Source organism: Pongo pygmaeus, chromosome 1, assembly GCF_028885625.2.
Source record: "Pongo pygmaeus isolate AG05252 chromosome 1, NHGRI_mPonPyg2-v2.0_pri, whole genome shotgun sequence".
NCBI classification, from domain to species: domain Eukaryota; kingdom Metazoa; phylum Chordata; class Mammalia; order Primates; family Hominidae; genus Pongo; species Pongo pygmaeus.
This window is the reverse complement of record NC_072373.2, coordinates 423,886-568,064: the sequence shown is the minus strand read 5'-3', so window position 1 is coordinate 568,064 and position 144,179 is coordinate 423,886. Positions and strand designations below refer to the sequence as shown.

The 144,179-nt window shown below is 38.1% G+C and overlaps 7 protein-coding genes across 12 annotated transcripts; all 7 read left to right on the top strand.

Moving 5' to 3' along the window:
- Positions 1-5,827: 5,827 nt before the first annotated feature.
- Positions 5,828-21,327, top strand: LOC129033106 (olfactory receptor 2T6). Its single transcript, XM_054481131.1, has 3 exons — positions 5,828-6,131; positions 14,053-14,205; positions 17,123-21,327. The coding sequence occupies exon 3, from the start codon at positions 17,127-17,129 to the stop codon at positions 18,051-18,053; it is 927 nt and encodes a 308-aa protein (XP_054337106.1). The 5' UTR covers positions 5,828-6,131; positions 14,053-14,205; positions 17,123-17,126; the 3' UTR covers positions 18,054-21,327.
- An 11,227-nt stretch (positions 21,328-32,554) lies between these two features.
- Positions 32,555-38,359, top strand: LOC129033098 (olfactory receptor 2T1). The gene is made up of 2 exons (XM_054481119.1): positions 32,555-32,752; positions 36,454-38,359. The coding sequence occupies exon 2, from the start codon at positions 36,487-36,489 to the stop codon at positions 37,441-37,443; it is 957 nt and encodes a 318-aa protein (XP_054337094.1). The 5' UTR covers positions 32,555-32,752; positions 36,454-36,486; the 3' UTR covers positions 37,444-38,359.
- Positions 38,360-57,512: 19,153 nt separating this feature from the next.
- LOC129033048 (olfactory receptor 2G6) lies at positions 57,513-114,110 on the top strand. Of its 3 annotated transcripts, XM_054481014.1 has the most exons (4): positions 63,322-64,410; positions 66,684-66,789; positions 69,645-69,710; positions 110,759-114,110. In XM_054481014.1, the coding sequence occupies exon 4, from the start codon at positions 110,809-110,811 to the stop codon at positions 111,757-111,759; it is 951 nt and encodes a 316-aa protein (XP_054336989.1). In that variant the 5' UTR covers positions 63,322-64,410; positions 66,684-66,789; positions 69,645-69,710; positions 110,759-110,808; the 3' UTR covers positions 111,760-114,110. The 3 variants fall into 3 exon arrangements, with proteins under 3 accessions (XP_054337000.1, XP_054336978.1, XP_054336989.1); XM_054481003.1 differs by lacking the exons at positions 63,322-64,410; positions 69,645-69,710 and adding an exon at positions 63,279-63,318; XM_054481025.2 differs by lacking the exons at positions 63,322-64,410; positions 66,684-66,789; positions 69,645-69,710 and adding an exon at positions 57,513-57,601.
- Positions 57,513-133,888, top strand: LOC129033027 (olfactory receptor 14I1-like). Of its 4 annotated transcripts, XM_054480937.1 has the most exons (3): positions 63,274-63,318; positions 66,684-66,789; positions 132,506-133,659. In XM_054480937.1, the coding sequence occupies exon 3, from the start codon at positions 132,526-132,528 to the stop codon at positions 133,522-133,524; it is 999 nt and encodes a 332-aa protein (XP_054336912.1). In that variant the 5' UTR covers positions 63,274-63,318; positions 66,684-66,789; positions 132,506-132,525; the 3' UTR covers positions 133,525-133,659. The 4 variants fall into 4 exon arrangements, with proteins under 4 accessions (XP_054336934.1, XP_054336923.1, XP_054336912.1 ...); XM_054480959.1 differs by lacking the exons at positions 63,274-63,318; positions 66,684-66,789 and adding an exon at positions 57,513-57,601; XM_054480948.1 differs by lacking the exons at positions 63,274-63,318; positions 66,684-66,789 and adding an exon at positions 57,596-57,646.
- Positions 70,246-71,194, top strand: LOC129033079 (olfactory receptor 2T27-like). The gene is given in 2 exon segments (XM_054481094.1): positions 70,246-71,157; positions 71,159-71,194. Coding segments are annotated over 2 exon segments (948 nt in total).
- LOC129013758 (olfactory receptor 2T2) lies at positions 81,687-82,661 on the top strand. Its single transcript, XM_054450422.1, has one exon. It carries the CDS (start codon positions 81,687-81,689, stop codon positions 82,659-82,661), a length of 975 nt encoding a protein of 324 aa, XP_054306397.1.
- Positions 94,352-95,287, top strand: LOC129033084 (olfactory receptor 2T4-like). Its single transcript, XM_054481103.1, has one exon. The coding sequence runs from the start codon at positions 94,352-94,354 to the stop codon at positions 95,285-95,287; it is 936 nt and encodes a 311-aa protein (XP_054337078.1).
- Positions 133,889-144,179: the final 10,291 nt, after the last annotated feature.

Genomic DNA, 144,179 nt, shown 5'->3' with positions numbered 1-144,179 from the left:
TGTATAAGTACCACATTTTCTTTATCCATTTATCTGTTGATGGATACTTAGGTTGCTTCAAAATCTCAGCTATTGTGAAAAGTGCCACAACAAACATAGGAGTGCAGATATCTCTTTGATACTCTTTCCTTTATTTTGGGTATATCCAGGGGTATCGATGGATCATATGTTGGCTCTGTTTTCAGTTTCTTGAGGAAGCTCCAAACCATTCTTCATAGTGGTTGTACTAATTTACATTCTCACCAAGAGTGTACAATGGTTTTCTTTTCTCCACATCCTTGCCAGCATTTGTTGTTGACTTTTGGATATAAGCCATTTTAACTGGGGTGAGATAATATCTCACTATAGTTTTGATTTGCATTTCTTCTATAATCAATGATGTTGAGCACCCTTTTCTATGCGTGTTTGCAATTCGTATGTCTTCTTTGGAGAAACGTGCATTCAGATCTTTTGCCCATTTTATAATTATATTACTAGATTTCTTTTCTAGACAGTTGTTCAAGCTCCTTATATACTCTGGTTATTAATCCCTTGTCAGATGGGTAGTTTGCAAATATTTTCTCCCATTCTGTGGATTGTCTATTCATTTCATTGATTGATAGTTTCCTTTGCTGTGCAGAAGCTTTTTAACTTGATGGGATCCCATTTGTCTATTTTTGCTCTGTTGTCTGTGCTTGTGTGTTATTACTTAAGAAATCTTTGCCCAGACCAATGTCCTGGAGACTTTTCCCAATGTTTTCTTTTAGTAGTTTCATAATTTGAGGTCTTAGATTTAAGTCTTTAATCCATTTTGATTTGATTTTTGTATATGGCGAGAGATAGGGGTGTGCTTTCATTCTTCTGCATGTGAATATCCAGTTTTTGCAGCACATTTATAGAAGAGACTGTCTTTTCCCCAGTGTATATACTTGGCATCTTTGATTGCAAATGAGTTCACTGTAGGTGTGTGGATTTGTTTTTTGTGTCTTTATGCTGTTCCATTGGTCTATGTGTCTGTTTTTGTGCCAGTATCCTGCTATTTTGGTTATATAGCTCTGTAGTATAATTTGAAGTCAATTAATGTGATTCCTTTAGTTTTGGTTTTTGCTAAAGATAGTTTTGTCTATTCAGGGTCTTTTATGGTTTGCTATAAATTTTAGGATTGTTTTTTCCATTTTTGTAAAAAGTGTCATTGGTATATTGATAGGGACTGCATTGAATCTGTATACTGCTTTAGATAGTATGGACATTTTAAGAATATTTATTTTTCCCATTCATGAACATGGAATATCTTTCCTTTTTTTGTTTCCTCTTCAATTTGTTTTATCAGTGTTTTATAGTTTTTATTATAGAGATCTTTCACTTCTGAGGTTAATACCTGGGTATTGAATATTATTCATGGCTATGATAAATGAGATTACATTTTTTCATATTGTTCACTGTTGGCAGATAGAAATGCTTTTGACTTTTAAACGTTAATTTTGTATCCTGCAACTTTACTGAATTTGTTCATCAGTTCCAAGAGGTTTTGGTGACATCTTTAGGTTTTTCCAAATATAAGGTGATATCATCTGCAAACAAGAATAATTTTACTTTTTCCATTCCATTTTGGATGCCCTTTATTTCATTCTCTTGTCTAATTGCTCTAGCTAAGGCTTCCAGTGCTATATTGAATAATAGTAGAGAAAGTGGGCATCTTTGTCATAATCTAGATCTTAGAGGAAAGGGTTTTAGTTTTTCCCCATTCAGTATACTAGCTGTGTGTCTGTCATATATAGCTTTTATTATGTTGAGTTATGCTTCTTCTATCTTCGGTTTTTTAATGGTTTTTATCATGAAGGGATGTTGCATTTTATCAAGTGCTTTTTTTAACATCAATTTAAATGATCATATGGCTTTTATCCTTCATCTGTTAATATGATTCATCATATTGATAAATTTGCCTATGTTGAACCATCCTTGCATCTCAGGGATAAATCCCACTTGGTCATGATGAGTGATCTTTCTAATGTATTGCATGCCAAGTGTATTCTCCAGCTCTAGAATTTCTGCTTGATTCTTTTTAATGATTTCAATCTCTTTGTTAAATTTATCTGATAGACTTCTGAATGCCCTCTCTGTGTTATCTTGGATTTCCCTGAGTTTCCTCAAAACAGCTACTTTGAATTCCCTGTCTGAAAGGTCACATATCTCTGTTTCTCCAGGATTGTTCTCTGTTGGCTATTTAGTTTATTTGGTAAGGTCATGTTTTTTAAAATGGTGTTGATGACAGTAGATGTTTAGTGTCTGGGCATTGAAGAGTTACATATTTATTGTAGTCTTCACTATCTGGGCTTTTTGTACACGTCCTACTTGGGAAGGCATTCAAGATATTCAAAAGTACATGTGTGTTGTGATCTAAGCTGTGTCTACTTTAGGGGGCACACCAAGCCCAGTAATGCTGTAGTTCTTGCAGACTCATTGAGGTACCGTCTTGATATTCTTGAACAAGATCTGGATGAATTCTACAGATTACAAGACAAAGATTCTTGTTCTCTTCCCTTACTTTCTCCCAAACAAACGAAATCTTTGTCTGTGTTCTGAGCCACTTGGAGATAAGGGTGGAGTTACACAAGCACCCCCATGGCAACCACCGCTAAAAGTGCCCTGGTTCAGGCCTGAAGCTAGCACAACACTGAATCTCAGCCACAGCCTGCTGTAACCACTTCCTGACTACCAGTCATGTTTGCTTAGGGCACTGCAGCTCTAAAATCAGCAGATGACAAAGCCAGCCAGGCCTGTATCTTTCTCTTCAGGGTAGCAAGGTCCTGTAGGCCCCTGGAAGGTCCAGAGGTGCCATCTGGGAGCCAGGGATAAAAGTGAAAAACCTTAGAAATCTACCCGATATTCTGTTGTATTGCAGCTGAGCTGGCACTCAAACCACAAGATACCATCTTTCCCACTCTCCCCTCCCCTTTCAAAAGCAGAGGAGCCTCACCCTATGGCCACGGCCAGCACATGCCCATGGGAAGTATTGCCAGTCTACTGCTGATGTTCCCTCAAGGCCCAAGGGATCTTCAGTCAGCTTGTGGGGAAGGCTCCTTGGCTTGGGACTCATCCTTCAGAACAGTGGGCTCCCCTCTGGCGCAGGGCAGGACCAGAAATGCTGCCCAAGAGCCAAGTCCGAGAATTGAGGACCCCAAGAGCCCACTTGGTGCTCTACCCTCCTAAGGCCTTGCTAATACCTAAAGTCTAAGACGAAGTCCCCTTTACTCTTTCCTCCACTTTTTTTTTTTTTTTTAAAGCAGAAGGAGTTTCACCCCCATAGCCACCGCATGTGGGAATGTGCTGAGTCTCATCTGTGAGCCAGTAATCTCAGAGGCTCACCTAAGGTCCTCAACTTGGTACCTGGGTATCACTGCTGGTTATTCAGGGCTCAAAGGCCCTTCAGTTAGCAGGTGATGAATGCTTCCAGGATTGGGTTCTTCGCTTCCTGATAACAGGTTCCCTTTTGGCCCAAGGAGTGTCTAGAAATGTCCACAATCTAGGGCCTGGAACTGGGGGGTGGGGCAATGATTAGATCAATGATGGAACTCTCAAAGCTTTGGCACAGTGGTACTGATTAGTTGTAGCGATTTCTGATGACTCTGATTGGTGCCCTCTCTTGCTGTGGCTGAGCTGATTCCAAGATACAAGAAAAAGTCCTCACTCTTTCTTATCTTCTCAAGTGGAGGGAAGGGGTTTTTTTGGAGCCACAAACTGTGCAGCCTGGAGCTAGGGGAGGGGTTCCAGCACCCCCTTACTTGTTCTGGCTGGTGTCTCAGTAGGTCGTGTTCCCCCATAGTCCACAGGCTCTGGGCCAGGTCAGCGCTTGGACTCATTTAGGAGTTATGGTCATTGTGGCCTGGTTTCTTTTTCTCAGGTTTAAGGCCCCAGAGCACTTTAGTCCATGGTGGAGAGGCTTGCAGGAACTCAAGTTCAGACAGCTGGGATTGGCAATTGCCCTCGGGCTAGTCTAAATGCTCCCTCCATGGATGGGCAGCAGCTGAGTTTGGTCCAGCTTTGTTTTATGCTCTAGCAGGACAGCTCTGAGTTCAATGCCTCACAATTGCTGCACTCTCCCTCGCCCAAAACACAGAATTGCTCTCTGCACCATGCTGATGCTGCTGGGGGGTGAGGCAAGGGTGCATTTGCAATTCACAATTGTTTTTCTATCTCTTCAGTGCTTCTTTCTGCAATATAAAGTTAAGGCCAGGTACAGTGAGTGCTCACCTGATTTTTGTTTGTATAAAGGTGCTTTTTGTGTGTAGGTAGTTATTAAATTGGTGTGCTTGCAGTGGGAACAATTGGGGGAGCCTTCTCTTCTGCCACCTTGTTCCTCCTCCTTCCAAATTTTGATTTCTTTAAAATAACATAACTGGACTTATTATGCCTGTAATGATTGTCTTTTGTACATATAAAGTATTTCCAGTTTATGGCTACCTAATATTGTCATTATCTATGTTTGCATTTATTTTTACTTTACAACTCATATTCTCTTTCTCTCTCTACACACACACAAATATACATTTATGTACATATAAATATTTGTTACGTGTGTGTGTGTGTGTGTGTGTGTGTGCTAAAACTAAGATGTAGGCATTTTCACATGAGTAGTATCCCATAAAAAAAACTGATAGAAGTCATCATGTATATGAATAAAGAAACCTGAGGTGGGTGGTGAAAGGCGCAGAGAGAGGCAATCTGAAATAGAAAAGAGTCAAGAATCCATTAAACCTTTAAGTCACATTGTTTCCTTTTCTTGGAACTAACATTTACACAAACTGTTTTACATGCTGTTTAATTTTCTTTAGGTTTTACGATTAAACACATTTAAAGCCCAGTTGATGTCTCTACAGTTAAAAATTGAATGTGTATGTTATGATGTGTCACAATATAAGTAGCAAAATATAACTAACAAAACTTAGCAGGCAAAAAAATAGAATGTTGGAAAACAGCACATATGCACATGTTAATTTCATCTTTTAAGCCAAGCATAGATTTATCATTTAAAGTTGATACATCAGGTGATACAACACAATTTACATTCATATATATTACTATGAGAAGACTAAACAAAAATGATTCATAACAGTACACCTTATGCATCAAGAGAATGCAACTAGGCTGGGCACAGTGGCTCACGCCTATAATGCCAGCAGTTTCAGGGGCCGAGGCAGGCAGGTAGCCTGAGCTCAGGAGAATGAAAACCACCAATCGAGTATAAAATGATTTTCATCAACTTCATCTCTTATCATGTGTTCAAAAGGGTTTTGTAGCAATAGTTTCCTTAAGTTGGATTTTTACACTAATCTGTTCAGCAAGAGCCTGCCTGATATATTTTCTTAACAGATTGTTTGGTACCTTTACTGAATTGGCAATTACAAAAGTTTTTCTTAGTTACATTTAGTAAATGAGTGATGTTTATTGGGAAGCTGCTTAATGCAAGAGAAAAATGAAAGGATTAGATCATGACTATTGTTAAAGTGAGAAATTAAATGACCACATGAAAAACTTCTCTTCTCTTCCTTGGGTATTTTTCCAATATTACTCATTTGCCCTCTAGGGAAACAAACAACAGAGTTTGGTGATGAAACATGCATTAAACAGCTGTTCTCAAGCTGTTAATTAAAAACAAAACAAACAAACTGCAGAGGAGGCAGCCCAAGCATTTGTTTTGGAACACATTCTCTGCTTGCCACTTACATGTTTTGAGTAAAGTTTTCAGTACCCACCAGAACCAGTTTAGTTGATATTCCTTCTGGGTTGTTAGGAGTTTTCTCCATGAGAAATCGCAGGACGTTTATGATGTCATATGCTAGATTACTTAAACTCTTCCTTCTTTGGTTCCTGGAGCTGTGTGTACGGTGCTGAAGTATGACATCCATGCCTTCAGTTAAGTGTTTATCTTCAAATGCCTCTAACTGGCACTGTCTTTGTTGAAGCTTGCGCCTTTTAACCTGGATCTCCTCTCATCTTTTCAAGGAAAGACACTAATATGAAGACAGAAAACAAGAAGATCAAGAAGGTTCCCTTTTATCTCTTGTTTCTAAGGTCTCACCTCTTGTGAAGTTGTTTGTAAACAATTTTGTCTTTACCTAATATTCCTCTCTCTGGATATATTATAAGTGTAAGTGATCCACTATCATCAACTTGTATCTCCATACTCAGGGTAGGAAAGCCATTTGGCTCTTTTAGATAATGTGTGTGAGTAGGAGAAAAACAAATAGGGAAATTCACTCATTTGAGATAATTCAGATATTTTGTGCATGTTCAGTTCCCACAAATGTGATATCTTCTAAGTTACAGGGAATTAGGTAAGATGATCAAAATAATTAAATCGAATGGGATTGGAAGGTAGGAATATTGGTAGAGGTATGAGTAATTGGCATGTTTACTTTAAGAAGATTGGATTGAAGAAAATGAATTAAGCATAATCCAGGAGTACAGAGGTAAATACTTTTAACTGAACTAACAAAGGAAAGACTAGACAAAAACCTAGTTGTCAGAACTAAGAACATAGGTTACTGTTGAACTATTCCTGAATACTGTCAAACTCTTCATTTAGCACACTTAAAGATACATTTTTCAGGGAAAAGTGGAACTTTTACAATTAAATGAAATCACCAGTTGGGCATAAATAACCATGGAAACACTTGAAGAAGGCTGTACATTTTCTGTTGTTTCATCTATAAAATACCCACTCATGTATGTATTTAATTTTTTTAATTTTTAATTTTTTTTCAACTTTTATTTTAGATTCAGGTGGTACATGTGCAGGTTTGTTACCTGGTAATATTTTGTGATGGTGAGGTATGGGGTGTAAACGAGCCCATCACCCAGGCACCTAGCATATATCCAATAGTTAGTTTTTGATCCTTGTCCCTCTATCTTCCTTCTAGCAGTCTCTATTTTCTATTGTTGACATCTTTATGTCCATGAGTATATAAATGTTGAGCTCTTATTCATAAATGCCACTCACTTATTTAAAACAAACATCACTTTCTTGAAAAAATGTTTAAAAATGGTCAACTACCCTGCTAGCATTTTGATAGATTCAGTCACTCCTTTGTGAACTTATTTTATTGATTGCTTTTTGTGACCCATTTTGGACACACTAAGAGACAGTATCTGAAAGACAGGAACATTCTTGCTATCATGTGATGGTTGGTTGGTCAGATGTTGTCAGTCAGGCTATGTTGAAAGCATGGGCATAACACCTCCTATGAGGTTAGAAGGGACCAAGTGGCCTACATATTCCCATTGCCTTCTGGACTGCGTCATTAGCTTGATTTCTTTTCCGAAGATCAGTTTTATTCACATTTAAGAGGTCTTCAAAGTTAGCCACTTGTCACAATGCAATATCACAGAAGATATCAAAGCAAATCTTCTGTCATTTGTGCTCTCAAATTAATAGTACAAGTTTGAAATGGGAAAAGATAAAGTGTTCTAGGAGTAATCAATTGATGTATAGACCACCTAATACATACAAGGCTGTGCTAATGGCTGTGGATAAAAGGACTATTCAGAGGATGACTCTACCCTCAAAGAGTTCATATTATATTTGAGGAGGCAGAAGCATGCAGCAAATAAAAACAACAAAGAGAGTTGTAGAAACAAGTTGAAGAGGTGTCATGAGGGCAAGGGCAGCATGGGGGTCGCCCTTGTCAGAGTGCATCACAGAAAGACTTAAGATGTCTTCATTAAACTCTGGTAACCATCCGAGTGTGGTCCATCTTATTTGGAAAGGCATGAAACACAAAGTTCATAGTATGTGATGAGTAAAATAAATCATCAGGTTCTAAGATGCTCTGGTAAAGTGTATTCCTGATTCTTCAATCTCCATTCAATTCAGCAAAATCTCCTGATTGCTCTACCTTGAGCTTCATTTCTGCCTTTGGGCGCATTTTTTTCCTATCCCAACCCAAAACTTTCCAGGCCGACTACACGTGATTATAATTTATCTATGCACATATATGTTTGTAAATAGGCAGTGCTGTGCTTCCTACTTAAAAATATATTATGTATATCTTTACACGAAAAGACAGCTAAGCTACACCATTATCAATGAGTATAATGTAAATTGAGCAATGTTTGATTTAGTCAACGCATTAATGTTGATCATTAAAATTGTTTCCAGTTTATTTTCACAATCAATGGCAATAATTTATTTAATGTCTTCACATATTATTCCCACTTCATACTATTTATTTCCTCAGAATAAACTGATGAAAATGGCTAAAACATGGATTTTTTAAGTTTGCTAAATGCCAGACACTTCCAGAAAAAAATGGTTTCAATTTGTACTTACACTAGCAGTGTGTGATAGTCCCCGCTCCTTCACAATAAAAATCCTAATTTATTGTCATTACTTTAGCATTTTTTCAGAATACAAACAACATACCTCTTCATTAAAGAGACTTAAACATCATAAAAAAGTTTTCATAAAGAAATGTATTTATTTCTTGTACTTAAGTTTTTGAGCCACTTGATCTGGAGTGTGCGTTTTAAAGTCTTACTCTTTACCTCTAAGTTGCAATTTTGTTTTCTTCATATGTATAAACTCTACCTTTCCCAGTTATCCGAATTCTCGTCTTACTTGTGTGAAACATTTGCGCATATGTAGGTTTTTTGTATTTTGGCGGGAGACAGCAGTGTTTATTTCCAGATACTCTTCTCTTCAGTTGTTGAGCCTTGTTTTTTCTATTCAGTTACTCATGCTTTAGATTTCACATTGGTCCTACAGAGGTCAAAGTCAATTTTTGGCATTGTTTTTCCCTGGACAATTAATATGTACTTGTCCTTTCAGATCAAATTTATAATCATTTTGACAAATTCCTCTAGAATAATTTTCTATTGCTTTTTAAATTAATACTGAATTATTTAGTTTTATAAATGTTTTCCAAAAGTTTGGCATATTACCAGTTATTTTACCATCTTTATTGTTATTATATAGAAATATTTTATTGTGTCTGGGTGTGGTAGCTCATGTCTGTAATCCCAACACTTTGGGAGACCAAGACAGGAAGATTTCTTCAGGCCAGAAGTTCAAGACCAGCCTGGAAAACATGGCAAGACCCTGTTTCTACAAAAAATGCAAAAACATGAGCTGGATATGGTGGTCTGTGCCTGTAGTCCCAGCTACGCAGGAGGCTGAGGTAGGAGAATTGCTTGAGCCCAGAAGGTTGAGGCCACAATGAGCTGTGATCATGCCACTGTGCTCCAGCCTGAGGAACAGAGCAAGATCCTGTCTCAAAAAGGAAAAGAAAAAGAAAAAGAAATATTTTTGTTGATATGTTGTTGATATTATGAGTAACTACTTGTTCATATATGCTGGGGCATTTGACATTGTTATTAAAACCAGAGGGGATTCCTGCAAGAAGTATAAGTGATCTGAGACCTGGGTCTACAGTAACCAGATGAAGAGAGAATTGTGCTCCAGGCAGAGAGAGCTCCTGAGTCAGGCTATTTTCTGGGAGAGACGTGCCAGGAATTGACAGAGTGCTGCGGAGTAGAGAGCTGAGTATCCAGGTCACTTAGGGACATGCAAACCACAATCAAAACTTGATCTTTAGCTCACAGACAACCAAGAATCTTTGAAGGGTGTTAGAATGGGAAAAGAGGGAGTTTATATGAACAGGTTTGAAGATGTGTTGTTATTAATGTACTTCTGAGTTTAATAATTAATATTCATTTGGGAAATATTTATGTGAACTTGGTTTATAATTATAAGAGTTTTCTGTCTTTTGAAGGCTATATATATTTATAAAATAAATGATTAATTAATTCCATTTTTTTTGTATACAAAGATTTTTAAATTTTCTGTCCTTAGAAGATTTTTATGGGATGTTTTTTGAACTAGGAATTTTGGGAAAGCAGAATTCCATTAAAACTTTTAAATTGTTCCAAATCTAGAGATCTTCTTTGGTATATTTTGGTATTTATTTTTATTATACTTTAAGTTCTAGGGTACATGTGCACAACGTACAGGTTTGTTACATATGTATACATGTGCCATGTTGGTGTGCTGCACCCATTAACTCGTCATTTACATGGGGTATATCTCCTAATGCTATCCCTTCCCCCTCCCCCCACCTATATGTGTGTGTGCATTATATCTACTTATAATTATATATGCATATTAAGAATTTTGACTGTGTGTGTGTATGCATTATATCTGCTTATAACTATATATGCATATTATGTGTATGCATGCACTCATACAAAACTATACTTTAAAATCGTCTTCTTCATTAAAATTTCAAACTATATTGATATAATGTTAAAATAACTTCCCATACTATAAATATTTTATCACTCTTCTCATATCTGTAGTTGGATCATTTTTCTTACTTTTGATGATGTTTTGTGTCATCCTTTCTGCCCTCAAATATCATTAGCATGGCCAGAAATAGGTCTATTTTGTTTCAGTTTTAAAGAATCAACTTTAAATGTTCAGTCTGCTTATTTTAAAATCCATTAATATCTATTTAAGTCTTTCATATGGTCTTTCTCTTATTTAAATGTATTTTGTGGATATTTTTCTAATGTATTGGGTTGAATCTTTATTAACATCACATTTTTTTTCTGTAAGAATTACATTATTAGAGGTTATAAAATTTTGTCTGGATACATCTTTAGCTATATCCTATAGGCTTCCATACATAATATATTTAATTTAATGAAAGTTTGAACTTCCTTTGGCCTAAGTAGTGTTTTAGGCATTTAAAGTATTTCAAATTCTCTGATTTAGATGTGAACCTATTATTATGATTTTAGAATTCTAATATATTTTAGTAAAAAAAAAAAGGAGATTGTCCTATGGAAGCTAACTGAATATATTAAGCACATAATACGTTTCCATTTAAAATCCAAATTACAGAATTGTTCTCTTTGTTCCATTTATAATATCACCTTATATTGTAGTTTATATATATTTATGTCATTCCTTTTTGCATTTTTAGTTTTCTTTTCTATTTTGTACGTTTTGTTTTGTTTTCTTTGAAGAGTAAATCTACACTTTAAAAGCAGATGTTTACTCTGAATGATGTCGTAGCCATGATTAACATAGTTGTTTTCTATCTCATTTCATCATATGCTTCGTGTTAATTCCCTGTGCTGTTATACCTTTTTTCTTTCATTATTTTAAACCATTTTAATACATACCCAAACACACATGTACACACATACAAATATTCTTTTAACTCATTTTAATACCAATAACTGATTTGGTTAATCTTTTTCAAAATTGTTCGTATTCTTATAGTTGCCTCTGTGTTGGAGTCATAGGCTCCAGAAAAAAAAAAATGTATTTTTTTCTGGCTCATTTACTTAGAAAAAATGTTAGATTCTTCATAATTGTATATGTTTTTATTTATTATCAGCCCTTTGCCCTGTATGTTCCAAGAAAGAGGGAATATTGTTAATGGTATCTTCTGCTCCTAGAAAAATGTCTAGTGAATACTGGATCACAATAAATACTTGAATGTATAAATACATAAATGAATGAAAGCTGCTTCCTGGTACTTCTTAATTTTACATTCTATTTAAATAGAATTTGTTTTGCATGTATAGTATTAGCATTCCATTTTCAGATCCTGTTTTCTGTATAGACAGAGATAGGTATATCTATCTGTGTCTATATATTAGATGTCATAGATACATATGTATCTATTTATACATATATATATCTTTGTTGATAAGAATCTTTTGAGTTCTATGCAATGAGGCAATCATATTTACATTATTTTTAAATATATATATATTTAACCTGAATTCAACATTTACTATTAGTAATATTACAGTTTCTTCCCTTTTCTTAATTTTGTTTCATCTACACAAATATTCAGCTGTATCTTACTGTTTATTCCCCCTAATTTATCTCAGAAATGTCTTCCTGTTTGAGCCACACATTACTCTCAACTAAAATGTATCTAATGATATCGATAATAAGTTTTACTGAACAGATAGCACATTCTAGACATTAGTCTAAGAAACTGACGTGTGTGAATGAGGTAAACTTTGAAACTTGTGCTCTTTCTATTATTACAGAGCAAATGGGGGAAACGGATACAAAAATAATTTCAGTGTCTGTGGTCACACAATTTGGTGGTGGAGAAAGGGTCAAACCCAAGAAAATTCTGGCTCCAGAGCTCTCTCTTTTTACTGCAACATTGTATATCTTCAGTTTAGACATTTTTTCACTTTTATTTGGAATTTATCAGGAGGACACCTGTGGTCAGTGTGAATTTTAGCCTGTGTAGGTGACTGTGTTTTCCTTTTCTTGTGTTTTGTTTGCATGCTACTATGTTTTCATTAGATGCTGCCAGATGCTTTTACTTCAAATAACTTTCCCAGACACACACAGTGTATTTATTAATGAAACAAAACATCCATATAGAGTCTTTTTGTTCCTTTCCCAAGTTTTCCTTTTCAATTTTTATTAATAATTCTCTCCTATTTGTGAATTCACTCTTTTTAAAACATTGACATGTTTTAAAACATATCAATTTATATTTTGCTTTTGTAGTTCCAATACTCCATGTCTATCTATCTTTCTTTCTTTTTTTAGATGGAGTCTTGCTTTGTTGCCCAGGCTGGAGTACAATGGTGGGATCCTAGCTCACTACAACCCCTGCCTCCCTGGTTCAAGTGATTCTCCCACCTCAGCCTCCTGAGTAGCTGGTATTACAGGCACCCGCCATCATGCCTGGCTAATTTTTGTAGAGACAGGGTTTCACCATGTTGGCCAGGCTGGTCTTGAACTCCTGACCTCAGGTGATCCACCCACTTCAGCCTCCCAAAGTGCTGGGATTACAGGTGTGAGTCATCACACCCGGCCCATGTCTATCTTTCTTATCATTTAATATCTGCCTTTCTGCATCCCCGGAGAGCTACTCAAGTTTTATCCTCCACAACCCTAACCCAATTTTATGTCTTCAGTGGTCTTCTTTGCAGCCTTTCTTGTAACTTCTCATCCTGGAACTGTTTTTAATTGCCATGGGTAAAGCACCACACTAGCCTGAGTGTGTTCATCCTCTCCTGAAGTGTTTCCTAGTGTTATTGTCATGGGTAAAGCACTGCATTAGCCTGAGTGTGTTTATCCTCTCCTGAAGTATTTCCTAGTGTTATCATCATGGGTAAAGCACCGCATTAGCCTGAGTGTGTTTATCCTCTCTTAAAGTGTTTCCTAGTGTTATCGTCATGGGTAAAGCACCACACTCGCCTGAGTGTGTTCATCCTCTCCTGAAGTGTTTCCTAGTGTTATCATCATGGGTAAAGCACCACACTCGCCTGAGTGTGTTCATCCTCTCCTGAAGTGTTTCCTAGTGTTATCATCATGGGTAAAGCACCGCACTCGCCTGAGGGTGTTCATTCTCTCCTGAAGTGTTTCCTAGTGTTATCATCATGGGTAAAGCACTGCACTAGCCTGAGTGTGTTCATCCTCTCCTGAAGTGTTTCCTAGTGTTATCGTCATGGGTAAAGCATCGCATTAGCCTGAGTGTGTTCATCCTCTCCTGATGTGTTTCCTAGTGTTATCATCATGGGTAAAGCACTGCACTAGCCTGAGTGTGTTCATCCTCTCCTGAAGTGTTTCCTAGTGTTATCACCATGGGTAAAGCACCACATTAGCCTGAGTGTGCTCATCCTCTCCTGAAGTGTATCCTAGTGTTATCGTCATCGATAAAGCACCACACTCGCATTAGCCTGAGTGTGTTCATCCTTTCCTGATGTGTTTCCTAGTGTTATCGCCATGAGTAAAGCACTGCACTGGCCTGAGTGTGTTCATCCTCTCCTGAACTGTTTCCTAGTGTTATCGTCATGGGTAAAGCACTGCACTAGCCTGAGTGTGTTCATCCTCTCTTGAAGTGTATCCTAGTGTTATCGTTATCGGTAAGGCACTGCATTAGCCTGAGTGTGTTCATCCTCTCCTGATGTGTTCCCTAATGTTGTCATCTTGAGTAAAGCACCGCACTAGCCTGAGTGTGTTCATCCTCTCCTGAAGTGTTCCCTAATGTTATCGTCTGTTTCTGCTCCCATTGACATTGCAGGAAGCTCCTTCTAATTCATCAGGTCATCACGAGGAGCTCATTAGATGAGATGCTACCCATTAGATGGAGGATCTGCATTTTGGGTGGATAGTGGGCAGAATAAATCTTCAGCCCTTTTTCCCCTCACCACCTAATCCGCTTAGCCTCTTCTAAACTGGTAAGCAAAACTGTGCAGTTATGTTTGAATTTTTGTTGAAAGAGAAGGAAAAACTTAGAAAGGAAAAGTTTTGATTTCTTGTTAGCTAGCATTTTTCCTTGTGTCTGTGTATTTCTCACTTTCCTAAATGAAGTCTCCTGTTCATTGTGCTGAGAACACTCCTTCAAGAACCTCCTTTGTTGGTCTACTTGCAAAACTCTACCCTTTTTCTCCACAATTTCTTGGCTGGAGGAGGGTTAGAATGGGGAAAGCAGAGAAGCAGACCCTGCTGCAGAGAAAATCTGGCACAGAGACACACAGCCAATCCTTTTTCTGAGTGGTTCACGTCCTGAGAGACTCCGTACATGTGCTGGCCGAAACTGAAGAGGCTTTTCTCTACTGAGGAGTCACTAGGGTTCATCTTTTCCTAGTACTCAAGATTTTTAATTTTCAGTGTAGATAAAAAGTTGAGTCGTTTCTGTGGTTTTGTGAGCATGTACTGAGAAGTTTGAAACAGGCCTGCCTGGAGAATGTGTAGACGCTTGCAAATTATTTTTTAGGCCCTTGTTTTTCATGTAATGCTATTACCTAACATCTTGATCCTCATTGTTTAATCTGAGAGTGAACTTAGGCAATGACAGTCTTCTTCCTGGAATGAGTTTTCCCAGACACTAGTCTTTTACAAGTCCATATCTTTTGCTAAAAGATTCCTCTAATGGCAATTATTTGCATGATCAGGAAGAATGTTCTGAGATTTTATCATTTTAAATAATTCAGAAGACAGTGCACAAGCCTACAACCCTGCCTAGTGTTCAACAGGTGACACATAATTTTAGAGTATTTCCCCTAGTGTTCAACAGGCGACACGTGCTTTTTAGAGTGTGTCCCCTAGTGTTCAACAGGCGACACGTGCTTTTTAGAGTGTGTCCCCTAGTGTTCAACAGGCGACACATGCTTTTTAGAGTGTGTCCCCTAGCATTCAACAGGTGACACATGTTTTTTAGAGTGTGTCCTCTAGTGTTCAACAGGTGACGTGTGTTTTTTAGAGTGTGTCTCCTATTGTTTGTGCCTGTGGTATACACACAGTAGCTAAGAAATGCAATATTGCCTTCGGCAAGAAATTGTGTGTCCTCAATATCAGCATTATCTCACATGCGCAACAGCTTATCATAGATTAGCATTTGAATTTACTCAGCTGTGGTCCTTTGCATATGTTACATGATGTTTGATCATCACAACATCCCTTAAGTTTCCTGTGATATCCTAATTATAGATCAGGAAATGGGCTCTAAGATTTTAAGTAACATGCATTAGGGCACATTGCGAATGATGAAGCCAGGATCCCAAACAAGCATTCTCAGTGCAAGTATTTCAGAATCAAGCAACCCCCTACTCCAAAACAGTGTTCTAGAAACTGGCTGGCACCTCTGTGCGCTTACTGCTGCATCATCTGCCTCTCTGTCTGGTGTAACACCTGAGTGCACACAGAAGTGTTCAAGAATTCAAAAATCAAGTTGGATTTTAAAGAGTGTTAAACCTGATGAGGAAACTTTTAAAAGATATTCTTATATTCATCGTGTATTCAAGATGTGAATGCACCACCCATAGCTTTCTAAGATTGTGTATGCTTTCCTGTCTCTGGCCTACAAGATCTTTTATGCATTTCATTCAGTCGCCATCTCCAAAGCTTACGACTAACCAACCAAATCAGGAAGCTTTTGAGTGAAATGAGGGGGATATTAGGACAGAAAGCACAACCTGGTCTATCCCAGTCTAAACCAGCTGAGATTCCCCTCTTGTGAAGCCTTCAAGACCCACAAAAATACAACACTAAGCAAAAACAAAAAATGGCTCTAATGTACCAAAGAGACAGAAAGAAAAAAACAAAAAGATCATAATGAACATGTTAAACTGTTATATGTTACAAACTGCAACTCAATTCTACTGATAACACTTAGTAAATAATTCTGTCCTCTTTACCCCGGTCTGCATACCTTGAAGAACTGATCACTAATATCTCACTGTCTTCATCACTTGCAATTGTCTTCCTGAACTGACTTTTGTTTCCTGACTATCCCAAACTCCTTTTTGCTTTAGGGATGTCACATTTGCTATTTATTTTGTAGGAACACCCTAGCCCTAAATCTTCACGTGAATTTTCTTTTATCTTTCATTGTGTTGAAGTTTTCCACAAAGCACTTATTTGCATTACCTGTAGCCATGGTTCCCACTTTTGATTTACTGTGCTTATTTCATAACTAGAATGTAAGTCACATGATTCATATTGTTTCTATTTACTACAGTATCCCCAGAGCTTAGAACACTGCACAGTACTCTCTCTATAAATAAAGATTTGGCTGCAAATGAATGAGAAATTGGCAAATGATGAAGGAACACATAAGAATGGCGAATGATCAGGTAGATAATGTAATCATATTTATTACAGTTCAACATAGTTTTCAGCTGTGTCTACAATTTATGGTTATTTCTGGATGAGACTAACAGGTTTTAAAATTATCACAGAAATTCCCAATTTGATCCAATGGCCTATTGAATTATTTTCTTGGGTTGTTTGAATTGATTGGATCAATTGTCTTTCAGTCGTATCCACATTTTAAATAAATGGAGCCAACTCCAAATGAAGGATCCTCTCTAGGGCCCAGATTTTCTTCAATCATAATGAAACTCCCTTAAGCCAAGTATCAATTGTCAAACATTCATTCATCTTCGTCCCATGGGGTCCTAATGTTGAAATTATTCATCAAAAAGAAATAGCCAAGAAAAAGGAAGCTACAAATCTACCACACCAAAAAAAGTTTTATATTAGCTACATAAAAGATTTTAATCTAATAATGTTTACACAGACATGTTTAAGTGATTTATCTTTTGTCATTTTCATTGACCCTGCTCTCTTCTTATGCCTCCAGGTCAAACTCAGTACCATGAGTGAAAACAATGAAACCTTGTCCAGAGGCTTTACCCTCATGGGGCTCTTCACTCACGATAAAGCCTCAGGATTCTTTTTCGGTGTCATTTCTGCCGTCTTCTTCATGGCCATGATAGCTAATGGGGTCATGATCTTCCTGATTAACATAGACCCTCACCTCCACACCCCCATGTACTTCCTCCTCAGCCACCTCTCCCTCATTGACACATTATACATCTCCACCATTGTGCCCAAGATGCTGGTAGATTATCTCATGGGTGAGAGGACCATCTCTTTCATTGCCTGCACTGCTCAGTGCTTTCTCTACATGGGCTTTATGGGGGCTGAATTCTTCCTGCTGGGTCTCATGGCCTATGACCGCTACGTGGCCATCTGCAACCCACTGCGCTATCCTGTCCTCATCTGCTGGCGGGTCTGCTGGATGATCCTGGCCAGCTCTTGGTTCGGCGGGGCTTTGGACAGTTTTCTCCTCACCCCCATTACCATGAGTCTCCCGTTCTGTGCCTCTCACCAAATCAATCACTTTTTCTGTGAGGCACCCACCATGCTGAGGCTGGCCTGTGGGGACAAAACCACCTATGAAACAGTGATGTACGTGTGCTGTGTTGCAATGCTGCTGATCCCCTTCTCGGTGGTGACTGCATCCTACACCAGGATTCTCATCACAGTGCATCAGATGACATTGGCTGAAGGGAGGAAGAAGGCCTTTGCCACCTGCTCTTCACACATGATTGTGGTGACATTGTTCTATGGGGCTGCCTTGTATACGTATATGCTTCCCCAATCTTACCACACCCCAATCAAAGATAAGGTCTTCTCTGCCTTTTATACCATCCTCACACCCTTATTAAACCCTCTCATCTACAGTCTGAGGAACAGGGATGTGATGGGTGCCTTGAAGAGAGTTGTGGCAAGATGTTAAGGGACATGTGGTGTGATGAGGAAAGAATTCTGATAGTCTAAAACCTCCACATCCCCATTCAGGCATATGTGGGGTTGTATCATGGATACCATGGATAATGCTGACAGGAACTGCCAATACCAGCTGTGCTAAATGGTGTATCAACAGTACTCCCATCAAAAATGTGAAGTTGCTGTAACAGTCACACACAAATAATGCCAGAGTTCTAGAAACACCACTCTCGTTTATTCTTCTTTTGTTTCTACTGATTCCAAGTCTTCTCTCATATCACTTCTCTGATTGCAGTTCATGTATGTAAATGCCCCCAAATGTTGAGTTAACATTACATATTCTGCCCATCTTCAATGACTCCATAAGAACTGGTGATTTTGACTATATTGTTTAAACAATCCATCAATTGGCTTATCAAAGGTTTAGGGATGCCAAGATTTGAAAGACATATGAAGGAGACTAAACTGTCATAAAACTGTAAAAGAAAAATCTATATAGACTTACACCAAGATTCAGAAAATCCAAATATCTCTTCTTTGAGTAACCACTGAAAACACTCCTCCTTTATCTACATTTGGAGCTAAAAAAAAAAAAAATGAATCATGCGTTTTGTAGAAATGCCAAGACTAAAGCTTTATGGAGGAGGGAGTCTGTAATATTATTTTTTAATATGGTAACTAACTGTTACATTGGAAGACACAGCAAAAGGTAGTTGATAAAGAAATGCCCTATTAACTAGCAGTTTCTGTAATCACTTTTCAGCTTCTTCTCCAATTCACTAGCATTTTTAGACTTTTGGGATCCCTGTGTAGGTGTTAGTGTTGTTGGAGTTATTTCTACCAACTTTTCTCTTTTAAAAAAGTAGAAAGCATCATATTTTCCTTCTCTATAGCACTGGCTTTTGCATTGGATAGCATTGCAAAGTGGGAAGGAAATACCCAGCTTTTCATCTGAAAATTAGAACTGGAAACCCTTGTAAATGACTTAGTGTCATGAGCGGTGCAAGGTTAGAAATAACCAGGACCACAAATGCTTGTGTCTTTCCACAGTGTCAGGATTTTACTGATGCTGTTTCAATCACAAAAGCCACCATGAGCTACATGGAGTTCCCAAGGAGGCAACTCCCCTTAGTACTTTTCATTCACTTGGTAGTCAGAGCCGCGGGCACACAGAGTCAAGCCACTCCACAAGTCAGTCAATATTGCAAACCATACATAATGGTATACTTAATCAGTATGTAAATGTTATAGGTTTAACATTTCACAACAAACAAACTAACATTTAACACAAGAAGGAAAAGGGATAGGAGAAAGGATCACAAACCAGTCCAGGGGGAGAGAAGAAGAGAAAAGTGGTCCTGGTCCAGGCCGGGTGGTCCGTCGGTCTTGCAAGAAAGAGCCTCTGAGGTGGCAGAGACTTCAGCAGCAGATGCCAAGTTTTCATCACCAGTGACTGCAAGATGGTGTCAGTTAACACGGCTATTTTGAGCTGCTGAAGGCCTGCTCTTTTACGGTTACAGAGTCCTCCCATGAGAATTGATCATGGAAGAGTGTGCTTGTTTGAGTCCTTATCTGGTTGGATACAGTCTTTTATTTTTTAATTTGTTTAGTAGACAACACATCTTATCCTTGTTGGAAAAGTGCTCTATGAAATATAAAATAAAGTCTTTTTCTAAGATGGAGTTGGCTACGTCAAGGGTGTTCTATACACTTAGTATGATTTCTTTTTAAGTGGCTAAGAACTGGAGAAAACATGTTTGGCCTAAATTGTGGACACAGTAGTAAAAACCAGGACCACATCCCAAACCCCCCAGGCCACCTCTACAAGTTGCTGTGCCGGGCTTTGTACTGTCATTGGTTTAACAAAATCCAAGCTGGGTTCAGTGATGTTCTGTAGCGACTAAAGATGGTGGGTGAATGAAACATAGCCACACCTCCTTTTGTACTGAAAAAGTTGCTGGGTATTTGACAAAATATTTAGCCAAATAGAACAGCTCAGCTTGGCATTGGGCTGCGGACTTAATCAAGAAAATAGACCTGGTCTTGCCTAACTGAGCAGGGTTTTCAGTTGAAATTCAGGAACAGCTTTTCCAAGGCTCTTCAGCTGGAGGCTCAACATCTCCTCAATCTTGTCAGACTGTCTTGGACAACACTATATGCCAGATAATATGAGGGAGCATTTCCAACCAAGAAGATGTTGAGGTACAATAAACACAACAAATCAGAAGAGAAGGAAGGGGCTGGCCCATAAGAACTGGTCATCAGTTTCAGCTCCACATAAACACCATGTGAATTTCTGTCAATCATACACTGCTTCTGAGGACCAACTTTCCTTTTTATAAAATTTGACTTAATACATACATTTTTTCTTGTAAGATTTTAAAATCAAGTAAAATGATGAATGCAATAAAACCTTATAAATGCTAGTCATTATTTCAGCTATTCTTTGAAATGATGATTGGCTTTTATATTCAGCTTTTACAATTTCTTTCATTTCTATCGATTCATTACGCACAAAAGCACACTCTCTTGTACAGCCACTTTGGAATACAGTTTGACAGTTTCTTACAATACTGAACATAATCTTATCATATGATCTGGCAATTGTGTTTCTTGGTATTAACTCTGCTGATTTGGAAACTTATGTTCATAGTAGATTTTTCATACATTCCAACACATAGACTTAATCAGAATGTCCTTCAGAAGTTAAATGGATAAAGCGTGGCACATGCATACAGTGGAATATTATTTAGTGTTAAAAATAAATGATTTATCAAGCCATTGGAAGACATGGAGGAAACTTAAACGCATGTTGTGAAGTAAAAGAAGCCAATCTGAAAAGGCTGCATACTGTGTGATTCCAGCTGCATGACATCCTGGAAAAAACAAAACTGTGGAGACAGGAAAAAGATAAGTGTTGCAAGGGGTCAGGGGGAGGGATGGATGGATAGACAGAGCACAGAGGACTTTCAGAGCAGTGAAACTATATGACACAGTAATTAATGTTACATAATATTAGGTTGCATGGTACTATGCATTTGTGGAAAAAAAACATACAACTCTGGAACAGGAAGACTCATCCTTATGTAAAATATGAACTATTAATAATAGTTCATAATAACATTGATTCATCTATTGTAACAAATGTATTACACTAATGCCAGATGTTAACAATAGGGAAAAGAGAGGGGATATATAAAAACTCTCTGAACTATCAGTTCAATTTTTTGGTAAACCTCATTGTTCTAAAATATAAAATTTCATTTTAAAACAGTTTTCTAACAATTATATAACTCTCTGATACTATATTTCTTGACTGGATTTCAGTCAATAAATCATTAGGAGTTCTCAACAAAGAATTGTGGTGTTTGTAGAAGTTAGGATGGGGGTTGGGGATGAAATAATAAAAGTTTGTTAATCTAATTGGTCTTGTTTTGGGAGTTTGGTTATATGTTGTTTTGAAGATGCAGGAGCACTGAGGCTAATATTTCCTGGAAAGTTAGAAGAACATGGGCCAAATATTAATTAGTTTTATGCTTGGGGCATATGGTAGGAGCCCCTCATTCCAAGTTAGCATTCCTTTCCAATTCTGCATATATAAGAAAACACTGGAAATGCATCATCTGTATATGCAAGAGGGGGGAAAATGTCTATATTACCTCACACCAGAAAACCAAAACCTATTAAAAGAGGGATGCTGCTGCAGGAGAAGGCCTTTTTAGAGTGAGTGAATTTTTTTTAAAGAATTTGATTATTCATGACCCATCATTGGGAATTTCATCTCGAGTTCAGATATTCAGCCTTTGTTGGAATGTGAAGCCACTTGTGGGCCACCATCCCTGCAGGAAAATCAGTTCAAAACTCAGCCCGACTCTGCGGGAAACCTCTTAGAAACTTGTGCTTCCCCTGGTTGAAACCAGCTAGCAAAAGGCATAATTTGTGCTCAAAGAAGAATTAGTAATGGCTAGAAGAGAGATTGATTTGTCTTTTAGCTCTCCCAGTAACTCAGTCTACCATTTGGATGACTCTGTTTTCTTAGCCTGAGTTTCCACTTAAGTGAATAGGGAATACTCTCCTAGATATGGTTGTTGATTCCCTCAGAACAAAATTAACACAACAACAATCAAGCCATGCACAACCCTTTTGGAAACTTGAGGAAGAACACGAGCAACATTTCTAAAGGTTTTTTCACTATTCTGAAATTCATAATGTCATAAATATATGTCATTTTATTACTAGACTTTAGAAATATGTAGGCATTGTGTAGTGCATAAGAGTGATTTTTGATATGAATTGATGTTCTCAAGAAGTCAATGGTTTTACATTAAAAAATGCAGGACTGTGCATGGGAAGGAGTGTAGGTGGAATGATTGGGGACCATAGAGCAACAGGAGTCTGGTGCCTTCTAGGATCTATCCAGAGATATTCAGCCTGACAAGCATCAGACATTCATAATGATGCTCAAATGAAATGTGGAGAATTATTAATGCAGGAGGAGAATTCAAGGGAATTTTGTCAAACTGATGAGTTTTTGGTACATGCTAGTTGCAAAGATCACTGCTGGGTTTCTGGATTGCTGTGCTGAGGATTTTTCTGAGGTCACATGTAGGCTCTGTGGGAAGAGTGATGTAAACTAATTAGCCAGGATGGACATAGGTGGGTTCCTCGGGATGAGGTCTAGGGCGTGGGGTGCCACATTGGCTGCAGTCAGCTCTTACCCATAAGTGCCATCTAATGGTTTATAGCATAGCAGTCGCACAGCAGGAAGAAATAAAAAGCATCTAAATAAGGAAAAGAAGGCAAACTATGTCTGTTTGCTGATAATATGATTCAATACCCCCAAAAAACCAAAAGACTTTGCCAAAAGATTCCTGGAACTGAGAAACAACTTCAAGTAAAGACTCAGGGTACAAAATTAATGTGCAAAATTCAGTAACATTTCTAAACACCAATAACATTCAAGCTGAGAGCCAAATCAAGAACTCAATTCCATTTACAACAGGCACAAAAATAAAAAAATCTAGGAATACAGTTAACCACAGAGATGAAAGATCTCTACTAGGAGAACCACAAAACACTGCTGAAAGAAAGTAAATAAGACTCAAACAAATGGATAAACATTCCATGCTCACTGGTTGGAAGAATTAATCTCATTAAAATGACCAAAAGAAATCTACAGATTTAATGTTATTCATAAAAAACTACAGACTTTATTATTCACAGAATTAGAGACAACTATTCTAAAATCAAGATGAAACCAAAAAAGAGACCAAAAAGCCAAAGTAACCCTAAGCAAAAAGAATAATGCTAAAGATATCACAATATCTGGTTTCAAACTATACTATAATGTTCCAGCAACCAAAGCAGATGGTACTGGTATACAAACAGACACATAGACCAAATGGAACCAAATAGAGAACAAAGAAATAAAGCCACAGACCTACACCCTGTTTATCTTTGACCAAGTTGACAAAAGCAAGCAATGGGGAAAGGACTCCCTACCTAATAAATGGTGCTGTAATAGCTGGATACCCATATGCAGAAGAATGAAAGTGGACCCCTGACTTTCACTGTATGCAAAAATTAAATCAAAATGAAATAAAGATTTAAATGTAATAACTCAAACTAAGAAGCCTAGAAGGAAGCCTACAAAACCCCATTCTGACCATTGGCCATGGGAAATAATGTATGACTAAATCCTCAAAAGCAATTGCAACCAAAACAAAAATTGACAAGAGGGACCTAATTGAAGAGCTTTTGCACAGCAAAAGAAACTATCAACGGGGTAAGCAAACAACCTATAGAAAGGGATAAAATAGATTTTCTAGTTTATTTGCATAGAGGTGTTTATAGTATTCTCTGATGGTAGTTTATACTTCTCTGAGATCAGTGGTGATATCCCCTTTATCATATTTTATTGTGTCTATTTGATTCTTCTCTCTTTTCTTCTTTATTAGTCTGCCTAGCATTCTATCTATTTTGTTAATCTTTTCAAAAAACCAGCTCCTGGATTCATTGAATTTTTGAAGGGTTTTTTGGTGTCTCTATCTCCTTCAGTTCTGCTCTGATCTTAGTTATTTCTTGTCTTCTGCTAGCTTTTGAATTTGTTTGCTCCTGCTTCTCTAGTTCTTTTAATTGTGATGTTAGGGTGTCAATTTTATATCTTTCCCGCTTTCTCCTGTGGGCATTTAGTGCTATAAATTTACCTCTAAACACTGCTTTAGCTGTGTTCCAGAGATTCTGGTACATTGTGTCTTTGTTCTCATTGGTTTCAAATAACTTACTTATTTCTGCCTTTATTTCATTAATTACCCAGTGGTCATTAAGAAGCAGGTTGTTCAGTTTCCATGTAGTTGTGTGGTTTTGCGTGAGTTTCATAATCCTGAGTTCTAATTTGATTGCACTATGGTCTGAGAGACTGTTTGTTATGATTCTCATTCTTTTGCATTTGCTGAGGAGTGTTTTACTTCCAATTATGTGGTTGATTTTAGAATAAGTGTTATGTGGTGCTCAGAAGAATGTATATTCTGTTGATTTGGGGTGGAGAGTTCTGTAAATGTCTATTAGGTACGCTTGGTCCAGAGCTAAGTTCAAGTCCTGAATATCCTTGTTAATTTTCTATCTCATTGATCTGTCTAATATTGACAGTAGGGTGTTAAAGTCTCTTACTATTATTGTGTGGGAGTTTAAGTCTCTTTGTAGGTCTCTAAGAACTTGCTTTATGAATCAGAGTGCTCCTGTATTGGGTGCATATATATTTAGGATAGTTAGCTCTGCTTATTGCATTGATCCCTTTACCATTATATAATGTCCTTCTTTGTCTTTTTTGATCTTTGTTGGTTTGAAGTCTGTTTAATCAGAGACTAGGATTGTAACCCCTGCATATTTTTTTTTTTTTTTTTTTTTTGCTTTCCATTTGCTTGGTAAGTCTTCCTCCATCCATTTATTTTGAGCCTATGTATGTCTTTGCACATGAGATGAGTCTCCTGAATACAGCACACTGATGGGTCTTGACTCTATCCAATTTGCCAGTCTGTGCCTTTTAATTGGGCATTTAGCCCATTTACATTTAAGGTTAGTATTGTTATGTGTGAATTTGATCCTGTCAGTATGATGCTAGCTGGTTATTTTGCCCATTAGTTAATGCAGTTTCTTCATAGTGTCATGGCCTTTACATTTTGGTTTGTTTGGGCAGTGGCTGGTACAGGTTTTTCCTTTTCATATTTAGTGCTTCCTTCAGGAGCTCTTGTAAGGCAGGCCTGGTGGTGACAAAATCTCAGCATTTGCTTGTCTGTAAAGGATTTTATTTCTCCTTCACATATGAAGCTCAGTTTGGCTGGATATGAAATTCTGGGTTGAAAATTTTTTATTTAAGAATGTTGAATATTGACCCACACTCTCTTCTGGCTTGTAGGATTTCTGCAGAGAGATCCACTCCTAGTCTGATGGGCTTCCTTTTGTGGGTAACCCGATCTTTCTCTCTGGCTGCCCTTAACATTTTTTTCTTCATTTCAACCTTGGAGAATCTGACAATTATGTGTCTTGGGGTTGCTCAACCATCTAATCTTTGACAAATCTGACAAAAACAAGCAATAGAGAAAGGATTCCCTATTTAATAAACGGTGTTAGGAAAACTGGCTAGCCATATGCAGAAAATTGAAACTGGATCCCTTCCTTACACCTTATACAAAAATTAACTCAAGATGAATTACAGATTTAAATGTAAGATCTAAAACCATAAAAATCTTAGAAGAAAACCTAGGCAATACCATTTAGGGCATAGGCATGGGCAAACACTTAATGACTAAAACACCAAAACCAATTGCAACAAAAGCAAAAATTGACAAATGGGATCTAATTAAATTAAAGAGCTTCTGCACAGCAAAAGAAACTATCCTGAGAGTGAACAGGCAACCTATGGAATGGGAGAAAATTTCTGCAATCTATCCATCTGATAAAGGGCTAATATCCAGAATCTACAAGGAACTTAAACAAATTTCCAAGAGAAAAACAAACAACCCCATCAGAAAGTGGGCAAAGGATATGAACAGACACTTTTCAAAAGAAGATATTTATATGGCCAACAAACATATAATAAAATGCTCATCATCACTGGTCATTAGAGAAATGCAAATCAAAACTGCTGTGAGATACCATCTCACACCAGTTAGAATGGTAATCATCAAAAACTCAGGAAACAACAGATGCTGGAGAGGAGATGGAGAAATACGAACACTTTTACACTGTTGGTGGGAATGTAAATTAGTTCAACCATCGTGGAAGACAGTGTGGCAATTCCTAAAGGATCTAGGACTAGAAATACCATTTGACCCAGCAATACCATTACTGGGTATATAAAGGATTATAAATCATTCTATTATAAGGACACATGCACACATATGTTTATTGCAGCACTATTCACAATAGCAAAGACTTGGAACCAACACAAATGCCTGTAAATGTTAGACTAGATAAAGAAAATGTGGCAGATATATGCCATGGAATACTATGCAGTCATTTAAAAAAATGAGTCAATGTCCTTTGCAGGGACATGGATGAAGTTGGAAACCATCATTCTCAGCAAACTAACACAGGAACAGAAAACCAAATGCCACATGTTATCACTCATAAGTGGAAGTTGAACAATGAGAACATATGAGCACAGGGAGGGGAACATCACACACACTGGGGCCTGTCGAAGTGTGGGGGGCAAGGGGAGGAAGAGCATTAGGAGAAATACTTAATGTAGATGACGGATTGGTGAGTGCAGCAAACCACCATGGCATATATATACTTATGTAACAAACCTCCACATTCTGCACATGTACCCCAGAACTTAAAGTATAATTTTAAAAATTCATTTTATCCAAAAAAGAAAGGGATAAAATATTCACAAACTATGTATCCCAAAATGGTCTAAGATCTGCAATCTATAAGGAACTTAAATAATTCAACAAGCAAAAACACCGCCATTAAAAAGTGGCCAATACCATGAAAAAACACTTCTCAAAATAACACATATAATTGGCCACAAACATGAAAAAATGTTCAGCGTCACTAATCAGAGAAATGCAAATCAAATCACAATGAGATACCATCTCATACCAGTCAAAATGGCCATTATTAAAAAGCCAAAAACAACAGATGCTGCTGAGGTTGTGGAGAAAAGGTAATGTTTATACACTGTTGGTGGGAATGTAAATTAGTTCAGCCAATGTAGAAAACAGTTTGTAGGTTTTTCAAAGAACTTAAAACAGAGCTACCATTTGACTCAGTAATCCCATTACTGGGTATATACCCAAACAAAAACAGATCATTATACAAACAAGACACAGTACTCCTATGTTCAACACCATACTATTCACAATAGCTAGACATGGAATCAACCTAGTTGCCCATCAGTGGTAGACTGGCTAAAGAAAATGTGGCAAAAACAAAAAAAGAAAAAAGAAAATGTGGCACATATACATCATGAAATACTATGAAGCCATTAAAAAAGTATGAAATCCTGTCCTTTGCAGCAATACGGATAGAGCCAGAGGCCATAATCCTACGTGAATTAACACAGGAACAGAAAGCCAAATACTAGATGTTCTTACTCATAGATGGGAGCTAAACATTGAACACCTGGCCACAAAGATGGCAACTATTACATCCTAGAGGTGGGAGGAAGGGAGGGGGGTAGGTGTTGAAAAACTATTGGGTTCCATGCTCACTACTTGAGTGATGGGATCATTTATAATCTAAACCTCAGCATCACACAATATACTCAGGCACATGTATGCCATGAATCTCAAATAAAGTGGAATGAATAAATAAATAAATACATAAATAATTTTTTAAAAAGAAGTTAAATAAATGAATAGTAAAAATATAAAAGTTGGCTGGGTTCAGTGGTACATGCCTGTAACTCCTGCGCTTTGGGAGGCCAAGGCGTATGGATCACCTGAGGTCAGGAGCTCGAGGCCAGCCTGTCCAACATGGTGAAACCCCATCACTACTAAAAATACAAAATTAGCCAGGTGTGGTGGCACATGCCTGTAGTCCTAGCTACTCAGGAGGCTGAGACAGGAGAATCACTTGAATCCCAGAGGTGGAGGCTGCAGTGAGCCAAGATCATGCCACTGCACTCCAGCCTGGGCAAGACAGAGCGAGATTCTTGTCTCAAAAAAAAAAAAAAGTTGAAGTTAAAAAAATTAATCAACCTGTCTAGGAAAAACAATAGAAAACATTAAATCTAGTCCTTTTACATCAGAATTTCCAGATCTGTGTGTGTTTGTGTTTGTTTATTTATAGATAGATGAAATGATTGATATATAGATATGAATTGATAATATAAAAAATAAATTGATAATATTTTTGAGGTGCAACTTAACAAAATCATAACTTCAAAAATATTCACACAAATGAATTAAATAATATTGACTGAGGAAAAATTAATGAAGAAACCTTCCAAAATCTATACTCAAATTAGATATAAGGATTTAATCAGCACATTATTTTTTAGTCCCCCAAATTAAAACTGTATGTATGTTATAAAAATGGAGCATTAATTAAATAATATTGAGCATATCCATAAAGTATAATACTTGTGGATATTGCATGCTACATTTGGGAGAATATTTCACATCGGGACACTTTTTATGTTGTATTTTGTGAACAATGCAAATTGTGAAATTACATGTAAACCCACAGACACTCATCACACACACATATATGTTGTTGTGTAAATGCCATATATATTTATAGTGTCTCTCTGTTGCTTCTCTACGTCTTGTTCAGTTACATAAAGCTCTTATAGTTTACTGGTACAAACACACACACATACCCACGAACATACATACAAACAAACACATACAGTATAAGTGCAATTTTGTAAGGATAATCATCTATATGATATGTTTTCGATAACCCTCTCTGGTATTATGTTTTTCCCGATGGGTATGCATTACCTTTATGCTCAAATAAAATAATAATTATTAAACTACCAATAAACATAACAGATGTTATGTTACTAAAATATAATAGAAATAAAGCTACTTTTTATCTTTTTAATGGCTTTCCACATTTGTTCGCACATTTCTCTGTGAGGAAGAGCTGCTGGCAGAAGTTTCTGATGAAACACTCAGGAAATCAATTTTACACTTTGAAGCACAGGAGTAGAAACACGTTCTCAAAGCCCATGTCGCTTAAATGTTCACCGTTTTCCACCCCATCAATACACTTCTCACCCCATCAATACACTTCTCATTAGCTGTAATAAGTCCGTCTCATTAAAGTCTCCTGAGATCCAAAAGGAAGAAACTTGCTCTTTCCCGGAGCACTTCATTCCATGTCCCTCAAAGAAAACTATTTAAACTCATGCCTCTTTTCAATCTGGGCACTCCCTCGTCGCTCCAGGGATCTCAAAAGCAGAACACCCAGAATAATTCGGCATTCTTTACTGGTCTGCTGCTTTCTTCCTGCATTTTTAGTTTTTCAGACCTGTTTAGTTGCTAAATATTTCCCTGTAAAGATAAGAAATAGACATTATTACATGTTTCTAGAAGGCTGGAGAATTTATGCAATTTGTCCTGGCAATGCAAATTGTTTCAAGGAATTCTAAGGTGGCATTTATTTGTTTGGCTTAATAATACTTCCTTCTGCAGAGTTATATTACAAAAATAGCTCCTAATAAACTTGTTGTATGTCTCTCTTTGTCCTAACTCCATCGTCAGTTGCTAAGGATACCTTCAGTCATGCCAAGTTCATAAATCCAAATTAGAAATCTATGCATACTGGATCTTTAGGGGTAACATGCTGATGGCACTTTGGCATCCAGATGGCCTAGATGTTGAAGGATTTCCTGTTGTGAGTACCAATGACTATGAATTGCTTTGTGTGTTTTCTTCTTGGTATAAGTTAGATGAGACTTTAAGTCTACTAAATCTAATCATTTTTCCTTCTAGCAAAATATCACCTTCAACCTTCTAAAAAGACTTAGTTCTTCATCGCTTGTTTAGTTACAGAAAGTTCTTGTAGTTTGCCAGTAAGTTTTTGATTTACTAAATTATGCATAGCCTTCTCTATCTACTACTCTGAATGGCTATCCTGACAGATTCCGCTCTCTGTAAGTGACAGATAATCATCTTTTGTTGGAATACGGTTTGGAATAAAATTAGATATTTGGATAATTTTTATGAAAATTATGTATATTCTATTCCTTGATGTCTACTTAGTGATGTGTGTCACATGCTGTTTTGAGTGGGTGGCATTCAGATTGCATGATGAGAGGAGATATGAAAAATGTGAGATCATATAGAACACATGAATACATTACTTTGTGAAGCTCTTTGAAAATTAAATAATTGGATTTAATAGTTAAGGTTTTGTCTAAATGATGCAACATCCCTTAGTAAAATTAGGCAATTAAAATGGATCATCTGGGAGCTTCTGCTGTACTTAGACTCACTTTGTTTGTTCCACTCTTCCTATTCCCTTAATGAAAATCCAGGTCTTTTGGAATTATGCAGGAATCTCACAGGTAAGAAGTCAAATGATGATGAGCACCTAGACTGACTCCTTCTCATAGTAGCACTTTAAATATTTGGTGCATATGCAAATGACTGGGTTTCCAGAACATTTCATTGTGGTCTGACTGAATTTACGTTCTTTATATGACATAAACAAGATTGATGTAAACTGGATCTAAGAAAGTTGAGGCAGAGTTGTCTGCAACTCCTGGGCTGGAAATCTCAGGCACAAGTATAATGAGGAATGACTGTCCCATTCCCTCCATGCCAAATGCAAGTGCATTGAGAAAAAGATTGCCTATTTGATTATCTGTGGGAATTACATGGAGTGAGTATTGTAAATCTCAGGTGTAAGGATGCTATTGAGTGTAACAGTGCAAAGAATATTTTCTTAAATGTTTGCTGCTTTTTTAAAAAAAATAATTTAAGCAAACCTTAGTCTTATGAATTAGATAGGATAAGGACAATACTGTTTGAAAGGCACAGAAGATCTAAAGGAAAAACCTGTACTTACTCCTAGTTTCTAAAGTACAGACTATGAACCAGGCTTCCTGAATCTCTGAACAGTGCATTGTCTTTGTCTCCTTCCCTTCATTTTACAGATAAGAACACCGATGATTGGAGAGTTGAAGATGCTTGCATTAAAGACACAGAGCTGACATAAGGCAGACTCCTACAGGCATTCTAATTTCCAACATAGACTCGTTGCCTGACTGTCAAACGTGCAAGCATTTTAAAAATCCTTTTTTCCACAATGATTTCAAAGAATGTGCAGACACCTGGATTTCTCAGATCCACTTTGCCAGTGATTCACAGGCATTTTTTTAGTGTCCACCACACCAAGGCATAAAATAAGCTCTCATCAGAAATAACAGGTCTCTCTAGTAGAGGGGTTTATTCTAGTGTGTAGTCTCTTTACGGGTCTTGTGGGAGGTGTGTGTGGGTTGAAGAATGTGGTTCTAAGTTACTCTAAAATTGTCAGAGTACATTAGCGCTTTATTATCTAATAATTGTATGATTGTTATTTCAATATGAGTTCATTCTTAATGATTCCAACTTTTTGAGATACTAAACAGAATTTAGGAACACAGAGAAAAATTAGGAACATATATTTTTGTATTTAGTCTCAAAAATTGCACAACACTGTATTGACCTGTCTTGAGAACTTCTCATGTGAAAAGATAACGTAAGTTTGAACGTGTATATAATGACTCAACATGTCTGGGAAAACAATAGAAAAGTAATGTTGCCAGTGTATTCTGCACAGGAAAAACCACACCTACAGTAATCTGTTGAAATTGAGGTATTATATTCTAAAATAGACATTGCAAAAGCTATCCCCGGTAAATACCTGGAAGTTGAGCCCTTTGGAAAAAAATTCATACGTGAATGCATAAAATAACTGGAGAAGTATAACTGGTATAGAGAAGGAGGAAAGAAAACCTTGTAGTCATATTCACATTATGAAATGTTGAATGTTGCAAAGAGAGAAAACTAGTTCCAAGCAGATTCAGAAGGCAAGGAAGAAAACTGCATGAAGCAGCTTTAATCTAAGCTAATGCAGAGCTTCCTAACAAGGCTGCTGCATTGAAGGAGCATGGAACTTGCTCTTTTCTTTGGCGGAAACTTCACCAGTGGTCATAGGGAAGCAAGCAAAGGCTGCAACTTACAACTTAGGAATTATCTTGTCACTTGATTTAAAGGATGGGCTTGGTGATCATCACAGTCCTGGGCAAGCATTGTGTCCTACCTTCAAATTGTAGTGATGTGGGAGGAAAATATTTGCGGCCATCCCTAGTCAACCAACAGGTACCCCTTATAAAATAGTAGAGAATATTTACAAATGTCAACATAACATAAATGCATTGATATATCTCTTGGTGTATGGTATTATGCAATAAAAAATAGTTTAAGTAAGCCTAAAAGACAATTTTATCCAATAAAATTATGTCTATTTTATCCATTAACTTTTTTAAAATAATTTTCTCAAAATTTGCAGGCCAAGCATACTTCTGCTCTTCAAAGGCATTTAGATTTTCTGCAAGCTTAATTGAAAGGCACATGTTTTTCTGAGAATTTCTACTAAGTAACAATCCTTTCAAGTCAAAGGATGTTTGGGGGAAAAGACAGACTTTAACTGCTGATGTAACTTCACTGGGAGCGCCTGGGTTTACAGACCTTTTCTGAAGATCAGGAGGTATTTGCAATTTAAATTCATAGATTTTAGTTGAATATGTAGATTGCTTAAATGAGAGATTGAGAATTCGCACCCATTTACCAACAGTTTTGAAATAATTTGCAGATATCTTACATTTTACTTTGTATTGTATAAAATATTTGTACCTGTAACTATAAATTTCTTATTTGATTCTTAAAGTAACCCTGAATGTTTATTATCTCAATTACTATAAGCAGATACTGAGGCTCAGTGTGTTTAGGAAGAGAATCCAAGTTCACAGAATTAATTAATGTCATGACCAGAGGAAGAACTCAATTCATTTAATTCTAAATTTTGTTTTACTGTATGTTGCCTTCATCATTTCAGAAACAAATGCCTATATAAAGTCACAGAATCATTCCAAACATTTTCTGATTATTTTTATGTGTACTAAACCATAGTAAAGCTGTACGATCTATGCCCAGGAGATATTCAACAAGTATAGTTACTTATTGTGCTCACTCTAGTGAGAGAGCAGATAATAAATTTAACAAAACATTTTACTTAAAATCATAATTTACTCTGAGGAGGGCTTGTTCTCTGATAAATTAGACCTTTTGTATGCAGATAGGAAAAGTAAGGCCAGTTGGCTGCAAAATGGAGTCGACTTTAGAAGTTCCCTTTGTATTGCTAGGTTTGCAGGGCTAGCTGGCCATAGAAAAAGCCAGAACCACAGAAGAGTTACATATATACATATATAAATATACGGGAGGAAATTATGAATGTATGTACATATATATATAATGGATAAAAGATCATCCTTTATATTCTTGAAGTTTGTTGTGGATTTTATTGTAACCTGAAATTGTATAAAACAGTCACTCAGTTTTTCTTAATTACCAGAACTATGGAAAAATTCCAATTTCCAAAAATAATCGGTGAGTTATAGCTCAATATGTATGTCCCTGTGCTATTACGTATACGTGTGTGTGTGTGTGTGCATAAAATGGGAGTACGCATGAACAGAGAGCAGAGGCCGCTATTACATATAGGTGTGTGTGTATAAAATAGGAGTAGGCGTGAACAGAGAGCAGAGGCTGCTATTACATATACATGTGTGTGTATAAAAAGGGAGTAAGTGTGAACAGACAGCAGAGGCTGCTATTACATATACGTGTGTGTGTATAAAATGGGAGTAAGTGTGAACAGAGAGCAGAGGCCGCTATTACATATACGTGTGTGTGTATAAATGGGAGTAAGCGTGAACAGGGAGCAGAGTGCGCTATTACATATACGTGTGTGTGTATAAATGGGAGTAAGCGTGAACAGGGAGCAGAGTGCGCTATTACATATACGTGTGTGTGTATAAATGGGAGTAAGCGTGAACAGGGAGCAGAGTGCGCTATTACATATACGTGTGTGTGTATAAATGGGAGTAGGCGTGAACAGGGAGCAGAGGGCGCTATTACATATACGTGTGTGTATAAAATGGGAGTAAGCGTGAACAGGCAGCAGAGGGCGCTATTACATATACGTGTGTGTATAAAATGGGAGTAAGCGTGAACAGACAGCAGAGGGCGCTATTACATATATATATGTGTGTGTATAAAATGGGAGTAGTCGTGAACAGACAGCAGAGGGCGCTATTACATATACGTGTGTGTGTATAAAATGGGAGTAAGCGTGAACAGACAGCAGAGGCCGCTATTACATATACGTGTGTGTATAAAATGGGAGTAAGCGTGAACAGGGAGCAGAGGGTGCTATTACATATATGTGTGTGTATAAAATGGGAGTAAGCGTGAACAGAGAGCAGAGGCTGCTATTACATATATGTGTGTGTGTGTGTGTGTGTGTATAAAATAGGAGTAAACGTGAACAGAGCAGTGGCCACTATTTTACTTTGCGAAGCAGCACATGATTTTCCCTCTGTTTCTGGTGTCTTATCGCATGATAAAAGTCAAACCCAAAATGCAGGAAGTGTGGAAGTAGCTGAAATACTGCTCATATTTAGGCTGCGACATAAACTGGAGAGGAGTTTCGCTTTAGAAATATATTTTTATAGGTTCCATTAATGAAACCTAAAAAAAAGTAAAATGAGGGAGTTTGTAAATAATGATGACATTGTACATAGTATCAGAAAAATGTATAAAACCTGACACCAAAGATTCTTAATTGGCAAAATATACATTATATACATAATATACATATGATGTATATATGTGTACATTTTTATATATGTGTGTATATCTGTACACAGTTTATATCCATAAAACAGCAATCCTGATTATAATAATTTATGAGATCTACTCTCAAGTATGACTAATTTTCAGTAGTCACATTATTACATTGTTAACAATTTAGCAGGTTCACATGCTTGGTACATTTTATTTGCTAATTACAGTAAATGTCTAGCTGCTATTCCCATATAAATCTTCCTATATACACAATGCCATGTGTATGAACATATAATGAATTGAGACTATCTAGTCCAAACACTCCTTGCACTAACAGACCCCGTGACCAACACGTTACCCTCAATGCTGTCATTGGTGAAGGGGCTTTTATAGCTCCTCACTTCTTAGTTTTATTGTGAAGATCAGGGAGTCAATAGTTACAAAGCACTTCTTAGCATGACGCTTTGCAAAATAAACTCCATGATGTCATCATCATTATTCTCAATAGGAACTTCTTTTTCTGGACAATTGACTCAAATGCTAATTTTTTAGAATATTTAGAGGAGCGTTAGACTACTTTGATCAATTTTACTCCCAAATATGTTGGTAAAATGTCTTTCTTGGAACACAGTTAGCCTTAAAACACGTGAAAAATCATCCTTTCATGAAGTTTATTGTGGATATCTGTTTCTTTATTGAAACCTGAAATTGTATAAAACACACTCAGTTTTTCCTAATTATCAAGAACTATGAAAAATTCTAATTTCCAAAAATAATCAGTGAATTATAGCTCAATGTTTACATCCCTGTGGTATTTCCTCTGAATATTAATTGCTAATACTGATTTCTAATGGTCATGCTAATCATAACCCTAATGCTAATTCCTCACCATCTTAAAATTGAAAATAAATAAAATTCTATAACACTGAATGCCTCTTGTATTGAGAATAATTTTTATGTCTAAATTTGCAAGAGTAGTTTCCATTGAGTTTCTGTTGTCCTTTTTATTTCATCCCTTATAATTTGTCTGGGACATGGATAAACTAACATCAAGTATACTCTCATGATGTAGACAGTGACTTGTGATCCAAATGGTAGATAACCCATACTTGTAGCTAAATGGAAGACACGAGCTACTCATAGCCAGCACCAAAGATGTTTTGAAAGTAGTGATGATGCCGACCATACAAAGAAGCATTAAATAATAATACAAATTTAAATGCAACTAAGGTAATACACACACACACACACACCAGACCATGGTATGTTTAACTGCTGTGTAGCATGGTATGCAACCTTAGTCATTGTTATGTATATCATTGTAATACAGTATCATCTGCTGACCTCATCTTCTCCAATGTATTTAAGCTATTATTGATTAATAATGACCAATTTTATTTAAAAACCTTCTGGAATAGATTAAATGCTAGGTATCAGTCTCAATGTGCCAAGAATACTATTTTTTAAATGTTTTCTTCCCACTTTTAAAAGTTTTACTGCCTAACAATTAATTCACATGTTGTTATTTTACTGCCCTGGGAATGCTATCATCTTATTTGGAAGATATTACCTTATATCGGCACAATTGTAGGATCAATGGAAGAGTACAACACATCCTCTACAGATTTCACTTTCATTGGGCTGTTCAACAGAAAGGAAACCTCAGATCTTCTTTTTGCCATCATCTCTATCATCTTCTTCACCGCACTGATGGCCAATGGGGTTATGATCTTCCTGATCCAAACAGATTTGCGCCTTCATACACCCATGTACTTCCTCCTCAGCCACCTTTCCTTAATTGACATGATGTACATTTCCACCATTGTGCCTAAGATGCTGGTTGATTACCTGCTGGATCAGAGGACCATTTCCTTTGTGGGATGCACAGCTCAACACTTCCTCTACCTTACCCTTGTGGGAGCTGAATTCTTCCTGCTGGGCCTCATGGCCTATGACCGCTATGTGGCCATTTGCAACCCTCTGAGATACCCTGTCCTCATGAGCCGCCGGGTCTGTTGGATGATTATAGCAGGTTCCTGGTTTGGGGGCTCTTTGGATGGCTTCCTCCTAACCCCCATCACCATGAGCTTTCCCTTCTGCAATTCCCGGGAGATTAACCACTTCTTCTGTGAGGCGCCGGCAGTCCTGAAGTTGGCATGTGCAGACACAGCCCTCTACGAGACAGTGATGTATGTGTGCTGTGTTTTGATGCTGCTGATTCCTTTCTCTGTAGTCCTTGCTTCCTATGCCCGAATCCTGACTACAGTTCAGCGCATGAGCTCAGTGGAGGGCAGGAAGAAGGCATTTGCCACTTGTTCATCCCACATGACTGTGGTGTCCTTGTTCTATGGGGCTGCCATGTACACCTACATGCTGCCACACTCTTACCACACACCAGCCCAGGACAAAGTCCTCTCTGTGTTTTACACCATTCTCACACCCATGCTGAACCCCCTCATCTACAGCCTTAGAAACAAGGATGTGACTGGAGCTCTGAAGAGGGCCTTGGGGAGGTTCAAGGGTCCTCAAAGGGTGTCAGGAGGTGTCTTTTGACAGTCGACTCCTTCCCATGCATATGGTAAATGGGAGACTCTGTGGTCACTGTGGCTGTGCTTTCATCAAAAGATGAAGCAAAAAGGGAGGGAGTGATATGATTACAATGTTGGTTTTTTGTCTAGGGTTTCTGGTTCATGACTCCATAGTTATGATGTTGTGGTTTTTTAGGCCTCAGAAAACCAAATCTCTCTCTGTGATCTTCGCCTTCCCTCTTTTCACCTGCTTCTTTTTCTCCCCAAAGAAAACCTTAGAAACTAAAAATATAATCCAATCTTTCCCCACTTTTGGTCACAAAGAAATTATCTGACTACCTTGTCTGACTGTATGTCATAAGACCTCTGTTTCAAAAGAGGTCCTCTCTCATACCCTGGGGGAGGGAATGCTATACAAAGAGGCCAAGAAGAATCTGATCAGACAGGCCTTCATGGGTGTCCCCACTCACTCTATCAACATTAGGTCATACTCTTTGTTCAATCATATTTCTATGCAATTGTCCATGCTTCAATCATGACTATTCAATAAAGTCTCCATATAAGGGCCAAAAGGAGAGGACAGAAAACTTCTGGACAACTAAACTCATGAAGCTGAACAGGAGGGTGATATGAACCCATCCATGTGCCTGGAGGGTGGCATGCCCCAACTCCACAGAGGCAGAAGCTCTTATGCTCTTCCAGACCTCACCCTCTGTGTCTTTTCATCTGACTGTTTCTATGTTTACTTTGTAATATCATTTATAATAAATAGTAAACATAGGTAAGTGTTTCCTTGAATTCTGTGAGCCTCTATAGTAAACTAACTGAACCCAAGGAAGGGCCGTGGGATCCCCAATTTACAATCACTTGGTCAAAAGCACAGGACAACTTGGGGCTTGTAATTGGCACTGGAAATGGAAGGCAGTATTATGGGACTGAGCCCTCACCCTGTGGGATCTGACACTATCTCCAGATGGATAGTGGCCGATGGTCATGGGAGTTTAGCTTGGGCTAGAGCATTTGACTGTAGATAGTGGCAGAATGGAATTGATTTGGAGGACACCCAAGTGGTGTCCACTGCAGAAATTATTGTTTGCTTGGTATGTATCAAAAATCCCCCACTCATTTGGTCCCATACATCTTATATGTTGATTGTTGTGTGGTACGGAAGCAGAGGAAAAACAGTTTCATGTGTTTTTTTCCTCAAAGAGCATTCAACTTGGTGGAAAAAAAAAACTAATGTAAAAAAATGTCCTCTTGATCTCTTTTCCTTCTCTTTTCTTTCTTATACCTTCCCTTTCTCCTGCCGTGTTCACATGTATTCTAAATAAATACAAGAGGGCTCCATAAACACAAAAATGTGTTTCCATCTGCAAGCTGGTAGAAAGAATCATTGAACATAGTCTTCTTAAACAGGTATTGTACTCACTACAATCAGGTGCTTATTACTTTCAGTAAAAGTACAGTATTTATCTTTTTTTATTTTGCAACACATTAGTGAAAACTATTTGTCAGATAACTTAAAATAAATGGATGAAAGCAAAGGACATTGCCCAGAAAAGACATCATAACACTGCATATCTGAGGGGTAAGGGGGTTTCTAAAACACTGGAGAAACATACAGGGGGATGGGTTAGGAAGGCAGTAAAATGCTTTTCAAATATCTCATGAGATCATCAAAGTTAAGCATGTATCAGCCATGTAATAGTATTAGGGCATAGTTAATATTCATGTTCCATATTGATCCAGGAATTGAGGAAAGAAAGCATATGCCAATACATGGTTAGTATCCCAATTATATAAAGAGTTCACTCATCATCAAAAGGGTGACTTTATCAAAATTATAATTCACCATGTGGGGTTATCATTATACAAACATCATCATGGTCATAATCATAATCATATTCATCAATCTCTATCTAAAACTTAAAAATTTATGTGCCTTGCCAGGTTCATCATCCTTTAACAACTTCATAACAAAAGAAGCAGAACTTGTTATGAGTCATAGTTTACATGTAAGAACAGTGAGTTTCAGGGAAGCAAGAAAATTCTGTAGGATAATAATTCTAATTAATAGACTAGATGGCAGAATTTCAAGAAATGTGGTTGATAGAACACTATATTCTTCAGATACAGCTTCCTCATTCACTCATTCATGCTTTATAGCTGTGACCAAGACAAACCAAGCAATTGCACTTGAGAAATTTGCATTCCAGTGGGGAAAAGACAATGAACAAAAATAAATACAACAAGCGAGCAAGCAAAAAAACACGTATATCCACCATGTTGTGTGTGGTAGCTGTGACTAAAGCTAAACATATCCATATCCTGCACCCCTGCAGGTCCATTCTTGAGTGAATTCTTAATAGATATATTATAGTTTGAATTTGGTTTATTTGCCCCCACCAAAACTTATGTTGAAATTCGATCCCCAATATGGTGTTGTTGGGAGGTCAGACCTAGTGGGAGATGTTTGGGTCATGGAGGCAGACCCTTCATGAATAGCTTGGTGATATTCTTGTGTTAGTGAGCGAGTCCTCACTCTGGCAAGTCTGAACTACCTCTTGGAGGAATTAATTCATTTCTGGGAGAGTGGGTTGTTATAAAGCCAGTACATCCTTCAGGTTTTGCTCTGCCTTTGACCTTCTCAACCATGTTTTGAGCTAGCATTTGTCCCTCACCAGAAGTCAAATAGATGCTGGCCCCATGTTTCTCATACTTCTCAGCCTTCAGAACGACAGTCAAAATCAGCTTCTGTTTTTAATAAATTACTCAGTCTCAGGTATTCTTCAATAGCAACATAAAATGGACTAAGACAGAAAATTGGTACCAGGGAGTGGGCTGTTGCTATAAAGATACATGAAAATATAGAAGTGGCTTGGAATTGGGTAATGGGCAGAATTTGGAAGAGTATGGAGGAGTGGGCTAAAAAAAACTGCATTACCATGAAGGGTGCATTAAGGACAATTATTGTGAGGGCTTAGGAAAAGAGAGGGCTCAGGAGAAAATAAAAAGACAAGAGAAAATTTGCAACTTTTTAGAAATTGTTTAAGTGGTTCTGGCCAAAATGCTGTTAGAAATATAGACAAGTAAAGGCCATTGTGATGAGTTCTCAGAAGGAAATGAGGAGTATTTATCTGGAAACTGGAGCAAAGGTCAACCTGGTTATACAGTTGCAAACAACTTGGGTCCATGATGTCTGTCCATGGCCTAGGACTTTATGGGAGACTGAATTTAAGAGTAATGAACTAGAATATCTGGTGGAAGAAATTTCTAAGCATCAAAGCTCTCATGCTGCTATGTAGCTACTTCTAACTGTATAAGGTTAACTGCCAGGAAAAGGGGAAGCAGAGTGTAAATTTTTGGAAAATTTGCGGCCCAGCTATATGGTAAAGAATTTGTGTTTTCAAGAGAGGAAACCAGAGGTACAGCCAAGAGACCCTTTGCTAAAGAGATTAGTGTGGATGAAAAGGAGCCAGGTGCTAATAGTCAAAACAAAGGGAACAAAATCCCAAAGGCATTTCAAAGCTCTTCCATGCTATCCTTCCCTTTGCAGTCCCAAGGCCTGAGAAGGCAGAGTTATTTTGAAAGACTATCCTGAGCTTGGTGCCCTGTGTTGCATCAGGACCCTGCTTCATCCATCTAGCAGTGGCTCAAGAAGCCCCATATGTGTCTCTGGCTACTCCAGAGAGCCCAAATGGTAAGTCATAGCTTCCACATGGTAAGTCTGCAGGTGCCAAAAATAAAAAAGCCATGGAGATATTACATGTGCTACCTAGATTTCACAGGACAGCTTGGAAATCCTGAAAGTCCAGTCAGAAAACTGCCACAGGGGTGGAGCCACTGCCAAGAGCCTCTACTAAGGCAATTCCCACTGGAAATGTGAGCCCAGAGCTGCCACAGAGAGTCCCTACTGGGGCAATGGTTAACAGAACCATGGAGGCAGGATGGGAGTGGGGCCCCAGCATGTTGCAGCCACCAGCAGCATGCAGTCTCAGCCTGGAGAGGTGGCAGGCATAGAACTCCAATGTGTGAGAGCAGATATTGACTATGCCCAGCAATTCCATAGGGGTGGAGGTGCCTGAGGCCTTGGGAGCCCACCCCTTACACCAGTGTGCCCAGGATCATGGAGTCCAATAAGATTTTTCTGGAACTTTAAGATTTAATGTGTGCCCTGCTGGGTTTCAGACTTACATGGGGTCTGTCATTTCTTTCTTTTGGTCAAATTCTCCTTTTTGGAATGAGAATGTTTACCAAATGTCTGTCCCACCATTGTAATGTGGAGGTAAATAACTTGCTTTGCTTTCACAGGCTCATAGTTGGAAGGAGCTTGCCTTCAGTCTCAAATGAGACTTTGTACTTTAAACTTTTGAGTTGGTGCTGGGACAAGTCAAGACTCTAGGGACTACTGGGATGGAATGATTGTATTTTTGTATATAACAAAGCCATTGGTTTTTTGAGTCAGAGGCAGAATGCTATGGTTTGGATATGGTTTGTCTCTACCAACATACATGTTGAAATTTGATTCCCGATGTGGTGGTGTTGAGAGGTGGGGCCTAGTGGAAGATATTTGGGTCATGGGGTCATATCCCTCATGAATGGCTTTGTGCCATTCTTGTGATAGTGAGTGGGTTCTCACTCTGGCAAGACTGGATTAGTTCTTACAAAAATAGATTAGTTCCTAGGAGAGTGGGTGGCTATAAAGCCAGATGTTCCTCTGGTTTTTGCCTCTCTCTTCACACATATCTGCTTTACCCTGTGACCTTTACCATATTTTGACCAAGCACATGGCCCTTACCAGAAACTGAGCAGATACTGGCACCATTTTTCTTGTATATCCTGCAGAAATGTGAGCTAAATAAATCTCTTTTATTTAAATTACTCAGCTTCAGATATGCTGTTACAATGACAAAAAATGGGTAACATGTATGCATAATGTTACCAAAAGACATATGGTAACATAAAATATGGAAGCAATCAAAAGCCCACTGATGGTGAAATGGATAAATTGTGACATGTTTATAAAATAAGAATAGATGTTCTAATACTACTTACAAACATACTGTTGAACTAATGAAGCAAGCTACAAAAGAGTACCTTCATATGAAGTACAGATCCAGCAAAACTATCCTATACTGTTGGAGGGCTGGTGGCTGGAAGGATGCATGAGCATGTTCTTGAATTTCTGTTTATTTTTGTCAATGCTGATTGTATACCCAATGTTCAGTTTAAGAAAATCAATCAAGTCTAAATTTTTTGTACATTGAATACCTTTTTGTGTGTACATTATGCTCTGATACAAATTTAAAATATAACTCATAATAATGTGGTAAATACAATAGTATAATGGGATAGTGGAGGTAGGTGGAGGGTTACCCTAGATATGGTGTTCAAGAAGGTTTCTGAGGCTGTATTTGAGAAAAAAAAAAGAGAGACAGGAATAGAAAGATCCAGGTGTAGAGCCTTCCAGGTAGGAAGAATAACACGTGCCAATGTTCTGAAATGGCAGTGATGTGTTCAGAAGGCTTGACAGTGATGCAGATCCCGAATGAGTAATGGGTGGAGAAGACAAGTCTGAAAATGTGGGCAGGGACCAGATCAGAAAGGGCCTTTCATGCTGTGGTACAGAAGTTGGAACTTGACTTAATTTGTAAAGAAAAACCATTGAGAGGTTTCAAACAAAGAAAAGACAGCTTATAAATAACATTCTGAGAATGCTACTCTAGCTGCTTTATAAAGAATGAACTAAAAACACCTGTTAGGAGGCTTTTCCTGCGTTCTAAAGACAGATACTTTCAGCACGGGTTAGAGTTTTAGGAGTAGAGGTGACAGGAAGTAGTATCACTGGGATGCACTTGAAGGTGTGAATAACAGGTGATGATTAATAAAGTATGAGGTCTGAAGGAAATAGAGTCCAGAAGAGTGCCCAGGTTTTAAGCTTGAGCAACAAAATTGATAATGGATCTATTTGTTGAAATGGAGTGAAGACATTTCAATACTTTTAATTTATTTTTTATGTTTTAGTGGAATATTGTGCTTTGATTGTATCAGGTTAAGCAAGAGATGATAACAGCATGATGAGTTTTGCCTTTCAGAAAGCAGTAACATTTATCGAGCCCGAGAAGTTGAGTCTGTAGTGAGCCATGATCGTGCCCTGCACTCCAGCCTGGATGACAGAGTGGGACCTCGTCTCAGAAAAGAAAAGAAAAAAAAGCAAAAAGCAGTAGAATTTAGAAAGCAGTTATTACTATATTTGACTCTCAATGATGGAAGATATCATAAGTCAACATCTAGGAAAGGCTAGCGATAGATACTTTTATTGATTTAAAGTACTTTTTAATGGCTGGTGATGGATACATCTTATGAACTTTTCTTTTGGGTTATGCATCTTGGCATTTCAAAAATAATCTTTGGGTAATGTTTTCAAAACTTTAACATTTTCAAAAAGCTCTGTTTGAAATACCATTTGACCCAGCAATCCCATTACTGGGTATATACCCAAAGGATTATAAATCATGCTGCTATAAAGACACATGCACACGTATGTTTATTGTGGCACTATTCACAATAGCAAAGACTTGGAACCAACCCAAATGTCCAACAATGATAGACTGGATTAAGAAAATGTGGCACATATACACTATGGAATACTATGCAGCCATAAAAAAGGATGAGTTCGTGTCCTTTGTAGGGACATGGATGAAGCTGGAAACCATCATTCTCAGCAAACTATCGCAAGGACAAAAAACCAAACACCGCATGTTCTCACTCATAGGTGGGAACTGAACAATGAGAACACATGGACACAGGAAGGGGAACATCACACACCGGGGCCTGTTTTGTGGTGGGGCCGGGGGAGGGATAGCATTAGGAGATATACCTAATGTTAAATGAAGAGTTACTGGGTGCAGCACACCAACATGGCACATGTGTACATATGTAACTAACCTGCACATCGTGCACATGTACCCTAAAACTTAAATAATAAAAAAAGAAAACACAGAAAAAAAAAACGAAAAGCTCTGTTTTATCTCAATCCAATGATTTTATGCACCAATATTCTTTCTTATGAGCACGGTCATCTGCAGAGGAATGTGGGGTGTGTGTATAAGACTAAGAGCTTTATTATGAGTATGTTAAGTTTGAAATGTCTATTGAATATCTAAATAAAAATGTCAAGCAGCTAGATATTTTAGTCTAGATATAATTTTAGGTGGTAGATGTGAAGATAGGTTTCAGAATTATTGATACACAGATTGTGTGTTAAGAGAATTAAAGAATAGGACAAGAGAATTTCAATGTTTAAATATCAGACCACAAAACAAGTGACAAGAAAGGGATAAAAAAGATGTGGAGCACCCAGAGGAGCGTGGTGTGGTACAAGCCTAGAAAAGAGTCTTTTTAATAGAAGGGAGGAGTCTACATGTGAGTTTTTGGGTAAAGTTTAAGTAACGTGAAACAGAAACTTGATTGCCTGAAAGTGCAAGATAACAGTCATTCCTGTCCTTCACAGAGGGGCTTCAATGGAGTGATTGGACAGAATATCTTGTGAAGTAGACTAAGGAGAAAGGAAGCTCAAAAATTGAAGAAAACCACAAAAGTTTGCTTTGAATAATGGAAAAAATATAAAGTTATACATAGATAGTGACATGGGGTTAAGGGAATGTTTTTATATATTTATATGTACATATACATATATGTGTATGTATATTTTTTATATTTATATATTATGTATATTATATATTTTTATATATGTATATATACGTGTGTGTGTGTGTGTGTGTATATATATATATGCTGTTGACAAAAGCCAAACTCTCTAAAATATTTGAAGAGGTTTATTCTGAGCCAGATAAGTGTGATCATGGCCTGTAACACAGCCTCAAGAAATCCCTAGAATAATCTTACCAAAATTGGTCAGGTGACAGCTTTGTTTTATACATTTTAAGAAGACAGAAATTACAGGCAATATACATTTTAAGGAGAAGACAGAAATTAGAGGAAAAGACAGAAATCAATGCATGTAAGATGTATGTTGGTTTGGCACAGAAAGGCGGGACTTCTTGAAGTGACAACTTATAGGTCCTAGGTAGATTCAAAGATTTTATTATCAGCAGTTCATTGAAAGAGTTAAGCCTTGTCTAAAGACTTAAGAAATCAGTAGAAAGAAATGCTTCAGTTAGGGTAAGATGGTTTTCAAAACCACAGTTCTTGTTATGTAGATGAAGCCTCTAAGTAGCAGGCTGCAGAGAGAATAGATTGTAAAATGTGTAAGACTCTTAGTTAAGTATCTTCTGGGTCCATAAAGGACCCAGAAAGGGAAGGAGATTCTCTACAGAATGCAAATTTCCCCCACAAGAAATGGCTTTGCAGGACCATTCCAAAATGTGTCAAAAAATATATTTTGGGGTAAAAGATCTTGATTTTCTTCAGGACCTCCTATCTGTCATATGATACTATGCCAGAGTCAGATTAGAATTTGGTACCTTGTTGCTGCAGAGAGTCTGTTTTGTCAGCCTCAGGACCTCTATTTTAATGCTACTGTTGCTCAGTTGTGCCTAAACTCCAAAGAGAGGAGGTAGAAAGAGTCATGTCTGAACTCTCTTCTAGTTGTTTGGTTTCTTTGCGATCTCCTTAGCCCAGAGAGTGTCAGTTGGGGCGGGGGCTTAGACTTTTATTTTTGGTTTACATTATTCTCCCTCAGGTCAAGATTTTCCATAGGCAACATTGATGGCCAAAGTTTTGTTTGTCCTCTATTGTTGCCAGAGTGTGTGGCTATGGCTATCTGTCCCAGGTGCATCGTGTTCTTTGGTGGGATCCGTATGGCCAAGGGGCTTAGAGCCAAAAGACTTACAGCCAATTTAAATGTTGTAGGGCCAGATGAGAATGGAGGTGGGCAGGCGTTTATCAGCCCTTAAGATCTTTAAGCAATATAAGAGCCCAAAACCAAAAGATAAGGTTACAAAATTGACTTATCAATACATTCTATGCATTGAGCAATACAATAATCTTGATTTTTGTTACAGACTTCTAGCAATTAGCTGTAAATAACAAAAGCGTTTTGTTGAACACAGAGGATTGTTTTGTGCTGCAGTGCTTTTTCGTGGTCTTTTTCATCATTTGTCCTCAGGTGGCTGATTTAAAAAGTTACATATGTCTGCATAAATCTCACAGCTAGGAGCACTATATCCAGGAGGCTTTGTGACGAGGTTTCTTGTTATGCTCTTGGTAATTTTCTTTTAATCCTGGGACAAGCATAAAATTCTTTATGGTTGGGATGGATGGAAAGCAGCCATGTGATAGCCCAGGAGGAAAAGGCCCCTACCTTGCCAGCTGTTTAGGCATCTGGATGCCTGTCCTTGATTTGGAGGTTCTGAAATAATTCTGTCTCTGAAATTAATCCCTTACAAGCTCACATGCCCACCTCTTCCACAATAGCCCCTGGGTCTAGAGGGAAGGTGCCTATATAGCCTTAGCAGCAAGGTGTTAGCAACGAAAACAGATCAGGCCCAGTGAGATTCTAAGTAGGTTTTACATTTTGCAGATATTAGGTAGAGAGAAAAGGTAATCTATCTGTGTTGTTTTACCAATTTTGTAAGCTACATATAGCTCAAAAGGAAAAGGCTTTTTTTTTTTTACTCTGGAAAACAAAATGTAAGGAATCAGCAACATTTTAAAGAAAAAGAGCTTAATTCCTGCCTTGCTCTGACAGAAGAAGGAAACTCACAGGTAGCTAAGCATTTATTATCTAATATTAAGGCATAGAACAAATTAATTTAGATAGAGAAAAAATTATTAAATGAGTATTCATGCCTTTGTATACAAGCCTGGTTTAGTGTCATACAAAAGCAGTTTTTTTCACTCTCATCTTCTCCCAGATCTGAAGATGAGGCTTTGGTTAACTTACATTTGATGTCAGATACTGATAGCGACAGGAAGCAGAAAAATTCTGGGCCGAAGAGTGTGGGTGAGGGCCCCACCCTCAAACCTGGAACCGTGGCCCAGAGTGAGAACATACATTCGTGTTTCCCACTCTAATGTTGCCTTTTCTAAAACTACCAATGGCCTGTCCCCACCATCATCCTGTGCCCATAAAATCCTAAGCTCAGCTGGCAAAGAAGAGAAGCAGCAGGACATCAGTGACTATGGATGGATGTCGGAGCAAATTGGCTTCATTTCAGAGAGACGGCTTGATGGTATAGCTTCAGAGCTTTAGGGGAAGCTTACCTTCCCAATCCATTCCCTTTTCTGCTCCCCTTCCCACTGAGACCCACTTTCATCAGCAATAAAATCCCTGCATTTACCATCTCCAATTTGTTCCTGCAACCTCATTCCTCCTGGATGTCGGACAGGAACTCGGGTGCAGGTGCAAAAGGCTGTCACACTTACCCTCCACTAAGCTGTTAACACTTAAGCCATCTGTGGATGGCAAAGCTAAAAGAGCACTGACTGTAACACTCCTTCTGGGGCTTTGGGGGTCACCGGCACTCCCCTAAACGCTGCCATGGGGCCAGAATTAAGTTCGTTCCTGCCAGCACCCAAAAGTGCTAGCCCCAGCTCCTGCACCTGCTCACCTGCATGCTCCCTCTCATGACGGGTTGATCACAGCAGGTTTCAGTGAACAGAGTTTGCCCCTGCTGGCACCGTGCACTTCAGTTCCTGCCCACAAAGGGCTCAGGGAAAATTTCTCGCTTCAGTGTCAGCATTGACATTTAAGATTCACTAGGAGTCAGTGCTCCTTTTTAAATGAGATAAGTGTACCCAGAAGTCAAATCCCTGCAACTTAACAGCAAAAAGATTAGTAACAACATTTGACAAAGACCCTTTTCAATGAGGCTGGAGGGAGTTTCCTAGGTGACATCTAATCATCAGGCTGGAGGTGGTGATAGTGGAGTTTATGACTTAATTGAAAACTGTAAAAAGATGGTATAGCGCTGGGGTAATTAATCTGTATAGTTTTGATGAACCCCCAGCAATAAGTCTAAGTCAGAGACTTAACTTAGAATTTGATTTTTGAGGATGTTTGTCAAAAGATATTGAAAGGCTCAAAACATTTGATTAAAATGAATCAAAAGTTATTGTAAAATAATAGTTATTCATTTAACCAGAATGGTAATCAAAAGACTTCAAAAGCAATATAGAAAGTTACATGAATATAAAACCCTTACCTGGTTTTAAACCTAAACTTTTAGGTTTTAAAATGGTTAAGGGTTTTATAACAACACAGTAATTATCTTAAAATCTTTATTTCCTAGGCAAGCTGTCAAAAAGTAAAGAAAAACCTTATGCAGAGTGATTGTTTTGACTCATTGGAAGCCCATTTGGATAACCTGAAAGTCAAGCCTCATGAAAAGATAATTTGAATTAATCAGACACAGGAAGAGTGTGTTCCATGTCATGAGTGAACACTGTTATAGAGACCTTGAGCAGGGGAATATGTGACTCTTAGCAACAGCATGGGATGTTGCCTGGGTATACTGAGGACTTCTAAACCTATGTTAGAGCTCAGAAAACAATATCCCAAAATGAAGGATTTAGAAGCAGCTGCAGAAGTAAAAGTTTTTCTTTGGCCTTCTTCTGGCTTCCTGTTTCCAATTCCCATGTTCCCTCAAGGCGGGTCATAGCAACTAGAATCTCTCTTTCCCAAGATGAGTCCTCAAAACTGAAACTCCGTTTTCTCAAAGCCAGCCATAAAACCTAAACATATAACTCCAATATTTTCTCTGCCTTTCTGTGAAAGAACATAAGGAAATTATCTGGTCTTCCTTTTGAACTGTAGAGTGTAAGACCCCCACACAGAGAAGGAAGAAAATGAATGTTCAAGGAAGTTAAGAAGAATCTACACAGGCAGGCCTTGCTGGGGTTTCCCCACACAGTCCACTAGCATTGAATTATACCCTTTTTCCATCATATTTTTAGATGGATGTCCCTACTTTGTTGAACCTAAGCATAAAAATGCACAATTTCCCCCATATATTGGATCTTTGTTCTGAGCACACCCATGTATACATGCCCAAAAAACTGCATATCTGCTTCTCAATGAATCTGTCTTTTTTGTTGATTTTTCAGTGAACCTTCAAAGGGACCCTGGCCCCTACACATTTTAAGAAAAGTCAAGAGTAACAAATTAAGTTATAATGGAGGAAGACATCACTTTTTTAAATCTTCAAAAGAAAACATTTTAGTATCAGGCTATAACACAGTTGGAATTGAAGAAAAAAAAAGTTATAGGAGACAATGAAAGTTAAAAGAGGGAGTTATCATTCCAGGCCTTCTCAAAGGGAGAAAAGCTGAAAACAGTAGCGTATATCAGGAGTTAAAATTCTGAAATATCAATCTGAGAGATTTCTTTCTTTCTTTTTTTTTTTTTTTTTTTTTTTTTGAGATGGAGTCTCGCTCTGTCTCCCAGGCTGGAGTGCAGTGGCGCAATCTCAGCTCACTGCAACCTCCGCCTCCTGGGTTCACGCCATTCTCCTGCCCCAGCCTCCCAAGTAGCTGGGACTACAGGCACCCACCACCACACCCAGCTAATTTTTTGTATTTTTAGTAGAGACAGGGTTTCGCCATGTTAGCCAGGATGGTCTCGATCTCCTGACTTCATGATTCACCCACCTCGGCCCCCCAAAACGCTGGGATTACAGGTGTGAGCCACTGCACCCGGCCTCGGAGAGATTTCAAAAAAAGATTATAGAATTAAAAATTTAAAGCTTTTTGTTATTTCATCAAAAGTAAATCAATACTTTAAGAAAATATATTTATTCTAACCAATTCTTCAGTTTTATATTCATGTATTTTATTAACTTTTATTTTAGGTTCAGGGGTACTTGGGTAGGTGTCATATAGGTAAATTGCATGTCACAAGGGATTGGTGTACAGATTATTTCGTCACCCAAGTAATAAGCATAGTACCCAATAGGTGGTTTTTCTATTTGTGTATTTTTAATACTAAATCCCAATCTCTAAAAACACTAATACAAATAATTCTTTTTAAATTATTGCCAACTTAATCACATACAAAATTGTTTTGCAGTGAGCAGGTCTATACAAACCTATCCAAAGGTGGAGGAAGCTGAGATACTGAAGAAAGAGGCTGATAAATACAGTTTCTTAGGCAGAAACAACTAATAGGGACTTATGAACAGAAGCCATGTCTGTGTCTCAGGCAGCAGTGAGATAAGATGGTAAATTCCTGTGCCATTAACCCCAAAACCCAGGGCTTATATGCCATAGGGAAGGAATGATTCAGAAGGCATGTGTGGGACAATTGAAGTATGACAATGTAAAAGTTGTTTGACCTAAGGGCAGGATTTATAATAAGTACCTGCTCTTACACAAGGAGCAATAAATAAACTGGAAATCTTAAAGGCCTTCCCACCTAGAGTTAATCAGAAGCCAACAGGGAAGATCACCATTCAAGATGGAGTTACTTGAGACTCCCATCTAAGAAAGAGTAGCTTTAGCCTCCAAAACTTTTCTTTCATAAATTCTCTTTATAAACTTTATCATATCTTACACAGACTATTTATGACATACTTGGACTTTCTGTTTTGTCCAAAATTTCCCTCTTTCTTAAATAACGAGTTGTTTTATTTTAGGACTAAATTTACTATACAAGACTCTTTCTCCTACAAAATTATTCTTTTTACCCATTTTTTAAAATAAATACATCTTTGGATTTGTATAATAGCCTTTGAATTTGACAAAGATTATTTTCCTTTTAATAAGAACATATTTTTATGTCTTTATTATAATTTCTTTTTCATAAAAAAACTTACTTTGGCACTCTTTGAATACAGAATTATATATTAACTAGAATTTTTATTCTGAGTAACCTTAAATTTTTGTGAAAACCTAGGAAGTAGTAAATCTTGAACTGTCTGTCATATATCAGTATTTTATAGATGAGAACCATTTTATATTATTTCAGAAATATGTTTTTCTGTTTTTTAAATTAGAAATGATCCAGACACTTAATAAGTATTATTTAATTTAACTTTAAGATTTTAAATTATATGACAAGTTTATTTATAAGCATTTATCCCATTAAAGTTAACTAATTTATTTTTTAAAATAGTTTGCCTAGGTTACTTATAAAAACTGACATATTAGACAAAGCTAGTTATCATTAGTTATTTTTCAGCTAACCATTCTTATAGGCTGTGTATATTTCAGGTGTTTACCTACGTAAGGACCTAAACATTAAATATATGTTTATTTGATTTTTTTTTTTTGCCAACTAAGGTTTTACCTATTTTCAATAAATCAACAATATTAAATGTCTTATTTATAAAAAAATTACGCAAAGATCATTAACAGATGGGTTTTATAGTTTTATAAACTTCATGACAAAGTTTGGTACCTTATAATATCAACACAGCTAAATACAAAACTATTTTACCAATAAATCCAGACAAAAATGTATGCTGACAATTCTGAAGGCATTTCAAATTTTATTTTACTAATAATTATAAAACCAGATTACTTATTGAAGATTTACTTGTCATGTGAACTTGAAGAGCATTTGGGCTTTATTACTTAGTTCATGAGTAATCCTTTATTTTTAAGCCCATTTGATACCTTGTAGTTACAACATATAAGAAAACACATGTACATGTAACATAAACACAACTCAACATAGATACACACATATAAACAAAGATACCATAGATTTTATTTCAGAACTCTAGTCACAAGACAGCAATACAGATTCACCAGCTTGCAAAAGATGGTTTAATTTAAACAATGGGTTTTATCTCAATACCAGTAGAAAAGCAACAGTACATTTAAAACAGAAAAAAGAAAATAGAGAAATTGAGAACTTAGGAGATGCTATATTTAATTCTATAGTTGCAGGTCGACTTTGAGCTCTGAATTTACCCATCAGTTTAAAAATGTGCCAGAACAGACTGTAATACATAACCAGCCAGAGTACTAGAAAACCAAGCATGTTCTCAAACCTTCACATTTACACAAACACTTGCGAGTGCCATAAAACCCCCAGGGGTGCCCCAAAGGAGGTCATCTCCTTGGCTTTTCTCAATCTTAGAGGATTTGCTTCCCAGGTTTTTTTTTTTTTTTAATGGAGGAGCCAGACTGTAGTGTGGGTTTCAGTGCAGTGGGGCTCAGAAGTTGTCTCTCATTCATTTACACAAAGTCAGGTTTTTCAAGCAAATGCACAGATGAACCAATTGAGACTAATTTTGGGAGAAAAAAGCAATGAGAAGACTCTAGGATGAACCTGTGAATCCAAAATTAAAATCTGAAACAACAATTTCCCAGGAAAACGACCAGCTCAGAATAAGCCAAAGTACTATTAACCACGTAAGGGATCTGTGGCTCAGGAAGACTTACTTACCAGTTCCACCTATGGAGAAGCTCAAAGTCAGGAGGCTTTCAATGAGCCTGCAGCAGGAGAATGTGATCTGGAGACCTGGAGACTGGGAACTTAAGGCCAATTTATGCTAACTTCCTGAAAGAGAAAACACCAAGGTCTGGGAGCAGGACCTGGACAACTTGTAGTCAAGACCCTCCACTGGCAACAAGCCCATATTGGTACCTTATTTCCAAGTTCACACGACTCCTTTTGGGGAGGAGAGTCCTTAGTCTTCTCTGAGGTCCTGCATTGGGCACCAAATAATGTTGATGAAGAAAAGTGAAACTCCAAAGTATTTGAAGAGGTTTATTCTGAGCCATGAGTGACCATGGCCCAGGACACAACCCCAGATGGTCCTGAGAATATGTGCCCAGTGTAGTTGGGTTATAGCTTGGTTTGATACATTTTAGGGAGACAAAAGTTATAATCAAAGAGATAAATCAATACATGAAGGGTATACATTGGTTCCAGAAAATTTAGACTTCTTAAAGTCAAGGCTTACAGGTCAGAAATAGATTCAAAGATTTTCTGATTGGCAATTGGTTGAGTTAAGCTTTGTCTAAAGACTTAAAACATCAGTAGAAAGGAATGTGTAAGATTACATAGTTGTGGAAGCCAAAGTTTTTGTTATAGAAAGAAATGCTTGAGTTAAGATAACAGGGTTGTGGAAGCCAACGTTCTTGTCGTGTAGATGAAGCTTCCATGTAGCAGGCTTTAGAAAGAATAGTTGGCAAATGTCTCTCTTGCACCTTAAAAGGTGTCAGGCTCTTAGTTACTCTCTCCTGGATCTGGAAAAGGCTTAGCGGCATTAATAAAGTTCCTCTACAGATGCAAAATTTCCCCCACAAAAGATAGCTTTGCAGGGCCATTTCAAAATTTGTCAAATAAATATATTTCAGGGTAAAGTATTTTTATTTACTTCACGGTTTGCTATCTGTCATGTGATGCTATATGAGAGTCAGGTTGAAATTTAGTATGTTATTACCACCTAGAATCTGTTTTGTCAGTCTCATGATCTCTGTTTTAATGTTAATGCTGGTCAGTGGTTTAGCATTCAATGGAAATCCTAGAGACCACAAGTATTTAGCTTAACTCTTTCAACAAATTGCCAGTCAAAAAACTTTTTAATCCACCTATGAAAGCTTCTAAGTAGCAGGCTTCAGAGAGGATAGATGGTAAAAGGTGTCAGACTCTTAGTTAAATGTTTTCTGGATCCTTATGAGACATAGAAAGGGAAGCAGATTCTATACAGAATTCAGATTTCCCCCAGAAGAGTTGGCTATGCAGGGCCATTCCAAAACATGTCAAAGAAATACATTTTGGGGTAAAATACTTTTATTTCCTTCAGGGCCTGTTATCTGTCATGTGATTCTCTACCAGAGTCAGGTTGGAATTTGCTATTGTTGCCACAGTCTGTTTTGTCAGTCTTACAATCACTGTGTTAATGTTAATACTGGTCAGTTGTACCTAAACTCCAAACGAATGGAGTACAAGGAGTCATGTCTGACCTCCCTTCCTGTCATGGCCTGAACTAGTTTTTCAGATTTCTTTGAGATCTCCCTGGGCAAGACAGTTTCCATTCAGTCAACTACAGGGCTTGGGATTTATTATTATTATTATTATTATTATTATTATTTTCTGAGGTTGCAACACAGAGCCCAAGTAGGAGGTCTAATTTTGGATAGAGGCAGAAACACTGTCTCATGGCATGCAAGAGTAAATACAATAAAATGAGAGAGATGGAAAATAGAGTACACTCAAGTATGTTGCTTATTTTCAGTCTTCTGATGCCTAATCCCTCATTGTTTTGTAGTCACATGGTTATTTCTTGGTTCTTTTATAACATTTTTGACAACTGGATTGCTATGATTGTGCAGACACTGTCTACTAGAGTCAAATTTTGTTTTGAAATAGTTCATTATTTTATTTAACTGCATAAACTAGTTTAGTCTATGATGAGTTAATAGACAGATGTGAAAAATTTTAAACTCCTCTGTCAGGGCTCAGAACATGATACTTCCAAATACGGCTTCTAGAAGAGATCTAAAAGTAAAATCCTAAGCCGCCCAATCAACTGAATGGACCCCCTTCTTGGCCAGTGGAGCTGAGAGCAATCTGAAAAAGTAAATTTCAGGCCATGAGGGAAAGGGGATTGGGCACACCCTGTTGCATTCCCTCCATTTTGGAATTAACATTAAAATAGAGATCATAGGACTGACAAAACTATAAGATACCAAATTCCAACCTGACCCCCATATAGCCTCACATGACAGATAGTAGACACTGAAAGAAATAAACATATTTTACCACAAAATCTATTTATATGACAGATTTTGAAATGGCCCTGCAAAGCTATCTTTTGTGGGGGAAATTTTGCATGCGCCATTAGTACAGCTATGCCTTTTCCAGATCTAGGAAAGATAAACTCTGAGACTCACCTTTTAAGGTCCAAAAAGAGATATTTACCGTCTATTCTTTCTGAAGCCAGCTACATGGAGGCTTCATATACGTAACAAGAATCTTAGCTTCCACAAACTACCTTATCTTAACTCAAGCATTTTTTTCTACTAACTTCAAGTCTTTAGCTTAACTCTTTCAACCATCTGCCAATCAGAAAAATCTTTGCATCCACCTATGACTCATAAGCCTTCTACTTCATGTCCTGCTTTTTCAGGCTGAAACAATGTATATTTTACATGTATTGATTTATGACTTTGCCTGCAAGTTCTTTCCCTAAGTTTTAGGGAGACAGAAGTTACCTTGGGCACACTTTCTCAGGATCTTCTGAGGCTTTTCCCCGGCCATCATCACTCATATTGGCTCAGAATAACCTCTTTAAATATTTTACAGGGTTCAGCTTTTTCATCAGATGTAAACTTGACATACTAAATAAGCTGAAGAAAACTGAGAAAACCGAAGAGGTAGAAAGGTCACTTTCTGATTTTTTCTGCCCTTCTCCCCTGAGAGCTGTCCACAAAAGAATTCTCAGACCTACCTGTTCTGAGAGAAGGTAATAAGCCCCTTATTCCAGAGGGGCCCTGACCAATGCCCAGAGGGAAACAAATGTCACATGGGGAGGCCACTAAGAATCTGAACAAACCTTGCTAAGTCCTCCTCCCCAGTTTATTTCCATTATATCATATTTTTAAATGTTCTAATCATACTTTTAAGGCTTGTAGGCCTCATGAAACTTCTATTAAATAAATTTGCTATACTTTTCTCTTGCTAATCTGTCTTTTGTTAGAAGTATATCAGCCATGAACCTTTTGATGAGCAAGGAAAAAAAGTCTTAGTTTTTCCCCCTATACCACTAATTGTAAACTTTGCAAAGTTTTGATACTATCTGTCATCTTATAGTGTGACCCATCTCATTCACAGAGAAGTCACAACAAAGCTCATGTGGTCTATGTAGTCCATTTATATGGTATTTTGCTAAAGTTTCTATACTCCTAGATTCTTAGGCTTAGCATCACTAAGAGTGATACACTGTGGGTCTGAACTGTATCAGTTCACATAACCTACTTCTGAGACACAGTTAGGACAGGGCTTGGTCCCCACCTCTACTATCACATTTTTTTCCCATACCTGCCAACCTCCAGACCTTGCACCACCACCTCCACTGGCACGATACCCACTGCATGGATAACTTGAAGAAACTAAGATAAGCAGCATTCCACCATAAATCTTATTCAAGGGAGTTAACCTTATCACTCACATGTGTGTAAGACCAGAAGAATGACTGATCTTTACCCCTTGCTTCATTATAATACTAAAATCTCCACCCAGGGAAGGGCTTACCCACCATTTTTTGATCATGCAATGTATGTGTTAACATAATTTCTCACTGTGCCTGCACATCCTGTGCGCCACTTCACATGTATAAAGAGCCTCCCATACCTCATGATTATCCACATCACTCATCTTAAAACAGAGCAGACCAGGCACGGTGGCCACGCCTATAATCCCAGCACTTTGGGAGGCCGAGGCGGGCGGATCACGAGGTCAGGAGATGGAGACCATCCTGGCTAACATGGTGAAACCCCGACTCCACTAAAAATACAAAAAAAAGTCGGGTGTGGTGGTGGGCACCTGTAGTCCCAGATACTCGGGAGGCTGAGGCAGGAGAATGGCGTGAACCCGGGAGACAGAGCTTGCAGTGAGCCGAGATTGCGCCACTGCACTCCAGCCTGGGCAACAGAGCAAGACTCCGTCTCAAAAAAAAAAAACAAAAAACAAAACAAGAACAACACAGCAAAGACCTAGCCATGGGGAACCAGCCAGAGAACTGTCATTCCAGTGCTGTCTCTCTTGTGTTAGAGCATAAGCCCTTAATAAAGCCTTGTCTGGAAAACTTGCTTGGTCTCATGTCCATTTCTACTGCACAGAAGCCCAAGAACCTGTGGTTAGTAATACTTCCACATTTTGGCCTGAATGAATCAGGTACTCTCTGTTTAGCTGACAGGTGACTAGTTTCCTTTATTATTTTCATAGTTTTACATCTTATGTATCAATATGGTTTGGCTCTGTGTCCCCACCTAAATCTCATGTTGAATTGTCATTCCCAGTGTTCAGGGAGGGAGCTGGTAGGAGGTGATTGGATCGTGGGGTGGATTTCCCCCTTGCTGTGCTCATGATTCTGAGTGAGTTCTTGTGAGATCTAGTTGCTTAAAAGTGTGAAACACTTCCCCTTTCGCTCTCTCTCTCCTGTTCAGCCTTGTAAAGATTGTACCTGCTTCCCCTCCACCTTCCCCCATGATTGTGTGTTTCCCAGGGCCTCCCCAGCCATGCTTTCTGTAAAGCCTAAGCAACTGTGAGTCAATTAAACCTCTTTTCTCTGTAAATTACCCAGTCCCAGGTATGTCTTTATAGCAGCATAAGGACGGATTAATATGGTATCTATCTCTAAACAACAGAGTTTACTCTTGCCTATTTTTGAACTTTAAAAATGAAGTTACTTTGAATATATTATTTTAACTTTTTTGCTAAATATAATTTTTGTGATATTCAGCTCATTATCTTGTATAGTTTGCTCATTTTCCTTAGCATATGCAATGTCATTGAATGAATATCTTATTAATGGATATATTTATCCTATAGTTATTAGTATGTATGTTATTTTCAGCTTGGGGCTATTATGAATGCTTTTGCTATTGACATTTATGTGCTTATGTTTTCGTATATAAATGCAAAAAAATAGTGCCTATACCTATGGGTAGAATTGATGGGTATGTATTTTTCTGACTTATAATGAGGTTGAGTAACTTTTCTTTATCAGCCATTTAGAGTTTCTCTTTTGTAAAGTACCTATTCAAGTATTTTTCCCATTTGCTATCAAATTTTGGCCTTTTGTTATAGACACATAAGAATTTTTTTTGTACATGTGCTGGATATTGTTTTCAGTTTTGTTACACATCTGCTAGTTTGTGACCTATCCAAGTGTTTAAATTTTATTTATTTGTGAATTGAATTACCAATATTTTACTTTATATTAGTCTTTTTTGTCTTAAGTAATCTGTTCATAACCTGAAGTCAAGAAAATATTATCTATCTTATCTTCTAAAAGCTCATAGTTTTTTTTTTTTTTTCTTTCTTCACCTTTTAGTTTTTAACCTGCCTAAAACATGTTTGTGGTATGTGACTTTAGGCAAATTTTCCATTCTCCATATGAACAAACAATTTTCCCAATACAACTTCATAAATTTATTTTTCCCAGATCTGCAGTGACATCTCTGTCTCCTTTATAGTCACATTCCACAAAAGCTTTGCCTGCTCTTGGTCTCCCCAATTTCTCCACTGTCCTCTCTATTCAGGATATTTACCTCTCATTTCAATGATCTTTATGTGGATAAATCAAATCTTTCAGGCCTTATTGTGCTAGGGCCATCATTACAGTTTTTGTTTGTCTGTTTTTTTTCCTTGTTTTGATATAACTGTCTATTCCCTCAATTGAAGATGTGTGTTTTGTTTTGTTGCATTTTCATGTGTCTTCAAGTACACCATACTGACTGCTTTTCCTAACTCACTGTTTTGCTTTTCCTTTTAATTTTTTTTTCTCCTTGTGTCATTTCTTCAGGCTCACTTCTTAATACTGGAGGGCTCCTAGCTCAGTTACTAGTCCTCTTCTTTTTATTTTCTGTACCTTTTCTCTGTTAAGCTCATTGGGGTTCTTAGCTATAAACATGTATCTATATAATATCTATGTATTAATGACTTCAGTTCAAAACAAACTTGGCATTCACCAAATTGATCTGTGCCTCTGTCTTCCCACACTAAACTTCCTGCAACTGCGTCTTTCCTGAGGCCCACTGGTAGGAGGTCCACAATTTCAGTTGCTCAATCCAAGCCCTTAGAGTTGCCCCTGGTGCTTCTCTTTCCCTTGAAACCGATATCCAACTAGTAAAGGAATCCTGTTGGCTCTACCTTCAGAAGACACCTAGGTTCCAACCATTTCTACAATATGTTCCTGCTTTACCTAAATCCTCTAAGGGTTATTTCTAAAGCAGCAGTTGAAGAAATATCAGATCATGCCACTTTGGTGATTAAAACCCCATTGTAGCTCACCATTTATTGGGAGTAAAATCTAAAATTCTTACAGTAAGCTCTACGGGGCCCTTTTACCTGCTCCTCTCCCCCATTACCTCTTAGATGTCTGCTTGTGCCACTGTTTCCCTCACTGCTCCAGCCATCCTGGCCTTCTTGTCATTCTTTGAATAAGCCATGTGCATTCTCACCTCAGGCCTGTCCTACCAGTTGTTTGTTTTTTTTTCTCCACTTGGGATCCCTCCCACCCCGACACTCTCTTCAGGGCTAAATTCTTTATGTCCTCAAGACTGCTCGAATGTTATCCTTCCAAAGAGATCCATACTATCGATGACATTGTAAAAAGCAACAAACATTACCACAGCTTCAGCCATGCTTTCTCTCCCTTCATCTACTCTTTTTCCCCTTCTCTATACCATTTGACATTGACAGACTATATAGTTAACTTCTTTTTTCTGTTTATTATTGTTCACTGCTTCTGGGCTACATAGGCAGCTTCATGAGGACAGGCACCTATTTTGCAAACAAATATATCCCAAGGGTCTTAATAGTTCAATAGATGGCTGTACATAGTATAAATTCAACAAATATTTGTCAGATGAAATAAGGCTTCATAAAATTTCTGTAGATGCATGGACCTATTTCTGAACTCTTTATTCTTTTTCTTTGGCTTATTTGTCTTGTGATGTGTGAATTGTATACCGTTTAACAGTTTAACTTCAAAGTAAATCCGAATTTCTGGTATGACAATTTATCTGCATTGTTCTTATTTAACATTATCTTGGCTGCTATTCTTGGCTCTTTGATCACCTTTTTAAGAATCAGCTTGCCAAATTGTACTCGTATCCTCCAGCTATCTAGCTAGCTATCTGTCTATCTTGGGAGAGAGAGAACATTGAATCTATATCTCTAACTGTAGTTCTGGCTGTAAGTATCTATCTTCATTAATCTCTGAATCTATTTCTATTTCTTCAGTATCTCAAACAATCCGTTCCTTTTTAAACTCCCTTTATTATTATGTTAAAGTATTTCAAGGTAAATAGCCAATGTTTTGTCATTGTAGCCCTAAACATATTCCTATGCATCCATAAAAAGTGAGAACAGTGCACCAGTCTTACACTGAGTCCTTCATAGGACTTACATACAACACCCCAAAATCTCAGTGACTCACACAACAAATGTATATGTCTCAACTTATTGAAGATACCATTCAAAAGAATTTCAAAATTATTTTTGAAATTCAAAAGAATTAAAGTCATGAACTCAGAAAATTTTACAACAGTGTTCATAGCTCCATTATTTACAATAGCCAAAAGGTTGTGTCCATCAATAGACAAATAAATAAGCAAAATGTGATATATACAAGCAATGTGGTACTATTCCACCTTCAAAAGGAATGAAACTGTGATATTTTCTGCCACATGGATGAACCCTGAAAATGTTATGTGAAGTGAAGTAAGTATAAAGGCAAATATTGAATGATTCCACTCATATGAGGTACCCTGTTGGAGGCCAAAAGAGTGAGGGTCGTGATCAACTCAGTACCCCACTGGAGGCTGGGTGAGTAAGCCGCAAAACTGCTTCTCATAAATGCAGAATGTTGGCAAACTGACAAACTGCGTTTGCCACACAGAGGTTATGCTGAGGGCAGTCACGCCCCAGGCACAAGTGTTTCTTGTTATTAGGTACATCTGAAAGTCTGATAGCAATGATGTGAACCTGTAATCAATCAAGTAGCTTGCCAATCGTGACGTCCTCCTCACTGCTCTGTCTACCCAATAAATATAGAGGGCTGAAAAAGCTCAGGCGGCTGCCCTTGCTCAAAGCTGGGATCTCTCTTCTTCCCCCAAGCTAGTTTTTCCTTAAAACTGTTTTCTTCTGTCTTTTGTTACCGTTTCTACATTCATTTCTTCATTCAGTCCTGTAATGATGGTCTCAAGTAGTAATTGTACAAGTGTTTCACAAGTGGTGCCTGAACAGGGGCATCCAAGGACAAGTATGGACCTGAAGAGGCCTGGAGGGATAAATAGATAAGCAGGGATAGAAAGACAGAGTATAGGTAGGGAAAGACAGGAACTTGCAGGAACTAACAGGGACTATGGGGATAGATAAAGACTAGCGGAGACTAGCAGAAACTTGCAGGGACAGACAGGGTCCTATAGGGACTTGAACAAGGAAGGTCTGCTGGAACAGAAACCAAAGCTAGCCAGACAAATGAGGAAACACCATTACAAGTCTGCCAGCAGCAATATAAGGCTAGTGCTCTAAAAAGGTACTTGTCAGTGCCCCAGAGGCTTGAAGAACGGGAAGCTTTTGAATCAGGGTAACATGGGGAAGAATTTGGTTATTTCTTTTCCTTTGTTTGGAGTTTGGTACATAGCATTTGTTATTTCAGGGCCTGAGAATATTTTGCCCCACTTACAGCACCTATCAAAAGTGGTAGACAAGAGGGAGAATGAAAACTGGCTTGCAGCATTTTTTGTGGCTACAGAAATGCTCACTTTGACAATGGCTTATGAGGATACAACTGTGGATTGGAACGTGCAGTGGCACCTGTGAGGTGTGCAGAAAGTTTAGGAGGTTTTCTTAGAGCTTTTCAAGATGGTGGGAACTGGGCTTCACTGACTTAAAATGTTGACTCAGGCAACGGCTAATTTTGGTAGTTGACGGACCTAAAAGGAGCCAAGGGTTGAGCCCTAGAGTGGAAAAGTTAAGTGTAGAGAATCGGGCGTTTCAAAAATGCCGTCAGACCTCTGGGCAGAAGGGATCTTCTAACAGCTCTCCTCTCAACAGAAAAAGCGCCAGGACTTTGCCCTCGTTGCAATAAGGGAAATCATTGGGCTCATCAATGCTACTCAATAGTTCATCAGAACGGCACCCCCCTGTCGGGAAGCGAGAAGCGGGCCTGGACCTGGACACCTCGAACAAGGGGGCTTCCCCGGTCCAGGCCACAGCTCCGTTCCAGGGGGTTTCTGGAGGTGCTTTGACTCCCCCTCAAGCACCTGGAAGCACATGATTACATCTCCCAAATGAGCGGGTTACACTTACAGGAAACAAACTTGACTCACACTGGCATTTGGGGACCTTTGCCAACAGGATAGGGGGAATTAATTTTAGGCAAAAGTCATCTTAACTTGCGGGGCGTTACTGAAGTCCCAGGAGTTCTTCAGATTATGGAGAAATTCAGGTAGCGGTAACGTCCCAAGATCTCTGGGTTTTGAACCAGGGGAATATATTGCGCAACTGTTGCTTATCCCCTGTAAATCGCACCCCTCCCTACGTAAGAAGCGAGGTGGTCAGGGATTTGGAAGTACAACTAGGAGAAAGATCTGTCACAACCCATAGCATCTAACAGACCCGCCTGCAGAAGTGCAGACAGAAGGCTTAAGGATTGCTTTTTTGCTGTACTGTTGCATGAGAAGGATAAGCCTCAATTTGTTTTCTGTGCCTTCTGTTCATCAGAAAAAGCTTATTTCACTACCAATAGAAAGTTTCACCCGCAGCAATTAGGCAAAGAGGCAGAAGCTGAGCCGCAGCTTGTGGAGCGGAGGCTTCAGCAGTGGCGTGGCTCCCGGCTGCAGCCACAGAGGCCTTTGCTTTTGTAGTTACCGACGTGGGGCGAGGATGTGCCTGTGTCTTTACAGGAGATGAACAAACCGTGCGGGTGCCCTCGGGACGAGCACCGACCGGAGTCCCGCTGACATCAACCCCCATTATGCAGGGACAGGCATTATTCAATTTAAAAAAAAAAAGTTGGAGGCCGAAAGGAGGGTCGTAATCAGCTCGGTTTCCCACTGGAGGCTGGAGGAGGAAGCAGCCAAACTGCTTCTCATAGATGCAGAATGTTGGCAAACTGACAAAGTGCGTTTGCCGCGCAGAGGTTATGCGGGGGGCGTCACGCGCAGGCACAAGTGTGTGTCATTCGGCGCGTCGGAAAGTCTGATCGCAACAATGTGAACCTGGAATCAATCACGCAGCTGATCCATCGTGAGTCCTCCCTGCTCTTTCTACTCGATAAACGCGGAGGGCTGAGCAGCTCGGGCGGCTGCCCTTGCTCACTCGAAGCTGGGAGCTCTTCCCCGAGCCCAGCGCTGCCTTAAAACAGTGTTTCCCCCATTTCTACCTTCCTCCCTTCGCTCAGTCCTGTAATGAGCCTCAAGCAGTAACTGCGGTAGTGACGGTCTCAAGTAGTCATTGTACGAGGTTGCTACAGCACCTAGAACAGGAAAATCCATAGAAACAGGATAGACGTTACCAGAGATGAGGAAAAGGAGAAATAGTTAATCTTTAATGGGTACAGAAGATTCGTTTGGGATGAGGAGAAAGTTCTGGAGACGATGGATGGTGGTGATGGTTGTGAACCTAAAGGAAAAAACTGAGGCAAAATTAACCAAGCATATTTGGACCAAGACTGGGAAATGCAATCTGAGAAGACAGATTCTAGTAGCCTTAAATAAATGCTCCAACTAATAGCGGTTATAATGGGGCTTCTAAGGGAAAAGAGAAGTTCTAAGCTCACAAACTATTGATCAGCTAGACATTGTTCTGTAGCTATTGATCAGCTATACACTATTCTCTGTAGGGAACATGAAGATAATTGGTAAAGGTCATATTGTACAACTTGTAAGATTTTAGGTAACTTACCAGCTAGTCTGGAAACTACACGGGGGGAGGGAAAGTATAAAATTCCTTTAAACAACCCCAGGCGCACGTGTGTGAGCAGGGCTGGTTAGGGAAGTTACTGAATTCTCATACTCATGTCTCTGAGCCTAAAACATTTTGTAAAACTCACATTCTTCAGACTGCTCTGAATCATTTTTCTCAGTTTCAAATATTTTCTAAGGTCAACTTTTGTGGAAGCTAAGGCGCGCAGGTCATATATGAAAGTAATTTAACAGTGGCTTTCTCAGATTGCACCTCAATCCTAAACAAAAGGGGAAGACCCAAAGAATTTTCTAAACTACCAAAAATTTTAAAAATTCCAACCATACTAGGATTGAATCATCTTCTTGCTTATAGAAAATATTATCTTACAGTACATAGTAATGTAGCCAGTTGTTGGAAAAAATAGTAAAAGTGGTAAGTTAACCAGTTAAATAAGATTTAAGTTGGTGTTTTTATGTATTTGTGGTATTTTGTCAGCTTTTTAAAGGTGTAATTTGTTTCACTGAATAGAATATACCTGTGCAATCATGATTTGTAGCCTGTTTTCTTAAGACATTCCAGATTGCCGTAAGCTTCAGTCTCAGAAAACCTGAATTCCACCCCCCACTAATTTAAACACCAGTTAGGTAAATATAAATTACATGAGAAAGAGCCAAGATCATGCAGGCGTAGATTGCAGCACAGCAAGACCGCAGGGTCTAAAAATGCCCCCCCTCTTCCCCGCTCCCCCCAGGAATCGGTGTGGGCCCTTGTGAGAATACTGGAACGAGAAAAGGAGGTCTTACTGCTACTTGAAGTAACCCAAAGATCTTCTCTTATTCATTTTACTAATCTCAGTGTATATATTTTTAAATGCTTGCAATGCTGAAAGTCTTATGTATTACAAGAAAGACAGGATGATTAGGTACTAGAGTGATGGGGAATGGCCAAAATGTATCTTTTGCAAGACAACACTTTAGAAACGTTGATTTCTATTTCAAGAGAAAATGCCTAAAAGTTGGAGGTGTAAAAAGAAACTTTCAAAACAATGTCGTGAACAAAGTAAAAGAAAAAAGCAATTTAAGCTGCAGCTGCCAGCAACCTGACTTATCTGGGTGTTTAATTTGTAAATTAAGAGGTTACATTTTTAAGGTGAAGGAGTTTGTCACATTTACATAAACTGTAATTGCAGGCTAGGGACAAGGACCCTAGAGACAGTGATGTCAATTTATCTCCTGAATGGGAGTACTAGCCATCACCATGATGCAAGCTCTATTTAAGTCACTGGATCTCTATCTTCTTAGCAGCCTGCATAATGTAGCTGCTGTCAACTGGCATTAGTATTAGGCATTTACAGATTCAGGCTGGTCTATTTCTAGATCTTCAAACGATTCGCCTATCACTGTATTTTAAAGTCTCAATAGTTAAGGACTGACCCTTATCCTTCTGCCAACAAGATGTAATTCCATGCCTAATCCACTGTACCTTCTTGTTTGAATTCATAGACACTCCCTGCCTGTATTCTTGTTTCAGTTCAGAAAACAAGTTTGAAATACAGAATACAGAATATAGAATACTTCCAGATTTAGAAAGTCTGAATGTATGCCTCTTAGTTCCCCATACTTCATAAAAGGAAATGCTGAACTGCATGTACTACCTTAGTTCTGTAAGGTTTTTCTCAATATTCAGATCATCATGTTTGGGGAAGATACTGTATAAGCTTGCAGTCTTGATGATCAATTGCAGGATGCTTTAAATAGATTCTGGACTTACTGGAAAGTTGGTTCAAAAGAGATACTGGAGTGTGGAAGTTGATACATCTGACTTTGAACTATAGAGATACTTGTGGATAGTGCTACTCATAAATCTTACATAATTTGATCTCGTTTCTTAGTTATGGACTGTTATCTTTTCTGTACATCAGAATGTAGCATATTACTTGAATTCTATACAGATCTGTCTGCATAATGAGATTCCAACAGTTTTTATCATTGCAACATATATTCACCTATACAATTTTAAAATCTTCATAAAGAGCTTATCTAATTCGTAGTATTCTACCTTCTTAGGTACCTCATAAGCATCTCTAAAAATGGTTGTTAGGAAGACCTCCATATCCTGCTCCAAGAAACCATTGCACCATACTTATTTAATATAGAAGTTCCCAGAGGCTGATAGAACAGAATGTTGAGTGGCTTGCCAGATGTCCAGAAGCTTATCAGTGTTGAAGATAGAATATAAAGCCAGCTTTCTGATTTAAAAACCATCTTTAATGTTCACAATGCTACATGACAAATGCCAAGAACAATGTTTCAAGGGTAGGAATAGACAGGGGAAGAACTCACTTCAACTTCTCTAGAGACTGAAGGTGATCATGCCCTTGGTCTGCTTCAAGACAATCCCTCGGCCTTAATCAAAACTTCTCTACCGTTCTAAAGATTCCCCAAGTGATTTTACTTTAGAAAATCTTTTCTTCCACAACTAGAAGTGACACTTCATGTGAAAATACTGCTGGGGAGGAAACTTAATTCTCTGTACAATCAGATTCGTTATGTCTTATAGTCAGGGTTGCCATCTAGCCCTGTTTTTCTCAAGATATTCCCTTTCTTATGCCTGTTGTCCTCATGCCCTGTCTAGCTTAGCCTTTCAGCACTCAAATGCATTCTGAGGTAGATGGTCACCAAGAATTGTGCCAATCTTTGATGCAGGGCAGAGTCTGACAGAAGAACGACAACATCAAAAACGGAAAAGTAGAAAACTTGGCTTACCTGCTGCTGGATCTGCTATTGAAGAGAAAAACATGGACAGCAAAGGGTGAGATTCCCAAAGCTAACTGTCGCTGCTATTATAATCTTAAAGCTAACCTGGCACTTTTTTTTGTACCCACTTTTTATACCAGAATTTATACATGCAACAAGGGTGAAAACTAATTTTACCCATGATAGTGTTCCCACATCAACAAGGAGAACTGTTGGAACTTAGGTCATTCCTGCTCATCATTCACAATTGAACTCCTGCTTATTTGAAGAACTCCAATTAGATAGAACTCACCGGCATGATCTTAAAGTACAAATTTATCATATGGTTGACCTCATAAACCAATGGTTGCATAGTTTTAATGTCTAGACCAAAGATTTTAAATGCATAGTTACATTTTAAAAAATTTAAAACTGTATATTAATCACATACCTGGATGGAAAATATCTTTTTCAAAAATCCAGCACACAGAATGAAAATAAATGTCTTAAATATTTCAAAACTTTTTGGCCTAAACATCAAATAGCTACAATTACAAGTAACTTGGGGGGCAAAATGGCTGCACTAAATAGTACATAAGAATATTACTAAATAATCTATAGACACTAATCTTGACAAATCACCTATATAGAAAACTTCATGAAAAATCAAAATAGTATATATTTTGTCTATGTTCAATTTTTTTCATAAATCCATATTGTGAGTTTAGATACTAGTGCTAAATGCTGGGGCAAGCATGATGCTGCTGCAAGTGTGTTCTGTTACTGTTCAGCATCTAACAATTTGGTGATAAGCTTCTAAAGCATAGTAAGCCATTTTCCATGAATTATGCCAGAGAATTCACCTCAGAATATTGTATATTTATAATAAGCAAACTCAATGTGAATGTAAACCAACTAAGCTGAGTGTGTCATATTATTCAATCACAGCAATATTCTGTATAAAGACTACGTGGGAAAGATGTGCTAAATATTATGTATATATAAAACTGGACGTTTAAGGTTTGGAATTATGCATAGTTATTACATGGGGCATGGTATAATCCAGTTGATTCCTTTATTTTCTAAGTATGCTTAAATGTTGCTATACTGGGTAATTCTTAAAATACAGGGAATGAATCAACACTACCAGAGTGGAAAATGGTTTTAAAATCTGAGTGGTTAGGAGCCACTCATATCTCCCCTTTCCCTTTGTGAAGAAAGCTGGGGAGATCCCCAGGGTCTCATTAGCAAGTTTCAGGGCCAGGAGTATTCATGGTCAGGGTTCAGGACACAGCTGCCCTGATAAGGATATTTTTGGACCCATTTTTTCCTCTTGGGCTTTAATATTCCCAGTGGACCAATAGCAGTCACTGTGGCTGGTCCCCAGTAGGTAGCCACCATTCTCTGAATTTACTGTGAAATAACAAGCATAGCCCTCCAAGGATCTTGTTCTTATTAAATTATGGACAACCAGGTCTGGGTGAGCATTTAGTGCTCTCCACCATACGAATTGCTACTAAATGTTTGCCTTTAATTTCCCCAATGGTTTACAGTTTTTTAAATAATAGATACATTATAAATCAGCTGATGGAAAGCTCCGGCATAAAGCTGGTAATATTTCAAGAATGAGAACTGAAAAATGCATAAGGATATAATGTGGGTTTCATCAGTAAAAATCTGAGAATTTAATTTTCATCGTTTTCCATCCATCCATTGTGGCATGGTTGTGGTGGAATGTACTGAGGGGCCCTGGTGTGAAGTTCCTGTCTACCAGCCAGTGGGCTGCAGCTTCCATCATTTTTATTGTCCTTTGTTCACATACCAAATAAGTCAAAACTGCTGAGGTCTTAAAACCATTCTGAAAGTGCACCTGTGATCACACAACACACGTTCTTCATGTGCCTCAATTCTAGGCTCCTTGTTGAAGACAGACAATGTCTTATATTCAAGTCCTTTCAGAATATCAAACTTTGGCTTACCCAATGTGCTTCTCGGGAAACATTTATGGAATGAATGAATTGATGTCTACTTTGTCCTGTTGGAAAACAGCATAGAACAATTACACTGTCACTGTTTAAAGAAAACCATGTTCCTCTGGGGAAGTTTCCTTAAGCCTCATTATTTTCAACTGTAGAATGGTCTAGTATCTTACAAAGTTGTTTGGAAACGTAAAATTTACGAATCAGTTATTAATGTTCTTACTGCTATTTGCAGGTGAATGCATATACAAGTAAAGCCATTTTTCTAATTTGGTACACACCTAAATTTTTTGGATCAATTGTCTAATTTGGGGTGTGTTTAATTCTGGAGGACTGGTTTGGATGAAGGTATTTGGAGCTGTCATATTCTCAGGGATAACTCTAGACTGGTGCTGCCTAGTAGAAATCCTAGGGGAGTCAGATAATTCTAAATTTTCTAGTAACCACATTAAAAATGTAAAAAAACAGGTGAAACTAATTTTAATCTGTATTATCCAAATATATCTAAAAGTTACCATAATATATGCAACACATCTCCTTAAAACTTTATATTTTTAACAAGTGTTTGAATTCTTAACTTGTGCTGACGGCACATCTTGATTTGGAGCAGTCATGTTTTAGGGGCTTCACAGCTTCATAAGACTCATGGCTACCACACTGGATAGTGTAGAGATCTGTATGATGCAGGGAGAAGCTATCCAAATAACTCATAAGTGTTCCTAAACGTAAAATATTTAACTGATATGGATATATATGCATAATCTACAAGTTTGAGAAATCCCTTTTGGGATACACTGTCTCTAATATTTAGTTTATTTTTTCATAAGTTGGATTATAACATTTCAATGAGTTGTATGTTAATAATTGGTAGTTAGCTGCTGCAAGAAGGAAAGCAAACACCACTTGACCCTCAACGTTTTCTCCCATGATTTTTCTTCCTATGAATTCTTAGATGACTTCTCAGAACTCAGCTTTTTATTCAACACAGGCTCATTCTCAAATACTCCACCTGATACATGTAAGTTGAGCACTCAAATTTTACAATGTACAAGCGTGTCAAGAATGGTATAAATTAGGTCAAATAATGCAGTTATTTTTCCATAGGCAAATACATACTCATGGTGATTTTGAAACTGGATTCTAAGTGTGAGAACTAGAGTCTAAGGAGAGCAGTGTAGGATGCGGACAATCCTCCTTTCCTCCCCACCACCCTATCCTATGCAATCAGGCTGGTTCCATTATTATGTCTTAGGTGTATCCTCACCAATATAAGGTGGTACTCGAAAGACAGAAATAAATGGTCATGAACAAAGATTGTTTCATTGTGAACTCTAAATAGTAATCACCAAATCAAGAAAATCCTTAAATGAACAATGATGGTATAATGAGATGTAGCCCAATCCTGCTCAGGCAGTTCTGTCAGGAAATTATGAGCTTCAAGAAATAAGATGACTTGACCTTGGTTTGTTCATGACTGCATCATAATGTCTTATGTAAATCACATACCTTTCCAACTTTATCATATCTATCTCTTTTGTGTACCCTACAGAGCTATGGAGCAGGGCAATTATTCCGTGTATGCCGACTTTATCCTTTTGGGTTTGTTCAGCAACGCCCGTTTCCCCTGGCTTCTCTTTGCCCTCATTCTCCTGGTCTTTGTGACCTCCGTAGCCAGCAACACGGTCATGATCGTTCTCATCCACATAGACTCCCGCCTCCACACCCCCATGTACTTCCTGCTCAGCCAACTCTCCCTCATGGACATCCTGTGTATTTCCACCATGGTGCCCAAAATGCTGGTCAACCAGGTGATGAGCCAGAGAGCCATTTCCTTTGCAGGATGCACTGCCCAACACTTCTTCTACTTGACCTTAGCAGGGGCTGAGTTCTTCCTCCTAGGACTCATGTCCTATGATCGCTACGTAGCCGTCTGCAACCCTCTCCACTATCCTGTCCTCATGAGCCGCAAGATCTGGTTGGTTGTGGCGGCAGCCTGGCTGGGAGGGTCTATCGATGGTTTCTTGCTCACCCCTGTCACCATGCAGTTCCCCTTCTGTGCTTCTCGAGAGAACCACTTCTTCTGCAAGGTCCCTGCCCTTACGAAGCTCTCCTGCATGGACACATCTACCTATGAGACAGCCATGTATGTCTGCTGTATTATGATGCTCCTCATCCCTTTCTCTGTCATCTCAGGCTCTTACACAAGAATTCTCATTACTGTTTATAGGATGAGCGAGGCAGAGGGGAGGCAAAAGGCTGTGGCCACCTGCTCCTCACACATGGGTATTGTCAGCCTCTTCTATGGGGCTGCCAGGTACACATACGTGCTGCCTCACTCTTACCACACCCCTGAGCAGGACAAAGCTGTATCTGCCTTCTATACCATCCTCACTCCTATGCTCAATCCACTCATTTACAGCCTTAGGAACAAGGATGTCACAGGGGCCCTACAGAAGGTTGTGGCGGAGGTGTGTGTCCTCAGGAAAGGTAACCACTTTCTAAAGAAATAGCATATGCTGATAGAGACTTGAAATGAAGGATACAAGACTTTATCATTGCCCTTGAATTTAAATATTCTCTGCCTGGAAACAAGTCACCCCCATGCCAGCAACTGTGGGGCATTTATGGGATTTGGAAAGCTGCCTGGGATCTTAAGGATTTCATTTTTTTTTTAAAGGTATTGAAGGTTCTGAACAATGAACAGTTTGGGATGGGGTAGGTGTAAAGTTGAGGTTTAGTAGTTACCCATGACGTTTTAACAAGGTGTGTATTCCACTAAAAATCATGGAGTAGCCTGTTTCTGGCTCTGCTCAGTCATGACAAAAACGGTCATCTTCAACAACTACCCTGACTTCTCTCGACTTTTCCCCTTTAGACACTGTCCATTGACCATGACAAAGAATCAACTCATCAAATATTTATCATATTTCAAATATAGCAGTCACCATCTTATCCTCAGGCTGTGTTCTAAGACTTCTGGGGGAAGCCTGAAACCATAGTATAGAACTATAGAAACTGACTGCCATCAGTCACAACATATTTGCTCATCTTCTACCATAAATGTAATGTTTTTTCTTACCTAAGCACTCACAGACACAGTGTGATAAGTTTTGCAGTTTGAGGTGTGGCAACAAAATTGCCACAAATGTGTTTTCCCTTCTACACAATTTCAAAGAAGGTTCATTCTTACTGTAGATCTTGGCAATCTCAGCATATTTTTTTTCTCGCCAGAACCTCCAGTTAAGAACTTATTGGATTGTGTCTCTGATAATGGTTTGGCTGTTTCCCCACCTAAATATCTTGAATTGTAGCTCCGATAATCCCCATGTGTAGTAGGAAGGGCCTAGTGGGAGGTAATTGAATCCTGGGGGTGGGTTTTTTGCATGCTGTTCTCATGATGAATAAGTCTCAGAAGATCTGATGGTTTTACAAAGGGTGGTTCCCCTGCACATGCTTCTTGCCTGCTGCCATGTAAGACTGGCCTTTTCTTCTCCTTAACCTTTCACCATGGCTGTGAGGCCTCTCGAGCCATGTGGAACTGAGCCCATTTAACCTCTTTATAAATTACCCAGTCTTGGGTGTTTTATAGCAGCGTGAAAATGGATTAATCATCTGTTTCTCAGAGACATGAGCAGAGGGCCAGTATCTTTAGAAATATAGAAAGAACACTTAAGTCTTATAATAACTAGCAAGGTTTTGCCAAATACGGATTCACCCAAAATGTCAAGTAGTGGCACTTTGGAATGGAGTGAGAGTGGGCAGGCAGAATTATCTGAAATTAAAACAATCTAAACTCCAAACTGTGGGAGTCACTCTTGGCTTGTAGCAACCAAGTCTATACCTACTGACACAAAAGGATTACTTCCTGAATAAGAGTTAAAGCGGAGGAAGAGAAAAAAGGTGAATAAGAAACATGAAAAGATTGAGACACCACAAAATATCTTATATAAATAATTTAGACTATTTTTACAAGATAACTAAGTTCAACACTAGACAAAATATTGACACATGAGTTAGAAACTAATACCGATCAATACATTGTTCACAGGTCTGTTTTTCCTTGGGAAAGTTAATACAAGCCCAACCTAATTGATATAGCAGCACTTCTCAAATGCTTTCATGACATAACTATAAAAATTATAGTTACATGGCACCTTGAGGAAAACTGATGTGGCTGTTGAGAGCAAAATCAACTCCCCTGTGGCTGTAGCCACACCGGACACTGAGACCAATCCAGGGTTGAGAGGATCAATATTGGTTGTAACCCTTTTGTGGCTCTGTAGAAAGGCATACCACACCAGAGGGAAGAGTCTATACAATCAATCCAATAGCTAGTCTGGAGAATTTATGGATAACATATAAAATATTCTTCAGGAAGGATTATTGAATCACATTCTAAAGGCTGAAAAGGTATAGGGTTTTCTGCCTATCTGTAACAGAGGGTGTAAGGTATATGTCTAATGGATTTGTGATGACTAGAAATCATAAGTAATGTGACCATTAGCTGACTTAATGCATGAAAAGCATTCAATGATGTTTGGGAAGCAGAACTTTAGTAATAAGACCACCTTCTTTTCCCCATTAGAGAAATAAATGTTAGGAAGTTCAATTTTCCTAATGTTTAAATATCTTAATATGCTCTGGTGAAAAAATTTTAGAAAATGTATAACTTGTATTACCCTCACTTTTTTCTTCTCTACCAGTTGCATTCTTTCCCTCATTCTTATTTCTCATGTCTCCTTTATTCCTACTGAATTCAATATTCTTCTGTACTATGCATAAGACAAATCATTCTGAAAAACACAAGTGACAAATGCCACTTTTGTGAAAATAGAAGGTAGGAGAAAGTAGAAGGAAAATCTCTTGTGACCCAAACTCATTAAGCCAAAGGGAAAAGTCAAGCTTGGGAAAACTGTCATGCAAAACTATATTCCATGTCTGTTCCCGACTATGGGGCTACAGATTCCATACTGTTCCCAAATGGACAGCTACACAGGTAGAAAGCTACATACCTCCCCAAGGGACCTCCCTCACAGTCTGCTAGCAAGGAAATTCCTTGCTGGCCCAGAGATTTTTACCCTAAAACCATTCTGTTGAATGTCATGCTGACAATGTAAATGAATGGCTTATCTTGACAGGCAGTGGACAAAGACAGGCCTGGGAGTCATCCCTCCACTCCCCTGAAACAAATGCATATTTGACTGCTTCCTCTGCTGTGTACCTTATCTTATATACAATCCAGACTCACTGAGCAGGAGATGAACGCCCAGGTGACTGTTCCTCTAAACTCTCTCCTGTCACATCTAAAGTGCGAATTCAGTGAACACTGATTAAAACCTCGAAAGAAGGCAACGACTTCATTTATTCACACTTCCTTTTTCTTTTTTTTCCTCTAATGCTCACTGTTTCCCTTTTAAGTATTGAAGTCTCCCAACCCTCTTTAGAAGAAGCACAAATCTCAGATGCTCCTGTCATTTTGTTCCTTTTTCCCAGGTGCATCCTCAACCTTGGCACCAAAAACCTCTACATTGAGACTTGGCTCCAATGCTTTTTGGTTCACATTTATTAACTTTAAAGATTTCTCCCCAAACAAAAGAGGCCAGTGACTTTTGAGAGGTTTTTAAGTTTGTCATAGCCTCTATTTCTAAAGAAATTTAAAATCTAATTTTCAATTTGGAGCGAGGCTGTTATCCCCACATCACTGCCCTTAAAATCTCTCTGGAGAGATGCCAAGATTCAGTAAGACATTTTCATGATGAAATACCAAGAAACGATTCCAGTCCTTCACTTGGGAAAACAATGCACCCTCTGCAAGAAAGGATGGGCTGCTTCTAAAGTTCATGGTAAACCCAGTCAACTTGGATTAATTGCTAACCCAGGAATTCTTCCTGGGGGATGTGGGAATCTATTAGTGAAAAGACTTTTTGACCTAGCCTCACCCCTACACAATGTATTTAAGAAGTCTGACATTCTAAAGCAGCAGTGGGAAGACTTGGACCCAGCTTCTCTGAGGTAGGATCTTAGACTTTCATGAAAAACAGAACATTACCGAGACTACTGGGATGTTTAGGTATTACTCCATAACTATTGGAAGGCCACCTTACTGTGAGCTTATCTGCTAATAAGTGAGGCAGTGGTCTTTTCAAGATTAAGAAGCATAAATACATATATTCACTATCTGGCAAGCAGACAACTGGAAAAGGGCATTTAGCATGAAACGTGGGAAGCTAAGGGAAATCTAATAGTTTAGTAGAACATGAATAGATTTACTGAAGGAAAATGGCATGTAAGAGCTGACAGTTGGAAGAATGTGCTTTGTATTCACAATGAGAAAGTTTGACTTAACTGGTAGCAGCGGTGCATATTATTGGATAAGCATAGATTGCCCTCTGAATATTTTGTTAAAATTTTAACTTACATTTTAAGTTAAATGATTGATTGCTCCCTTCATATGCATTTAGGTGTGGCTGAAGACTTCTTGCATGCTTGGAGGGAAATTATGATTTTATTTCATTCTAACATCCTTCCTCCTATTTAACCCATAAGGCATCCACATGTGCCTAAGATAAAATCTTTTTTTAATATAAAACTATTAAAGAGGTCTCCTAGAAGCCATCTTAGCATGGCATATAAAAGCCTGTTGAGCTGAGTAATTGGAGCCCAAGGGGGGAGATATGGACATTTTGGAAGCTCAGACTATAGGGGTATAATAATGAGTGCATTGTGTTTATAAGCTGCAGGTGTCTGCCCCTCGCCTCAGCTCAGCTCGCCTCACCACTGCTGCTCCTGTGTAATCCTCCATGCCCTCATTCTCCATTTCCTCTTCCACAGTATTAGCAGGGTGGACTGGATGGGCCATATACCAGATCCTTTGATTTCTATTTGCCACCACACAAACTGACACCACTGCCCAGAAGCATTCCTCTGCACATCCAAATCACAGCCCTCCTTCTGGCAGCTTGGAATTTAGACCTTTTACTCTCAATGCTCCAGGAAACCAGATGCACTTCTTTCTTTCTAGTCCATTGGTGATATCCTTGACAATATAGTTTAGGTAAGTTGGCATCTAGCATTAAAACCTGTATTCTTCAAACTGAACTAATTTCTGGCATAGTAAGTGTTCAATAAATGTTCACCTACATGCCATTATAGTGCTGATTTTTATTTTTTTTTTAGCCAAGAAAACCTCTTCTATCTTATGCCTAACTTTCCACACTGAAAATTTCCAAATTGTCAGTTGGGATGGGAGGGAAAGTAGACTACTTTTCCATGAATGAAAACAGTTACCATTTAAATATGCAGATAAAGGGGGTGGTAACTAAGGCAGTATGTAATTAGAACTGGAGAAAAGGTAAGGGAACTACGTTGCTGTGGAGAGAAGGATAAAATCTGATTAATGTAGGAAGCAAGGTCCCAAATGCGTTCATTCATAAAAGTTAGACGGGGTTCAGCAGTAGCTTGTGTAGGTAGAAGAAAAGGAGTTCTGTGGCCAAAGCCCACTGTGGCTATGAACACTTATGAGTAGCAATTAATATTAATCTTGCTTTCAAAACTAAAACTGCCAGATCTTTCGTAAGTACCTATTTCAGCATATGTAACTTTCTGACTGAAACAACTCCCATTTACACCTTATTTCTAGACACTGAGTTCTGGTCTCTCCACCTTCACTTTCCAGCCACACTCCACCCCACACACCTCAGCTCTCCACGGGCTCTTCAGCTGTAGTTAGACTGAACTCTCCCCTCTTTCTTCCACCCCGGTGCCTGCTAATTCCCGCTTTCAAGCCTTCTGACATTACTTACACTGTCTTTGATGATGTCCTCTCTCCTTCAGTCTCGAGTTTCGGATCAGACCGGTTTCCCTCTCCACTATTGCACTGTTTAACTGAACTGACTCCTGTCTTCTGGTTCTTGTGAGCCACTATTTTCAAAGCAGTGATCGTTTAGATTCTCCTGAAGATCCTTTCAGCCTCTAGCCCTAGGGTGAAACTTTGAGGTAAAGAATTCTGACATAGTATTCCTCCCTTAACACTTTCATTTCCATAGTTTGTTACCTGTAATCTGCCAGGTTGCTATCTGCCATGTTTAAAAAATATTAAATGAAAAATCTCAAATTTTAAACTGCACACCACTTTGAGTAGTGTGGTGAAATATCATCCCTTTGTCTAGTTTATTCACACTGTCTGCTACCCCCTGAGTCATTCAGTAGCTGTCTAGGTTATCAAATCGACTGTGGCGGACTCAGTGCTTGTGTTCAAGTAACTCAGTTTTTCTTAATGGCCCCAAAGAGATGGAGTAGTGAAGCTGGCAATTTAGATGTGCCAAAGAGAGGCTGTAAGGTGCTTGCTTTAAGTAAAAAGGTGAAAGTTCTTAAGGAGAGAGAAACCCTCATAAGCTGAGTTTGCCAAGATCTATGTTAAGAAAAACTTTATCTTTGAAATCATGAAGGAAAAAATTATGCAAGTTTTGCTATCACATCAAACTGAAAGTTATAGCCATGGAATATTGTTTTAGGTATTCTATTTTATTAGTTATTGTTAATCTTACTGTGCCTAATTTATAAATTCAACTTGATCATAGGTATGTATGCATGGGATAAAATATGGTGTATATATAGGGCTCAGTACTATCTGCAGTTCTAGATATCCAGTGGGGGTCTTGAAAACTGTCTCCCACAGATAAGGGGGAAACTACCTTTGTCTACTACTCAAACTTATGCATAGCATCTTCTGGTTTGCTATGACTTCATGTATGTAAAACTTCTAAAGTACCCAGCACATGTAAAGCCCTATTTGTTTATGGTTTGGGGAATACCAAACTTCCTGTTTCTCTTCTTCCATCTCTTAGTGCCTTTCACACCATTTATCTTCTCTATAAGCTTTAATCAAAGCAGAAAGATCCCAATATACTATCCTTGGCCCTCTTTTTCTCATTCAGGAACAAATAATCGATGACTCTTATCCTAAGCGCCATATAGCTCTTAGTAATATGTTGGTGACATTCCATTCTTTTACTGAAAGAACACTGAGGTCTGGAGAAGTAACTATGCGTGTCATCCCCAGAGCAATTTGACAGCTGAGCAAAGCATAATGGAATTAGCTGTGTTATTTGTGGCTAAACACCTTTAAAAAGTCCCCAACATATTTTCATTTTTAGAAATCCCCACTTTAGACTTAAAATGATCTGCTTCTATGAGGATTTTTGATATGATACATTAATCAAACTTAACTATATACTCCTTAAGAATAGTCAGTTCTATCTTCATAGCCCACACAGTACTAGGTAAGTGTCTTGAATACGGAATGTGTTTGCGCTTGAGGCACTCTGTCTCTAAGGATGGAATGGAAAACCCTTCCCCTTAAAGCTTTACAGGTACGTTGTGTCAAGTGGAGAAGATCAGTTCTGGTTAGCAGCTTTATTGCCACAGAAAGGACACTGGCAGATACTTCTCATAGCTCTAGTCATGCTGAATTCCCGGAAAGGGGTGTCAGAATGAATTGCTCTAAGCTCTTCTCCCTGGTAGAAGAACATGTGACCTCTTTTGGAGATCTCTTTGTACAATTTTCAGTGAGTCACCAGTTGTTCTTGATTTCTATGGCTTTTCCCAGAACAACTCCAGGGCTGTTGTCCTGAAACATACAGCTTTGATCACCTGGCACCCTGCAGAGAGATTCTCCTCCTCTTTTCCTCTTCTCTCCATGTGGCAGACCACAGGTAGAATAAATGCCTCTTGGCTCACTCATCCCTTGCCCATCAGCCCAAAGTGTGCAGATAACAGAAAAAGAGCTCCTGTGTGTACGGTGTCTTCCACCTCTTGGCTTGATCTTCCCACCCTCTCATTCCTGCCGGATAATTATGTTGCAACATTGGTTGATGTTATAACTGGTCCTGGGGGTCAGGGGTTCTGGGTTATGTTCTAATCTGCACTGGGGACAAACAATTCCCCACCTTGAACAGCCTGAAGCTTTGATCAATGCAAATAAAAGCTTTTTCTTTTCTTTTTTTTTTTTTTTTTTTTTTTTTTTTTTTGAAAGACTAGTTGATGAAGGAACCTAAGGGTCTTAGAGTGGAGAATGATGATAGTGGGGGAAAGATGACCTGATGGGGAATGAAATCTAGGATCTTGTATGTGTGAATAAGCCAAACCACACACAATGCTAAACAATAGCGTCAATTCTAATGTTAAAATGTAGATGCTCGGAACTGATGTAAACAGAAGTAACCGATAACATATTTTGTCCATAATGCAAATATTTTCACTGTCTACTTGCAATGCCCAGTATCCTATGGAATAATATTAGGCACGCATTTGAACATGTCACATTTGGTTCTCAATATTGGCTCCATTGACATGGGTGAATTGCTCGTTTGTGCCAAGCGATGCGTAGTGTTCTGCTCTTCAGCAGGGCCTGTTCCCTACACATATCCCCACCCACTCACAGATGCACACACCACACATGCCATGCTCACACACATATGAACACACTACACACACATGTACGCACAACACTCACAAGCAACCTCTAATTATTTTTATACAACCGAGACCGTGTTAAAAAAAAAAAAAAAAAAAAAAGGAGGTGGCTAAAATCATCTTTCTCCTGTTTCAGCTTTTTTACTCTCCTCTTCTGGGATCCTACAATTAAGATAAAATCTAGGAATTGAAAACGTTCTTATCCTTTTATCATAGACATTTGAGGCAATAGTGTTTTGCCTCTTCTTTGAATACCTTGTAAAGTGGAGTCTGATTATTTACATGAACAAAATGCTCTGGCTCATGTTCTGATTCAAAAGTAATTGGTTATATTCTTAGGTCATTTTCATTTGTCTCATTCTTGCCTATTTGTTTCTCAAAGTGTATTTTTAAAAGTATGATTGTAAGCTAACTTAACGCTATAGTAATTAATGTATAATATCCATAATGCATTTAAGTGAAACAATAGATGTGGGTCAAGACAAACTTACTGTCTGCGAGATTAATATTTTTAATTTACAACAAGCTATTGCAAAAGCCACTGCAAATGGAATTTTATATTTAAATAGTCTCTTGACCCATGATTCAAAGCTGTGGCTATCACAAAATCTTTCACCTGTTAGAGAAGGTAAAAATAGCTGACTTTTATCACGCTTGACAGGAGTTAATATTTGATGCTCATGTATTTTTTTTCTCATCCTCAACCAAGGTGTGATAAACTGAAGTTTCAGCACAAACCAACACAAAAATTGCTTTTTTTTTTTTTTCTTTGGATGTTTACTCATCTTTTAGGCCTATTACTCATATCTCCATCTTCAAGCACTAAAAAGGAAAACTGTCTCTACTGTTCCTATTGTTTTTGTTTCAACATAAGGGGAGTTTATTCCTTCTTGATGCTTCAGGGTCTGTAAATTTGACTATTCTGGAACCAAAAGATTCAGATATATTTGTAGTATTGGTGGCCAAAACGTTTGACAGAAATAAGTTTCTTCAGTAATCCTGTCACTAAAATCAGAAGAAATACACCATAATCTAATAATAAAAAGGAACAATTCATCCCTCAGTATCCCTGAACATATAAAAGGGACACGCATTCACATTACTCAAAAATAAAAAAGCATGAGAATTCATTCCATTTATTCAAGGAATGTTTGATACTGCTGTGTCTTCTGAGTTCAGAAATTTCTTTACCATCCTATAGTTTTTCTTTGTATTCTTGTTTTGTTTCTTGAGACAAAGTCTTACTCTTGTCCCCCAGGCTGGAGTGCAATGGTACGATCTCAGCTCACTGCAACCTCCGCCTCTCAAGTTCAAGCGATTCTCCTTCCTCAGCCTCCTGAGTAGCTGGGATTTTACAGGCAACTGCCACCATGCCCGACTAATTTTTGTATTTTTAGTAGAGATGAGGTTTCACCATGTTGGCCAGGCTGGTCTCGAAGACCTGACCTCAGGTGATCTGCCTGTCTCGGCCACCCAAAGGGCTAGGATCACAGGTGTGAGCCACTGCGCCCGACTGTAGTTTTTACTTATATAAACATGAAGGATCAGTAAAATGGTAGAGAAATAAACTTGAGGAAAAAACCCAACTAGCAGTGGATTCCTAGGATGATACAATATTAAGACAGGTTCAGGATGCCACTCTCAGAGAAACTCTAACATTTTGGCTAAACAATATTTTAAGAAGATTAGGTCATGATTGAATTATATGATGCAGTATTTAGTCATAAAATTTTGGCAGAATTCATTGTGTCAACCAGAAACACCACCACGATAACGAAACTAAAGCCCTCCTCTGAAGCAGTTTGTGGTGGTCGTCCTGCCAGATTTATGATCCCCAAATTCTGTGAGAATAGACACAAGTTCTCACAGCAATCCATGCCTAAAACATGAACTCCTTTTGCAGGACAAAAGTCTAACCACAAGACAGTGTGGCTCCTGACCCCAAATAAGGTCATCTGTACTGCTTTGGTGTTCCAGACTTTCATAAAGCTGTTCAGTAACAACAACAGCCAAAAGTCAGTTATCTAGATATTTTCTATCAATTTAAGTCACAAATAGATGTCTGCGTATGCCTTTAGTACAATCATCTCATTGGAGATAGGGAGCAATTTAAATTCAAATCATGTATTGCAAGGCGAAATGGGAAATAAGGCACAGTAACCACCCTCAATCTAAAAGTGATAAGATTATAAAATGTATTCAGAAGATAGTTCAAAGTAAAAATCAGATTCTAAACCAGGTACTGTATGAATTATTACATTTACATGTCACATCCAGCCTGTAGAGTACAGAACTATGAGGACCTTTCACAGATGATGAAATTATTTGAGAGTTTCTGTCCAATATCATACAGATCATTAATACTGAAACCCAGGATTTCAAATGATCCTGAAGTAGGTGATCTTTTCTTGATCTCACGCTGCTTCTGACATGCTATTACTGGTGGGCTCTTCCTACATATCAGGTCATTAAATAAGCTGCCAGATTTCTGCCTTTACAGCCCAAGGAGCTGTCATGGACCATGGGCATGGAGGGTCTTCTCCAGAACTCCACTAACTTCGTCCTCACAGGCCTCATCACCCATCCTGCCTTCCCCGGCCTTCTCTTTGCAATAGTCTTCTCCATCTTTGTGGTGGCTATAACAGCCAATGTGGTCATGATTCTGCTCATCCACATGGACGCCCGCCTCCACACACCCATGTACTTCTTGCTCAGCCAGCTCTCCATCATGGATACTATCTACATCTGTATCACTGTCCCCAAGATGCTCCAGGACCTCCTGTCCAAGGACAAGACTATTTCCTTCCTGGGCTGTGCAGTTCAGATCTTCCTCTACCTGACCCTGATTGGAGGGGAATTCTTCCTGCTGGGTCTCATGGCCTATGACCGGTACGTGGCTGTGTGCAACCCTCTACGGTACCCTCTCCTCATGAACCGCAGGGTTTGCTTATTCATGGTTGTCGGCTCCTGGGTTGGTGGTTCCTTGGATGGGTTCATGCTGACTCCTGTTACTATGAGTTTCCCCTTCTGTAGATCCCGAGAGATCAATCACTTTTTCTGTGAGATCCCAGCCGTGCTGAAGTTGTCTTGCATAGACACATCACTCTATGAGACCCTGATGTATGCCTGCTGCGTGCTGATGCTGCTCATCCCTCTATCCATCATCTCTGTGTCTTATACGCACATCCTCCTGACTGTCCACAGGATGAACGCTGCTGAGGGCCAGCGCAAAGCCTTTGCTACGTGTTCCTCCCACATTATGGTGGTGAGCGTTTTCTACGGGGCAGCTTTCTACACCAACGTGCTGCCCCACTCCTACCACACTCCAGAGAAAGATAAAGTAGTGTCTGCCTTCTACACCATCCTCACCCCCATGCTCAACCCACTCATCTACAGCTTGAGGAATAAAGATGTGGCCGCAGCTCTGAGGAAAGTACTAGGGAGATGTGGCTCCTCCCAGAGCATCAGGGTGGTGACTGTGATCAGGAAGGACTAGCGGGGACTCCCAGAGCATCAGGGTGGCAACTGATCGGGAAGGACTAGTGGGGAATCCCAAAGCATCAGGTTGGTGACTGTTATTGGGAAGGACTAGCGGGGACTCCAGAGCATCAGGGTGGCGACTATGATCGGGAAGGACTAGTGGGGGACTCCCAGAGCATCAGGGTGGCTACTATGATCGGGAAGGACTCCCAGAGCATGAGGGTGGTGACTGCGATCGGGAAGGACTAGGGGGGACTAGTGCAAACATCCGCGGTGATGCGGCCAATTACGCAGCTATTACAGAAAATATGGTATTGGTTCTGAAGAATATTCAGTGTCACTTTTAGCAATTCAAAATTAACAGGCAAAATCAACCTCTGTTGCAAGGATTACTTAAGAACAGTAGCAAAGCTGGCGAGCATCTCTGCATGAGTCAACGTGTTCAACTGGATTCACAAACATTTCCAGAGGGCATTCTCAGTCAAGTAGCCCTACAAACCATTCATGGCAAGCCAAGCAGCCCTTGGAAGTGCCCGTGTTGCCGTGTGATCATGAGTCCTGCCTGTCTGTAATGTTAACATGTGATCATGAGTCCTGCCTCTCTGTATTGCTAACGTGTGATCGTGAGTCCTGCCTGTCTGTATTGCTGACCAACTTTTGAATGGAAATTGGAAGGAGCATTTGTCATCTCCTTGATGACTTAATTTTAAACATTCAATACAAGTAAAATATTTTCTAGTGCTAATAAACGTGTAGCAGTTTTATTTAGAAAATAGGCGATACTATTTTTGGTTCCGTATTAGTTACATTTTATGAATGTTATCACTTACCTCTGAAACACTTGCCCTGCCTTTGTTCACATGGAGTCTAATATATTCCTGGAAATATTGATTCATTGATTGAAAATTGACTCTGCCATTAAGAGAGTTACATGGCCAAAAACCTACAAAACTGCCATTTATGCTCAAATTGTTAATAGATAAATGTAGAATGAATAAACCAAGACATTTTATTAGCTAACTTAGTTCCCTTGGAATAAGTTGCTCAATTTTCTTATTCTCAACATCTTCATTGATATGCTAAAAACAAGTATTTTTGTAATTAGCTGGAGTTAGATGTGGTGCTTTGATAGATGTGTAACTTTGGTGGAATACTAAGCAAAGACTACACTGACCCCTCCATTCATGTAATTTTAGCCTCCTGTGTGTAAGGTCCTGAAATGAGACATAAAAAATATTGACGGACCTGGTGTTTATTTATTGATAGAAGGCTTAGAAAACATTGGACAGAGCGGTTACATAGTTGACAAAGACTAAGGAAACGTTACTCAGCCTTATGTTGTTCTAGTGTTGACACAGATAGATAGATGGAAAAATGTTTCCTCCATTGTTGCTGACGTAGATAAAGAATATTCCCTTCAATATGCTAACCCCTAGGTGGCTTTTCGTTCAGAAGGTTCCTAATAATTTGTTCTTTACCCTGATATCAAACACATGGAAAAGAGATGGAAGAATGTCCTGGAGGGATTAAGTGAAGAAACAGACCAGGATTCATTTATGAAATATCCTCAGTGTTATTTCAATTCGGCTCCATTCACATTTAATTCCTTTGTGTCTCTGCACTAATGCCTTCCCTATTCTCCATTCTCCTGCCTCAGCTAGAACCTTCTCGAACTTTCTTCCCTCTGCAAAACTCCTTCAGTTCACATTGCATTTGTGCTCTATCCTGGGACATCTGTGTTTTCTTTCCCATTTTCTCAGTTGCTATATATTAAAAATCAGGACTTTTATTCTTATGTTTCCAAGATTAATTCTTGGCATATTTAACTCAAATATTTAACTCTAACATTGACAGACATTTCAAAAGTATACCTGAAACAATAAGTGAAATGCATTTTGACAAGTTTCTAGGGATATCATGGACATTAGTGATTGGGGCATGGAAAGTGGTGACTTATTCAATGTTTGAGTCTATTCAACAAATTTTGTGGTGGTTACATCAACATGTTCTTTTCCTGGTGATTTATCAATCTTTCCACTGTTGACATGTGCACTTTTCTATTGGAGGCTCTACTTTAATACAACTTAAAAAAAATCTTTAATCTTATTTTACACATGGTGTGTATCCATTCCCTTCACACACAAAACTAGTCCCACTGTAAAAGGGAGTGACCAAGGACTTTTCCCCAGTCATCTCACCAAATTCTTACATAAGGTAATTTGTGGTCACCAGATTTGCTTCTTTATTAAAATAATATATAAATTTTAATATTTAGTAATATACATATTACTAAATTATCAGGTGTATACCTGAAACATGGCATGCACTAATCCAGTTAATGAGGAAAAAATAGAAGACTGTCCCTAGTTTTGAAAACATTTAACTACATAACCTGATTTTGATTCTGATCTTCACAAAATCTTATAAAGTATTTAGAGAAAGAATTATCCCCATGGGAGATGAAGAAGCTGATGTTCACAGCAAATTATTGCCCCATTCAAGCAAGAGGCAGATGGGGCTTCGGAACCACATCTTCTAACCTCTGGTCTGGTGTTTTGTGCCAAGCCATGATACTGATAATTTACAAATGAGAGAAGTGGCCGGGCATGGTGGCTCACGCCTGTAATCTTAGCACTTTGGGAGGCCGAGGCAGGTGGATCACTTGAGGCCAGGAGTTAGAGACCAGCCTGGCCAACATGGCAAAACCCTGTCTCTACTAAAAATACAAAAAATTAACTGGGCGTGGTGGCAGATGCCTGTAATCCCAGCTACTTGGTAGGCTGAGACAGGAGAATCGCTTGAACTCAGAGTGGAGGTTACAGTGAGTCAGGATCGTGCCACTGCACTCCAGCCTTAGCAACAGAGCAAGACTGTCTCAAAAAACAAAGGGGGGAAGCACATGGCACAATGTGTAGCTGCCAGCTTGTTAACCCTAATAATGACCTGGGGACAAAGGTCCCTTCAGAGCCACATGCTGATAAAAGCCATGTTCACTTGCTGTTGGATGCCAGTTAGGCTGGTCTAGCAAGGACCTGATGACCCACGTTGAGGGGTAATCAGATTCCCTGTGGGGTCTTTCTGCAGGTAAGGGATGTGGATATAAAATTAACTGAACCTTTGCTTCTACAGACTTGTTTTATACAATAAACATCTATATGCAATATAAAATTATAATAGAAGAAAGAATAAAGTCTACTTATTAAATACCTTAACTGCTTTACTCAATGCTCAGGAAGATTTCAGGCAAAAAAGGAATGATCAGAGAAACTGAAGATAATTAGATAATTATTTAGCATAAAGAAAAGACTGCAGACCTCTGTATCCACAAAAATTAAAAATCTGAAAAAGTGACAGAACATCCCTGTCAAGTTAGACAAGTGACTTTAAATGAAGTGAAGTTCTAAGAATCCTGACAATTATGTGAAAACAAAATGAAACATCAGGTCCTGACTCTACAAAGAGGTTCCATACATAAAAAAAATTGTATTCATAGATAATTTTATGGCATTGATAGGTTATTTAGTTAAAACAATAGGCTGATTCATACACAAATGATAAAAACCAGATGTATTTTTAAGCTTTTTTTTCAGTTGAGATTGTATTGAGGATAGATTGCTTAAACCTGGGTGACTCCCGTGACCATGTCACACACTTAGCATTTCACTGTGTACTTCCTTCTAAATCCCAGGTAATAAAGGCCAAGAAAATACTTAGTTCGTTTTGACTACATTCCTTTGGTTTATACAACTAGCTAAGAATATAAAATGGTAAATACCTATAGCTTCAACTCTGGTTGTTTCACATTGTATTTTTTATGAGCACTTTAAGCTTATTTGGTTTTGTTAAATCATCACATACCTAAAAACAAGAATTTTTGTTTTGTGATGCATTGCAAGCACTTAAAATTTTTCCTAATATAGAATTTGCCCTTAATAAATATTAGTATGATAAACAAATGAAAACTTTCATTTTAGAAGGCTTAGTACCCCAAAGTACAAATTCTAATTTTTAAAAATCTTTAAAAGTTTCCTTGGCATCTCAGGTTTGAAGAGACAATGTGGAAACTGAAGATTAACAAAGTTAGACTTTTATAGGCTCACATAGAACTGCATGTCAAGGGTGATGCTAGAAGCAAAAAACACCAAAAAACTACTTAAATTATTTCCAGCTTCACTGATAAGTGATTTCTGTTAACTATTTTAAAATTGCAGCTTATGTAAAAAAGTCATTGGCTTTTGCTAGATTCTTCATATATTCTTCGAAGCAAACAGGAGGCAAGTCCCATTAGGGGCATTTCTCAAGGGTGGAAGCAGAAAACTTTCATGACTGAAAATTTAAATGCAAAGTTTAGGATTACGTATGTCAGTTGATGTTATCAAAGTTGTTCTTTCCCTGGATTTCCAAAGTGTTTAGCATCACTGGTCATTTCAATTAATGAAGTATTCTATAAACGTGGAAAAATTAAAATCAGAAAACATGTTTGAACATAGTTAAAACCATATCTTTGGGCCTCAGCTTCTTGAATAGCTGAAGGTTTAATGAAGACAACTGCTTTTCTGTCTCCCTGTATAAACTGGGGAAACTACTTCAAAGGGAGAAAGGATCATATAATTTCGGCCCAAGGCAGGGATGCTTGCAAATAATGGCTTTGTGTAATTTGAAAGACTGTAAAAATCTTTACCTTTTTTGATTATTTCTAAGAACAAGATTATAATACATGCTGAGTATGTATTTAAGGGATTTCATTTCAAAGATACAGAATACAGTTGTAAAGAGATGATTATATAGGTTGAAAATAATATGCCACCTTTTCACTTAAGAATACAATGAACCTGCTATAGGATGAAGATGAATATAGATCACCTCACATTCCAGTGGTCACTTAGAATTCTATTATGTACTAAAACCTAAATCATTTAGTATGTGTCCAGTTAGCAGATGCTTAGGTTGCTTCCACTTTCTTATTGCAAATAACACCAGAATGGATTTTTTTTTTAATAAATTGCCCACTCATCTGATTATTTCCATACTACACTTCCCTGGGAGCGGAAGCTCGTACGTGTTTTTTAAACTCCTGGCATTGACTCAGTGCACGTTCTCATACCAGAAAACAAGACAGAAAACCCATTGTAATTCCCACCAGCAGTTTGAGATTCCTACTTTTATCCCCGATGTTGATACAACCCAGCTCTCATGTAGAAGTTCAAGTTGAATAAGATTTCCTGAAACTCTATTTCTGCACTGTGGCCCTTCTACATTGCTATCCTATTGAGGAAGCTTCGTGGGCTGATGCTCTAGGTAAGAATAAAATTAAATTCAAGCCCTCTGCCTCTGGCAATCCAAGGCACAGGTGAGCAGATCCGCATTTCATTGCATTTCATCGCCTTGCAAGAGTAAGAAGAATGTGACCCTAACTGAGCAGTGATAGACACGTATTAAGAGGGAGTGATGAGTTTTTATGACTCCACCTAAGAGGGGCCTGAAAAGACTACTTGATTGGCAAGAGGCCAAAAACACCTTTAATTTTCCAAAGATGTTTAGTTCAATAGCTAAGTCTAGATAGTCTGATCTGGCTCAAGTCAGGAATAATCATATCAAAAATGGTCCCTTGACTGTCCTCGATCCACAGTAGAGAGACTCTCCTGTAACTTAGTTCCCCCACACCCCCACCTTTAGGGAACTTCTAAGAAAGTGATCTAGTGTGTTACAACAAAAGTAAACATCACCATAACAATATAAAGTCTGACTACAGAGTTGGCCCTTTAAATTCTTTTAAAAAAATCTCTCTCCTGTCCATTAGGGGTCTTCAGTACCTAGGAAAATATAGTATACGAGGACAATTATGTTGAAAAAATATCATAATTTAATCATTGTTTCATAAGTCATTGATCACTCTAGTACCATTTCAATTGATTCCACAAGGATTTAAATTCAGTTGACACTTCTGTAATTTTTTTTGAAATGAATTTGTTCATGTAATTGTAAGATTCTTCAAGGGTCATTCTGTTTTTCTGTTTCTTAGGGTACATGTGATAACTTAATACATTGATTTGTAAAGATCAATGTAATTGAGAGATCCATTACCTTAAATATATATTTGTATTTTCTTTATGCTAGAAACATTGGAATTATTCTCTCCTTAAGTGAACTCTGCCACATTACAGAGATCTTCAAATCTCAAATCCCCAACAGGGAATAGTATGTACAGGGCTGCATGTTAACAGCAGTGATGCTGTGCAGGACTGGAAACATGCCTATTGAATGGGCCATTATGATGTCTGCTGGGAGATGAGTCATTGCCTTCTGCATTCTCACAACCGTGACATGTGTGAGTGGCATTTGTAAGACCTTTCTTGGGGTACATTTGATGAGATTTTTTTTTCATGTAACTTAATATAAAGCCAGATACCTGCAGGCAGGTGTGTAATGACTGAGAATTGCCCAGGAGTTAGGGAGAATTTTGAGTTTCTGGAAAATTATTAACTTCATGTTGTCACTTTATTGCTTTGTTGACAACTTGTGATCAGAAATTCAAATTTTCCTGGAGTGTGTTTATGGCCTTTTATCCTGCATTCATTTAACTTCTCTTTGGCTGGTGGTAAACTGAAGTGATGCTCAAAGGGATATTGTCTTTGGGAAGTAGTTAAGGGTAGTAGCAGAGAGCATGAAAAACAAAAGTTGAGTCCTTGAGCCTGGATCAAGGTGGCACTGACAGTAGGCACTTCTACCAACCAAATTTGGGTTGTAGGCATTAAGCATCCTGGTGCTTTCCCCAGGCAAATAGGAGGATAATGATATCCAGTGGAAATGTTTATCATCATTCCTTCAGGTTGGGCAGGGCCACGGTCATCTGTGGGACCTGGTACCCATGCACTGTTATTAACATATACTTCAATACAATTATCCATCCAAGTGACTGTCCAAATTAAGGGTGGGAAAGGTACTTAGGCCCAGTAGGTATAACTAGCTGCAGCTGCTCTTGCAGACATAGGGAGACTTACCATCATTGATACAATCATTAAAGCTGTAAGCAGCATATTCTCTGGAGTTTCTGTTACCCTTGTGTTCTTCAGGCTTTTTTCAGCTAACTATGTCAGCTTCTTTAGCTGGGCCCAGGTCAGCGGCTCCGCTTTCTTGGTGGATGGCAACTTCTTCTGTAAGTTGTAAGTACCCAAACTGGAAGCTGATTTTTTTTCCTGGTGAAATAAAACCTCTCCCCCATGTTATCAACTTCCCTATTTCCCATGTTTTATTTTTGCTGTCTTTCCACCAAATCAGTTTTCCTTCATGTGGGCTGTTTTTACCAGTAAAATGTTCTTCTGCAGAAGTAGTGGTCTGATTTCTATAAATGTTTAAAAAACTTAAAGAATAGAGTGCTAGATTAAGTTGCATCCAGGGAGTGTTATACTCCTTACTCTATTTTTCCTTTTTTTGTTTAACCAATTGAGCTTTGAGTGTTCTGTTAGTTCTTTCAATTATGGCCTTTCCTTGGGAATTATAAAGGATTCCTGTTGTATGTGTAATTTTCCACTGATTTAAGAATTTTTGAAATGCTTTACTACAGTATCCTGGCCCATTATCTGTTTTAATTTTTTCCGGAACTCCCATGACAGCAAAACAACATAATAAATGTCTTTTAACATGGGAAGTACTTTCTCCTGTCTGGCAGGTTGCCCATATGAAATGTGAATAAGTATCAACTGTCACATGGACAAATGACAATTTTCCAAATGAAGGTACAAGTGTGACATCCATTTGCCATAATGCATTAGGACATAAACCTCTGGGATTAACTCATACCTCCGGAGTGGGCAGGTGTAGGACTTGACACTGAGTACAATGTTGTACAATATTTTTGCCTGTTTTCATGTGATATCAAATTTATTTTTTAATCCTGTTGCATTTACATGAGTCAGGGCATGAAGTTCTTGTGCTTTTACGAAGGCAGATGATACTAGCAAGTCAGCTTGTTCACTTGGCTTAGTTAAAGGCCCTGGTAAATTAGTATGTGCTTGAATATGAGTAATATAAAATGGGAAATTTCTTTTTCTTACAGTTTGTTGTAACAAATTAAACAGCTGATTTAACTGATCATCCATACTATATGTGATTAGGGCTGTCTCAACATCCTTTGTAGCCTGCACTACATATGGACCATCTGAAACAATGTTAATAGGCTGGTTAAAATCTTGTAACACTGAAATGACAGCAACCAACTCTGCTCTTTGAGTTGAGTGATATTTTCAACGACTCATTCTTTTGGCCCAGTGTAAGCTGCTTTTCCATTGCTGGAACCATCAGGATACACCATCAGAGCATTTTCTAAAGGTTTCTTTCTGATAATTTTAGGTAAAATTCAAGTAGTCAATTTTAAAAACTGGAAGATTTTTGTTTTTGGGTAATGATTATCTATCAATAATTCCCACAAAATCAGCAAGACCAATCTGCCATGCAGCAGAACTGATAAAGGCTTGTCTAACCTGTTCCTTGATTAAAGGAACAATGATTTTATCTGGGTCACTTCCACATAATTTTACTATTCGTAGTCTTGCCTGACCAATTAATATAGCCATTTGATCTAAATACAATGTAAAAGTCTTAATTGTATGGTGAGGAAGAAATGACCGCTCCACAAGATCTGTATTTTGAACAACAATGCCTGTTGGAGAATGTACAGTAGCAAAAATCAAAAGTTGGAGTGGAGCTAAGTGATCTATTCTATTTACTTGTGCTGACCAAATTTTTTCTTCAACTAATTTAATTTCTTTAGTTGCCTCTGGAGTTAATGTTCTACTATTCAAGTCCAGATCCTCTCTCAAGATAGAGAACAAATTTGACATGGCATAAGTAGGGATGCCTAGAGTTGGCCAAATCCAATTAATATCTCTTAGCAATTTTTGAAAGTCATTTAATGTTCTTAATGTGTCTTTATTTCTATTTTTTGTGGTTTAATTTTTCTTTCCTCTATCTGCATTCCCAAATATTGAAAAGGAGTGGAGGTCTGAATCCTATCAGATGCTATTGTCAGTCCTGCATTTGCAACCTCTGTCTGCAGAAATGTGTGTAATAGTCAACTAATTTGTCTCTTTTCTGCAGCACACAAAATATCAACATAATGAATGATATAACAGTCTAAAAACTTGTCTCTAACTGGTTGAAGAGCCTGAGCTACAGAAGTCTGACAAATAGTTGGACTATTAAGCATTCCCTGAGGCAACACTTTCCACTGAAATCTGGTGGCTGGTTCTTTATTATTTATGGCTGGTATAGTAAAAGCAAATTTTTCAAAATCCTGTTTTGCCAGAGGAATGGTAAAAAAGCAATCCTTTAGATCAATTATAATTAAAGGCCAATCTTTGGGAATCATGGCCAGAGAGGGCAGCCCAGGTTTGGAGAGGCCCCATGGGTTGAATTACCGCATTAACAGTTCTTAAGTCAGTTAGCATGCACCATCTGCCGGATTTTTTCTGAATTACAAACACTGGAGAATTCTAAAGAGAGAAAGTGGGTGAAACATGTCCTTTTTGAAATAGCTTTTTAACTATTTTATGTAGCACCCCCAACTTTTCCTTAGCAGCCACTGTTTGACCCATACAGGATGCTGCAGTGAGAGTCTGAATTGCTCCTTCACTGTAGTGAACCATAGGTTGGGCAATAATGAGTGCCGTGAAGCCAAGTCACAGCGAGCCTAGTTTCAGGCCCCCTCCCCCAGCACTCACTCAGCTGAGGAGGAGGTGGCCATCATGGTTTTAGCCCCAATGGCCCCGATGATTCTGGATTTTTACTTTTAATCTTAATGTTTCAGGATATATTACCTCCTGTAATTGATTACAGTCAACATTTTGCATTGACCGAGCCATTACAGACTCTGCTGCATTTTTACAATCTGAACTTTCCATTCCTTTCCTGGATTTTGCCCCTGCCTCTTCTTCACAATCTATTACACAGCTTTGAGGGGCATCAGAAGCTGAAACACTATCTTCTATTTGAAACAGTTCTAAATTTGCTTTAATAATGGTCCAATCATTCCATACTGTAAGTGGGATGATTTTACCTTCCCTACTTTCTTGTTTTCTTTGCCAATTTTTTCCCAATGTTTTAAATCTAAAGTTCCCTGTTCTGGAAACCATGGGCAGAATTGTTCTATTATTTGAAATAGCGTAATTAGATTTTCTGTAGAGGCTTTAACTCCCCCTCTTCTAGAGAGAATTTTAATGAGGCTGAGATAAGAGGCATATTTACTTTGCCCCATTGTTACCCTGGGTTCCTCCGAGTACACAGGCTTACCATAAGGCTGACTGTGGACGTACTCGGGAATCTCTCGTCAGTTGTCGTCAATGCTCAAGTTCTTAGCATACCTTCACCCTAGAGAAGGACACCCACGTTGGGTGCCATATGAAGGTGTGGCCTGCCCCTCCACACCTGTGGGTATATCTCATCAGGTGGGATGAGAGACTGAGAAAAGAAATAAGACACAGAGACAAAGTATAGAGAAAGAAAAGTGGGCCCAGGAGACTGGCACTCAGCATATGGAGGACCTGCACTGGCACTGGTCTCTGAGTTCCCTCAGTTTTTATTATTTTCATTATCTCAGCAAAAGGAATGTGGAAGGAGAGTAGAGTGATAATAAGGAGAAGGTCAGCAAAAAAACATGTGAGCAAAAGAATCTGTCATAATTAAGTTCAAGGGGAGGTACTACACCTAGATGTGCACGCAGACCAGATTTATGTTTCTCTCCACCCAAACATCTCAGTGGAGTAAAGAATAACAAGGCAGCATTGCTGCCAACATGTCTCACCTCCTGCCATAGGGCGGTTTTTTCTCCTATCTCAGAATTCAACAAATGTACAATTGGGCTTTATACCGAGACATTCAGTTCCCAGGGGCAGGCAGGAGACAGTGGCCTTCCTCTTTCTCAACTGCAAGAGGCTTTCCTCTTTTACTAATCTACCTCAGCACAGACTCTTCACAGGTGTCAGGCTGGGGGACAGTCAGGTCTTTCTCACCCCACGAGGCCATATTTCAGACTATCACATGGGGAGAAACCTTGGACAACACCCAGCTTTTCTGGGCAGAGGTCCCTGTGGCTTTCCACAGTGCATTGTGCCCCTGGTTTATTGAGACTAGAGAATGGTGATGACTTTTACCAAGCATACTGCTTGTAAACATTTTGTTAACAAGGCATGTCCTGCACAGCCCTAGATCCCTTAAACCTTGATTCCATACAACACATGTTTTTGTGAGGTCAAGTTTGGGGCAAAGTGGCTGGGGCAAAGTTACAAATTAATAACATCTCAGCAAGCAATTGTTTAAGATACAGGTCAAAATGGAATCTCTTATGTCTTCCCTTTCTACACAGACACAGTAACAATCTGATCTCTCTCTCTTTTCCCTACAGCAGAGGAGGGTGGTTCTGCAAATTTCCAGTACTTGCTGATAAATGACGCTATCATCAGGAAATTTTATGAATTTGAATGATGACAACCTTACTATAAGATACAATTCTTTTGGCCTATAGTTGTGAATTCTTAGTTTGTTTTTTAAATTTGTTATATGTCATTTACGCAGTAAGATCCCCAGACCCATGGGACTTACTCAGGTTAGCACAATCAGCACACACAAAAGTGAGTACTCACTAAACACTCATTTCAAAGGGATGCATTACACTAACTCCAAACCTCTCCTTGGTGGCCTAGGTGAAACCTCATGGCCAACATCACCTGGATGGTCAGCCACACTGGATGGTCAGATTTCATCCTCATGGGACTCTTCAGACAATCCAAACATCCAGCTCTACTTTGTGTGGTCATTTTTGTGGTTTTCCTGATGGCATTGTCTGGAAATGCTGCCCTGATCCTTCTGATACACTGTGACACCCACCTCCACACCCCCATGTACTTTTTCATCAGTCAATTGTCTCTCATGGACATGGTGTACATTTCTGTCACTGTGCCCAAGATGATCCTGGACCAGGTCATGGGTGTGAATAAGATCTCAGCCCCTGAGTGTGGGATGCAGATGTTCCTCTATCTGACACTAGTAGGTTCAGAATTTTTCCTTCTAGCTGCCATGGCCTATGACCACTACATGGCCATCTGCCATCCTCTCCATTACCCTGTCCTCATGAACCACAGGGTATGTCTCTTCCTGGCATCAGGCTGCTGGTTCCTGGGCTCAGTGGATGGCTTCACATTCACTGCCATCACCATGACCTTGCCCTTCTGCAGATCTCAGGAGATTCATCATTTCTTCTGTGAAGTTCCTGCTATATTGAAACTCTCCTGCTCAGACACCTCACTCTATGAGATTTTCATGTACTTGTGCTGTGTCCTCATGCTCCTCATCCCTGTGGTGATCATTACAAGCTCCTATTTACTCATCCTCCTCACCATCCACAGGATGAACTCAGCAGAGGGCCGGAAAAAGGCCTTTGCCACCTGCTCCTCCCACCTGACGGTGGTCATCCTATTCTATGGGGCTGCCGTCTACACCTACATGCTCCCCAGCTCCTACCACACCCCTGAGAAGGACATGATGGTATCTGTCTTCTATACCATCCTCACTCCGGTGCTGAACCCTTTAATCTATAGTCGTAGGAATAAGGATGTCATGGGGGCTCTGACAAAAATGTTAACTGTGTGAGATTCATTCTTTAGGAGAAATTATAAAGTAGGAAATTTGGATATAAAGATTTATTTTCCTTTTCTCTACCCATCAGATACTTAGGATTTTATCCCTGTTATTCCTTAGACTCTCATACAATGATGTCTCATCTCATATTCATCTCATTTTGAGGAATTCTTTCACTGTATAGAAACTCTATTTTACAGTCCTCCTCCACCCAAAATTCTTATACAATTGTGTCATACTAATGTAACATTTTTGGCAGTTGATAACTGCTCTCTAACTTTGTGAAAAAATATTCTTAACCTTAGGAAATAATATTTAGAGACAAAAAGGTCATGAGGTTTTCAAATGATGAGAGGGAAAGAGGGAGAGAGACAGAGAGGGGCAATGAAACAAACTGAGTAAAATGTTGGTGTCACAGGTGAGTATGGGTAAAGGGTATATAGGTATTAATTATACTATTTTTTAATGATAATTTTTTGTGAAGTTGAAATCATTTACAAATAATTAAATACCAGGCTTTTTTCCCTTTTTGAAAATATTCTCCTTTCTGCTTGGTGGCAGTGTGACATCTTAGAAATCATGCTCATTTCATTATGTCTAATCATTACTGAGAAAATCCAGTCATTGCCCCTTCTTCATTGAGGGCTACCTTTTCCTGCATGGTCCAATTCTGATGGCATCTAGTGGATTTACCTCTCTGAAATAATTAGTGCCATGTGGTGCATTGAGGATGTAGGGACCACATAAGGGACTGCAGAAAAAATATTACACCTGAGTGGAAGGAGTTTTAAGGAAGGTTACCTGCCCAGGGTGATTCCTGAGCTGAGATTTCAAACATGTAACTTACACAAACAAGCAGAGGGATGACATCATTCAATCCTTCATTTATTCGACAAACATTTTGTGCTATATTGTAATATTAAAAATAAGATTAAATTCAGAATAGCACATGGCTACTTTTTCCAAGGAATTTGAAAAATACATGTAGTTGTTTATGTAAACAAATGTAACAAAATAAATTGTTTTGATATGTATGAAGGATACAGCTCATAAGGACACACTAATTCTATCTGTGACATCTGAGTTCAAACAAGGAGCTGAGAGAAGACTCTGGGGCTCAGTGCTGAATAGTGACTAGAAGTTACCCTCAGATAAGTGTGTGATAGTGGAGCCCAGGGTAACTTGCTCAGAGACACGCTGCAAGGGAAAAGGCACAGCATGAGCAAAGACAGGGCTGACCAAGCAAGAGAGATCAATGCCCAGTAGACCCGTCTTTCTTATTTCATGTTAGGCTTATTTCTTGTTATTGTGTGGCCCAGAGTTTTACAAACAATAGTGAAATGATCAGATTTGTATTTTAGAAATGTTATTTGTGTGGTAAGCAGTTGGAGATGTGCAAGACCAAAAACATAGAGACCAGGTAAATGAGAATGGTGATCTAAATGATGATGATCTAAGTGGAGTCGACCATGCCTTTACCCTAGAATAGGCCGATAGGACATTTGAGGTGGGGTCTGCTGAACCTGTTACATAAAAGCACAAATGTGGTAGCTGCACACCTATAATTTCCTAATTGGCTATGTCCAACTTGTGAATAATCAGGTAGTTTCAAACGTCCAGATTTCTCTTTTCTCTCACCACACCCAATTATTTTATGACTCTAACATAAAGATTCTGTAGTGTTTTGGAAAAAAACATGAGAGAACTAGTTTTCAGTATTTTTTCTGAACTCAGACAATATAAAATGCATACTCTAACTTTGTATGAATTAGAGCATGTGTCAACTCTGTTTGCTGGATTATAATTAGACATATTTGGTTATCTTTAAAACTTCTTTGTAACAGGAAATATAGCAAAATTTCATGAAAAGTGATTTTTGTAGAGTTTTATTGTGCTCTAAGTTGTTAGCCACCTAAAATAACCTGTTATAATATTTTTGGTAAGTCTCGTGGTAACTACAAAGCAAAAACCTGTACTAGATATACAAAATTTTTTAAAAAGAATCAACACATACCACTAGAAAAAACATCACTTAACCATAAAAGAAGATAGTAAGAATGGAAGAAAAGAATGAACTCTCTATAAAACAACTAGAATACAATTAACAAAATTGTAGTATTAAGTCCCTATGTATCAAAAATTATCTTGAATGTGAATGTATTAAATTATCCAATCAAGAGACATCTGGTGGCAGAATGAATAAAAAATGCCACCTACAACAGGTTACTTTAACCTGCAAGGACATATGCAGACGAAGTGAAGTAGGATATCCCATGCAAGTCGTAACCAGATAAGAGCAGGAGTAGCTATGCTTATATCAGATAAAATAGGCTTAAGTCCAGAACTGTAGAAAGAAACAAAGAAGATCATATATAATGATTAAAAAAATTCAACCAAAAGTATATAATAATTGTGACTATATATGCACTAAACATTAGAGCACCTAAATATATAAAGTAACTATTAATAGATCTAAGGGGAGAGATAGCAACAAAATAATACTAAGAAACTTCAACACCCCACTTTCAGCAATGGAAAGATTATCCAGACAGGAAGTCAAAAATGAAATAACAGCTTGAAATTGCACTCCAGGGCAATGGACCTAAAAAGCATATGCAAAACATTTTATATTCAGTAGCTGGAGAATACACATTATACTTGATTGCACATGAAACATTTTCTAGGTTAGATCACATGTTTGACTGTAGAAAAGACTTAAGATCAAAATATCAAGCATCTTTTCTGATCACAGCAGTTTAAACTGTAAATGAATGAAAGAATTCTGATACTTTACAAATAAATGGTGATTAAACAATATGCTCCTAAACAATAGGTGGGTCAACGAAAAAATTAAAAGGGAAAATAAAAAGTTGCTTGAGACAAATGAAAATGGAAAACTCAACATAGCAAAACCTACAGGACACAGCAATAGCAGTTCAAAGAGGAAGTTTATAGCAATGAAGGGCTACATCAATAAAGACCTCAAATAAGAAAAGGTGTAATATTGTACCTCAATTAACTAGAAAAAAAGAATAAACCCAAAATTAGTAGATAATAATGATCAGAGAAGAAACACAATAAATGATAAAAACAGTGCGAAACATCATATAAGAGTTGTGTTGTGAAAAAACAAAATTAACAGAAGTTTCAAGTAAATTAGAAATTTTAAAAGGAAACGTTACAACTGATGCTACAGAAATACAAAAGATTATGAAAGTATAATTGCATGCCAAAAATGAGATAAACTGGAAGATATAAATTCATATGTAAAACCTATCAAGATTAAATTATAAATAGTAAATCTAAGCAAACCAATAATAATGAATAATGCAATGAAGGTAGTAATAAGTCTCCCGCCAAAAAGATAAAAAGCAGCCCAGGACAATATGGACTCATTGCAAAATTCTATCAAAAATTTAAAGAACTAATACCAATTCTTCTCAAACACTTCCAAAGGATCGAAATGGGAATACTTCCAAATTCATCTTACAAGGCTAGAATTACCCTAATACCAAAGCCAGAGAAGGACACAGGAACAAAAAAAGGAACTGCAGGTCAATATCCTTTGGGAACATGAATCTACAATTCCTCAAAAAATGCTAGCAAACTGAATTTAAAAGCACATTTCAAAAAGCATTCACCATGATGAAATGGGATTCATCCCAGGGATGCAAGGATGCTTCAACAGAGGCAAATTAATAAACATCACATAGCACATTAACAGAATGATAAAATTGTATGATTATTTAAGTAGATGAAGAAAAGCATTTGACAAAATTCCAAAACTCTCAACAAATTAGGTATACAAGAAATGTATCTCAACATAATAAAGGCCATATATAATAAACCTACAGCTTTCTCCCAAATACCAGGCCACAGACAGGATGAAATATTTTAAATAAACATTAAAATAAATAAGTCCATATTGGTCATTAAATTGAGCATTTTACTTTTTATTGTATGAATTCAAGATGTACAACATGTTTTGATATAGATATCCATAGTGAAATAATTACCACAAGCTAGCCATTTAACACATCCATCGCTGTCTGCAGTTTACTTTTTTGTGATAAAAACACATATAATCTAGTTATTCTCTTAGCAAATTTGTAATATATAATAAAATATAACTATAGTCCTTCTGTTGTACATTAGATCTCTAAATATCTTTATCTCACATAACTGTAATTTTGTCTTCTTTTACCGACATTATCCCAATTTCTCTACTTCCCTGACTCTGGTAACTGCCCTTCAACTCCCTATTTATCTTACTCAATTTCCTTTTATTTTACATATAAATGAGCTCATGCTGCGTTTTTCTTTCTGTGACTGACTTATTTCACTTAGCATATTGTACTCCATACTTTAAAATTTATTAAGCTTAAAGAATTAAACAAGTAAACTCTAGTTGCCTAAGAAGTTAATGTACCCAGAAATATAAATTTCTGAACAATCATGGAAAATGTGTTACAACTGTATCTTTTTTCAAGTAGGTCTTATAAATATTTTCTATATTAATACTGACTATGTGCTCGTTTGGTTGTCATTGTATTCTGAGTTTTTAACCCTCTTATTTAACCCAATCTCTCCTCAAAAATGGATAAATGCATTGACTCAAGAAACATTTATTTTTGAGCATCTGTTTTGGAATAGGTTCTATATTTTAGGCATTGGAAAGACACTAGTGATAAAAATGGTAAAATGCTTTATCTCCTGGATCTTACATTCTATGGTAGAGAAGAGATAATAATCGCAAAAAAACTATGAGGAATGATAAACATTATAAAGAAGAGTAAAACAGGGTATGTAGGAGATAATTACTGTTTTATATTCACTGCTCAGAGATGTCTTCTCTGATAATCAAGATAGCAGAGAAGAGACCTAAATCAGTTGAAGAAATGAGTCACAATGTATCGGAAAAGAGACCACCAGGCAGAGAGAATAGTAATCTTTTTTTCTTAAGTGTATTAAATGCATTGTTTATTGGTATACCCCGTTAGTTAAATCATATTCCCCCACACTTTGTTACCTTTATTTTAATTTCCATTTTTAAATTTTTATTTGTGATGAACAAATAAAATTGTATATATTTATCATGTACAATGTGATATTTTAAAATATGTATATTGTGTGGAATGGGTAAATTGAGGTAATTAACATGCATCACCTCATATACTTACAATTCTTTGCAGTAAGAAGACAAAATCTACTCTTTGCCTTTATTTCAAAATTATTTCATTGTGTGGTATTTAATATTTTCTATTTAACAAAATTTGTATATTCTATTATGTACAAATACCTATACATAAAACATATAAGACTAAAACATCCTTAATTTACCTCTTTACACAGTATCTACTAGTTTCCTAGCATAAGGAAGAACAGAAAATATTTTAGAAGATATGTCTATTCTCCTTTCCTTTATCATTCAATTGTAGCCAATATGTTTACCCTAGTGCTTATTAGTATTTCTTTACAGTGCTTTTATATTTTCTCCATCATCTTTATTATTGTACAATCACTCACAAGCCACAGAGCAGCCATTCAGCTTCTTCTCCATCACTCTCCTTAAGTGCTCTCCTGACTGAGGGTGATTCCCATTTCACATCTTTCTGTTGGCCGATCGTCATCTCTTTTTAATGGGTCATCAGTTCTCTGAATCGTCATATTTCTGTCTTAAAATGTTTTCTCATTTATAAAACTACTTTATTAAGGATTTGGGGTTGTAGAGTATTTGAAGTTTATATCAGTATTTATCTCTGATTTAAGGCAATAATTTTGGGGTGGATTTAGTTTTTTCTATAGTATTTTTAGAAAGATGTTGCATTTTCTAATTTCATTTTTAAGCATTTGATTTGCCTTTCCAGTTGTTACCAGGTGGATTGCATGGGGCTGCAGGCATTGGGGAATCTCTTCTTGTTTCTCAAGCCCTACAGTTCTGTTGTACGCATTCTTGCTGTCTTCTCCATGTTCATTTCTTACCACCTCCCTACTCCTGGTTATGCCTGGGATGGTGACCCCCTTAGTTTAGGCAAGATTGTCCTGTTATCTCCACCACTTCTTTCCCAGGTATACTCTCTGCATCTTTCTCTTCAATAACCCTAGGATTGCTACCTGGCCTCCGTGTTCATCAGGCTTGGGTATAGCAGTTTACACTTATGAGAGGCCCCTCACCTTCTTGGGGAATAATATTTCCTGGTATTTTTTATTATTACCACCACCAGTGACCTTGACTGGGTCTCTTCCCTGCAGGACTTCCTGCTTCCAATATGGAGTTTCTGTACCAATTCTGATGAGCATCAGTGACTTTCTTCCCCTTCCTTACATGTAATTTATAGTTGATGGATTGCCTTTGTCTCCTGATTTCAGTGAAGGAATCATTTGTGCTTTTTTCATTTTTTTTTGTCTTGGATGTTTATTATATAGTTGGAGAATTAAGGTAGGATAAAAAGATTGGAAGACTAAAAGTTTGTATCAGCAACTAGGACTCCCTTATGTATGTTTGAACAGTTTTGTTCTGTTTGCTTTTGTGAGAAATCAGATGAATTGATGTGCAAAGTGTTATTAGTTAGGGTGCCTCAACAGAGGCCCGGGAAACATTGGAACACCAAAATGGATGGAGCAAACATGAGCAGAACAGAAAAAAGAAACAGCAATATGATAATAGTAGGGGATTATAATACCCCACTCTCAACACTCATAAACAACAAATGGACCCAAAAATAAAGAAAATTTAAAAATATCTTGAGACAAACAAAAATGGGCAAATAACATACCAAATTATGGGGTACAGCAAAAGTAGTTCTGAGACCTACCGAGACAGAGAGAGAAATGATCCCAAATAAGCAACCTAACTTGGCACTCTAGGAATTAGAAAAGAAGAAAAAAGCCAAAAGTTAGAAGAAAGAAGAAAGTTATAAAAGTTAGAGCAGAATTAAACAGAGACAAGAAAGACAAAAGAAAAGATCAGTAACATGAGGAGTTGGTTCTGTAAAAACGTGAGGAAAATTGGCAAACCTTTAGGTAGACAAACCAAGAAAACTAATAGAAATGACTCAAAACTATAAGTAAAACAGGAGAAATTACAGTCAATACCACCAAGATACAAAGGGTCATAAGAGACTACCATGACCAATTATGTCAGTAAATTGGGTAACATAGAAGAAATGGATAAATTCTTAGACATATGTCCTGAAGAAAGAATAAACCTGAACAAGTGAATAACTAGTACAGAGATTGAATCACCAATAATAATAATAATAATAAACTTTCCTTAAAAGTTCAGGACTTGATGCTTTTACTGGTGATTGCTACCAAATATCTAAAGACAGATTAATGCTATTCTCAAACTTTTCCAAACAATTAAAAAGGATACACTTTCAAATGCATTTTTTGATGCATTACCCTAACACCAATGTCAGACAAGGACGGTATAAGAAAATTGCAGGCCAATTTTTTTCATGATCATGCATGTAAAGATGCTCAACACTAGCAAACTGAATTCAATACATTCAAAAGATCATTTCCTTGAATGTTTTCTTTCTTGTGAAATTCCTCATTTTGCTTCCAGATGTCATTTTTCCTTATATTTTATTTTTTCATTAATCACATTTAATTTTAAATCTTCCAACTAAAAAAATCTGTGGGTTTAATAAACATATTTTTAATTAACATTTAAAATAAGCACAAGTTTGTAAACTGTGTATTTTCTGTCCATTAGATTCTGGTTATGAGTATTGGGTCAATTGCACAGTAAGCTTTTTTATTTTTTTCCAGAAGTAATCCCAGGACCTTAAATCTCCACTGAAACTCTCGAAGTTTAATTGGTCAGCTGGGATTGTAGTCCCTGGGGTGTTGACAGCATAAATAAGCCATAACTTAAGTCTAGACCATTTATCCCTGTAGGGAGTCCCTCTTCTCCTCTGTTCTCTTTCAGAACTACTTATTAGTTTAGGTTCAGTGTATGTAGCATATGGTGACTTTATGGGTTTCAGTTTTCTGAACCCCAAATATGCAAAAATATAGAAAAAGCAGACCAGGCATCCCACCTTCAGTGTGTCACTAAGGGAGCATCTCTTCTTCTTTCTCCCCTAATAAGTTGTATATTATTTTCTCGGTATTTTAATTGTTTGCTATTTATATTATCTGAGATTTATCATTGGAATCACACAAATATTAAACCAGGAAACATCACCCAGGAAGAAATTGAGATCACTCACAATATCAGGTATTCTGAAACGTGTTATATGAAAATTGTAATAATTTAAAGCATGAGTCACACATCTTGCAGGTAGAAATGTCAACAAATTTAATTTTTTTTAAGGAAGAGCAACTTGGATGAATATATGGATGTAAACTTGCTGATCAACTACAGCCAAAAATTACATTGTAATTTTAACGTGTCCCTAAACTTGACCCATTACCAATCCTGATAAGTCTGTGCTTATGATTATGTAGATTTTCAAAGGATTGAAATGTAGTTGCCTTTTCTAAATCTTGACTAGCTTGTCTGACAAGGTAGGATCATGTCAAGTAGATTGGACTCAGATGATCCCTTTAAAGAGCAGTCTTTGGCAAACACTGATCCTAGAAACTCATATGATTTTGTTCTTGTTGATGAATCTTACTTATTATAAATTTTTTTAAAAAACCAGGGAAGGAAACATAATGTTAAAACCACTCATTTGTGTCCATTCACATTATACTATAGAGAAGACTGACTTTTTTTTCAGGTAATTATTGTAGTAAAACATTTGAAGTTTTATTGAGATCATTTGTCATGTCTAAATTTGTTCATTGTAATGTATCCTGAGCTTAGTTCAGTGCCTGGCTCATGATAAATTTTATTTATTGTGGTGAGAGCAGTTAACATGAAATTTACCCTCTTAAACTTTTTCAGTGCACGGTTCAGTATTGTGAACCACAGGCACGACGCTGCACAGCCAATCTCCAGGACTTCTTCATCTTGTGTAACTGAAACCTTCTACCCATTGTATGGTAGACCAAGAGAAGACATACGTGATATACGGCACAAGACCTATAGAACAGGCAGGGAAAACTTCCGGCATCAGAAAGCCTGTTCATTGCTGAGTTCATTATATTCACCTCCTTACACCACAATGCTAACCCATGAATCTAACTGGCTGTGACAAAACTGTCTTTCATAAACCTACAGACTTTAAGATTTATGGAAAGAGAAAGACCTGTGGTATCCTAGAATTCAAACATCCACTCTTGGATCATCATTACCACTTAGCAGAGCTTTGCATTGAATTCCAGATAAAGAATATCAAACTCAAGGATATAGCAGCTCTTGAATAATGGGAAAGATAAGTGAAGTGTTGGGAAGTGGAAAGATAATCATGAAGTTCAGTCACTAAATCTTGCCCTGAACAAATACCATGGACTTGACATCATAAAAACATAAAATAGGTATAAATAAAAACGTTTATTTTGAGAAATTATATTTAAATCAAAATCAAAAATATACTCATCTGAAAGACAACAGAAAATGTAGTCACCAAGGGAAATAAAACTAGTTACCAAAACAAAATGTAAACAAAATAAAACTTACATAAACATATACATTCATGCATTCAAAAGTTGCATAGAATTTTATTTAGCCATATCTCAGTATTTGGAATTTTGCAAACACCAAGAGTCGCAATAATAATACATAATCTTTGTCTCTCACTCTATTTTTTTTTCCTCAAGCTTGGGAAAGATAATGTGTTGAGTGGATAGAGAGAGTGATTTTGGGGATCGGGATGAGACAGTTCTGCTTAAGGCAACTTCTCTTAGGATGGCAGGAGGTAGCAAGAGAAGAAAGGGCAGAATAACCATTACAGTTTACACCATATTTATAGCTATAATGTTTTAATATAATATGAAGTAATTACTTCCAATTACTTTTTAATAACCATTTTAAAGAATATATATTGTATATGTTATCTAAAAGTTTAAGAAATTAAAAATCTTTAGTCTTAGAAATCTAGAAATTTAAATTTCTGAATTATAGGTAAATGTGTTATGATTTTATCTTTTTTCAAATCTTACAAATATTTTCAATATTGATATTGTTTCATTTTAAATGTGCCACTAACATGATGTTGTCATTTCATTGTCATTCTAGCAGTAAGTATTCTGAGTCCTTAGCACTCTGTTTGACCCAGCCCTCTCCTTCCAGGAAATGACTAAATATACTCATTCAGAGCATATTTATTTTTGAGCATCTACTTTGGGGCTACCACTGCGTTAGGCTTTCAGCAGACACCAGTGATAAAAATGAGCAAAATGTCTCATCTTATTAATATGACACTATATTATAGAAAAGAGAGAAATAATTATAAAAATATGTTGAAGATTGTTAATTTTATGAAGAAAAATAAGGATAAGGGACAGATCAGTCCTATTTTTTTATTCATTGGTCACTGAAATATTTTCTGATAACTGAATAGCAAAGAAGAGACCTTAAAAGAACTGAAAAAATGGGTTCTAGCATATCTGGGGAAAAAGACTCAAGGCAGAGGGAATCGTCATCTTTTTCCTTTAGTAAGTGTGTTAATCCCATTTATGTTCATTGATATGCCCATTAAATTTAACTGCATTTTCTCACGTTTTGTTTTATGTTATATTCCCTCTTTTTAAAAAAAAAAAAAATTCTTTAAGGGGTCTATTTTTTCCATTTAATAAAATTTTTATATTTTTTTGATTACCTTTATGCCAATACTTTTATAAAGTATAGAAATATTTTTATGAAGAGTAAACACTGTCATCTTTCCATTTACACAATGTCTATTGATTCCCTAGCATATGTAAGAATACAATAGCTTTCTCTCTTCTTTTTTTCCTTTAACATCCAAATTTAGTCAATATTTTTTAGTTTATTACTATATCTTTATGCTTCATGCTTCACTGCTTATCAACTTAAAGTATTATTTTATTGCTACACAACCTATGAAGCAACCATTTGGCTTATTTTTCATCATTTTCTTCAAATTCTTTCCTGGGTCAAGCTAATTTCCATTTCACATCTTTGTGTTATCTGACAAATTATGTCAATTATCAAGTCTCTGCTTTCTAGTATCTCTGCCTCATGACGGTCTCTCATTGTTAAAATTGCTTATCAAGGATTTTTTCTTTGTAAATTAAGTATGATACTGTATCATGAGTTCTGTTACATGGCAATAATTTTTGGGTGGATATATTTATTCTGCTAAGAAGTTAGCTACTTATTTTTTTGTGAATATTGTTGGAAGGAAACCAAATTTCCATATCTTATTTTTAAGATTTAATTTGCTTTTTCAGTTATTACTGGGTGAATTCCATGAATTTACAGGCACTGGGGAGTCTTGGCAGGTTTCTCAGGCCTCCTCAGACTCATTCCTGCCTTCTTCTCCGGGTCCTCCGTGTCCTCTTCTCTATCCCATCCCCTCACTGTGGGCAGGGCTGGCATGGTGATCAGTGTAGATTAGGCTGCCCTGTTAGCTCCAGCACCTCCTCCCCATGTGGTCTGTCTTTCCATTTGCTCTTTTGATTGCTTCCTGCCTCCTTGTCTATCATAATTGTGCACAGCAGTTCACGCTGATGCGACGGCATTCCTCATCTAGGAAAAGATGTTTCCTGATATTTTTGAGCACTGCCACCACCAGTAACTTTGAATCCCGTTTTTCTTCCCTGCAGGGTCTCCTGGTCCAGATCTTGGTTTTCTGCACCAATTCTGATGTGTCTTTCTGCCTTACACGTGATCTGTAGTTGGAGGGTTTTCTTTCCCTGATTTCATTGAAATAGTCACTTGTACATTCTTATTCATTGTCTTGAAAGCTTAGTATACATTTTAAGAATAAAAGTAGAAAGATTAAGATGAATAGTATAGCTAAAGATACATACCAGCATCAGAAGCTTACTTTTTATATTTGATGAGTTTTGTTCTGTTTGCCTGTGAATAATGGTTTGAGGAAGGCAAAGGTTGCAAGGGGTTATTGGTTAGAAGTCTCTCACAGAGGTCTAGGCAGAAAACGGTGTGTGCTAAGATAGAGGGTAGTGGAAGAGGCGAGGAGGAGAGACACCAGCAAACACACACACACGCATATGCGTGTAACTGCATACAGTTGATAGGAAATTAGTTAAAATCATACTATTTTCTCAGTACATGATTAGTTAGCTGGTGCATCCATTATTTAGCCTATGCATTGTAACTGTTGTCTATTCTTAACGTTATTAGCAACAATAGTAACATAGGGAATGAACAAAGTGCTTTGAGGATCAAATTATTTTTTTTGTCTTTCCCCGAAATAATTCTAGCTCAAATAATGATGGTTTTACACAATCCCTGATCAAAGGGGTTTTGTATAGCTTCATTCTCTTAAGGAAAAGAAAGTCTTAAATTCCACAACTTCTGACCTCAGAGAAATCTATATGTAGTTACAGAAATAACGCAATCTCCTAATTGCCTCCTAATTATATCATGTACACACACACACACACACAAACACACACAAACACACACACACAAACATATATTGGAAAGTTACAAAAGTCTATGTAACCTATTAGCCTAATAGGTTACATAGACTATTAAGTTACCTATTAGCTTAATAGGTAAGTTACCTATTAGCTTAATATTTGTTCAGTTTCTCTTTCTCCCCTGCTACTAAACTTACACACAACTAAAACACCTGATTTGGCATCTTCTTTTGTCATCAGAAGGTAGGGAAGCACTTTGTGCTCCACCTGCAGCTATGTGTAATTTTTCTTAGTAGTCTTTTTCACTTACTTTTAAAAACTAATTTTGCAAAAGCATTCCTATTTCTCCACATCCTCTCCAACATCTGTTGTTTCCTGACTTTTTTAATGATCGCCACTGTCACTGGTGTGAGATGGTATCTCATTGTGGTTTTCATTTGCATTTCTCTGATGATGACTAGTGATGATGTGCCTTTTTTCATGTTTGTTAGCTGCGTGGATGTCTTCTTTTGAGAAGTGTCTGTTCATATCCTTCACCCAATTTTTGAGAGGGTTGTTTTTTCCTTGTAAATTTAAGTTCTTTGTAGATTCTGGATATTAGACCTTTCTCAGACAGATAGATTGCAAAAATTTTTTCCCATTGTATAGCTTGCCTGTTCACTATGATGATAGTTTCCTTTGCTGCACAGAAGCTCTTTAGTTTAATTGGATCCCATTTGTCAATTTTGGCTTTTGTTGCCATTGCTTTTGGTGTTTTCGTCATGAAGTCTTTACCCACATCTATGTCCTGAATGGTATTGCCTAGGTTTTCTTCTAGAGTTTTTATTGTTTTAGGTCTAACATTTAAGTCTTTAATCTATCTTGAGTTAATTTTTTATAAGATGTAACGAAGGGGTCCAGTTTGTTTTCTGCCTATGGCTAGCCAGTTTTCCCAGCACCATTTATTAAACAGGGAATTTTTTTTCCCATTGCTTGTTTTTGTCAGATTTGTCAAAGATCAGATGGTTGTAGATGTGTGTGGTGTTATTTCTGAGGCCTGTGTTCTGTTCCATTGGTCTATCTCTCTGTTTTGGTACCACTGCCATGCTGTTTTGGTTACTGTAGCCTTGTAGTATAGTTTGAAGTCAGGTAGTGTGATGCCTCCAGCTTTGTCCTTTTTGCTTAGGATTGTCTTGGCTATATAGGCTCTTTTTTGGTTCCATATGAAATTTAAAGTAGTTTTTTCTAATTCTGTGAAGAAGGTCAAGGTATCTTGATGGGGATAGCATTGAATCTATAACTTACTTTAGGCAGTGTGGCATATATATCCAAAGGATTATAAATCATTCTATAAAGACACATGGACACATGTGTTTATTGTGGCACTATTCACAACAGCAAAGACTTGGAACCAACCTAAATGCCCATCAATGATAGACTGGATAAAGAAAGTGTGGCACATATACACCATGGAATACTATGCAGCCATAGAAAAGGATGCATTCATGTCCTTTGCAGGGACATGGATGAAGGTAGAAACCATCGTTTTCAGCAAACTAACACAAGAACGGAAAAGCAAACATCGCATGTTCTCATTCATAAATGGGAGTTGAACAATAAGAACACATGGACACAAGGAGGGGAACATCACACACCAGGGCCTGTTGGTGGGTTGGTGGACTAGGAAGGAGGGATAGCATTAGGAGAAATACCTAATGTAGATGACAATTTGATGGCTGCAGGAAACCACCATGGCACGTGTATACCTGAGTAACAAACCTGCCCGTTCTGCACATGTACCCTAGAAATTAAAGTATAATTAAAAAAGAAAAATTTGCTTTGGCTTTCGATGTAATTCTACTTAGACAACTATTATACATATAGAGTAACATGTACACACATTTCGTTTTACAAATTCTCCATTTTATTTTGACTTGGCATTTGATAATATCACTTTGATAGTAGTTTGTGAATATTAGTCAAGATTTGTATAGAGGTTGGGTACAGTGACTCATGCCTGTAACCCCAGCACTTTCGGAGGCTGAGTCTGGTGGATCACTTGAGGTCAGTTGTTCAAGAGCACCTTAGCCAACATGGTGAAACACCATCTCTACTAAAAATACAAAAATTAGGCCGGGCACAGTGGCTCACACCTGTAATCCCAGCACTTTGGGAGGCCGAGGTAGGTAGGTCACCTGAGGTCAGGAGTTCCAGGCCAGCCTGGCCTTCATGGTGAATCCCCAACTCTACTTAAAAAAAAAAAATATATATATATATATACACACACACACATACACACACACACACACACACACACACACACAAAAATTAGCTGGGTGTGGGGCCTGTGCCTGTAATCCCAGCTACTTGGGAGGCTAAGGCAGGAGAATTGCTTGAACACGGGAGGTGGAGTTTGCAGTGAGCAGAGATTGTGCCACTGCACTCCACCCTGGGAGACAGAGTGAGATTCCATCTCAAAAAAAAAAAAAAAAAAAGAAAAGAAAATACGAAAATTAGCTGGGCGTGGTGGTACACGCCTGTAGTCTCAGCTACTCTTGAGGCCGAGGCAAGAGAATTACTTGAACCCAGGAAGCAGAGGTTGAAGGGAACAGAGATCATGCCACTGCACTCTAGTCCAGGTGACAGAACAAGGCTCCATCTCAAAAAATATATTTGTATACATATAACAAAATATTTGCATCAAAAGGACATTGGTTGCTTTACTGCATAAATACATCATTTGAACATATAAATATATTGGTGTAAAAATGGGCAAAGTACAAGAATAAGCAAAGAGTGAATAAATACAAATATCAAATAAAACAAATGTTAATACAATACTTTTGTTGTTTGAGTAAAACTTTATTCAATAAAAATAGAAGGAAGTGGCATTTCCCGCCCATGGATTTATGTTGAGGAAAGTTCTATAGGTCTTCACAACATGTTTTAGGAGATATATAAGGAAAATAATAGGAAAATAATCATACTGTAAACGATTGTGGATTACCAATGTTGACCTCATTACTTTCTCTCCCCCAGATATTAATCACTTAGTATTTGAAGCTGAAGTGTCCTGAAGTTGCAGGAAAATGGAGGAAACCAACAACAGCTCTGAAAAGGGATTTCTTCTCCTGGGATTTTCAGATCAGCCTCAGCTAGAGAGGTTTCTTTTTGCCATCATTTTGTACTTCTACATCTTGAGCCTTCTGGGGAACACTGCCATCATACTAGTATGTTGTCTGGACTCCAGACTCCACACTCCAATGTACTTCTTCCTCAGCAACCTCTCGTGTGTGGACATCTGCTTTACCACCAGTGTTGCCCCACAGTTGCTGGTTACCATGAATAAGAAAGACAAAACCATGAGCTACGGTGGCTGTGTGGCCCAGCTCTACGTGGCCATGGGGTTGGGCTCATCTGAGTGTATTCTCTTGGCCGTCATGGCTTATGACCGCTATGCTGCTGTCTGCCGGCCACTGCACTACATAGCCATTATGCACCCCAGGCTCTGTGCGTCTCTGGCCAGTGGAGCATGGCTCAGCGGCCTCATCACCTCCCTAACTCAGTGCTCCCTCACTGTGCAGCTGCCCCTCTGTGGTCATCGCATACTGGATCATATTTTCTGTGAGGTGCCAGTGCTCATCAAACTGGCCTGTGTGGATACGACTTTCAACGAGGCAGAACTCTTTGTGGCCAGTGTAGTCTTTCTAATTGTCCCGGTGTTACTCATCTTAGTCTCCTATGGCTTTATCACCCAAGCTGTGTTAAGGATAAAATCAGCTGTGGGCCGCCAAAAGGCCTTTGGGACCTGTTCCTCTCACCTGGTTGTGGTCATCATTTTCTATGGGACCATCATATTCATGTACCTTCAACCGGCCAATAGTAGATCCAAAAACCAGGGAAAGTTTGTTTCTCTTTTCTATACCATAGTCACCCCACTTTTAAACCCCATTATCTACACTCTGAGAAACAAAGATGTGAAAGGGGCCTTGAGGACCCTGATATTGGGAAATGCTGTTGGACAAAGCCACAGGGACTAGGAAACACTGGAATTCTAAAGAAGTGAAGCACGCCAAGGCAGCGTGAGGGTTCATCCTCTCCAGACACTCCTCTTGTCAATCCCAAGACCGTATGTTCTATCTGGAAAAAAATGTTTGTCCTTCGTCCACCTGCCATCAAAGTTCATGTATCCATTATTTCCTTCTAATGTGCTGGCCCATCTGATAAACTTCTACTAATGCTTCAAAGCTTAGCTGAAATGTCTCCTGCACTCACTAGCTGTCCTGAAACACCATCCTTCTCATCCTTGTGCAGAATTAACTGTTTCATAATATATGTTTCCATAGCACTTGATCCACACTACCATTTCTACATTTCACATTTATTTGAGAAATATGTATACATATATCTCTAACTAGGCAAAGCAAGATATATAACAGACTGAAAAAATACATGACCATTTGCCCAGAACACGTCACTTTTAACCAGAGAGTGGAACCATCCCACTCTATTGGCTTATTTACAACACGAGAAACACAAATATTATTCAGAGTTGTGATGCTTTGGTTCCACAGAATTGTGGGATGCAAATAATGACTAATATTTTATTAAAGGAATCAAATAAGCAAACTTGCATTAAGGAGATTGATTCATATATTGTTAATTCCCTTTTTTATTGAAGTGTTTAAAAGTTGAGTAACAGTGCCATATACTAAAATGTGTGTTAACATATTTATAGAAAATTCATAAAATAAGTTATTGTTTTTGGCCTTAAACACTGGCAAAAAGTTACTTACGTAATTTTATACTTTAAAAATTTGAAATATGAATCCCACACACCGTCTCATGTTAATGATCATAGTTATATGTTTGGTTTCCAAAACAGCAAAAAAATGAAATATTTAAAAGCATTTTAATAAATGTATTCTTATATTTGACCAAACTTTTACTTTCTGATTTAATTCTGTCTCTATCTCTCTGTGTATCTTTGTCTGTCTCAGCCTCTTTCTCGCTTTCTTTTCCCAAAATGATTGAACTTCATCAATTTGTCAACCTCAAGTATTTTAAGAGAACTGTGCAATTATAGAAAAAAGTGATTTAATCTGTGGTTGTAATTTTACTTCATATTCTCATTATGATACACATGAAAAAAGCATGAAAACATCAATGCAAATGAAGAGTAAAATGCAGGCAGAATCTGGGGTGGAAGTGGAATTTTCAAGTGATTTAGACTTTTCTTTTTTGGGCAGGGTCTTGCTCTGTTGCCCAGGCTGGAGTGCAGTGGCTCAATCATGGCTCACTGCAGCCTCGACCTCCTGGGCTAAAGTGATCCCTCTGCCTCAGCCTTCCAACATTCAGATTTATAATAATTCATCCTGGTGTGAGAATACTGTAGCCTGTCTACAAATGTTAAGGATAATGTTTGGACCTGCTTCTCCTACCAAAGCCTGGACTGAAGGCAAAATGGCTGCACACACAAGAACAAAAAGGCATCAGGAGAATTCACTAATGACTCAGGCTACCTCTTCACAAATACCCTGTCCAACTGGCACCTCTTCAATATACTTTTAGCACACAAAATGATGAAGATCCAATTTAACAAAAATGAGGGAAATATTGTCTTCTAGGATATTCTTATGTGATTTTTCTCCTTCAGTAATGGAAAGGAGAGTTGGGAACTGAGCAGAACATGCTGAGGAGCACATGCTTTTATTTACAATACGCAAGTAGAGAAGAAGTTCTACAGGAAGCCTCACATGTACAAATGCATTATTCCTGATAACCCGAGCAACACAGCATAGGGAAGGATGTACCTGTGTCAGAGTCTGAATCAATTTACATGGAAAATGGCCCCAGGGCAAAAGATGTGGAATTTAAAGGAAAGAAATAGCTCCAAGTGAAAAGACAAACAGGTGTAAAGCAATGATATGAACACAATATGTAGAAAAAACTACATATGAATTGTGAAGCAACCATTTTCAAAGACAAACTTACATCCATTTAAGGTAATATGGAATACAAATCCCGCTGAAAATAAAATCAAATTATTACTGTACGCAATAAATTCAAACATAATTCAGAATAAAAATAGAGAATAATATAGCTAAAGATGCTAATTTCAGCAATAAGCAGATAATACTTATTTGCACCCAAAAGGAAACCAGAAAATAGATGATATGACATGCAAAGCAACCTAAACTACTTAACTGCAGATGAAAATGGGAACACATTTGAAAATAAAATCCTGTTACTACTTTCTTGAATTTAGAGCTTTCCTGAGATATGGATATGTTTATACTGCTTTTATAATCATCATACATGTATAATTTCATACTATATTTATAATGTGAGTTTTTCTGATTATAAAAATATCCACCATTTATTAAAAATCTTCCCCATAATTGAATAACATGAGTAGTTTCTCTTTTTTAAATACCTACATTGAACATACTTTTGTTTGTGAATGTTTATAATTATGTATTTATAATGTATTTTATAAATACAGTTAGTAAATCTAAAACAGGAACACATCAATTTGCACACATTACTAGCTTGATCTGCAGAACATGTTTTCAAAGGATGCGCCAAGAAAAAAACTGTATTGCTTAGTTAAATGACCATTCAGTATTGCAATTATTTAAAAAGTATACAACGAGAATGCTGTAATAAGTATATGGTTCCACCACTCCAAACACCATGAATTTTTTTTAAAAGATATATTTTTAAGAAAAAATGATTTTAAATAACATAAATATTAATGAATTCATGAAAAACAAAAACCATATAGGACCAGAGCTCAGAGAAGAAAAATGGAAGGCACTCACTGTTTAAACCCTAACCCAAATGGTCAGTAAAAGAGACCAGTAGCAGCTACTGCAAAAAAACACCAAAATATAAAGACCAATGACACTGTGAAGAAACTGCATCAACTAATGTGCAAAATAACTAGCTAGCATCATGATGACAAGATCAAATTCACACATAAAAATATTAACCTTAGGCAGGGCACAGTGGCTCACACCTGTAATCATAGCACTTCGGGAGGCTGAGTCGGGTGGATCATGAGGTCAGGAGTTCAAGATCAGCCTGGCCAGCATGGTGAAACCCTGTGTCTACTAAAAAAATACAAAAAATTAGCCAGGCATGGTGGTGCGTGCCTGTAATCCCAGTTACTCAGGAGGCTGAGGCAGGAGAATTGCTTGAACCTAGGAGGCAGAGGTTGCAGTGAGCCAAGATCGTGCCACTGTACTCCAGCCTGGGCAACAGAGCAAGACTCCATCTCAAAAAAAAAAAGATAAAAAAAATATGTTATCACTTTGGTCTCATTTGAGTATGAGTGATCAGAAAGGGAAAATAAAAGTACCAAGAAAAATAAACAAGGGTCTTATAATAAAAGCAACACAGAATGGCCAAAGCTATCCTAAGCAAAAAGAAGAGAAAAGCTGGAGCCATCACATTACTAGACTTCAAAATATACTACAAAGTTATAGTTACCAAAACAGCCTGATATTGGCATAAAAACAGACACATGGGCCAATAGAACAGAATGGAGAACCTAGAAATAGATTCATGTATTTGCAGCCAACTGATTTTTGACAAAGGTGCCAAGAACATACACTGGGGAAAGGAGAGTTTCTTCAATAAATGTCCTGGAACAGTAATCAGCAGCTGGGGCTGGTACCATAGGGACACTTAAAGTTGAACTTATCAATTGCTGGAAGCTCGTATGAACTAACTTGACAAATAAAAACAATGTTGAGCCCCCGTCTTAAGAAATTCTCCCTATACTCATGATTTTTACCTTCAGGAGTCTCAACAGCTTCTCACTGTGCAAAGTAGAGAGAAATTCCCTTTTGCTTTGGCAGAGAGAGGAGAAAATAAACATTTGAAATATGCCCAGAGGTCTCTGTTCACCTTAACCTGATCTCAATAGAAACTATTTAATGATCACCATTCTAACTGGTGTGAGATGATATCTCATTGTGGTTTTGATTTGCATTTCTCTGATGGCCAGTGATGATGAGCATTTTTTCATGTGTCTGTTGGCTGCATAAATATCTTCTTTTGAGAAGTATCTGTTCATATCCTTTGCCCACTTTTTGATGGGGTGGTTTTTTGCTTGTAAATTTGTTTGAGTTCTTTGTAGATTCTGGATATTATCCCTTTGTCAGATGAGTAGATTGCAAAAATTTTCTCCCATTCTGTAGGTTGCCTGTACACTCTGATGGTAGTTTCTTTTGCTGTGCAGAAACTCTTTAATTAGATCCCCTTTGTCAATTTTGGCTTTTGTTGCCATTGCTTTTGTGTTTTAGACATAAATTCCTTATCCATGCCTATGTCCTGAATGGTATTGCCTAGGTTTTCTTCTAGGCTTTTTATGGTTTTAGGTCTAACATTTAAGTCTTTAATCCATCTTGAATTAACTTTTGTATAAGGTGTAAGGAAGGGATCCAGTTTCAGCTTTCTACATATGGCTAGCCCGTTTTCCCAGCACCATTTGTTAAATAGGGAATCCTTTCCCCATTTCTTGTTTCGTCAGGTTTGTCAAAGCTCAGATAGTTGAAGATATGTGGTATTATTTCTGAGGGCTCTGTTCTGTTCCATTGGTCTAGCTCTCTGTTTTGGTACCAGTGCCATGCTGTTTTGGTTACTGTAGCCTTGTAGTATAGTTGGAAGTCAGGTAGTGTGATGCCTCCAGCTTTGTTCTTTTGGCTTAGGATTGACTTGGCGATGCGGGCTCTTTTTTGGGTCCATATGAACTTTAAAGTAGTTTTTTCCAATTCTGTGAAGAAAGTCATTGGTAGCTTGATGGGGATGGCATTGAATCTACAAATTACCTTGGGCAGTATGGCCATTTTCAAGATATTTCCTCTTTCTATCCATGAGCATGGAATGTTCTTCCATTTGTTTGTATCCTCTTTTATTTCATTGAGCAAACAGGTGCTGGAGAGGATGTGGAGAAATAGGAACACTTTTACACTGTTGGTGGGACTGTAAACTGGTTCAACCATTGTGGAAAACTGTGTGGTGATTCCTCAGGGATCTAGAACTAGAAATACCATTTGACCCAGCCATCCCATTACTGGGTATATACCCAAAGGATTATAAATCATGCTGCTATAAAGACACATGCACACGTATGTTTATTGTGGCACTATTCACAATAGCAAAGACCTGGAACCAACCCAAATGTCCAACAATGATAAACTGAATTAAGAAAATGTGGCACATATACACTATGGAATACTCTGCAGCCCTAAAAAAATGATGAGTTCATGTCCTTTGTAGGGACATGGATGAAGCTGGAAACAACCATTCTCAGCAAACTATTGCAAAACAAAAAACCAAACATAGCATGTTCTCACTTATAGGTGGGAATTGAACAATGAGAACACTTGGACACAGGAAGGGGGACATCACATACCAGGGCCTGTTGTGGAGTGGGGGGAGGAGGGAGGGGTAGCTTTAGGAGATATACCTAATGTAAATGACGAGTTAATGGGTGCAGCACACCAACATGGCACATGTATACATATGTAACAAACCTGCACGTTGTGCACATGTACCCTAGAACTTAAAGCATAATTAAAAAAAATAAACTAACAGAGCCTGCCGTATTACTGGCGTTTTACCACAGGCTGACCAATATGCTAGAAGGAAAATACCCAACTCCAGGTCCTTCTAACCTGTGTCACCCATGTGGAGGTGGGCAGGGGATGTTAAGAAGCTCTTTGAAGGTTGCAGTCCAAGAACACATGCTGGCAAATAGATTCAGACCAATTTGTAGGACTATAGAATGTTTTCTCTTCCTTCCACACTTAAAAACACATTAAAATATCTCGTGTATGATAATAGAGGATGCACATGGAAGGATGACAAGCCTCAAATCCTGTTTAATAATGAATCTGTAGAGAAGCCAAAGATAACAGAGGACACAAAAATAAGAACACTAGAGCAAATTATGGCCTCTGACATCAGAGGTAAAATTAGCGATAAACATAGCCTAACACATAAACATAAACTTCACACTAAACGCCTGTTTATCTTCACCTAACACATCATGTAAATTATGGTAAGAATTGTATCCCCACAGACTCATATATTGAAGTCATACCCCCGACTATCTCAGAATGTACCCTTATTTGGAAATAGGACCATTGCAGATGTAATTAGTTAATTGAAGATGAGATCATACCCTAGTAGAAAGTGTCCCTAATCCAATATGATTGAAGAAAAAGTTAAGTGGTAACAACATATTTTAATGAGTTATATACTATTGAAACAGAGAAAACAGTCCAGCACGGGCTGAACTCAATTTTGATGTATACAGGGTTGACGATCATTTTAAACTTGACAAAACTCTAGCCAGGCTCTTCTGAGCCTTCTCAATTAAGCCTTAACTTTGGCCTATAAAAACTTGCAAAAGACAGGAACATAGTTGGTAACAGCTCAAGTCTACATCTCTAGAACGAACGACCCAGTCTCCCTTAAAGTGAACTGTCTGAGAAAACTTAAATCTGCCTGTCTTCATAGTTGCTATAACAAAAATACCATGGCCTTACACAACACTTATTTCTCACGTTTCCGCAGATTGGAAAGTCCACAATAAAGGTTCCAGCCTGTCTGGACCCATTGGTCTGTAAGGACCCATTTCCTGATTTATAGAGCATGGTCTTCTTGCTGTGCCTTCACATGGCAGAAGAGGCAAGAAAGCTCTCTGGAGTCTCTTTTATGAGGTCACAAACTCATGAATGGCCTTAATCACTCATGATCTAATCAACCCCCAAAGACCTCCTCTCCCAATATCATCACATTGGAGTTTATGATTTCAACATATAACTTATGTAAGTACACAGACAGTCTATAGCATGCTTGTCCCAGCCAAGACTTGAAGATAGGGCTGCTGTCTCCTGACCTCTGTGGGAGGGTAGAAGCCCAACATCAGCAAGTATCAGTTAACAAAGCAAATGGGTTTCACAGGAACCAACTTCCCCTTCTCACGATTTGTAATTTCTCACATCCCTGACCCTACTGAGCCCCCACTAACTCCCCACTAACTCCCATTTCTCTTTCCTCAAACTCCCTTTGACATTTTCCTCAACCTGGATACATCAAAGTTAAGTTCATGCTGAACTCTTGCCTGTTTCAATAGTATATGACTAATTAAAGCATGTTCTTACCTCTTTAACCAGTTTCCCATTTTGTTTGACAGTTATCTGGCACTGGAACTCAAATCCAGATTGGAACCCTTATCTGGCCCTTGGACAAGACAGTCAATCCTTTCTGCATGCGTAGAAACCTTTGTCTCATCTTCAGTTGACTTACTTTTTTGGGTATTTGGTGGCGAGTTCAACTTCTGGCCTATTTTCTTCCTATGTTTCTGGGTGTAGTCTCTAAGGCTGGGTTAGAATTCCAGGCTGCTTTTGAAAGATACCTCCTGGGCTGGCTGTTTATCTTCCTGGCTCCCTGTTTTGAGTGGGAATTCACTTCCTAACTCTTGTGCTGGGGAATGTTCATTCTGGCTTCTTGTGAGGCCTCTTCATTCTATTTGAACTTACTCTTCCCACAGGAACTCCACAGTTAAACCCCTTTTGGGTTCCTACTCGCTATATATACTATGACACTAACCACGTCTGCTTCTATTTTAGGCAAAATGACTTTACTGTGGATAATTCGGAACTGCAATTGTTTATTTGAAAATCTTAAGATCTGCCTAAAGTGGCTCCTATAGGACTGCTCCCTTCCCATTTCCTTCTTTTCCTTCTTTTACCCATCTTAACTTTTTCCATTAAACACCCCTGACACTTTGATATGCACCTCTTTTCCATTAAACATCCCTGACTTTTGATATACACCCATCCTTTACCCCTACCAGATGTTTCACTTACCTCTTTAGCCCCTCAACTCCCTATAGTCACTGGAACTTATGCCTCCTGACTTACAGGGGGTTCTCAAGGGACTGATGCACACACAAAGCAACACATGGGCATTCCTGGAAACAAATATAATCCACAGCCTGTGTAAGATTACGTTTTAGGTGAAAAACCCACAAATACCCCAAAATATGTTATTAATTAAAATCTGTCCTCACTACCTTAACAAGTGTCTAGGCTTTACCTTTGAAACTGGTGTCATCCTTATTTTAAAAAAGTTGGACATGCACACAGGAATATTATCTTTTGAAGATAAAGGAATAGATTGAAGTAATGCTTCTTCAAGCCAAGGAATGCCAAAGGTTGTCATCAAACTACCAGAATGCTGTGGTACGCATAGCAAATGAATACATCAGCTTTCAACAACAACATCAAAAATACAAGTCATGGTAGCAGGCAAAAAATATGCTTTAAAGAAAAAAACAAAATTAGAAAAGGACTTAGACATGGCAAGCCAATCATGTGATTTCTTGATGTTTCTTCTGTGTTTTCTGCCTAGAAAAACCCACTGCGCTCACTGCTGTGTGCATCTATCTGAACCTCTTATGGCTCTGAGTGCCATCTGATGTATGAATCATTCTTTGCTCAAATAAACTCTCCTAAATTTGTCTAAAGTTTTTCTATTTTTATTGTACTTTAAGTTCTGAGATATATGTGAAAACATGCAGGTTTGTTAAATAGGTATACATGTGCCATGGTGGTTTGCTGCACCCATCAACCCATCATCTAGGTTTTAAGCCCCACGTGCATTAGGTTATTTGTCCTAATGCTCTCCCTCCCCTTTCCTCCCACCCCTCAACAGTCCCTGGTGTGTGATGTTCCCCTCTCTGTGTCCATGTGTTCTCATCATTCAACTTCCATTTATGAGTGAGAACATGCAGTGCTTGGTTTTCTGTTCCTGTGTCAGTTTGCTGAGAATGATGGTTTCCAGCTTCATCCATGTCCCTGCAAAGGACATGAACTCATCCATTTTTATGGCTGCATAGTATTCCATGGTGTATATGTGCCACATTTTGTTTATCCACTATATCATTGATGGGCATTTGGGTTGGTTCCAAGTCTTTGCCACTGTAAATAGTGCTGTAATAAACATACGTGTGCACGTGTCTTTATAGTAGAATGATTTATAATCCTTTGGGTATGTACCCAGTAATGGGATTGCTGGGTCAAATGGTATTTCTGGTTCTAGATCCTTGAGGAATTGCCACACTGTCTTCCACAATGGTTGAACTAATTTATACCCCACCAACAGTGTAAAAGTGTTCCTATTTCTCCACAGCCTCACCAGCATCTGTTGTGTCCTGACTTTTTAATGATTGCCTCTAGCTGGCGTGAGATAGTGTTATTTCTGTAGTCTCTCTTCTGTTCCACTGGTCTATATATCTGTTTTGGTACCAGTACCATGCTGTTTTGGTTACTGCAGCCTTGTAGTATAGTTTGAAGTCAGGTAGCGTTATGCCTCCTGCTTTGTTCTTTTTGCTTAGGATTGTCTTGGCTATATGGGCTCTTTTTTGGTTCCATATGAAATTTAAAGTAGTTTTTCCAGTTCTGTGAAGAAAGTCAATTGTAGCTTGATGGGAATAGCATTGAATCTACAAATTACTTTGAGCAGTATCACCATTTTGATGATATTGATTCTTCCTATTCATGAGCATGGAATTTTTTCCATTTGTTTGTGTCCTCTCTTATTTTCTCGAGCAGTGGTTTGTACTTCTCCTTGAAGAGGTCCTTCATGTCCCTTGTAAGTTGTGTTTGTAGGTATTTTATTCTCTTTGTAGCAGTTGTGAATGGGAGTTCACTCATGATTTGGCTGTTTGTCTATTATTCATATATAGAAATACTTGTGATTTTTGCACATTGATATTGTATCTTGAGACTGCTGAATTTGCTGATCAGCTTAAGGAGTTTTTGGGCTGAGATGATTTAATTTTCTAAATTCACAATCATGTCATCTGAAAACAGAGACAATTTGACTTCCTCTCTTCCTATTTCAATACACTTTATTTCTTTCTCTTGCCTGACTGCCCTGGTCAGAACTTCTAATACTATATTGAATAGGAGTGATCAGAAAGGGCATATTTGTCTTGTGCTGATTTTCAAAGGGAATGCATCCAGCTTTTGCCCATTCAGTATGATACTGGCTATGGGTTTGTTATAAATAGCTCTTATTATTTTGAGATGTGTTCCATCAATACATAGTTTGAGAGTTTTTAGCATGAAAGGGATGTTGAATTTTATCAAAGGTCTTTTCTGCATCTATTGAGATAATCATGGTTTTTGTCATTGGTTCTGTTTATGTGATGGATTGTGTTTATTGATTTGCATATGTTGAACCAAACTTGCATCCCAGGGATGAAGCTGACTTGATCATGGTGGATAATTTTTTTGATGTGCTGCTGGATTCAGTTTGCCAGTATTTTATTGAGGATTTTCACATCAGTGTTCATCAGGGATATTGGCCTGAAATTTTCTTTTTTTTGTTGTGTCTCTGCTAGGTTATAGTATCAGGGTGATGTTGGCCTCGTAAAATGAGTTAGGGAACCAGTCCCTCTTTTTCTGTTGTTTGGAATAGTTTCAGAAGGAACTGTACCAGTTCGTCTTTGTACCTCTGGTAGAATTCAGCTGTGAATCTGTCTGTTCCTGGGCTTTTTTTTTGGTTGATAGGCCATTAATTACTGCCTGAATTTCAGAACTTGTTATTGTTCTATTCAGGGATTCGACTTCTTCTTGGCATAGTCTTGGGAGGGTGTATGTGTCCAGGAATTTATCCATTTCTTCTAGATTTTCTGTTTTATTTGCATAGAGATGTTTGTAGTATTCTCTGATGGTAGTTTGTATTTGTGTTGGATCAGTGGTGATATCCTCTTTAACATTTTTTTATTATGTCTATTTGATTCTTCTCTCCTTTCTCCTTTCTCCTTTATTAGCCTGGCTGGTGGTCTATCTATTTTGTTAGTCTTTTCAAAAAACCTGCTCCTGGTTTCATTGTTTTTTTGAAGGCTTTTTCATTTCTCTATTTCCTACAGTTCTGCTCTGATTTTAGTTATTTCTTGTCTCTGCTAGCTTTTGAATTGCTCTTGCTTCTCTAGTTCTTTTAATTTCAATGTTAGGGTATTGATTTTAGATCTTTCTCGCTTTCTGATGTGGCCATTTAGTGCTATAAATTTCCCTCTAAACACTGCTTTAGCTATGTCCCAGAAATTCTGGTACATTGTATCTTTGTTCTCATTGGTTTCAAATAACTTATTTATTTCTGCCTTAATTTTTTTATTTACCTAGTAGTCATTCAGGAGCAGGTTGTTCAGTTTCCATGTAGTTGTGTGGTACTGAGTGAGTTTAATTCTGAGTTCTAATTTGATTGCACTGTGGTCTGAGAGACTGTTTGTTATGATTTCCATTGTTTTTCCTTTGCTGAGGAATGTTTCATTTCCAATTATGTGGTCACCTTTAGAATAAGTGCTATGTGGTGCTGAGAAGAATGTATATTCTGTTGATTTGAGGTAGAGAGTTCTGTAGACGTCTATTAGGTTTGCCTGGTCCAGAGCTGAGTTCAAGTCCTGAATATGCCTGTTAATTTTCTGTCTCATTGATAAAGTTTTTCTTTTAACAGTTTTGTGTTGGAAGTAAGATTTGAAGAACACCTAGTAGCCCCCTGGAACAAGGAATGCCCAAGTGTAGATACCCACTAGGGCCCATTGCTCTCACGCTGCAACTGAAGGTTATGGGTAAAATTCCTCTTGGATTCAAGCTCTGCAAATTTGTGCTTTGAGCTCTAACTTTGAGCAATTTGTTGACTGGACTGGGTTCAGAATTGGAATGGATGTGGTAAAGAAACCAGACTGGGTCCAGTAGGAGGTCTCCAGTAGGTAAGACTCCTGGAAGATAGCACATCATGTGCTTTTTTGAATCCAAAGGCTCTAGAACTCTTCCATCTGGGACTGCAGCCTATTTTATGTATAAGAACCATGGATCAAGAACCTATGTTTTTCTAGAATAAATGAGTGAACCTGACCAAAGGTAACCTCGAGTTACAAAGGCCACAGTGGGGAAACTTTTTAGAAAGGACAAAGAGGTGCATGCCTTTATAGTACACCAGCCATGGGGACTGAGAAGACTTCCTTGTAGCTATTTTGAACCCCAAAGGAGTTGCCTCAAAACTAAAGGACCGTGTGTCCCAAGAAGTTTCCCTGTATTTTAAATAGGCCTTTGCATAAGAAATTTTTCATTTCTATACCAGTCTTCTGATGGACCTGGACTGTCTACCTACTAGAGAAAGCCCCCAAGGGCTAACACTCCCTGGGCAATAATCAACCAATGCCCCAGAGAAAAAAGGAAGTTTGAAATCAAATGTAAAAAATCCCCATACCTGAACCTATCCAATTGACAGTTGAATCGTTTTTAGAAAAACATTTGTAAGAATGAGTCTTTTCTGTTTCCTCTATTTCATCCTGCTTCTCCCATGGGAACCCCGCAGTCAACTGAAACACCTCTTATGAAACTTCCTGCTAAACACATGCTCTGCCAACTCCTTCTTGTCATGATCTTTGCTATGCCCCAAAACTCCTGGGGAAGGTGGGGGTAAATATTGTTCAGTCTTGCAGTCTTGAAAACAAAACAGGAGAGAAAAGTTGTACCAGTCTGTGATTATAGAGCAAGATTAGAAGTATCCATGCTGAGTCAGGCACACAAAATATTTGTCCTAGTCTTCAGTAGGTTCCACCCACTTAGTATTTTAGTTAAGAGGCAGAAGGTGGTTGGAAAACCACTGATCTAGCAGAATAAATCTCCAAAATACAACTTTTTGGCATAAAAACTATTTTCACCTGCTTATTTTGAGGACTTTTTGTAAAAGAAATTTACATCCATAACGGGAATCTCCATTTGTAAGAAGGTTTACCTGTCTGGACAGAGAACACTGGAAACTCTGACAATGAAGAAAGCGTTGGCTTAAATCTGCAAAAGGCCTTGCCTTGAAAGGGCTTTTCCTAGCCGTCTTGCCTTAACTGGGTCTTAACGACATCTTTCTTTCTTGGTTTAGGCAAATTAAAGCATTTAAGCTGGAAGTCCAAGCTCTGTGCTTTTGAGATATAAATTTTCTACACTATCTCTAGAGTCTAATAGGTATCTATTTAAAATGCAAGTTTAGGGTAGATAACTCATCAGAAGTAGAAGAAAGAAAAATAGATATTTGGAAACTGAGCAAATAAAAAAACATTAATGATCTTTTCCACAAATATTAGTAAGAAGCTTTAGCCATTTAAGTGGTATTAGCCAAAAACAATTTAGATCCAGATATTCTTTAATAAATTAGTGAGATTTGTATTACTGTACCTAGCACATGGCTAAAAATTTGTAATGTTTCTGTTACATGTCTGTCTATATCTGGATGTATGTACATATGTGCAATATTTTTCTACTGCCTTATACTATTGCCAAAATTAAATAACACCATGTTCAAACAAGATGGATGTCTAGCTGTAGGCAAGCAGGTGATTTTTCTGCTTTGCTTCTATGTCTGGCCCATAAAAGTTTGTTCACGCTGCTGGGCAGAGCTCTCTGAATTTCTTCTGATCCGTAGTACGATCCAATAATGAATCATTCTTTGATCAAATAAAGTCTGCTAAGTGTAATTTGTCTTAAGTTTTTATATTAAGACTCACTTTCCTCATTTGAAAAATGAAATGATAAAATATATATCCTAAATTTGACAGATTTTTCTATTCATTTTTCATTTTGAAATGTGATCATATTTAGTGAGATCCATTACTCATTCATCCTCTTGGTCTATGACTGGTTGTGGAACAAATAGATTTGGAAGAAGATGAGAAGCATGATGATTGTCTCCATTAAGCCAATAATTTTCTGAGAGTCTATGTGCAATACAGAAACAGGCTGCTGTAACTGCAAAGTAAACTGAGTATATGCACTTAACTGCTCTCATGTGGCATACTGACTAGGCATAGTGATGAAGTAAAACAATTTATTTTCTGAGTTTACTTAAATGAAATGTGAAAATATAAGTACTTTTTTCACTGTTTACTCTCCTCACTCAATGAAAATCTCTATTTCTCATGCTCATCACTTCCTCATGGACTCTGAGTTCAGTTGGCACCTACTCCATATTCTGCTTTCTGTTTCAGCAGGTAATGTACAATTTAACCCAGAGGAGGCAGCATCCTCCTGAGACCAGTGTCCCCCAGGCTTCCTTCTGGAGGCCAATCTCCTCCAGACTGTGGCAGCCCAGTCTCTATTGGAAATTAACAGAGAAAATTGTCTCCTTGATATGTTATACATCAGGTTTTCTCCATCACTGAGTTTGCATGTTAAATTGGGTCACTTCTGGTGAGACACAGGGGAAAATTTCAGAACTCTTTATCATCATTGGTCCAGACAGTGAAATACATATTGAGAAGCTACATGTTATTTAATCAAGGTATTGCTGGTCTAGTATTTCTCAGATATTTACCCAATAAGGAAATTGAATTTGTCTACATGAGATTTATGTAAGCAATCATTTCAAATTTTTTATGAGAAAAAAACAAGACATGTTTGCTTAAAGTGATTTAATTGTTCTCTTAGTAATTATGTTTCATATTTTTTCCAATGAAACAAGCAAACAAAATAGTGCATTCAGTTTGCTTGAATTTTTATCATTTGAATTAGTTTTGGAGAGATCTATTTTTAGCTTGAGACTAGAGTGGAAGCAGCTCATGGTGCAGTGTGTATTGGTTTTGTTCCTCAATGTTGCTCTTTTCCTTGAAATAAGTGGGATAAAGGGCAGCTCTTCAGCATCGGGCCACTCAGAGAAAACTACACTGAAGTAAAAAGGCTTCATATAGATTAGATACAAATGCTCTCAGAGGTGGGGCAGCAGAGGCCATCTTGTTGAGTGTAGTTTTACATTTCAGTAAATTGAAATTAAAATGTATTTGTAGGTTTCCCAACTTAAAACATATTAGCTGTGTCAGGACATGACAAGAATTCAGGTCTCTTTTAATCTTATTACTCATCATACCACATGTGTAAATTTAAAATAGACTTGGAAGCAGGAAACCTTTATACATATTTAATTCAATATGCTTTACAGTTAAAAATAATATATTCAAAATCTGCAACTTATATCTATCAATGACACACATACGTATATGAAAGTATATTGTCTTTTTAACCAATGTGCTAACTACTAAGTTTTTGTTAATAAATGCACGTCAATTTGCCTAATATTTTGAATAGGTGTATATACGCTTATATATCATAATGATAATACATGTTTGTTTGCATCCCTATAAATTTGTCCTCAATTTCAAATTGTAGACAATTTTCAAGGAAAATATTGATTTAATATCTTCAATAAACAGTAACTATACACTATACACAACTATATATACATATATACATATGTATATATACATACACATATATGTACACACATATATACATGTGTATATATACATATGTATATGCGTATATGTATCTATATAGACATATACATATATACACAAAAACTATATTTACAACTACATGTATATGTGTATATATGTGTGTATATATATGTGCATATATATACACAAACTATATATAAATTATATGATGCTTTTCCTTTAGCAGTGCAGAAATGTGAGTGTTAGAATCAAGGAAAGAGCATTATTATTTTCTCGTTCTCTAGATAATTCATTATGAAGAATTGGCCATGTGGCGGTTTTGTAGAATTTTACATCTACCGATGGCAAGCTAACCCGGGAGATAGTATACTCCTGTACACTGCTGATTCTGCTGGAAGGGTGGGTAACCCTTTGCCTTGTTCTACAGGACAGCTGCAATTCTTGGTTGTTTAGTTGAGACATTTTAAATACAAACCAATTAACCATTTTAATATTTGTTTCATTGAATTCTATTAAAAAGTCAGAACAAAAACCTAGTTTTAAGTTACTCTGCATTGTTAAATAGTATTATAATGGATGTCAAAATATGTAGAATGTAATCACCTGAGTCCCCATTACTTTATTAATGTTTAATCATATTTTTTAAGATTATTACTTTAATATGTGAGGTATTGAATCCATAATGTCAAAGAAAACAGTGGAAAAAAGGGAGTTTTTTTCACTGAATTTTACAAGCAATTTAAAAATATAAAATATAAAAGCAATTTATAACACAAAAGTATTTCAGTTGCTTCTTTGACATTAATGTATAAAAATATTAAAGATATGAAATATCCAAAATCTAGAAAGAGTATAACAAATGATTTTTAAGAATGAGTACTTAGGCTTATCATTTATTCATATTTTTATTTGCTTTAATGATTTTAACTATTAAAATATTACAGATATAATTACTTTTCAATTTTTTTCACCTTATTTTTTTCCCTCCCCTCCCCCATTTATTGGTATTTGTATTCATTCCAGTAACTGTTTCATACAAGCTTGTGTGTGTGTGTGTGTATATATATGTGTGTTTATAAATAATGCACTGCACAATTTGAATGTTTAAATGCATATCATAGGGAACGTATCTTGTGTAATAGTTTGTGGGTTTTTTTCAAAACTATGTTGAAATGTTCAATATTGATATAGGTAGAGTATCCCATTCAGTTTAACTTCTAGAGAGGGTTCCATTCTGGGATAAAGTAGGGTATATTATCCATTTTCCTAGTGATGGTAATTAAGGGTTTAAACATGGAGCAAACATCCTCACATACGTCATTTTTTAAAACTCAAGTGTACTTTTGTGAGAAGGAGCATTGCTGCATCAAACTTGTGCATCTTCAGTTGTGTTAAAAATTTCCAGTTGACCCTCCAAAGTAGGTAGACTGCTTACACAGCAAACTAAGCAGCAAAGAGCTTCATCCCTTCACATGTTTCTCAAGCCTTTACTTGCCAGACATATGTTTTCTAAAGCAATGGACACAAAATAGCATCATGTTAAAGTTTTAATTTGCATTTCCATAACTAGTAAAGTTGAACGTATTTTGAATTGTTATTAGGTCATTAGCTTTTCAGTTTTCTGAGCCCTTGTTCATATACTTTGTTTTTTATGCTAATGTGTTTTTATAGTTTGTCGTTTATCAGGGATAGTGCTCCTTTGTCATTTTCATTGCAAATATGTATTGCTCGTCACTTGACTTTGTGTGAGAGTACAATTCTTTTTTTTTTTCTTTTCTTTTTGAGATGGAGTTACGCCTTTGTTGCCCAGGCAGGAGTGCAGTGGCACGATCTCAGCTCACTGCCACCTCCACCTCCCAGGTTCAAGCGATTCTCCTGCTTCAACCTCCCAAGTAGCTGGGATTACAGGCATGTGCCACCACGCTCAGCTATTTTGTATTTTTAGTAGAGACGGGATTTCAGCATGTTGGTCAGGCTGGTCTCGAACTCCTCACCTCAGGTGATCCACCTGGCTCAACCTCCCAAAATGCTGGGATTACAGGAGTTAGCCACCGCGCCTGGCCAAGAGTGCAATTCTTTTCAATTACTTGTTTTAATGATACAATGAAATGCTTCAAAGTGACTGTATCGTTTATAGCATTTGGACAAAAGATTATCTTCAAATTTTTTCATTAAACATATAGGACAGGTAGAACCTAAAAAATAACATTTCACATTACCTTTAAAATTTGTCATAAAACATAGGTTCTACCTGTCTTATAAATAACATTTCACATTTGCCTGGTAGCAAGGGATAGCATTTATGTGCTTAATAGGGTTTATCATTAACGAAATAAGGCAACTAAACCTTAGATGATCAGTAACCTGATTTTAAAATCACTTGTTTAAAATTGGCTCTACATTGGGCAGAACTTCAAATTTTATTGAGGTATTTTCAAGATAGGGTAATAGTTAAGAAGAGGAATTTGTTCATGGTGCTGCTGCCAAGGAGTTACACCAATAACTCGAGGTGTTACCAACAATTCAAACAAATCTGGCTGTTCAAAGAAATGGGTAAATGCCACTGACTTGTTTTGGGACCGTAGATGGAGAAGAGATTGTATGTTGTGACTAATGAAAATGAATATTTCAGCTCTGTACCATTTTTTACCATGCAATTTGGTTTGAATAGGTTGAGTATGAGGTTGGAGGATGTCCACACAGGGAATATTCTGTAAGCCATTCAGGAACTTGAGCCTTGAGTTCTTGTGAGAGTTTAAGCAAGACTAGACTCAGGCACATCCAGTTGCAGTGACAGATGTTTTGAAAGAGGAGCTGCCACGAATTATTTGTAACGAGACGTACCCACCTCTTTGATACCACAGCTTCTTGGAGTGAAACAAAATTAGTTTCCAGAAGATACTGAAGAGACTTTAAAAATCAGTGTGCTCTCTTCCTTCCATCGGTGGCCCGCTGGTGGGGACTTAGTGCAAGGAGACAGTAATAATAGATAGTGCTTCTGTCAAAAGGTTGCTTTCTTCTTTCCAGAAATAGAAACATGCTTCCCAAGAAATAATCTAAATCTATTTATATTTCTGCCACTTCTAACTTTTTGTTCTATGGTCGTTTCTTTCTTTTTTTTTTTTTTTTCTGTATGTCTTATCCCCCCAGCTAGATTGTTAAGCATGTCTGGGACAGGAACTATTATATTTTTACTTTCTGAAGATTACCTGGCCTACTGCTAGGCACCTTCTAAAATTAACTTTTTGCAAGAGGAAAGATAAGCGGTAGATGTATCTGGAGGCTGCTGTTGGAGTGAAGAGAGACCTCCTGTGTTCCCAGTTATGCCTAATTCATTTATTCCTTCTTCAAATTTGTATTTTTTTTTTAATCGAGGGAGAATTTTTAGTGTTGAAGCCTTTTAGCCTCTAGACGTGTTTGAGCCTGCTGGCTTTCAGGGGCTTCCTGTCCAGATGGAGAGACAGACATATCCGCAAATAACAAGGCAGACTACTTGTAGTGTGGGCAGGGTGCTTGGGAATGGGAGCACTGAGATCTCACTGGGGGTGGAGCGGTTCTGGGAAGATGTCATTAGGGGAGAAATGTATTGGAGCTCTGTTTTGAAGGCTCGTAGCCTTTGGTTTTTGCTTGCTTTTAAATTCCTGGGTTATTGTACCATTTCTCTTCACCCCTGCTCCACAATTTTTAAAAATTCTGTCAACATAAGGTTTTGGCTTAAGCTATGCTTCACAGAGAACATAGCATCTTTTATAGCTGGTGCCACTCCTATGGCATACAGAAAAGCATAGGATTCAACATAACCCCAGTGTTGGGCTGTACAGGCTTAAAATGAACCTGTAATACCACAAAAAGAGCAGTGGAATTAGAATCGGAGGATCCCTTTTGAGTCTTGGCTTTGTCTCTCAAGAAGTTGACAGAGTTGCTGCATGCCGAAGAACTTGTAGCCCCCAAGAGGTATGGGAGTTGAACTAGGTACTGAAGGAGAGCCATGCTTTTGGATGGCTAAGTGGCACATACTGTTGGATAGCTACCTAAATGATACAGGGGGATCATATTAATACCAGGCCATAAAATGTCAACACAGATTGATTGAAAGCCTGTATGTGCATATTTGCATATTAAAGAACAGTTATGTTGATATGTTTACATCTCTGTTAAATGAAGAATCAGATTTAGTGAGATGTAGGATTAGATATAGTATTATCAAAAAATTTTCATGAGAATACAGTAAGCCTATGGGAAAGATTCATTGTTTTGTCATTCAAATTTGATACAAATTTCTGTTTAATTGCTTTTCAGATGAAAATACAATTCTGGAAAGAGGAAATATAGTGAAAGCCTTTTTATAAATATAAAATATTGACTTTTCAAAAAAAATAAAAAAATAAATTGGCTCTAGTTTGAAAAAAATAAGTTGTTTTGAGTGAGAATATTTTAGTCATGTGAACAGGATCTAACACACATGACTTTGATGCAGAAAAGCTTATTTTAAACATATAGATAATACCAGTGAAAAACAAAATATGATAATATAGAGAAAAAAGTTATTTTTGTGAACTTATGTTAGTCAAAGTTATTTTCTATGAAAAAAACTTAGAATGCAGAGGTCAGCAACACATCCTGGAAATGAACTGCCTTGATTTAAATGCTGGCTCAGGTGCTGTCTCTTTCAGTGCATTGGGCAACTTATTTGATCTTGTTATGCCTCCGTTTTATCTTCAGAATAAGAATAATAACAGCATATTTTAATTTATTGCAGTTATGAATATTAATTGAGCCCAGGTGTGTCCTGTAGAGATAATAGCATCTGGCACAGAGAAGGTGCAACACACGGGTAATGGCATTGTTAGTATAACTATTGTCATGTCTTGCACATTGACACAAAATAAATTTCCCTCTCTCCAAACCAGAGCTATTAACAATGGTTTTAAAATCATATTCCATACTCGTTCCACGTCTTAAACAGTAAATCCTCATTTTAAAGTGGCTTACCACCCAATTTATTCAGCAAATAACTAAAGAGAGTTGACTCTGCCCAGGATGTATAACCACAGTTAAAACTACAAACTTTTGTACTAAAAAATCACCCAGAGACTTGTATGAAAAGCAAATTATTGGTTTTATCCCACAAATTTTTATTTAGTATATTTGCCTTGAGACTTGAAATTCTGCATATTTAATAAGCACCCTAGATTATTTGATGAGAAAAATCTTAATTTCAAGATTGAGAAGTTCTGTATAATAGAAAAACAGTACTAATCAAAAGCTTTTAGAAATTGGTTACTCAACTCATAGTCTTAGGCATATATTTTTTATGATCTTTTCATGTTACAAATCTCCCACCATTTTGTTTAAGCAGTGTGGAAGGTGTCTAGTGGATTGAATTTAATTTAGGAGGACATTACTCCTACCATACTGTGTTCACTTTTTGTCTCATTTAAAACTATTGTATATTTTTTCTCAACAATCAGATCACAGATTTCCCTGCCAAATGGACAATCTCACAAAAGTGACAGAATTCCTGCTGATGGAGTTTTCTGATATCTGGGAGCTGCAGGTGCTACACGCTGGGCTGTTTCTGCTGATTTATCTGGCAGTGCTGGTGGGGAACCTGCTCATCATTGCGGTCATCACTCTGGATCAGCATCTTCACACACCCATGTACTTCTTCCTGAAGAACCTCTCCGTTTTGGATCTGTGCTACATCTCAGTCCCTGTGCCTAAATCCATCCATAACTCCCTGACTCGCAGAAGCTCCATCTCCTATCTTGGCTGTGTGGCTCAAGTCTATTTTTTCTTTGCCTTTGCATCTGCTGAGCTGGCCTTCCTCACTGTCATGACTTATGACCGCTATGTTGCCATTTGCCACCCCCTCCAATACAGAGCTGTGATGACATCAGGAAGGTGCTATCAGATGGCAGTCACCACCTGGCTAAGCTGCTTTTCCTACGCAGCCGTCCACACTGGCAACATGTTTCGGGAGCACGTTTGCAGATCCAATGTGATCCACCAGTTCTTCTGTGACATCCCTCACGTGTTGGCCCTGGTTTCCTGTGAGGTTTTCTTTATAGAGTTTTTGACCCTGGCCCTGAGCTCATGCTTGGTTCTGGGATGCTTTATTCTCATGATGATCTCCTATTTCCAAATCTTCTCAACGGTGCTCAGAATCCCTTCAGAACAGAGTCGAGCAAAAGCCTTCTCCACCTGCTCCCCCCAGCTCATTGTCATCATGCTCTTTCTTACCACAAGGCTCTTTGCTGCCTTAGGACCAACTGCAAAAACTCTGTCCATTCAGGGTTTGGTGATTGCTCTGACATACACAGTTTTGCCTCCCTTCCTCAATCCCATCATATATAGTCTTAGGAATAAGGGGATTAAAATGGCCATTTGGAGACTTTGTGAAGATATATTTTCCACAAAACTAGAACATCCTGGTCTTTACTGCAGAAGATCTGCAACAAAAAAACAAAAAAGCATAAATACTTTATGACAAAAAAAGATGAAAAAACTTGATGAAATGATGAAAAATCCTGAAAAAAGAAACTGAATGGGAGAAAGACAATATTTGCATTACTATATGTAGATAGAAATGCAAATGTTTCTTCAAAAAGTAAAAGTGTAAAAGTATAAAAGTACATTCATAAAATATTTCAGGTTGTGTAACTGCAGCTTGTTGTGGTGATCTATTCCTTCCCGTTCCAAACATGTTCAAACTGGTTTAAATACCTCATCTTGAACCTGTAGCCTTGCACTGCTGTTACTATGAATTTTTTGGAAGAGGACACACACACACACACATACAACACACAGTTTTAGTACCTGATTTAGCTAGTCAACAAAAAAACAAGCAGAAGGGTTATTAGAACAGGAACATATGTTTTAGATTTTGCCAAATATTTTAAGGACATTTCTCTTTCACTTATTTTCAGAAATCTGTAAGGAAATAAACACAATTTCCATCAATGCATCTACTGAGATTGTCACTTTCTTTTTTAACATGTTATAACTATTACAATAATAAAAGCCAGTAAGTTCTTAGTGTTGGCTTTATGTAAGACACTGGTCTAAAGATTTTATCATCTATATCCATATTTATATCAACTCAATCCTCACAATGAGACTACAATGTTGGTTTTATTGATTTCATCCAGATTTCATAGATAATGAACTAATTAGGAGTCAGGAACATGCCTGAGTCCTCCCAGCTAAAATGGTCAAAAACAGGAATTGGTCTCGGGCAGTTTCATCAGAGGATCGACAGTGTTTCCACTGTCCTATGTGGAATAAATACAAATTGACGTTTTCATATTAAACTATATTTCTGGAATATACCTAGGTTAAAATGTTACTGTCATATGCTATCAGATTCCAGATTCTTGTCAGCATTATTTTTAGAATAATTACATTTATTACATAAAGAGGGTATCAAAGGGTACTTTTTGTCATTCATTTTATTTTAAATGTTATTTCACACTCATACAAGCATTTTTTTAATCCTCTAAAATCATTTAGGTAATCATCTTTTCCTAAAATGTTTGACAGGTAACAACAGTTTGACTCACTCTGGCCTGGAGGCTAGTTTGGAAGATAATGAAATTTTACATTTCCTTAGTGATATTTGGTGTACTCAATTTTTACAAAGCTTTAAATTTAGAAAATTGGTAAGTTAATAGAAAATGCCCAATTTTATTCTGGATTTTTTTAATGTATAAAATTTGAAGTTATAGTTTCACTTCTATTTAAAATTGAGTTTTTATAATTCACTGATCAGATTTTCTAAAATATGACTGTTTTATTTCATATTTATTTTTACATAAAAATTTAAACATGTGTTTTTTTAAATGGATTTACTCACTTTTTTTTGAAATTTAGGTATAATTGGCAAATAAGGATTGGATATATTTGTATATATTGTGGTACACAATGTTAATGTTTTCATAGAAGTGTTCATTGAGAAGTGATTAAATCAAAGTGGCAAGAGCTGTAGGAGGTCCCCAGTCGACTGAGGTCCTCACACAGTGCCTCTAGGTCCAGGGACAGGGAGCTGGGACAGGCGGTGGCTGAGGCTGGGGCTGGCGAGGTGCACAAGCTTGGGTGCAGGGGCTGGCTGCAGGAATATGCACTGCAGCAGGGGTTAACTATGAGCAAGCACACGGTGGCGAAGGCCAGGGCCAAGGGCAAGAGCTGGAGCAAAGTAAAAGTATATGCATGGGGGTGGAGTTGGTTTGTGCAAGCACAGGGATATAAAAATCAGGGACAATGACACCCACATGGGTGAGGCTGCTGGTGCCAGATGAGGGACTGCAACGGGGCTATAGTGTGTGTGTGCACAACTGTGGTGCCAAAGCTGGCAGCATGTATGCATGTGGTTGTGAGGGCAGCTGCAGGTGCAAGCATCGTGCTAGGGACAGGCACGGGGGGCGGGGTGGTCATAGTTGGGTGTGCAAATGTTTCTGCGATGAAACTGACAGCAAGCGTGTGTGTAGCTGCAGGGACTGTAGGCAACATACACGCTGGTGGGGCCAGTTGTGGAACTCAGGTGGCTGTATGCACGCTCACAGTCGCTTGGCCTGGAGTTGCAGCGTGCATTCATGGCTGCAGGGGCAAGCACGGCAGTGGGTGCTGGGTGATGGAAGTTGGAGCCAGCTGATGTGCATATTCAGCTGAGGGGGCTGGGTCTGGAAGCCCACATAAGCCAGGCTCCAGGGGGTAGCCAAGGGAGAGCACGCAGCAGTGGGGACAGGGGACAGGGGCCAGGGGGTGGCCAAGGGAGAGCACTCAGCAGTGGGGACAAGGGCCCAGGGGGTGGCGAAGGGAGAGCACTCAGCAGTGGGACAAGGGCTGGCAGAAAGGGCCCAGGTCATTTGTAGGCACATTCATAGCACTGTGCTGGGTCCCTGGGCTGGGGTGCTGGTGGCAGCTGCAGCTGAAGTGGTCCTAAGGAGGGAGTGTTTGGGGGGCATGGCTGAAGCCCCTGGAGATTGTGCGGGAAAACTATGGGGCCCTCAGTGGGGAGATTTCTAGGAATCCTGCTGTGGCTATGCTGTCTATGGTTTCCTTGGAGACAAAAGCTGCTGGATATCAAGCAGCTTCTGTCTGCAATGGCTAAACCCAGAGGAATCCTCAGCCGTGAGTGCTGAGGGTGTGTGTGGTGCCTGGAAAGGCTGTTAAAGTTCCCGGTGGAGAAGACTGTGGGAGTCCTGTGCAGAGAAAACCAGCGGGGACTGAGGGGGCTCCTGCGGTGTGGCTGACAGGGATAGCCCCCATCCCTGTTCTTTGTTCCCAGCTGTTTCGGCTATTCTGGTCTCCTTTGTAATCTGGGTGGGGTAAAACTGAAGTTTTGGGCAGTGCGCAGGAGGCCAGGCGAGGGGAATGGTTGTTACTCCTACTCTCCTTTTCCTTGCGAGGGAAACTTGAGATTTTGGGGATTCTCTCTGTACTTAGGAGTCCTGCCTGGGGCCTGGGGTCGATGCAAAGCGAAACTGTGCCGCCGCCTCTTGTGCGGTTTGCCTCACTCATTTTCCTCCACTGTATTGCTGTAGCTTCTTACGTGGACTCCTGAGCTTTTCCAGGGCTATTTTCATTTGTGGATAATTGTGCAATTGTTCTTTTGGGGGAAAACTGAAGCTGGAATCTCCTCCTCCTCTGCTGTCTTGCTTCCTGGAGTAGGAATTAAAAATGTTTATATAATGAAATTTATGCTTTTTGTGTACATTTATTTGAGTTGTGACAAATGCATGGAGTCGTGACAAATGCATGGAGTCGTGAAATGATGATCACTGTGTGGATTCAGAACAATGTATAATCCCCCAAATTCTGTTCTGCTCAATCTCTCCCTTCACGTCAGCCTCTGGCAGACACTTACCTGTTACCTCTCCCTGCAGTCTACCTTTCACAAAAAGGTAGCTAAATTGAGTCATAAAATATGTAGTAGCATTTTGATTTATATATAAAGCGTTCCTTTTTATTGCTGAAGAGTTTTCCATTCTACGGATTGTCACTAATTCATTCACCAGCTGTTTCCAATTTTTGGTCATTATAAACATAGCTAGTACAAACATTCAGGCATAGGTTTTTATATGAACATAACTTTTCATTTCTCATGGGCAATGTAAGCTAAAAATAAAATCCTAGGCCCCCTACCAACTGAACAGACAGCCTGCTTGGTCAAGGGGACCCCAGAAAAAAAATTAAAAACTGAGTTCCTAGATATGACTGACAGGAGGTCAGACACTCCTCCCTTTTGCAGTTTATACACAACAATGACTGGCATTAAAGCCAATATACAGATAATATAAGATTCGTAGCCTTTTTTTTTTTGTGATGGCATCTCGCTCTATTGCCCTGGCTGGAGTGCAGTGGTGCAATCTTGGCTCACTGCAATCTCTACCTCCCAGGTTTAAGCAATTCTCATACCTCACCCTCCAGAGTAGCTGGGACTACAGACACGTGCCACCACACCAGGCTAATTTTTATATGTTTAGTAGAGATAGGTTTTCCACCATATTGGCCAGGCTGGTCTCAAACTTCTGGCCTCATGTGATCCACCTGCCTTGGCCTCCCAAAGTGCTGGGATTACAGGCATGCGCCACCGCGCCCCACCTCATCAACTCTTTATGGCAACAAAATACCAAGTTATAAACAAGACCTAAGGCCATGCCAGGCAAGGGTTAAGTCACACACCCGACACTTAAAGAATAAACTATGCTCTGCCACTGGGTTTCCCTTCTTCTCTAACAGCTAAACAAGTACTGCCCTGGAGAGAAGCCATTGTAAAACAATTGTAGCTCACCACTCCATACTGACTAACCGACTCCTTCTTCCACCAGCCATAACTACGGCTTTCACTGGACAAGAGACTGATTTCAGTAGGTATCTTCTGATAAGAAGACCACTGTCCATGGACTGGTTCTGGCTAGTTTACAGAGGCTGTGCACTTGCCTGCCTTCCTGTCACAAAAAGACCTTTTGACCTACGGGACCTAACTGCAACACATTCAAATGTTAAGTCTCCACTCCAAAGTGAACATGGGTTGCATATTCAATACACACGTGTCAGGACCTGTTACATATGTATGCTTTGCTAACCTATTCGGCATAAAGCTCCTACCCCAACCTCTCCTCCTCCCCCATCGAAGCCCCTGTCTCATTTTGCACAGCAGGGGAATGTGCAGATGAGATTCCATCTACCTGGGCAGCTTTCCTGAGCCTTGGTGACTGCTTTGCCCCGGAGTCTGGGCTCCTGCTGATTCTTGCTGCCTATCTGTGAGTAATGAAGCTGCTTTGCCTGATTTGTTTTATGACTGTTTTGTCTCACCAGACTCATACTCTGGCAGCTGGGTTTGTGCAAAGCCTCCAGCCAGACACAGAACCTTAGCACAAATCAGGGAGGCCTGTAGGGTCCTCTCCTAGGACTGGTAAACAATGCACAGAGTTCCTTTCCTAGGTATTGATATTAGTGCACAGTAATCTGCTTCACAGTTTTGACCGGCATCTTCCCATGCACCTGCTCTGGCTCCTGGCAAAGACCATTCTACTCTCTGCTCTTGTAGAAGTTTGACATTTTTAGATTCCACATAAAACTGAGATCATGTAGTATTTGTCTTTCTGTGCCTAACTTATTCCATTCAGTATAACATTATACTGGTCCCTCCATGTTATCACAAATGCCAGCGTTTTCTTCATTTTTCAAGCTGAATGATACTCCATTGAATGAATACACACACACACACACACACACACAACTTATTTATCTCATATTTTCTTTCCATTCATACACTGATACACACTAAGGTTGATTCCATATCTTGGCTATTGTTAATGATGCTGCAATGAACACGGGAGGACAGACAACTCTTTAGCTTTCTGATTTTATTTTCTTTAGATATGCAAGCAGAAGTGGGATTGTTAAATCCAAAGATAGTCCTGCAGGGTGAGGTGGCCTGTGCCTGTCGTCCCAGCTACTAGGGAGGCTGAGGCAGGAGTTTGCTTAAGGCCAGCAGTTCAAGGCTATACTGTGGTAGGATCATGCCAGTGAGTAGCTGCTACACACTAGCCTGGGCAATCTAGCAAGACCCCATCTCAAGAAAAACTAGTCCTACTTTTAATTTATTAGTAACCTTCATGCTGTTTTTCATAATGGCTGTACTAATTTACATTCCCACCAACAGTGTACTAGACTTTTCTACTGACCGAACCAAAATACTGAGTCATTCCACCCAACACCCCAAATCTCCCCTTAATCTATCTAGTTGTCCCATTCCAATCTCTTCAAAAATTCAAGAGAAGTGTTATGTGTATAAAACGGCAGGCCAGGAAGCTCCACGCCCTTGTTCCTTCATGACAGCACCAAAGAAACAATGACATATGGGCTAAAATATCCTGTGAGAACTGTGGAAATAAAAAAGCTGCAGCAATGGGGTGAAATTTAAACGAATTAAAGGCCACACTCAAACTGGTAGGTCCTGGCCCCATGTGGGCCCTTTCCGCCTCCTCCCTGAAGCAGGGTCTGCAGTCGGAGGGGCGTGCCCAGTACCTGGTTGCTATGTCAGGATAGAGGGAGGAACTGGAACTTGCTTGTAACATCCTGGCTCTGTGGGAGCCTGCCAAAGGGACTGATTTCTGTCCCATCTGATTTTGAAAACCGCTGAGAACAATAGCATAATTTGGATACCAGGTTGGAAGCACTTAAATCCTGTGATGGGTGTCACAGCACAGTAGAGCTGCAAGGGGACTCCTCTCCAGGGGTGCCTAGGAGCAAAAGATGACAGTAACAGGGGATACAATAGAAATCCAAGGCTTCTGAGAGAAATCAGAAGTAAGACTCAGGAAAATTAAGAAGCTTAAAAGCAGCCATGTATATAAAGGGATTGCAAACAAAAAGCACACACACACAGCATCCTTGGGTGTGTGGAGCTTCTTGTATAATGTGCTATTTGGCAACATAAAATTACGTCCCATCCCCTCATCACGTTAATTATTAAGAACCAGGGAAGACACATCCCAAGAAACTGTTTCAGAGAACACTGAGGCTCTACACTGGGCTAATTAGGGAAGCTCTTTCTCTGCATGAAATCAAATACTAAAAGTTAGGAGGGATGGTTATGTTTTTTTTCTAATTCACAAATTTAAATAAAAGATCACAAGGCATCAAAGAAACAGACTAGCATACCAAATCAAATGATCAAAATCATTAAGCACAAAAAGAAAAAATGGTAGTGAATGGGAAATGAAGAAAACTTCCAGAATTATGGCCTTTGAGAATGGCAGAACATAGAAACCACTGTAGAAATAGAGAAAGTGACCTTTTGTATGAACATGGTGAGTTCATTGACTGTAGCTGGAGGTAAACCAGTAAGCTCTCTTCTGATGGTTTCTCAGTTCAATTAAAATCAGGGAGAACTTCTCTGAATGAAGAGGAGGGACATCTTCATAAAAACATACGAAAAGGAGTCATCTTGGAGAGCAGGCGAATTAATGAATCAGGAAGAGATATTGGGATTACAGGGTAACCTTAAAACTCCCCTCAGTATGGAATTTATGAATTTAGCATAAGCATGTTTGCCAGATAATCCATGACATGTACTCAACATGGTTCTTAGCAAATACTATTCATTCGATGCTTTCAGTGCAATTAGTTATGGTAACAACGTCAAGAATGATGATGGCAGCAACTATCATCCTTACTACTACATGGTTAGTATTTATGTGAGAAAAACCAGCTATATTAATTTATAATTTCCTGTGCCTATTTGCAACATATGATGGCTATTCATAATCTGTTTGATTCAATAAATTGGTCTTTAAGGCAATTAAAGTCAGTGCAATTAGTATCCTGAACTATGTGGAGCTTCTTGTATAATGTGGTATTATTTGGCATCATAAGATGGCATCCCATTCCTTCAACATGTTAATCATTTGAGTTTAGAAGTTAAAGTCAACTCTACCCTTAACGCATCCTGTCTCCAATCTGGGTTTTGTGATGGCTCATCTGGTGATGGTTGGGATCCCATTGAGTGGAAAGATGTCCCTGCCCTGAGCCCAAAGGTATACTTGGTGAATCTTCTCTGCATTCCACTAGATTGCACTAACATGCTGTGGTTGTTAGCATTTGAAGGAATTTTTTATGTTATATTTTTCCCCATTCCTCCTCATCCCCAAATTTATAGGCAATTGAGTGGTTTTAGGACCATGTGCTTTGAGTTAAGCCATTTGAGTCTTGGCCTTTTTATTATGAGCTGCGTGGTCTTGGGCATGTTATCTAACCTTTCTGTGCCAGTCTCCTGCGTGGGCAAGCGTTCATGAAGAGTCAAGATGGAAGAGCGGTTTCTTGGAACAGAGCTCTTCTGAGTCTCTAGCTGTTACTCCTAGAGGGAAGGGATGTTCTGCCTTTGTCAGCTGGTTACTGAGAATTCTTCTGTGGGTTTTCTGGGCACAGCTCTCTCACCAGGTTTCTCAATTCCCTAGTTTGTAGTTCAGGTGTAAACTCACTTATAGACATTTGCAATTGGACCTGAGGCATTTATGTTCCTCACCCTTAATCCCTTAACTTGCTGATCTGCCTCCACAGGGGGAGACATTTACAAATAATAAAAATCTCCAAGCGATTATTTTTAGATTTAATCTAGATATCCAGTGTGTGTTACCATGAAACCATCTTGGCTTCATGACTCTGCCACCTAGTGGCTAATTGACAAGACAACATTATTATAAAACAAAGCTGTATATTTTTTAGTATATTCCTTAAAACAGTACGTATCATTAGGATAATTTACAACAACAACAAAGATAAATGACAAAATTCTATTATGGGCATGTTCAAGAACTGATGGTGATTTTGTTTCTCTTTTTTCCCTTAAGTATTTTCTGCTTTGAGCAGGGACTTGGTTGTCATTTTGATTGTTGTTCTGCGTGTAAGAGCAAAGAGAAGCAGGGTCTCTACCCTGGGTTCAGCATTTATGGCCTTGGGCCACTCAGGTAACCTCCTAGTGCCTCAGTTTCTACATTTGTGTTAATATTCAATGTGTTAATAGAAACGGAGCTCTTTCCTGGCTCTCGTTGCCTCAGTTTCTGCATTTGTGTTAATATTCAATGTGTTGATAGAAATGGAGCTCTTTCCTGGCTCTGAGTGCCTCAGTTTCTGCATTTGTGTTAATATTCAATGTGTTGATAGAAATGGAGCTCTTTCCTGTCTCTGAGTTCTTGGTCACTGCTAGTGATTATCATCATTGCCATGGTCATTATTTTGTCAGAGCACCTGAGCGTAAGTCCGATGGAACATGGGCTCTTTGCCATCCTCAGGTGCCTGGGCTCGTGAAATGTACATTGGCTATTCCTGATTTTTCACTTGATGGGATGGGAAGAGGATTCGTGGAAACACTAATATCCTTAGTTGGTTCATGATAAGAGTCTTGATGTATGAACTGTCATTAGCCCATTGCAGCTGTGTGTATGGCTGCCCTCTCCATTAGGAACTGGACTTTACATCCCAAATCTCACTTTTACTTTGCAATCTCTCTGGAAACAATTGGGAAAATAGAATAAAACATAAAATTCTGTAAATACGATTCTTTGATATGCTGCCAAATAATTTGTAAAATTATTTTTTCTCATTTTTATTTAACTATGCTTTTGTAGTTATCGATGTAATAGATGGATATTGCTTTAAATGTCTTTCTTAAAAACTGTCCTGCTTTAATTTTATACAAGGAAAAAGTTACTCAAAGTGCTGCAACACAGGAGAAAGAATTCTTTGCTTAGACCTATCTATTTGCAACTATTTTATATAAAATTTTATTTGAATGCTTAATATGTGTTTTTTCCTGTTCTTGAAAGTACATTTAAAACATCATTAAATATTGTTTATAATTCTAAATGAATGTAAATGTTTCATTGCATAATAAAACCTTTGTTATTAAGCTATCACTGTTTTTCTATCATAAGATGAACATCTAAAACTGCAAGAAAATTTGCTATGGATTAATGTATTTTACTTAAATACAATCCTAGATAAGCAAGTACTTTCACCCTCAGTCTTATGACCCTGATGTCGGAGAAGCCAATGGCCCAGGATAGGGAAAATGTGCTAGCTTTCTTCAGCTTCTAGACCTGAAATTTATGGAGGTGGACTCAGGACCAGCTATACCTGGTAAGGCTCAAATGACACCAATGCCACCAGAGCAGGTGTGAATGTTCCTGAGTGACTACTCAGGGTTCTTGAGGTCAAGGACTATTTTAAGGGAATTTTAGGGAGCAAATTGACTTATCACTTAATGAAAGAGGCAACAGGGCTTCTAAGAAAGACAAGCACCTTATAAATGGTTTTTAATCCCTTTTTATATTAACAAGTATAATAAAGCACATAGTTTGAGCCTGGTCTCAAACTCCTGCTCTTGTGATCTACCCACCTTGGCCTCCCAAAGTGCTGGGATTACAGGCGTGAACCACTGCGCCCAGCCCTCATTTCCTTTCTTTGGGGTGTATACCCAGCAGTGAGATTGCTGGATCATATGATAGCTCAATTTCTAGCTTTTTGAGGAAACTCCAAACTGTTCTCCATAGTGGTTGTACTGATTTACATCCCCACAAACAGTGTACAAGGGTTCCCTTTTCCCCACATCCTTATCAGCATTTGTTAATACCTGTCTTTTGGATGTAAGCCATTTTAACTGGGGTGAGATGACATCTCACTGTAGTTTTGATTTGCATTTCTCTGATGATCATTGGTGGCGAGTATCTTTTCACATGCCTGTTTGCTATTTGTATGTCCTCTTCTAAGAAATGTCTATTCAAATCTTTTGCCCATCTTTTGATCAGATTATTAGGATTTTTTCCTATAGAGTTTTTTGAGCTCTTTATTTTTATTAATCCCTTGTCAGAGAGGTAGTGTATAAACATTTTATCCCATTCTGTGCACTGTCTCTTTATTGATTGTATCCTTTCCTGTGCAGAAGCTTGCAGAAGCAAATCCTCTCTTCTAGCTGTTTTGAAATAAATTATAGTCACCTTATTGTGCAGTAGAATCACCAGAACTATTTCCTCCTATTTATTTTATTATTTATGCTATAATGCTTTATAGGAGATTTCTCATTCAAGCCTCTTGAAATCTAAATATAGTAGAAATGGTTATTGTCTCAACCAAATCCTC

What these genes read in the sequence shown, in the direction of transcription:
- LOC129033098 (XM_054481119.1), top strand. Translation starts at nt 36,487, where the DNA reads ATGGAAGAGTACAACACATCCTCTACAGATTTCACTTTCATTGGGCTG.
- LOC129013758 (XM_054450422.1), top strand. Translation starts at nt 81,687, where the DNA reads ATGGGCATGGAGGGTCTTCTCCAGAACTCCACTAACTTCGTCCTCACA.
- LOC129033027 (XM_054480967.1), top strand. Translation starts at nt 132,526, where the DNA reads ATGGACAATCTCACAAAAGTGACAGAATTCCTGCTGATGGAGTTTTCT.
- LOC129033048 (XM_054481025.2), top strand. Translation starts at nt 110,809, where the DNA reads ATGGAGGAAACCAACAACAGCTCTGAAAAGGGATTTCTTCTCCTGGGA.
- LOC129033084 (XM_054481103.1), top strand. Translation starts at nt 94,352, where the DNA reads ATGGCCAACATCACCTGGATGGTCAGCCACACTGGATGGTCAGATTTC.
- LOC129033106 (XM_054481131.1), top strand. Translation starts at nt 17,127, where the DNA reads ATGAGTGAAAACAATGAAACCTTGTCCAGAGGCTTTACCCTCATGGGG.